The sequence below is a fragment of the Myxine glutinosa genome, chromosome 3 (genome assembly GCF_964187855.1).
Source record: "Myxine glutinosa chromosome 3, kmMyxGlut1.1, whole genome shotgun sequence".
Classification (NCBI taxonomy): Eukaryota; Metazoa; Chordata; class Myxini; order Myxiniformes; family Myxinidae; genus Myxine; species Myxine glutinosa.
This window is the reverse complement of record NC_136263.1, coordinates 81,388,941-81,508,940: the sequence shown is the minus strand read 5'-3', so window position 1 is coordinate 81,508,940 and position 120,000 is coordinate 81,388,941. Positions and strand designations below refer to the sequence as shown.

Genomic DNA, 120,000 nt, shown 5'->3' with positions numbered 1-120,000 from the left:
TTTTTTCATTCAAGAATTTGTTGTTGTGCTCGTAGTAATATGGGCGGTCGCTGGTAATAAAAATGTCAAACTAGAAATCATCTGAAAATCCGCATTCAGACGTCGTCCTCTTCTTATTCCGCCTGCTCAAAAGAATGAAGTTTAAACACAAACACACACACAAATATATATATATATATATACACACACACACACACACACACACACAAATATATATACACACACACACACACACACACACACACACACACACACACACACACACACACACACACACACACACACACACACACACACACACACACACACACATACACACACACCCCTCGTTTTTAACCCCATAATAACGAGGCTACACATTTGAAAAAGTTCCTTGATTAAGTTCTGTATATTCTTCTCTTTCATCCAGATTGGTCGATTCATAATGTCCATCTCTGCTTTTGTGGTGAACAAAAGGTGTTCAGAGTGGAACAATATCATTTTAGAATAATTCCACTGTTACATACATCTGAGAAAACAATTTCATGATTATTAAACTTTTTGTCTGAGTCCCCCCATTTAATAATGCTATTGGTAAGAAACGTCGACCTGGTGTGTAATTTGTGAGTTCGACAGGTATGCACTCGTGTGGAAGGTGCAATAGGATTTAAATTTTTTAAACTCATTTAAGTCCTCGGCATATCGGATTTAATTTCACTCCGAAGGAAGGCGTGCTCCATGATGCAGCTCCAATCAGTACACGGGATATCGGAATTAATTTTCACTGCGAAGGCGTGCTCCATGATGCAGCTCCCTTCAGTACACGGGATATCGGAATTAATTTTCACTCCGAAGGAAGGCGTGCTCCATGATGCAGCTCCAATCAGTACACGGGATATCGGAATTAATTTTCACTCCGAAGGAAGGCGTGCTCCATGATGCAGCCCCTCTCATTTTTTGCACTGCATCTGCACAAAAGGCAGTTTAAGACGGAAGCGCCATAGCAGGGAATCAAAGTCGGGACGAATAAGACCCAGAAGGAGTACACGACACCCCCTCCCTCCCCCCATCCTATTGAAGTTTATCGTGCGTGGCAAAAGCAGGGAGTGGTGGTAATGCCGAGCCGGGTTGTACCTTGAATGACAACTGGAAGGCGCCCGTGCCGTGGCTGCCCCGACGGCCTCGCTCCGGCCCGTTGGCGCTGAATCTCTGGATCAAGCCGCCCTCGTTATTCCCGTGCACATGGACACCGCTCCGGAGCCTGCCCGAGGCGTCCACGGTGCTGTCGTCCGCCGAGGCGACCTTCGTGAGGTGCGGAACGCGTCTCCGGCTCGACATGGGAACGCGACAGGTGAAGCGTGGACACAGCGCAGGTAGACAGACTCACCTGCTTCGCTTTTCCGAAAGGGGCAGGTTCCCGCGTGTAAGGAGGCGATCGATATACCAAAGGCTGTGTGTACGAATTCAATGCGTGGCTCACTGATGCACCTGCGCAGCACCACCCACCCAGCAGCTTCCTGGTACGAAGCCACCACCTCCTTTTCGTGTGTTTTAACCACTGAACGCCTTAGTCTAGTAGGAAGACTAGGTCCCCCTGCACCCCCCGGAGATATACTTCTAATCAGTGTTTCTAGATTGGAAAAAATGTGTAGAAAATGACTAGCTATGGCCCCAAGCTGAAAAAATGTCCCACATACCATTTTTATGCAAATTACTGCTGCCATTATCAAAAAAAGACTAGGTCCCCCTGCACCCCCCGGAGATATACTTCTAATCAGTGTTTCTAGATTGGAAAAAATGTGTAGAAAATGACTAGCTATGGCCCCAAGCTGAAAAAATGTCCCACATACCATTTTTATGCAAATTACTGCTGCCATTATCAAAAAAAGACTAGGTCCCCCTGCACCCCCCGGAGATATACTGAAACTGGCAGTGACTGGTGATTGAAATGCGGTGCCTTTTTGTGTTTCAGGTCGAGGTACGTGAACTCCCCACGATCTACAGCAACCAGGAAGAGACTGATACCAGGGTGGTTCTGTACCTCCATCATGCTGCTACCATCGGATACAAGAACGCTGTAGTCAGAACACCGGACACAGACATCCTCCTGATCCTGCTCCACCATGCCCACAACATCAAGCTGACGGTGTACCTGGATACAGGGTCAGGGAAGCATCGCCAACTTGTCAACGTCTCTGAGCTGGCAGAATCCCTGGGAGAGGACTACTGTGCCACTCTCCTGGGGTACTATGTGTTCAGCGGAGAAGACTGCACCAGTGCCTTCAAAGGGAAGGGAAAAGTCGGGCCCTTGAAAAAGCTGGAGAAGAATCCCAGGTTTCACAGGGCATTCGGTGAATTTCACAGGGTATTTAGAAAAATAAAACTTTGTGTTAACGTCTGTGTAGACGGACCTTAATATGAGTCTATTATTTCGTAAAACTGTGATTATTTTGTAAATAAAGCACTAATTAGCATACTAGTATACCATAGACACATGTAATCATGTTATGAATAGTTCTATCATGATCTATGCCCTTCAAAACATGGGTCTAGACACCTTCATTTTTCAATTATCTGCAATATTGGCTGAGATATGTCAAAAATCGTTTTTTTGATAATGGCAGCAGTAATTTGCATAAAAATGGTATGTGGGACATTTTTTCAGCTTGGGGCCATAGCTAGTCATTTTCTACACATTTTTTCCAATCTAGAAACACTGATTAGAAGTATATCTCCGGGGGGTGCAGGGGGACCTAGTCTTTTTTTGATAATGGCAGCAGTAATTTGCATAAAAATGGTATGTGGGACATTTTTTCAGCTTGGGGCCATAGCTAGTCATTTTCTACACATTTTTTCCAATCTAGAAACACTGATTAGAAGTATATCTCCGGGGGGTGCAGGGGGACCTAGTCTTTTTTTGATAATGGCAGCAGTAATTTGCATTAAAATGGTATGTGGGACATTTTTTCAGCTTGGGGCCATAGCTAGTCATTTTCGACACATTTTTTCCAATCTAGAAACACTGATTAGAAGTATATCTCCGGGGGGTGCAGGGGGACCTAGTCTTCCTACTAGACTACCTCCATCACTCCATCGGCGCTTCTCTGGTTCCTTTTTCATCTTTAATGGCGCAAACATGCCAACTTGATCCCAATGTACACACTCGGGGATAACGACTTGTACATCTCCGTGTTCCACAATTTGGCATTTATAACTTTTGTCCACAAACAAAGTTGCATTTTACCGTTTATGCCACAATCGCATATATTAAGAACATTACGATTCGATATCTGACTTTTTAACACACTGTGGAAATTTTGAATGGAAAAGGAAAGTAACAAACAAATGCAAAATCACTCAGAGAGCGACACTTGGAAAAACGGAACAAAGTAGAACAGCACTCAGTAGAGCATCCTTTTGACCTCACAAATAATTTGTGGTAGAATTCAGTGACCTGATATGCAAATCGTCTTCAAAGTTGAAGTTAATCGGATGAAAAATTGACAATTTTAGAAATTTGCCTGATGTTGACCTTTTGGCCTATGTTAACCTCAAAAATAGTTGATGGTTGGTTTCAGTAAACTGATATGCAAATCATATTCAGATTTCAGGTCAATCGGATGAAAATTGAGGATTTTAGAAATTCGAAAAAAAGTGGTTGACCTTTGGTCTATGTTGACATTTTGGCCCATGTTGATCTCCAAAATAGTTGGTGGTTGAATTCAGTTCGCTGATATGTAAATCCCATTCAAATTTCAAGTGAATCAGATGAAAATTGAGGATTTTAGAAATTTGATAAAAGTCGTTGACCTTTGGCCTATGCTGATCTTGTGACTTATGTTGACCTCAAAAATAGTTGTTGGTTGAATTTGGTTACCTGATTCGTAAATCCCATTCAATTTTCAAGTCAATCTGATGAAAATTGAGGATTTTAAAATTTTGAAATGGTTGTAGACCTTTGGCCTATGTTGACCTTTTGGCCTATGCTGATCTCAAAAAATAGTTGGTGGTTGAATTCAGTCAGCCGTTATGTAAATCCTTTTAAAATTTCAAGTCAATCGGATGAAAATTGAGGATTTCAGAAATTCAAAAAACTAGTTGACTTTTGGCCTATGTTGACCTTTTCGCCTATGTTGACCTCAAAAATAGTTGGGGGTTGAATTCAGTTAGCTGAAATGAAAATGCTATTCAACTTCGAAGTCAATTGGATGAAAATTGAGGATTTTATAAATTGGAAAAAAGTGGTTGACCTTTGGCCTATGTTGACCTTTTGGCCGAAGCTGATCTCAAAAATAGTTGTTGGTTGAATTCAGTTACCTGATTCATAAATCCCATTCAATTTTCAAGTCAATCTGATGAAAATTGAGGATTTTAGAATTTTAAAATGGTTGTTGAGCTTTGACCTATGTTGACCTTTTGGCCTATGCTGATCTAAAAAATAGTTGGTGGTTGAATTCAGTTAGCTGAAATGAAAATGCTATTCAAATTCGAAGTCAATCAGATGAAAATTGAGGATTTTAGAAATTGGAAAAAAAAGATGGTTGACCTTTGGCCTATGTTGATCTCACAAATATCTGTTGGTTAAATTCAGTTCGCTGATATGAAAATCCTATTCAAATTTCAAGTCAATCGGAGAGAAATTGAGGATTTTAGAAATTTGAAAAAAGTGGTTGACCTTTGGCCTATGTTGACCTTTTGACCTATGTTGATCTCAAAAATAGTTGGTGGTTGAATTGAGTTAGCTGATATGTAAATCCCATTCAAATTTCAAGTGAATCGGATGAAAATTAAGGATTTTAGAAATTTGAAATTGTTGTTGACCTTTGGCCTACGTTGACCTTTTGGCCTATGCTGATCTCAAAAATAGTTGGTGGTTGAATTCAGTTCGCTGATATGTTAATCTGATTCAAATTTTAAGTCGATCGGATGAAAATTGAGGATTTTAGAAATTTGAGAAAAGTGGTTGACCTTTGGCCTATGTTGACCTTTTGGCCTACGCTGATCTCAAAATAGTTGGTGGTTGAATTCAGTAAGCTGATATGTAAATCGTATTCAAATTTCAAGTCAATCGGATGAAAATTGAGGATTTTAGAAATTCAAAAAAAGTGGTTGACCTTTGGCCTATGTTGACCTTTTGGCCGAAGCTGATCTCAAAAATAGTTGGTGGTTGAATTCAGTTAGCCCATATGTAAATCCTATTCAAATTTCAAGTCAATCGATTAAAATTGAGGATTTTAGAAATTTGATAAGAAGTGGTTGACCTTTGGCCTATGTTGACCTTTTCGCCTATGTTGACCTCAAAAATAGTTGCCATGTATCGTTTTTGGCCCTATCTCTCAATGGCGAAGAATCACTTAAAAGATTATACTAGCCGGATCCGAATCTTCACCAAAACCTAATAATATAATTTCGTCCTTGTCACATACGCTACATCTCTGCCCAATTTCGTCCAAATCCGTCCACAACTTTTTGAGATATTTTGTTCACACACAGACAAACAGACAGACAGGGGTGAAAACATAACCTCCATCCACCTGCGGTGGCGGAGGTAAAAAAAATCTAGATGGTATTCGTAGAATACTTACCCTGTACAGTCAACTTGGTGCGAGCCAACTCTTCTGTTTTTGAAGGTTTTTTTTCTTTCTTTGTTCCAATATGGCTGCCAGACCACGTGTGCAAGGACATCATAAATTTATATTCTCCAACATAATTGTTGTGTAGATCACGCTCAATAAGTTTCAAACTGATCAGACTAAGTGTTGTCCATGTCAAATTATGATGTCATAATGAAGGCACCAATAACATCATCATTAACATATCATATTCCCCAATGGTGAGTACATGACAATGAGCCATGTTTCAGTGTTTTCCATTGAGCGGTTTCGGATATATAGAGGTGTGACGTTTTTCCAAGATGGTGGCCATACCACGTGACATATGACGCCACAATTATGAATTTAATTATTCTACAGGTGGAGACACAACTATGGTAAAATTTCGTTTCAATCGGACCAACGGTTGCTGAGAAAATGAATTTTAAAAATGCAGACATGTACACCACAGGTAGCATCTATCCGAGAGACGGCACACACATTGATGAATAACCCTACCTATTACATACTGGGATGTCAGGATTCAAACCCAGGTTAAAGAGCTTACATTAATTACATTAAAGAGCTTACATTAGTGTTCACACGTTTAGGTCAATGGCTAGGCCATCCTGCCAGCCTGGTATTTACTATTTTTGTTTATTTATTTATATACGCTTCAACAACTTAAAACATTATTGAACCAAATTTTGCACGTTGCCTCCAACCACATTTTGCACATTGCCGACAACCAAAGTTTGCACATTGCCTCCAACCAAATTTTATATTAATAACATTAATATAAAAAATAAACTTTAACAACATTTGTGACATAAACAAATATTTAAATCCTGATGTGAAGTTCCGTATGGCTGGGTGAACACAATTACGAATTCAAAATCGTAATTGTATTCACTCAATTCCAATCATCAATTGATACTTTAACAAAACGATTAACACGATTAACGTTTAACGATAAAACATTACGATTGAATGAATGAATGATCGTTTTAAGGCCATTTTTCCCGCTGGAGCAGGGGTTAGCCTTGCGGGCCCCATGACAACCATGGTCCCTGTTTGAGGCAATGTTTTTATGGCCGGATGCCCTTCCTGACACCAACCCTTAGTCGCCTCTTACGATGCACAGGGATACGGTGTACCTATTCTAAATCGGGGTGCACACGGGGATCATTCATTCCAACAAGCTGGTACTCAATTTGCCGACCTCAGATGACAGTCAACCCCCCTGGTGTTAATTCGGCGATCCACCGGGATTCGAACTCAGGATCCTAGGATCCCAAGCCGGCACCCTAACTGCTAAGCCAACACCAGGCTAACATTACAATTGAATGACGGTTTATTGGGATATGATCAAACCCGCGCATTGCCGTCATCTGTCCACTTCCGGATTCGCTGCAGGTTCGTAATTCTCATCAAAATCTAAACAGTATTTGAAGAATTTCAATAAAAGCCATGTCAATGTTCATATCGGTAAATATTATTTCATCGTGTTTGGAAAAACTGGAAAATTGAAAAATTGGAAAAAGATTGGAAAAACAATATAGCCTGTTTTACTCCAGGGGGTCCCAGGATTACTCACACAAAATTTCGTTGCGATCGGTTCAGCCGTTTTTGCAGTACCTGGGAACAGACAGACAGACAGACAGACAGACAGACAGACATTTGGTGAATTATACTAAGATGTGGGTTTGTTTAATTGTGTTTGTGTGCCTCTAACCAACTGTGTTGAATAACTATTTGAACCTGATCAAGCAAGAAACACTTGATCAGCTGACATGCCACTGACACCCTCAGGCCTCATCTGACACCCTCAGGCCCCTCGATCAGGTTCAAAAAACACCCTCTGTATACTCTGCATACAACTCATCCAGGGGGTGGCAAATGAAATTCAAGAGGGGGTGTTTCTTTTTTAAAAACGCATCGAAACAACTGGAGACAATGATGCTTCTGCGAGAACACTTTCTGTGAGAACAGGCGAGAAGGGAACCAGGCAAATGAAATTCTACCCCCTTATACTAGAGTTGATGCATTTAAGATACTAGTGTGACTCAGCGTGCTCTGCACACCTCACCACACGTCGTTTCAGAGCGATAGGCATCTTTGACCATTTTGGTGTCTTTTTGTGTCTTTTGGGTCTTTTAGATCTTCATGGGGTTTTGGGTCTTCAGGGCCATTTGGGTCTTCAGAGTCTTTTGGATCCTCTGGGCTTTTAAGGGTGTTTTGGGTCTTTGGGGGTGTTTTGGGTCTTTGGGGGTGTTTTGGGTCTTTGGGTGTGTTTTGGGTCTTTGGGGGTGTTTTGGGTCTTTGGGGGTGTTTTGTGTCTTTGGGGGTGTTTTGTGTCTTTGGGGGTGTTTTGGGTCTTTGGGGGTGTTTTGTGTCTTTGGGGGTGTTTTGGGTCTTTGGGGGTGTTTTGGGTCTTTGGGGGTGTTTTGGGTCTTTGGGGGTGTGTTGGGTCTTTGGGGGTGTGTTGGGTCTTTGGGGGTGTTTTGGGTCTTTGAGGGTGTTTTGGGTCTTTGGGAGTGTTTTGGGTCTTTGGGGGTGTCTTGGGTCTTTGAGGGTGTTTTGGGTCTTTGGGGGTGTTTTGGGTCTTTGGGGGTGTTTTGGGTCTTTGGGGGTGTTTTGGGTCTTTGGGGGTGTTTTGGGTCTTTGGGGGTGTTTTGGGTCTTTGGGGGTGTTTTGGGTCTTTGGGGGTATTTTGGGTCTTTGGGGGTATTTTGGGTCTTCGGGGGTATTTTGGGTCTTCGTTGTCTTCAGGGGCTTTTGGGTCTGAAGAGTCTTTTGTTTCCTCTGGGTCTTTAAGAGTCTTTGGGGTATTTTGGTTCTTCGGGGTATTTAAGGGTATTTTTGGTCTCAAGGGTCTTAAGGGTCTTAAGGGTCTCAAGGGTCTTTGGGGTCTTCAGTGTTTTTTGGGTTTTCAGGGTGTTTTGGGTCTTTGGAGTCTTTTGGGTCTTCAGTGTCTTCAGGGGATTTTGGGTCTTAAGGGTCTTTTGGTTCATCTGGGTCTTTTGAGTCTTCGGGGTCTTTTGGGTCTTTGGGGACATTTGGGTCTTCAGGGTATTTTTGAGCCTCAGGGCCATCAAGGGTATTTTGGGTCTTTGGTGTCTTTGGGGTCTTTGGGGTCTTCAGGGTATTTTGGGTCTTCAGGGTATTTAAGCATCTTTGTAGTCTTCAGGGTGTTTTGAGCCTTCAGGGTGTTTTGAGTCTCCAGGGTGTTTTTGGTCTTTGGGGTGTTTTGGGTCTTCGGGGTGTTTTGGGTCTTCGGGGTGTTTTGGGTCTTCGGGATGTTTTGGGTCTTCAGGGTGTTTTGGGTCTTCGGGGTGTTTTGGGTCTTCGGGGTGTTTTGGGTCTTCGGGGTGTTTTGGGTCTTTGGGGTGTTTTGGGTCTTTGGGGTGTTTTGGGTCTTTGGGGTGTTTTGGGTCTTTGGGGTGTTTTGGGTCTTTGGGGTGTTTTGGGTCTTTGGGGTGTTTTGGGTCTTTGGGGTGTTTTGGGTCTTTGGGGTGTTTTGGGTCTTTGGGGTGTTTTGGGTCTTTGGGGTGTTTTGGGTCTTTGGGGTGTTTTGGGTCTTTGGGGTGTTTTGGGTCTTTGGGGTGTTTGGGGTGTTTTGGGTCTTTGGGGTGTTTTGGGTCTTTGGGGTGTTTTGGGTCTTTGGGGTGTTTTGGGTCTTTGGGGTGTTTTGGGTCTTTGGGGTGTTTTGGGTCTTTGGGGTGTTTTGGGTCTTTGGGGTGTTTTGGGTCTTTGGGGTGTTTTGGGTCTTTGGGGTGTTTTGGGTCTTTGGGGTGTTTTGGGTCTTTGGGGTGTTTTGGGTCTTGGGGTGTTTTGGGTCTTCGGGGTCTTTTGGGTCTTTAGTGTCTTTAAGGGTCTTTGTAGTCTTCATGGTGTTTTGGGTCTTCAGGGTCTTTTGGGTCTTTGGGGTATTTTGGGTCTTCGGAGTATTTTGGGTCTTCCGGGTCTTTTGGTCTTCGGGGTGTTTTAGGTCTTCGGGGTGTTTTGGGTCTTCAGGGTCTTTGTGGTCTTCTGAGTGTTTTGGGTCTTTTGGGTCTTTAATGGTCTTTGTAGTCTTCAGGGTGTTTTGTGCCTTCAGGGGTCTTGGTGGTCTTAAGGGTTGGTGTAATTGAAGGGTCATCAAAGGTCTGAGGGGTCTCAGCATCTAAACGTAATTAATAGGGATAATTAAGAGGGTGTTAATTTTATTTGAAGAAGAAGAAGAAGTTTACATCGCATATAAACAAACATACATAACTACATAATCATATACGTTTGCTCTATTATAATAAGATATGATATGATATGATATGAATAAGGCTTACGATATAGTGTCGGTGTACCCAGAGGTAAAATGTCAAGTGTACCCCGAGGTAAAATGTCGAGTGTACCCCGAAGTGATGTGAACGGAGTCGGCAAGCACAACATGTTCCTGGGTGTCATGAGTTATCCACCGATTGCGTTTCACGTCACAACCAGAAAGGTCGAAATAAAACGAAGCGTATCCAGAGGTGTGGGAAAATAACGTCAGGAGGGAGACCAAAGCTGAGAATGCTGGAGACCAAAGCTGAAATTGGAACAACAATATAGCCTATTTTACTCCAGGAGATCCCAGGATTACCCACCCAAAATATCGTTGCGATCGGTTCAGCCGTTTATGCGGTACCTGGGAACAGACGGACGGACAGACAGACGGATGGACATTTGGTGAATTATAGTAAGATGTGGACTCCGATGATAAAAAGCAAAGCCAAAATCCTCCAAAAACATAATATACACCACCCTTGATCTGTTTTGCATTTTACACCACTGAAATATCACATTCAATTGTACTCTCTCAGATTAATGAAGTTTAGGTTTTATACCTGAGACCATGGTCTGTCCTCAGTCCATGCGAAAGGCTCAAGGATTTTTCTCATTCTTGCCTTTGTTATCTTCGGTCAGTCACATTCTGGAGGGGGCAGAATTATAACTTGGGGGGAAATCCTCTCCATTCCCCCTCACCCCCGTAGTCACGGGCCTGTGCGTACCTCTAAGATGTGGTGACAAAAAGAAGTAAGAACCTTTTTGAGTACTATTACCTTTTGCCCTGCTTTGAGGAATAGCAAATAATCTGTCATTATGGACGGGTTAATTCCATCTCATGCGTACAAACAGAATACAAAGACCACTTTAACCACAAGTTTGGCTCCCACATCTGGGAGTCTGATTTTTTCTTTTTTTCACCGAAGAGCTTCCATACATATCTATATATATAAAACACAGTTTGTGTGTGTGTGTGTGTGTGTGTGTGTGTGTGTGTGTGTGTGTGTGTGTGTGTGTGTGTGTGTGTGTGTGTGTGTGTGTGTGTGTGTGTGTGTAATGTTACCGATAGACTCCTAAACGGAGAGGCTCATGTACTTGATATTTGGCACAGACATGGCCATTGAGCCTGGGAAGAACATGGCCGACCTAAAAATTTATTTCATAATATTTTTTTACCATATTTTTACCTCAGCGCATTTCAGCGAGGAATATTATGCACGGAATCTGACCGGTGGTAGAGCAGCGCGCTGATTCGATCAGAGCGATCACATGATGTTCCTTGCCGCCATTAACTCAGTTACGCGTTCGCACGTATTTCAGAGCGAAAAGCGATTGCGTTTTTTCACATTTCAGCGAGGAACATTGCCATTCACACCACATAGGTTTTTTTTTCTTTCATCTTTAGATCCTTTTTTTTTTCAGCGAGGAATATTATACACGGAATCTGAATCGGTGGCAGAGCAGTGCGCTGATTCGCTCATTCGCGCTCATTGATAACGAGTACGATCACGTGATGACGTGATCACGAATGATGTTCGTGACGCGATCACGTGATGTTCCTTGCCGCCATAAACTCACAGCAAGTAGCATAGATTTTAGCATGATTAGCATTTAGCATGATTTAGCATGATTTAGCATAGATAGTAGCATGTTTCACATCGATTGTTTTTCAGCGAGGAATATTATACACGGATTCTGACCGGTGGCAGAGCAGCGCGCTGATTCGCTCAGAGCGATCACGTGATGTTCCATCCCCGCCGCCAGTTGGCTTCACTTTTCACGGAGTATGAGCGTTCTATATATTTTCAATTCAGTGCGCCCGACTCGCTCACGTACTTGATTTGTGGCATAGACATGGCCATTGGGCCTTCACGGTGTAATTTGTGCGAGGCTTTTGTCCGAGTGAGCTTGAGTCGAGAGGGTGAATGTACGGGTTGGGAATGTACGGGTCTCCCTTCCCCCACCCGGGAACGCCGGTACTGGAGGGCGTCACAGGATCGGTGAGTCTCCAAAAGCCGCTTCGTGCTGTTGCGAAGATTCAGGACAATGTCGTGATTGTTGTGCTGCTCTCCGACCATGAGAACTGCAACGTCATTGTTGACTGGCCCTCCCCTTCCCTCCCCCTTCCCCCTCCCCCCTCCGTCCTCCCCTCCCCCTCCCTTCCCCCTCCACCCTACCCCCTCCCCTTCTCCCCTCCCCCTCCCCCTCCCTTTTCCCCTCCCCCACCCTTTTCCCCCTCCCCCTCCCTTTTCCCCCACCACCAGTTTACAACTCACTCGCTCCAGCGACTTAAGTTGTGCATAGAAGATAAACACACACTTGTCAAATTATATATACTAGTGAGGTACCCGTGCTACGCACGGGTGGGAGGCCAGAAGCAAACACACAATGCAGAAACGGTGAATGCTAAAGCATGAAACCAATAAATTCCACATTACTGTACACCTTTAGTCGCACGTCAGACATGGACAACAAGTTCGTGAAGGACGTCCATGAAAAACGTACCCGTTCACAAACAAACAGGTACGTTTGTTCCATACCCAGTCAATGGCGAATCTGTATGTGGCGATCCGCGAATTCACGTTTCGAAAGTAGAAACCGTCACGGCATTTCGTCATTCACTTGAAATAGATATCTCTTTTTTCATTCCAAACAGCACAACTCCAATCACAAATTTAATAACATTAATATAAAAAATAAACTTTTAACAACCTTTGTGACATAAACAAATATTTAAATCCTGATGTGAAGTTCCGTATGGTTGGGTGAACACAATTACGAATTCAAAATCGTACTTGTATTTACTCAATTCCAATCATCAATTGATACTTCAACTTCAACTTCAACAACTTCAACTTCAACCAAACGATTAACACGATTAACGTTTAACGATTTAACATTACGATTGAAAAAATGACGGCTGTATTGGGATATTATCAAACCCGTGCATTGCCGTCATCTGTCCACTTCCGCATTCGCAGCAGGTTCATCATTTTCATCAAAATCTAAACAGTATTTGTAGAATTTCAATAAAAGCCACATCACTGTTCATATCGGTAAATATTATTCCATCGTGTTTGGAAAAACTGGAAAATTGGAAAAATAGGAAATTGGAAAAACAATATGGCCTATTTTACTCCAGGGGATCCCAGGATTACCCACGCAAAATTTCGTTGCGATCGGTTCAGCCGTTTTTGCGGTACCTGGGAACAGATGGACAGACGGACATTTGGTGAATTATAGTACTATATATATATATATATATATAATATATATATATATATATATATATATATATTATATATATATATATATATATATATATATATATAAAGGAGGAGTGTCTGTCTGTGTGTGTATGTGTGTGTCTGTCTGGATGTCCGCTTAAAACTCAAGAACTACACATCGGAGAAAAGTTTTGGACACAGATTCGAAATCAGCATAAAATCCCGGTGGTTTTAGGCTACGTTTTATTTTAATATCAATGATTAAAAAAAACCGCGCCAGCTGCAATTCCATGGTGTAGTTTGTGGCGGCATAGACGTTCAGGGTGTATTGCAATGGTTTGTTGGGTTTAGCTGTGGGTCCAGAATAGCTCCAATTTCCTTTTGTGCTTCTACGTTTATTTTGATTCTGTTACAACGCCTTCCTTATCTACCTTATATCCCCCCGACGAGGCCTCTACATAATTTCATGCGGCAGAATTTCGTGCATTTTGAGTGAAAGAAGTGAGACGAAGTTGAAGGAGGAAGAAGAGGCGCGATCACTCTGGAGGCCTTGATAGTGAGTGGAAATGGCGGGAATTGCGTTTGTATCGCAAAGTAAAGGATCTGCATTCATTTCTGAACTTGCATTGGTGGATTGTTATACATCTGCATTATTTTTCATAAAAAAACTTTATGTTGAACTTGAAGGCGCCAAGCACGGACTATATATATAGCCCTCATTGAGGTAAAAATAAAAGTAAAAATCCTGCTATCGCTTGCCAAGCTAGCCGTTCCCCCTCTCCCCTCCCCCTCGCCTCCTCCCCCTCCCCTCGCCTCCTCCCCCTCCCTCCTCTTCTCCCCTCTCCTCCTCCCCCTCCCTCCTCTTCTCCCCATCCCCCTCTTCTCCCCTCCCCCCTTCTTCTCCCCTCCCCCCTTCTTCTCCCCCTCCCCCCCCACTCTCCCCTCCCCCCCAACTCCTCCCCTCCCCCCCCCCACTCCTCCCCTCCCCCCCCACTCCTCCCCTCCCCCCCCACTCCTCCCCTCCCCTCCCCCCACCCCTCCCCTCCCCTCCCCCCCACCCTCTCCTCCCCTCCCCCCCCACCCTCTCCTCCCCTCCCCCCCCACCCTCTCCTCCCCTCCCCCCCACCCTCTCCTCCCCTCCCCCCCCACCCTCTCCTCCCCTCCCCCCACCCTCTCCTCCCCTTCCCCTCACCCTCTCCTCCCCTCCCCCCCACCCTCTCCTCCCCTCCCCCCACCCTCTACCTCCCCTCCCCCCCACCCTCTCCCTCCCCTCCCCCCCACCCTCACCTCCCCTCCCCCCCACCCTCTCCTCCCCCTCCCCCCCACCCTCTCCTCCCCTCACCCCCATCCTCTCCTCCCTCCCCCCACCCTCTCCTCCCCTCCCCTCCCGTTCCCCTCCCCTCCCCTCCCCTCCCGTTCCCCTCCCCTCCCCCTCCCCTCCCCTCCCGTTCACCTCCCCTCCCCTTTCTCCTCCCCTCCCTTCCCCCCTCCCTCCTCTCCTCCCCTCTCCTTCCCCTTCCTCCTCTTCTCCACTCCCCCCCTCTTCTCCCCTCCCCCCTCTTCTCCCCTCCCCCCCTCTTCTCCCCTCCCCCCCTCTTCTCCCCTCCCCACCCTCTCCTCCCCTCCCCATCCTCTCCTCCCCCTCCCCACCCTCTCCTCCCCTCCCCACCCTCTCCTCCCCTCCTCCCCCCGTTCCCCTCCCCCTCCCCATCCTCCTCCCCTCCCCATCCTCCTCCCCTCCCTTTCCCCGCCCGGCAATGCCGGGTACTTCCCATGGCCAGCTGTACGTGGGCTGCTCGAGGGTTGGAAAACCAAGCAATCTTTCTGTCTTGGCACCAAGTAAGAAAACCAGAATGTATCCCAAGAGGTTTTGAGAAATTGAAAATGACAAAACGTCATGGAGGAAATGTACTGTGATATTGCTCTAAAATATACATGTTCTTTTCATCATATATTTGTATTATTCTTATTCAACCCGGGCGAAGCCTCCCCCTCCCCCCTCCCCTCCCCTCCCCCCTCTCCTCCCCTCCCCCTCCCCCTCCCCCTCCCCTCCCCTCTCCTCCCCTCCCCCCTCCCCCCTCCCCCCTCCCCCCTCTCCCCTCCCCTCTCCTCCTCCCCCCTCCCCCTCCTCCCCTCCCCCTCCTCCCCTCCCCCTCCTCCTCCCCTCCCCCTCCCCCTCCTCCTCCCCTCCCCCTCCCCCTCCTCCTCCCCCCTCCCCCTCCTCCTCCCCCCCCTCCCCCCCCGCCTCCTCCCCCCTCCTCCTCCCCCTCCCCCTCCTCCTCCCCCTCCCCCTCCCCCCTCCCCCCTCCCCCCTCCTCCTCCTCCCCCCTCCCCCCTCCTCCTCCTCCTCCCCCCTCCCCCTCCTCCTCCCCCCTCCCCCCTCCTCCTCCCCCCTCCCCCTCCTCCTCCCCCCTCCTCCTCCCCCCTCCCCCTCCTCCTCCCCCCTCCCCCTCCTCCTCCCCCCTTCCCCTCCACTCCCCCCTCCCCCTCCCCCTCCACTCCCCCCTCCCCTCACCCCTCCCCTCACCCTCCCCCTCCTCACCCCCATCCCCTCCTCTCCCCCTCCCCCTCACCTCCCCCCTCCCCCCTCCCCGTCCACTCCCCCTTCCCTCCCCCCTCACCTCCCCCCTCCCCGTCCACTCCCCCTCCCCTCCCCCCTCACCTCCCCCCTCCCCTCTCCTCCTCTCCCTCCCTCCTCTTCTCCCCTCTCCTCCTCCCCCTCCCTCCTCTTCTCCCCTCCCCCCCTCTTCTCCCCTCCCCCCCTCTTCTCCCCTCCCCACCCTCTCCTCCCCCCCCACCCGTTCCCCTCCCCTCCCCTCCCCATCCTCCTCCCCCTCCCTTCCCCCCGCCCCGCCAATGCCGGGTACTTCCCATGGCCAGCTGTACGTGGGCTGCTCGAGGGTTGGAAAACCAAGCAATCTTTATGTCTTGGCACCAAGTAAGAAAACCAGAAATGTTGTATACCAAGAGGTTTTGAGAAATTGAAAATTGACAAAACGTCATGTCGGAAATGTACTGTGATATTGCTCTAAAATATACATGTTCATTTTGTCATATATTTGTATTATTCTTATTCAACCCGGGCGAAGCCGGTACCTCAGCTAGTATATATATATATTGTTGTGGATATGAGAATTGTGTTTTTTTATTGTTGTGTAAATTGTTGTAAAAATATCGCCCTCCTTCCTCCAGTTGTGTATAAAGGACAAAGTGCGTCCCGTAATTAGGTCATAAACAATCACGTTAGCCAATCTTAGATTCCCTGCTTGTTGGTAGTTTATTTCCTTATTCTATGTAGGTTAAGGCTGTGTCTGCCATTAATTGACACTCCATTGCACCGAATTCAAATAGATAGATCCCCTTTCATTCCAATTCCCAAAGCCTTTCCTGCCAACTGCATTCGCTGCAGCTGCTGGGCGGTTTTCACCACGACTCCATTAGCCACGAGGTAGGCTTGGAGAAGAAGGGGGAGGAGCTGCCGAATCCTGGGCGTGCCCGCCCTTCGTTATCAAGGGTGGAGCCAGAGGGCCCGTGCCAACCAATCAGGGCCGAGGCGAGCTCACCGATGGGCGTGTTCTTGAGGCTGTTTAGTTAAGCTAGAGTTTCACTGTGTCCTTCTGGTCCGTCCCTCTTTCTGCTTTATTTTATTATCCTTCCTTCTCCTTGGTTTCTTTTGGTTGTAAATAGTAATAAATTATATTCATATTTCCTACTTCTGTCTTCCTCTTCTTCACATCCGTGTCGTCTTTGTCTTTTCCCCATTGAAAACCTGTGGCACGATTTGGCCCACGTTTAAGGAATCGGGTCTTAGTAATTGTTAATAGTTCGGGCCGCGGTCGCCATCTGCTCGGCAAATCAACACCTTATCCGCGGTCCGCAACAATTGGTGTCTGGGAGTGAGATTCGGACCTGAAGCGCGAATAGCGCGCTCAAAATTACGGGTGGCCCAAAAAATGTTTTTATTTAAAATCATAAATTTGGAAATCGTGCCATGGCTGGTCAAGATGATCGGATGCCGGTGGGGGAAATAGAAGCGGGGTTAGGGGTAACCCAGGATCAGAGGGAGGAAATGGAGGAGAGCAATGGTGAGGTGGTTGAGGAGGTATCAGGTGCACAAAATGGCGCTCTCGCGCACGTGGTGGCAGCAGCACCAAATGGTGCGGCGCACGTGACCGCAGCAGCGGGCTTTGATGTGGGGGACTTCATGGCGCAATTCACCGCGATGCTGAGAATGACTGTGGGGAGCCAAATTGAGCGGTTGGGAGACAAAATTGAAGCAATAACGGGCGAAATGAGGGCCGATAATGAGGGACTGGAGAGGGACAGAGACCGCGGGTTGGGCGAGCAAGTCCCACGGGTGCACGAGGAGGTAAAGCGGGTCGAGGAGCACTGGTTGAGCGAAGCGGAGGAAAGCGAGGGTAAGATGACGGGTGTAGAAATTGCGAACCGGGGTTTGGAAAAGCCGGCGACCGCTGAGGTAGGAGAGAAAATTTTATTAAAGCCAACGGTCGTCGATGTGAATAAAGAAAAAGCAGTAGTGGGAATAATCGAAATTGGAAAAACGACGGAGGTAGCCCGGGAATTGGAGGAAGGAATGAATAATGCTCAAAGTCCCTGCTCACATCACGATGATGCTGTGCTTAACCCAAATGGAAGTTTGCAGGTGCGCGTGGAGAAAAGGATCCCCCAGGTGAGTCGTGCTGTGTATTGTGCGGGGAGATTTTGTGGCAGGATGTTTGGCGACAACAGGATTGTCGCGCCATTGGGATCGATATGGCACCCGGGCGTTGGTGAAGGGTCCCGTGTGAGTGGAAATGGCCCGCGTGTGAGGAAAAAGTGTGCGTCGGCGAGTGGGTGTGTTATAAAGTGTGGGAGTGAAACCGAGTGTGAGCGGGAATGCACGACGGAGTGTACGTGCGAGGGTGAGAGTGACCCGGAGAGTGAGTTGGAGGAGGAGCGGGTGCGAGGATGCACGTTTGGAATGAACGGCGAGGGTGTGCGAGAAAGCACACCTGAGTTGGTTGTGGCGCGAGTGCGAGGGAGCACATCGGAGCGCGGTAATGGGTGGATGCAAGAGTGCACGCCCATGGTGAGTGGTACTGAGTACGTACCGAGGGGGGAGAGTGCGCAAGACGGTGCGCGAGGTGTGTTAAGGGAGTGTGCGAACGGCGAGTGTGCGCGAGAGGTGTGGTGTGTAACAGGGAGTGCGTTGGTGGAATGGACAGAGTGTGTGGAATGTATGGACGGCGTTGGAACGCCGGGCTTTGTGAGTGTGAAACGGGTCGTGTGGTGTGAGCCTGCAAGTGAAGCATCGACGTTGACCGGGTTAGCAGTTAGGGCGACGGATAGAGGGCGCTCGGTGCGCGGAGCGCTTTGTTGGATGCGAAGCCTCGCGCGGGGCGCGCTTTGTTGGATGCGAAGCCTCGCGCGGGGCGCGCTTTGTTGGATGCGAAGCCTCGCGCGGTTCGATGCCGCGGCGCCCCGCTTCGGAGCGTCGCGCACGATTCGGGCCTGGCCCCCGCCCCGCACGGTCGAATCCGGGCCTTGTCGGGCGAAGCGACCGGTCCGGTTCAAGGGCGAGTGGGAGGAAGCGGCACGTTGCCCCCTGGCGGGGGCGGGGTTCCGACCGGGCAAGATTGAGTCATCGGGCCCGGGACCGCAAGGTTCCGAGCCGCGATGATGCGTGGAACCTCGGCCCGAGCATGCCTCCTCCCCAGAGTCGTGAATGCCGGATGGATCCAACTGCAGGCGACCAAACCCACCCGAATTCATTGCTCGGCTTTGCGAAGCCGAGTTTTAATGATGTGACGACGCACCGAGGCTCAGATAAAGCGGACTGTGATAATGAAGATAGTGTTTTAGACCCGAAATTAGAAAAGCAAAATTTGATGATTGGCAAGGATTGGCAGAGTGATGATTGGCAGATGATTGGTACTGGTAGTGATTGGCAAATTTTTCATTGGCTGGAATTTGGTGAGCAAAATTTATAGTGAGAGATACCCGATGTGGTGGGATGGTAACTCTGCCATCTCTCACAGCGGGGGCAAAGGAGCACTAGTTATGGGGTTTATGGCAGTGAAAACTAGCCCGGGAGGGTTAAGATATCGTGTGCAGGGACTTAGAGATTGACCATAGGTAACGTTAAGGTTAGGTAGTGACAATGATACCTGTAGTGGGGACGCAGGTAGATTAGTTGGATGATAATGACGAGGGAGCGCAATAGTTTAAAGGGGCGACTAGGAAGCGCAAGTTCCAGAGGGGAGTAGTTAGATGAGATGATGCCGTGTGTGTGAGGATCGAAAGTGTATTGAGCAGGGTATAAGTAACTGATTGTGATTGTGAGTTGTATTGTGATTGCACAGGTGTGCAACTGAACAGGTGGATGGAGCAGTGTATGAGTGAGAGTGATAGTGATGTGAGTTGTGCTGACCAAATGGTCCAGGGAGGAAGGAGGGTGCAGGTGGCACCAGGTAAGATTGCACAGGTGTGCAACTACAGGAGGTATGGAGAATGGTTGTGTGGAATACATGGAGTGTGGAATATATGGAGTATGGAATGGATGGTCGTGGAGTGAGTATGGTGGAAACTGTGGAGTGGAGTGGATGGTGCGAAGGTGTAGATGGGGGAAAGGAGGATGGACCCCATCACGAATACCCGGGGAGGGTAGTTTAAGAGTTAGGTAGAGGGTATAGGTACATTGTGGTTGGATATTGGCATCTGTGGTGCGTGTGGAAGAATGGAGTTTGGATGGGTGCATTAGTGTTGTGGAAATGGCTGGGCATGTAGCCTGTTAGTATGTGTAGTTGATTGGGCACTCCACCACTGTGAGGATGTCGGCCAGGTGAGGCCGCAGGTGGGCTCTGGGAGCCGTTAGAGTTGTGGATGGGGCCCGAGGATCCGGAGGACGGACCCGGGTAGCCCAGTGCCAGAGGGCACCGAGGGGTGACAGAGCCAGGAGGGGCCTTCCACAATTAGATAGGTTAGGGTGAGGAGCTAGGTAAGCTCGGGTGGCAACTGCAGTGGTGGAGGTGTGCAGGTGGGTAGACCTGCTGGGAGAGCTACACGACTCAGCCCGGAAATTGTGCAAGGGCACCGGAGATGAATCGGGGGAGTGAGACCCAAAATTGATGAAGCACCACAGTTTGGTCAATGGGAATTTGGTTCTTAAAACCGCATAGAGTAAGATGGCCAATGGTTTGGCAGGGAAAGACCCCGGGTAGTGTAAAGTGTGTTAATGTCATTTAGAAGGTAGTTAGGATGGAGATCTCCTCGCACCATCTGCATCCACTCACCTGAGGTGACGTACCTCCACACCATACCAGGTTGTTTTTATTATTTTTATTGTGCAAATGTTTTGGATTGTGAGATGCATCATGACGTGGGTGTGACATTGTGCTGTGTTCCATCTCTCCCTCCTTATGAGGATTGATGATGAGTTTGGGTGATGGCAAATTTTGAAGTCGAGGGAGTGAAGACGAATTTGGTATAGGGGAAATATGGGGGAGACGTGACAGTAGTGACGAATTGGTAATGTGTAGATTGTTGTAAATATGGGGTAAGGGCAAGGGTAGAGTAGGTGACAGGAGGGGTGACGTACGGTAGGGACGAGCTTTTCTCCGCTCCGTCTCCATACGCACCTCGCCTTGCATTGCCTGTATTGATGTGTACCCTTGTGACCTTACCCCTCTCTCACCTGTCTTTCCCCCCCCCCCCCCCTTGTCTCCCACACGAGGACTGTGCGCCACTGGGCGCCGAGGGGAGCGTGCGTGAGTCCGCCATTGTGCGCCCGAAACCCTCGCAACCACAGCTGTCTGCATCGATGCACCACCTTATGGACCACATGTCTGTGGCTGAGCATCACTGATGGACCCCATGGGTTGGGGCATGGCCCCTCTGCTGTAACCGGCCATGAAGGCCCGAGATCTTGCTGGTGGACCTTGGTCACAGGGCACCTGTGCCACACAGGTGAACCATACATAGTCGGCCCTGTGGGCCATAAATAAATAAAAACGGACACGTTTTGTGCAAGTTTTATGTCCAAATAGGCCGCCAGCAAAGAAGATGACAACAACTGGAAGAGAACCATAGCCAGCAGAGGGAGCCGAAGAGCAAGACACCACCAAGGGTTTGTTGTTTTTATTTTATTATTGAACTGTGGTGACTGTGCACCGATTGGTGCTTGAGGGTGCTTTGGTGCGTTTTGGGTGCTTTCTGGTGCGTCGATGCAGAGCAGACTGCCTCCCCCCCAAAAGAACAATCACAGGTCCTGGGTTGCGTTTTGTAAATAAAATAGCGTCGTTGTAAATAATGCGCCCCCACCGTAAGTGTTTTAGTTTGAAGATCATTCCGCAATTCGGTTAGTTGTGGGCGTGATTCTGTTAGGCAGGGTGCAATGGAGCAGCGGGACATATTTATTTATGTTTTAAAACTGTCGCACTCAGGGTCAGGTTAAATGTAGAGGGCACTACACCTACGTGCCACACTAAAAGTAAAGGTAATAGGCCCGGGACGTGCCTAAGAGGAGGAGGGTGCAGTGTTGTGGATATGAGAATTGTGTTTTTTTATTGTTGTGTAAATTGTTGTAAAAATATCACCCTCCTTCCTCCAGTTGTGTATAAAGGTCAAAGTGCGTCCCGTAATTAGGTCATAAACAATCACGTCAGCCAATCTTAGATTCCCTGCTTGTTGGTAGTTTATTTCCTTATTCTATGTCAGTTAAGGCTGTGTCTGCCATTAATTGACACTCCATTGCACCGAATTCAAATAGATAGATCCCCTTTCATTCCAATTCCCAAAGCCTTTCCTGCCAACTGCATTCGCTGCAGCTGCTGGGCGGTTTTCACCGCGACTCCATTAGCCACGAGGTAGGCTTGGAGAAGAAGGAGGAGGAGCCGCCGAATCCTGGGCGTGCCCGCCTATCGTCATCAAGGGTGGAGCCAGAGGGCCCGTGCCAACCAATCAGGGCCGAGGCGAGCTCACCGATGGGCGTGTTCTAGAGGTCGGCGGTTTGATCGCCGGCGGCATTATAAAAAGCGCGCGCCTTTGGGGAGTGATGAGAAGGAGTCGAAGGTGGTTGCGTTTAAGTGAGAAGTGCCAAGAAAGAGTTGGAAGAAGTGCCAAGAGAGAGTTGCAAGAAGTGCCAAGAAAGAGTTGCACCAAGGTTCCAAGAAAGGTTGCGTCAGAGATACGGCAGATGCGTGACCCAGCTGAGTTCTGCAGAGAGCCGCTTCAACCAGCCCCGTTTCAACCAGCCGCGTGAAGCCCTGACGGGGCAGCGAGTGACCCTGCCAGTGTGCGGTGTAAAGCTGAATACAAGGAGCTGCCGGCTCCTCGCTTCCCGCCCGGAGTGGACCTGCTCGCTATGCCCTGTGATTCCACCTGCTCATCCCTCCAAACGATTCCTGTCCTTCCATCCTTTTGTGTACGTGAGTTTGTTTTGTGTGTTCTGTCCTGGGTAATAAGTTAAGCCTGTTTAGTTAAGCTAGAGTTTCACTGTGTCCTTCTGGTCCGTCCCTCTTTCTGCTTTATTTTATTATCCTTCCTTCTCCTTGGTTTCTTTTGGTTGTAAATAGTAATAAATTATATTCGTATTTCCTACTTCTGTCTTCCTCTTCTTCACATCCGTGTCGTCTTTGTCTTTTCCCCATTGAAAACCTGTGGCACGATTCGGGCCACGTTTAAGGAATCGGGTCTTAGTAATTGTTAATAGTTCGGGCCGCGGTCGCCATCCGCTCGGCAAATCAACACCTTATCCGCGGTCAGCAACAATATATATATATATATATATATATATATATATATATATATTTATATATATATATATATATATATATATATATATATATATATATATATATATATAAGTTCAAAACACACCTGGTCACAAGTGTGCCGCACTGACAGGGTCCTCAGTCGAGGTCCTCAGCATCATCCCGTTTCGGCCCTTCAACCTCGATACGGTCAGCTAAGGTGGGCCAGCAGGGACACGTACACATCCACATGCAGCAACTGCATCTGGATGCGTACATACCCCCACCCCCAGCCAGTGCGAACAACAACAACAACAACAACAACACCACCACCTCCACATCCAGAATCCACAGCACCAAACAAACATGGTGGAACACTCAAACACCCACCTTTATACCCTTCACCACTCACCAACAAAACACACCAGATCATTCACACACACACATTCACACCCATACACACACATACATATACAACACCAACCAAACAACCACCTACACTTACATCATACACCACTCAACACACAAAAACACACACTCATGCAAAAATTAATTCATGCAAAAACACACACCCTCACCCACTCACTCATATACACAAAATAAGAAGTAATAATGGTAACAAAAAAAAAACAAAAAAAAAACACACACAACCAACCTACACCGTTCGACGTGTCTCCATAAACTTCCTCCATATCCAAAATGAGCCTTTCAAGGCATCCTGGGCCATCTTGTCACACATCCTCCCTCTTTCTGTCCCACACACTCCCAGCCTAGCAAGAAATGCAGAAAAGGTATTGCCAATTTTCCCTCTACACCCCACCTCAAATGGCTGACACGAAACGCGCCAACCCTTCTCCCGGCACTCTGCCTCCAGCTCACTGTACTTTCCTCTCTTCCTCTCGTGCACCTCCTCCATGTTCTCTTCCCAAGGTACCGACAACTCCCCTAAGATGACCTGTCTTGTTGCACTTGACCAAATGACAATGTCAGGCCGCAACCTTGTCACACAGATCTCCTCTGGGAATACCAATTGTGGCTTTAGGTCTGCCACCACCTGCCAATCACAAGCATCTGACAGCCCGCTTGCTTTCCACCTCCTCATCTTTCCACCTCTTTCCACTTGGCCCTCTTTGACAAACCACACCTCTCCCCCATCAGTCTCCTTCTCCACTCTTCTCTCTCTCGATCTCAGCACCTCTTGTTGCGCCATCTGCACCACCACCGCCAGCACCTGATCATGTCGCCACCTGTATCTTCCTGCTGCCAATGCTACTGAGCATGCACTCAGTGCATGCTGCACCGTTCCCACACCTCCACACAAATAACATCTCTCCCCCTGCAACAACCCCCACAATCTCAAGTTTACTGGTGACGGAAGCACATCATACGTTGACCGCAACAGGAAATTCAACAATATTGGCTCCATCCTCCAAATCTCTTGCCACTTCAATATCCTCACCTGCACACCTTCCCACTTAGTCCAAGCACCTTGCTGTGCCTGACCGACTGCTTTCACATATCTCCCCTCCTCTTCCTTTCTTCTCAACTCCCTCTCAACCATCTTCCTCCTCTCTTTCTTTCACACATGCCTTTCCCCATCGCTCATGCTCCATCCACCCCAAGCCATGCTTCCCATGCTGTACCATCCCCACGACCTCCTCCTGTTGCAACCGCTCCTCCATCTCGTCCACCTCTGCTCTTGCATTGCACTTCCGACTTCCCTTCTTCTCTGTGAGAGCATTCTTTACCACTGCATCACTTGAATCCCGCAACATCATGAACTCCCGCACCCTCACCACCTTAAACTCCTCGGTTAATGATGTCAAGGGAAACTGGAGTTTTCCACCCTGACCATAAAAGGCAATGTTCGTCAAACAGCGTGGCACTCCCAACCACCTCCTCACAAACCCACTCACCACAACCTCCATCCTCTCGACATGCCCAATCGCAATATCATACATCAATGGCCACAATACTCGTGGCATCAACCCAAACTTCAAACACCATACCTTCAACTTACCTGGCAAACCACATCCATCAATCCTCTTCTAACCTCTCAAAAGCTTGTTTCTGACCTCCTCCACTCTTCCCACATCATTCAACTCCACTGTATACCATCTTCCCAAACTCTTCACAGGGGCCTCTACCAATGATGGAACCACCTCCCCTCCCAGCTCAAACCTGTGCATGTTATCCACCACTCCTCGTCTCACTATCACACTCCTCGATTTTCTTGCTTATATATAGTATGATATCCAGTACTGAGCATCCATAAATACAGTACAATATGTATTTCTTACAATGTACATGGTTTATGGAACTATTTTATAATTAAACTTTGTGAATCAGGACTTACATTGTAAGGATGTATTTATTACATCACTTATACGGTGATCAGAAACCGTAGTTGATTTTGTTGTGCAACATTAAGATGTCCTCTAATATCTTTTTGCGGTTCAGATGCAAGGCAACACAGATACAACGGCGCTGAAGCAAATGCAGGCCAAGCGATTTGAGTGACATACGAGAATGCTGATGTAGAAGGAAGAGGAAGGCAGAGGGATAAGAAGGATGGATAGTGAACGATTTTGAATTTTTTCATTGAATTAATAATGAATCGTGACCATCAATAACGTAGCAGCAGCTTCTGTTGAAGAAAGATTGACGGCTTTCCACACATCCACACCTACTACCTTTCACCCGTCCACTAGACATTCACTACATTTTTAATATGTAGTTTGTAGAGTTAAAGCTTTTTCTTCCCCATTTCAAGAAATACTGGAAGCTGTGTTATTGTTTTACGCACATATAAATCCACGTTGAATCAAGTAATGTCAAGGCTAAAAGTCATGGGATTAAAAGTTAATTAGTTAATTAATTAGTTAATTAACTTAACTAATAATTAATTATCTTAATAATAATAATTACAGCGTAATAATAATATTAAGAATTATCTATTAATTAATAATTAATTAATAATTAATAATTAATAAATAATATTAACTAATTAATATTAATTAAATAAAGAAATAAATTATTTAATAATGAATTATTAATATTAAATAATAATTCATAATAATAATGTTAAAATATAATAATTAAATTAATAATAATCGTTTAAATAATTTAAATAATTTAAATTATAAATAATAATCAATTAAAATAATAATTAATAATTAATTTATTAATATTAATAAATAATTAATTAATAATAAGTAACAGTGAATAATTAATAATTATTAATTAATTAATTAACTTAATAATAATTAACTTAATAATAATAATTACATCTTAATAATGATAATTAACTATTACTTAATAATAGTTAACTTAATAATTTTACTAATTAGTTAAGTAAAAATTAACTAATTCATTAGTTAATTAGTTGTTAGATTAAAAGTTTAATTCTCATTCAACATCAAGACACTGAAGTTAAATTAAGGCATTTGTTTTTTTGTGGCAACTTGAGGCAGGAATGTACAAAAGGAATATTTTGCAGAAAGGAAAAAAATGCCAACTAACAAACGTCCTGTTAGGGGGTGGCGAGAATCGCTGTGGTTCTTGAGGAATACATTTGGACCTTTTTTACACGAGAGGATGTGGTTGAGGGTTGCGGCAGCAAGGGGTAGTTGATGGAAGGGAAAGGAGGAAGGTGTTGTGCACCAATGCCAGCAGCTTGAATGGAAAGATGGAAGAGCACGAAGCTAGGATTAAATGGCTTCGATTTTTTTGTCAAGTTAAGATTTGTTTGTTTAGTTAACAGATTAGTGAGGAAAATAACTTGGGAGCCCAAAAAGGAAGATGAAAAGTACATAGTCAAGAATATTACACATAACAGCTAGACATTCTAAGTACAAAGGTAAAGGATATCAAAGATAGCCAATTGAAGAATATCAAAGAAGAATGTATGGATGATGAGGGTGAGATGTCAGGATTATTAAATCGTTTTTTTTGTTCTCCATTTACATGAGAACAGTCAGTGATACTTCCAATAGCAGAGAGTACCTATCTCATGGTTGATCAAGGGCTTTCAGAAGAGATCCATGTCGGAGTAGACGAGGTGAATAATTTGAAATTTGGCCATGGTGCCGGAGATAGTTCGCCTACTCTTCACGAGCGACACAGTGGGATATTTAACGTCCACCAACTCATGTTGGCAGACGTGTAACGCCCAGTCTAACATTCGTCTGAGGGACGTCACACACATTGATGAATCACCCTGCCTGTGAAACACCAGGATGACAGTTTATCGCTGGGCTGAGATTCAAACCCAGGCTAGACAGCTCAGTGGTGGATATGTATGTGCACCTCTCGGGCATCTTCCAGCCCTAAATTCTGGGGTTTCTAAGCTTTCTAAGCTGTGCGTGCTGGATTGCTGTGTAATTTGGTCACAGATGCTCTGTTCAAGATGCGGTCTGATGAATATGAAGACCTCATATGTGAACAGCTGATCACCCATAATGGGATTGTATGTAAATTCGTGTGCATGGCTTAGTATAAATGGGTTTATTTGGGCAATCTTGGAATTTCATTGACTTATGAACCACACACATCCATAGTTTGAATTGAAATTGTATGAAGTATATTTGGTTATCCAACTGCGAATGGTTAAACTCACTCAACCTATCTTTGAGGAGCAGCCTAGAAGGATCAATGGGGGGTGATAACACATGATAGTCAAGAAGGTCAACTAGACCGGGGTTTCATATGACCCCAAACAATGGACCAAACACACTGTGGCAATCTACATTAGAGTTCAAAATACACAGTGGCGTGTTCAATTCACAGTGGCGATTTGAAAGAGTCGATCAATTATTTGATTATCGAGACTCGGGAATCCAAGTATATTTGCTCTGGTTGCATCTCAAAAGCTAACACCAGATTCTGACTCTAGGCCTTCAATTGCGGCTTCAGTGACAACCTCTTGCTCGCCCCAGCCAGCCCACATCATTATATAGCTCTTGTTGATGTCCCACACAAGACTAGATCTGTACTAATGATCAAATGGGGGGAAAAACGAAATCTCTATAATTTATTGGACTTGGACATTGGGTTGAAATAACACTGAGTATTTTCTGTTGAATGCTTAGACAACTTGCTTCGATGTTTTTGTAGTTTTAAGTAACTTAATTTGAATACGTTAGTTGACAACTGAGTTTTGCCTTATATTCATTCACTCCTATCTTCATTCGCATAAGATTGTTAACTGACTTTCAAAGGGTGGAAGTGGTCAGTAATCCAAAATTGTCACGCTGGGTGTCGCTGGTGGATCGTGTAAGGCTTAAACGTTCCATGGATAAATAATCTGGGGGTCATGACCCCCTTTGCCTTGGGGGGTAATTTGGCAATTTCAGAGGGCTCGGCATATTGTGTTTTGTTTTTGTTTTGTGTGCAGTGTTTTGTAATTTAGGTGACTGGGTGAAAAACGACACCCTCACAAAATATCATCGTGCTTCTTAGATACTCATGCATCATTAATGCAAGACAAATTGTTGTATTTAGCAGCAGCCGAAGAAGTGGCGCCTTGATGCTGATGTTTACATCCATCAGCAGAACGCTGCAGGAGAGGAGGCGTAATTTTGTCTCCTTGGAAATAGCAAGGAAAAGGAAGCCTCCCAATATCGTCGAGCAGTTGATTCTACCTTGTGCAAGGACCATGGTAAAGCTTGTTTCGGGGGAGAAGAGTGCTGAAAAACTTGGTGTCATCTCTCTTTCAAATGATACTGTCCACCGCAGAATATATGAGCCATCTCCGAATATGAGAGAACGGGTGATCCAGGAGATTAAAAGGGCCAGTTTGTTCAGCATTCAACTCGATCAATCTACCAATGCTCAGTCCTGCTCTCAACTGATGGTGTTCCTCAGATGGCTTCACAGTGGCGATTTGAAAGAAGAATTCCTATTTTGTGATGACCTCGAGCTAACGACGAAAAGAAAAGAAATGATGGATAAATTCTTGGAATTACTTAAAGCCAAAGGCCTTGATTGGAGAAATCTCTGCAGAATATGTACGGATGTGGCCCCTGGAATCCTCAGGCCTCGATCAGGCTTTGTGACTCTCATCAAATGAAAAGTTCCGGATGTTTTCTCTCTTCATTGCATGATTCATGAATAGGCCGAAAGACACTACCCCGGGCACTCCTGGAAACTCTTGATATCGTCGTAAAAACTGTGAAATTTGTGAGAGCAAGTTTTCTCAACTCGCAGTTTTTCAAGAAACACTTCCAGGACATGGACTGTTTTCATGAAAAAGTCCTATTCAACACGCAAATCCACTGGCAATGTGCAAAGGCAATGTTGCCCGCTGTGTTTACGCACTCAGAGAGGAAATCAAGGTCTTTCTCGGTATCGAAAACAAAGGGATCTGCTCCCAGGTTGGACATAAGATGATTTGGAATTATGAGAGCCAACAGGATACAAGGTGAAGCATGGCCTCCAAGGTGCCCTCGCTCATGAAAACCAAAATCAAAAGGCTTGTCGATGCTAAGTGGACTTGTCGATGCTGGACAACCCACCCATCTACTTTCTGAATAATCCTCTCCAAGAAGTTCTGTCACTCAAGCTTTTGGGTCTCACTATCTGCCATGATCTTTCCTGGGAAAACCACATTTCCAAGCTGGCCTCCAAAGCCAGTCGCCGACTGGGCATCCTCCGTCGTGCGAAGTCCTTCCTTGGCACACCTGAGCTCCTCACCACATACAAGGCTTTCATCCGCAGCTCAATGGAGTACTGCTCTTCCCTCTGGGCTGGTGCACCTGCCTCACACCTAGCTCGTCTTCACGCTGTTGAAACCAAAGCCTTCAGAATCATTGGAATCTCCTGCGATGACGCTATCTCCGAGGGCCTTTCACTTACTCACCGCAGGCAGGTAGGTGGTCTTTCTGTCTTCTACCGACTCCTCTCCGGCCTTGCTCCCCCAGCTCTCTCTGGGCTCTGTCCCCCAAATATTCCTACAGGTCGCACAAGATCTGCCTGCAACCCTCTTATGGTTAAACTGCCAAAATCAAGACTCTCTGCTCACCTTCACTCCTTCATTCCTCTTTTCTCCCACCTCTGGAACAAACTCCCTCACTCTCTTCAATCCCAACCTCCCTCCAGGTCTTTAAAACAGCTGTTCACCACCATCTCTTATCTTCCCCAATCCAAAACCTTGATCTCTTCTACCCCCGCTAATTTCACCCAAAATCCACTTTTTTGAAATACCAACTGCTTTCCTGGAAGTCCTTGGTGTCCTTGCGTTTTATACCTATCCTGCCTCCCCCCAAGCCCTCTCCCTCCCACACATCTCCCGATGTCCCTGCTCTCAAATGTTGTGTTTGTGTGCTTCCTCCCCTTCTCTGCCCATCTTGTCTGCCGCTCCCCTTTTTATATACTTTGTTTGCTTGTTTGTTTGATTTGTTTGTTTGATAAATGTTAGCTCTTTCACGAGCCTCGATTCTGTATACAAAAAAAAAGAAAAGAAAAAAAAAGTGCAACATCACCCATCTTGATTATTATTTTCAAAAACTAACGTTTTTTGTGCAACCTCTGTAAAATATGACTTCAAATCAAGTTGCATTATTCTCCTCCTGTCGTTTTTACCTGTGATGTGTCACAGGTCTACAAATGCTCCGCATGGGTGTTGTTGCTGTTGTTGTTGTGCTTCTTTTTGGGGGTCGATTTTTGAAATGTGCACCATTTTAGTCGGACAGCTGCTGTACCTCACCCACATTTGTCACTTAACTCAAGCTACCACGGCACCCAGAGAGATAATATAGCTACCATCTTGGTTTTCTGGCAGACCTTGGTTGTTTGGGTAGAGTGTTACTCACGATGAGTGTTACCCAAAAATCTAATCATATGTCAAATATAAATTATTAGTAAGATTGAATCAAGCTCGTTAGGGCGTATGGTATTTTTTTTTTGTATTATTGTTACAAGTGTGACTAGGCGCGCTCCGCGCGCCTCACCACACGTCGTTTCAGAGGGATAGGCATCTTTGACCATTTCGGTGTCTTTTGGGTCTTAATGGTGTTTTGGGTCTTCAGGGCCATTTGGGTCTTCAGAGTGTTTTGTATCCTTGGGGTGTTTTGGGTCTTCGGGGTCTTTTGGGTCTACGGTATCTTCAGGGTCTTTTGGGTCGAAAAAGTCTTTTGTTTCCTCTGGGTCTTTAAGAGTATTTGGGGTATTTTGGTTCTTCAGGGTATTTATGGGTATTTTGGGTCAAAAGGGTCTTTAAGGGTCTTTGGGGTCTTCAGGATTTTTTGGGTCTTCGGGGTGTTTTGGGTCTTCGGGTCTTTTGAGTCTTTAGGGTATTTTGGGTCTTTTGGTTTTCGGGGTCTTTTGGGTCTTCCGGGTCTTTTGGTTCATCTGGGTCTTTTGAGTCTTCGGGGTATTTTGGGTCTTTGGGGACATTTGGGTCTTCAGGGTATTTTTGAGCCTCAGGGCCTTCAAGGGTATTTTGGGGCTTTGGGGTGATAAGGGTCTTTAAGGGTCTTTGTAGTCTTCAGGGAGTTTTGAGTCTTCAGGATGTTTTGGGTCTTCGGGGTATTTTGGGTCTTTCGGGTCTTTTGGGTCTTTGGGGTGTTTTTAGTCTTCGGGGTGTTTTGGGGGTTTGGAGTGTTTTGGGGCTTTGGGGTGTTTTGGGGCTTTGGGGTGTTTTGGGTCTTCAGGTGTTTTGGGTCTTCAGGTGTTTTGGGTCTTCAGGGTCTTTTGGGTCTTCGGGGTCTTCGGGGTCTTTTGGGTCTTCAGGGTATTTTGGGTCTTCAGGCACATTTGGGTCTACAGGGTATTTTTGAGCCTCAGGGCTTTCAACGGTATTTTGGGTCTTTGGGGTCTTCGAGGTCGTCAGGGTATTTTTGGTCTTCAAGGTCTTTAAGGGTCATTGTGGTCTTCTAAGTGTTTGGGTCTTCAGGGTGTTTTGGGTCTTCAGGGTGTTTTGGGTCTTCAGGGTGTTTTGGGTCTTCAGGGTGTTTTGGGTCTTCAGGGTATTTTGGGTCTTCGGTGTCTTTTGGGTCTTCAAGGTTTCTTGGGTCTTCTGGGTCTTTGGGGTGTTTTGGGTCTTTGGGGTGTTTTGGGTCTTCAGGGTCTTTAAGGGTCTTTGTAGTCTTCAGGGTGTTTTGGGTCTTCGGGGTCTTTTGGGCCTGTGGGGTATTTTGGGTCTTCGGGGTATTTTGGGTCTTCGGGGTATTTTGGGTCTTCCGGGTCTTTTGGGTCTACGGGGTGTTTGGGGTCTTCATGGTCTTTAAGGGTCTTTGTGGTCTTCTGAGTGTTTTGGGTCTTTGGGGTCTTTTGGGTCTTCAGGGTCTTTTGGGTCTTCGGGGTATTTTGGGTCTTCCAGGTCTTTTGGGTCTTTGGGGTGTTTTGGGTCTTCGGGGTGTTTTGGGTCTTTGGGGTCTTTTGGGTCTTTAAGTGTCTTTGTAGTCTTCAGGGTGTTTTGGGTCTTCAGGGTGTTTTGGGTCTTCAGGGTGTTTTGGGTCTTCAGGGTGTTTTGGGTCTTCGGGGCCTTTTGGGTCTTTGGGGTATTTTGGGTCTTCTGGGTCTTTTGGGTCTTCCGGGTGTTTTGGGTCTTTGGGGTGGTTTGGGTCTTTGGGGTGTTTTGGGTCTTCGGGGTGTTTTTGGGCTTCGGGGTGTTTTGGGTTTTCGGGGTCTTTTGGGTCTTCGGGGTGTTTTGAGTCTTTGGAGGTCTTTTGGGTCTTTTGGTCTTTTGGGCCTTCGGGGTGTTTTGGGTCTTTGGGGTCTTTTGGGTCTTTAAGTGTCTTTGTAGTCTTCAGGGTGTTTTGGGGCTTCAGGGTGTTTTGAGTCTTTGGGGTCTTTTGGGTCTTTGGGGTATTTTGGGTCTTCCGGGTCTTTTGGGTCTTCGGGGTGTTTTGGGGCTTTGGGGTGTTTTGGGGCTTTGGGGTGTTGTGGGTCTTCGGGGTGTTTTGGTTATTCGGTTTCTTTTGGGTCTTCGGGGTCTTTTGGGTCTTCGGGGTCTTTTGGGTCTTCAGGGTCTTTAAGGGTATTTTGGGTCCTCAGGGGTCTTGGTGGTTTTAAGCGTCTTGGGGTAATTAAAGGGTCATCAAAGGTCTGAGGGGTCTCAGCAGTCTAAACGTAATGAATAGGGTTAATTAAGAGGGTGTTAATTATATTTGAAGAAGAAGAAGCAGATGTTTGCGTCGCATGTAAACAAATATACATAACGATATGACGACATAACCATATACGTTTGCTCTTTTATAATAAGATATGATATGATATGAATAAGGCTTACGATATAGTGTAATCCCTTGAACACGATCAGTGGACTCCCCAATATTCGCTGTGTTCACGGTTTGAATTACGCCGAGGTAATGTGGAGGCGTTTCCTGGATATGAATAAGGCTTACGATATAGTGTCGGTGTACCAAGAGGTAAAATGTCAAATGTACCCAGAGGTAAAATGTCAAGTGTACCCCGAAGTGATGTGAACGGAGTCGGCAAGCACGATATGTTGTGTTCCAGGGTGTCATGAGTTATCCACCGATTGCGTTTAACGTCAACCAGAAAGGTCGAAAGCAAACGAAGCGTATCCAGAGGTGTGGGAAAATAACGTCAGGCGGGAGACCAAACCTGAAAATGCTGGAGACCAAAGCTGAAAATGCTGGAGACCAAAGCTGAAAATGCTGGAGACCAAAGCTGAAAATGCTGGAGACCAAAGCTGAAAATGCTGGAGACCAAAGCTGAAAATGGAATAACAAAATAGCCTATTTTACTCCAGGGGGTCCCAGGATGACCCACCCAAAATATCGTTGTGTTCGGTTCAGCCGCTTTTGCGGTACCTGGGAACGGACGGACGGACAGACAGACGGACATTTGGTGAATTATAGTAAGATTTATTATTTTGAATACAAGATCGAGGCTCGTGTAAGAGCTAACATTAATGACAGAAAAGCATAAACGGTCACATAAAACATATAATAAAGGGAGCGGGAGACATGATAGGTAGAGAGAGGGAAGCACACAAGTACAACACCAGAGAACAAGGACATTGGGAGATCTGTGGCAGAGAGAGGGCTTGGGGGGAGGAGGGAGGGATGGGTAGAGGGGGGGGGGGGGGGGTGGTGGGAGAATTATAAAAAACATGGACACTGCAAAGACTTCTGTGAAAGAAGTTGGTATTTCAAAAAAGTGGATCTGGGGTGAATTAACGGGGGTAGTAAAGATCAAGGTTTTGGATGGGGGAAGATAAGAGATGGTGGTGAACAGCTGTTTTAAAGACCTGGAGGGAGGAGTGGAATTGAAGAGAGTTGGGGAGTTTGTTCCAGAGGTGGGAGTAAAGAGGAATGAAGGAGTGAAGGTGAGCAGAGTCTTGATTTTGGAAATTTCACCAGAAGAGGGTTGCTGGCAGATCTTGTGCGACCTGAATAATTATTTGGGGACAGAGCACAGACAAAGTTGGGGGACCTAGGCCGGAGAGGCGTCGGTAGAGACAGAAAAACTACCTACCTGCCTGCGGTGAGTGAGTGAAAGGCCCTCAAAGTCAGCTTCATCGTGGAAGATTCCAATGATTCTGAAAGCTTTGGTTTCAACAGCGTGAAGCTGAGCTAGGCGTGAGGCAGGTGCACCAGCCCAGAGGGGAGAACAGTATTCCATTGAGCTGCAGATGAAAGCCTTGTATGTGGTGAGGAGCTCAGGTGTGCCAAGGAAGGACGTCACACGACGGAAGATGCCCAGTCGGCGACTGGCCTTAAAGACCAGGTTGGAAATGTGGTTTTCCCAGTAAAGATCATGGTGGATAGTGAGACCCAAAAGCTTGAGTGACATAACTTCTTGGAGAAGATTGTTGAGAAAGTAGATGGGACTGTTATCCAGATGGTCTTTTCGGAGAGACATAGTGAGAGTGTGAGATTTGTCAGGATTGAAAGACATGTTCCACTTGTTTGACCAGTCTGTGATTTTGTCCAGGTCTGCATCGAGTGAGGAGGCTGCAGACTGCCGATCTGAGGGATGAGGAATGGAGCTGCAGAGAGTGGAGTCATCAGCAAAGAGATAGAGAGTATTTTCCAGAGAGTCGGAGAGATCATTAATGAAGATCAGAAAAAGCACAGGGCCCAGGACACTGCCTTTGGGAACTCCAGCATGAACAGCAAGGGGGGAGATGAGAGAAATCCATTCAGGGCCACACGTTGACTGCGACTGGCAAGGAAGTCTGCAAGCCATTCGTGGAGGTTTCCATGGATACCATAAGAGGAAAGTTTGGTGAGCAAGGCGGGATGCCAGACCGTATGGAAGGCACGAGTTGTGTCAAGGGAGACAGCTCTGATTTCCTGTTTGGCATTGAGGGCCTCCATCGATTGTTGAGACAGCAGAAGCAGCATGTCCAGAGTAGAATGTCCTGGTCTGAATCCAAATTGATGACCAGAGATCAAGCCTTTGGAGAAGAGGAAGGATTTGATATCCGAAGCAATGATGGAGTCCATGACTTTGCTGATGATTCGGCGCTTGCTGATTAGTCTGTAGTTGCAAGGATTTGTTTTTGCACTTTTTTTATTTATTGTAAAGCGGTATTGTTGGATGATTTCCACGCAGATGGCAGATGACCTTGAGCAAAAGAGAGGTTGAATAGAACAGAGAGAGGGTGTGAAAGAGCGGCAGAGCAGGATTTTAGGACCCGTGGGCTGATGCCATCTGGCACGTAGGGGAACGTATGGTACGTGCCTCCCTAAAAAAATAGGGTGACGCAATTTTTAAATGGTCCCATATTGGGGTTAAACAATCCTTGACAGTGTGACAAATATGCTTGTTCTGATATAACCATGGCGGAGGGCGACATGGATCAGAGGTGTCGAGTTAATCTTTGAATAGTGCATTAAATGTGTGTTTCCCAATCACTGTTCATCTTTAAGAGTTCATTCAATGTGTTTCTCAATCACTCTGTTCATCTTTAAGAGTGCATTAAATGTGTGTTTCCCAATAACTCTGTTCATCTTTAAGATTGCATTAAATGTGTGTTTCCCAATCACTCTTGTCATCTTTAAGATTGCATTAATTGTCTGTTTCCCAATCACTCTGTTCATCTTTAAGATTGCATTAAATGTGTGTTTCCCAATCACTCTGTTCATCTTTAAGATTGCATTAAATGTTTCCCAATCACTCTGTTCATCTTTAAGAGTGCATTAAATGTGTTTCCCAATCACTCTGTTCATCTTTAATAGTGCATTAAATGTGTGTTTTCCAATCACTCTGTTCATCTTTAAGAGTGCATTAAATGTGTTTCCCAATCACTCTGTTCATCTTTAATAGTGCATTAAATGTGTGTTTTCCAATCACTCTGTGCATCTTTAAGAGTGCATTAAATGTGTGTTTCTCAATCACTCTGTTCATCTTTAAGAGTGCATTAAATGTGTTTCCCATTCACTCTGCTCATCTTTAAGAGTGCATTAAATGCGTGTTTCCCAATTGGCTCGTAACCGGATTTTGTCTCAGGTTGTGATCACAGTGTATTCATTCTTGTTATAGTACGAATAGTATAGTTCCTTTGGAATCGGTAGGGATGGGGGTCATTATGAAGACAGTCTTGTGAAAAAGGGGGTAATGGTGCGAAAAAGATTGAAAGGGTAACTCTAAAGTGTTATCAAGGGTAAGTCTATAGGGTAATTCTAAAGGTTAATTAGAAAGGGTAATTCTATAGGGCAATTCAATAGGGCAATTCTAAAGGATAATTCTAAAGGGTAATTCTAAAGGGTAATTCTAAAGGGTAATTCTAAAGGGTAATTCTATCGGGAAATTCTAAAGAGTAATTCTAATGGGTAATTATATAGGGTAATTCTAAAGGTTAATTATAAAGGGTAATTCTAAAGGGTAATTATTTTAAAGAGTAATTATAATGGATAATTATATTATTTACATAGGGTAATTCTAAAGGTTAATTATAACGGGTAATTCTATAGGGCAATTCTAAAGGGTAATTCTAAAGGGTAATTCTATCGGGAAATTCTAAAGAGTAATTCTAATGGGTAATTATATAGGGTAATTCTAAAGGGTAATTCTAAAGGGTAATTATTTTAAAGAGTAATTATAATGGGTAATTATATTATTTATATAGGGTAATTCTAAAGGTTAATTATAACGGGTAATTCTATAGGGCAATTCTAAAGGGTAATTTTAAAGAGTAATTCTAATGGGTAATTTAAAATGGTACCGTGAAATGGGGTGAATAGGGACAGCAAGGTGAATAGGGACACAAACTGAAAAAAGTTCGGAAACTTTTTTCGCTGATTTGTTGATATTTGGGTTGAAAGTGTTCTCTTGTTTTAAAAAAAAGCAACTTGTAGTCCCTATTAACCCCATATATGGGTTAAATAGGAATAAATAGGATTTTTATGGCTGTCCCTATTCACCCCGTTTTACGGGTGAATAGGGACAGTCACTAATACAAAAAAATAATAATCAAGAAATAGGGACAGTTTGGAGAAACTTTTTATCCCATATTTTTTTTCATTGGCACCGTGGTTTATATTATGGGTGCATATTATGTGCATCCATCTGCATCGACTGGACAACCCTCCCATCTACTTTCTGAATAATCCTCTCCAAGAAGTTCTGTCACTCATGCTTTTGGGTCTCACTATCTGCCATGATCTTTCCTGGGAAAACCACATTTCAAATCTGGCCTCCAAAGCCAGTCGCCGACTGGGCATCCTCCGTCGTGCGAAGTCCTTCCTTGGCACACCTGAGCTCCTCACTACGTACAAGGCTTTCATCCGCAGCTCAATGGAATACTGCTCTCCCCTCTGGGCTGGTGCTCCTGCCTCACACCTAGCTCGTCTTCACGCTGTTGAAACCAAAGCATTCAGAATCATTGGAATCTCCCGCGATGAAGGTAACTCCAAGGGCCTCTCACTCACTCACCGCAGGCAGGTTGGTGGTCTTTCCGTCTTCTACCGACTCCTCTCTGGCCTTGCCCCCCCAGCTCTCTCTGGGCTCTGTCCCGCAAATATTCCTACAGGTCGCACAAGATCTGCCTGCAACCCTCTTATGGTTAAACTGCCAAAATCAAGACTCTCTGCTCACCTTCACTCCTTCATTCCTCTTTTCTCCCGCCTCTGGAACAAACTCCCTCACTCTCTTCATTCCCACTCCACCCTCCAGGTCTTTAAAACAGCTGTTCACCACCATGTCTTATCTTCCCCCATCCAAAACCTTGATCTTTTCTATCCCCGATAATTTCACCCCAATTCCACTTTTTGAAATACCAACTTCTGTCCTGGAAGTCCTTGGTGTCCTTGTGTTTTATACTTCTCCCACCCACCCCCCCCCCCCCCTTCGCACGCCTCCTCCCCCCAAGCCCTCTCCCTCCCACACATCTCCCTGCTCTTAAATGTTGTGTGCTCTCAAGTGTTTGCGTGCTTCCCATTCTCTTGTCTTCCGCTCCCTCTTTTTATATATTTTGTTTGTCTGGTTGATTTGTTTGTGAAGTAAATGTCAGCTCTTTCACGAGCCTCGATTCAGTACACACAAAAAAAAAATCCATCTGAGCTATCAATTTAGCAATAAGTTGGAAACTCAGGATTGTTTCTTGATTATTATTTTTTTGTATTAGTGACTGTCCCTATTCACCCGTAAAACGGGGTGAATAGGGACAGCCATAAAAATCCTATTGATTCCTATTTAACCCATATATGGGGTTAATAGGGACTATAAGTTGCTTTTTAAAAACAAGAGAACACTTTCAACCCGAATATCAACAAATCAGTATGGTTATCAATTTTCAGCGAAAAAAGGTTTCCGAACTTTTTTTCAGTTTGTGTCTCTATACACCTTGCTGTCCCTATTCACCCCATTCTACGGTAATGCTGGAGGGTTCTAAAGGGTAATTATATGGGGTTCTAAATGGTAATTCTAAAGTGTTTCGTTCATTTCTGGCCTTTGCCTATCTCATATTAAAATTCCAAACAGAACCGCTTGCTTCGTTCAGACATGGGTGCGATTTTTTTCTTCCTGTGAATGGTCTTGGGCACTCCGAAGTCACATATTTGCGATGTGTACGTAGCCGACTGAGTCAGGTATCAGGTATTAAACCCGTTCTCTTGTCCTTCGAGCTCCATGTGATGATTTAATTGCCTCTGCATATATTATGATCATAGACACGTAACAGATTGTGCACATATGTAATAAATTCTTCCTTTTATGAACATGCGTAATGTTGTGTGGTGTATTCGTTCAATACAGCGAGAAGAGGAAGATCCCTATAACACACCGTACCCGCGTACCGTACGAATGAATCCTCCATGTTAACTTTAATTGACAGAAAATAAACATAATCAGAACCTAAGCGCCAATTAAAACTACTACTTTTTAGAATTGTTACTGTAATGATGAAAATATTGTATTAGTGTATGTTATGTTACAATATTGATGAGCAGCTACCGGTGTGCCGTAATATATTCAAGCTTGGTCGTAATGTTCCCTTTTTACCTTTTCCATGAAAAATATTTAGTATCCTACAGTTATTAAGTAATACGTGCGACATAATTACTGTACTATAATTACGTATTGTTTAGAAAAAAATAATTAAAATATAAGACGAGTAGAAAATGGTTGCCAACAATATGCCGGAAGTGTTTATCGAATGTTTGCACTCAGTATGCTTAAGAGCTTCGTGGGTGCGATCCGACTCTCTGGTGAGTGTTCAGAGTCGGTTCACTCATGGAGACCGGGAGTAGATTCGGAATGAGCACATGTTTGAGCGCTTGTGTCAATCGAGTTTGGTTTCCCGCTTATTGCATATTGGGATGTTTTTCTTTTCGTTTTGCAATGTCAATTGTATTTTACTGGATTTGAGTAAACGCGTGAGTAATTGCCCATAACAGTAAACAGGGCGTGGGTCTCTTTCATATTTGGCTTTTAAAATCGAGGATTCTTTGATCGTCCATCACGTGGATGATTGCTGTGCACGTTGTTTGGTTGTCGTGCCCTTCAAGCTTGACATATCACCTGGTGTTGGCCTAATGGTTAGGGTGGTGGGCTTGGGATCCTAAAGTACTGAGTTCGGATCCCGTTGAATTGACGCCAAGTGGGGTTGGTTCAGCCTGTCATCCTTCTGAGGTCGGCAAAATGAGTACCAGATAACTGGTTATGGAGAGGCATTGCATCACCCACCTGGCAGATGTGCCCACAGAAAAATGATGCAACCAGCAGTGGGGTGGCTGGCTGGCACCTAGGCATCTCTTATGCAGATGCACAAGAATCACCACCAGCTTGATTTCGCGAAATTGAAATTATAAATTAAAATCACGTAACCACTGATTCGACCTTTGCATCTCTTACCAAGTATTATGTTTGGTACCACGTTGACAGACACACCTTGAAAAGACTGTCTGGCGAATCCTTCCAACTACTTCCTTGACAAAGCAACTGCTACAAGAAGTTCAGGCACTCAACATTTTGGGCCTCACCATTCATAACTATTTCTCTTGGAGAAACAACATATCCAAGTTTGCCTCCTAAATCCACCACCGATCATAGCAATTAAGCCTTTCCTTTACCACCACCTCTACACATCCGAACTTTGAACAACCTCCTCCCAGGCCATCTTCAGTTCAATGGAGTGCTGCTCTCCCCTTTGGATGGGCACGCCTGCCTCGCACCTTTCACGCTGTGATGCTGAAAGATCGAGCAAGGCTCTGGATATGGTTAGATTCTCTCACGATGAAGCTGATCTCCCGCTAGGGTCTAATAATCTCCCGCTAGGGTCTACTAATCTCCTGCTAGGGTCTACTAATTTCCCACTAGGGTCTACTAATCTCCCGCTAGGGGCTATAATCTCCAGTTGTGCAGCTGATCTCCCACTAGGGTCTACTAATCTCCCGCTAGGGTCTACTAATCTCCCGCTAGGGTCTACTAATCTCCCGCTGGGGTCTACTAATCTCCCGCTGGGGTCTACTAATCTCCCGCTGGGGTCTACTAATATCCCGCTAGGGTCTACTAATCTCCCGCTGGGGTCTACTAATCTCCCGCTGGGGTCTACTAATCTCCCGCTGGGGTCTACTAATCTCCCGCTGGGGTCTACTAATCTCCCGCTGGGGTCTACTAATCTCCCGCTGTGGTCTACTAATCTCCCGCTGGGGTCTACTAATCTCCCGCTAGGGTCTACTAATCTCCCACTAGGGTCTACTAATCTCCCGCTGTGGTCTACTAATCTCCCGCCAGGGTCTACTAATCTCCCGCCAGGGTCTACTAATGTCCCGCTAGGGTCTACTGATCTCCCGCTAGGGTCTACTAATCTCCCGCTAGGGGCTATAATCTCCCGTTGTGCAGCTGATCTCCCGCTAGGGGCTATAATCTCCCGTTATGAAGCTGATCTCCCGCTATGGGCTATAATCTCCCATTATGAAGCTGATCTCCCGCTAGGGGCTATAATCTCCCATTATGAAGCTGATCTCCCGATACGGGCTATAATCTCCCGTTATGAAGCCGATCACCCGCTAGGGGCTATAATCTCCCATTATGAAGCTGATCTCCCGCTAGGGGCTATAATTTCCCGTTGTGCATCTGATTTCCCGCTGGGGTCTACTAATCTCCCGCTGGGGTCTACTAATCTCCCACTGGGGTCTGCTAATCTCCCGCTGGGGTCTACTAATCTCCCGCTACGAAGCTTATCTCCTGCTAGGGCCTACTAATCTCCCGCTACGAAGCTTATCTCCTGCTAGGGCCTACTAGTCTCGCACTACAAAGCTGTTCTCCCGCTACAAAGTTGAACACCCGCTAGGGCCTTCCAAACTACTAATCTCCCGCTATGAAACTGATCTCCCGCTGGGGCCTTCACTCTCTAATAATACCCCTTGCACACTCTTCCTTCAACTATCTCTTTGTTGTGTCTCTCTACACCACTGTTGGTTTGTTTCATATACATATAACCGATTATATAGCACGATATCTAAAAAAGTTGTGGATGGATTTGGATTAAACCTGGTGTATAGGTTGGGTGTTTGACAAGGACGAATTGATTCAATTTTGGTGAAGATCCGAATCCGGATCTGGATACGAGAGTTTTTATGCCTCCGACGAAGTCGCCGGAGGCATTATGTTTTCAGGTTGTCCGAACTTTGAACAACCTCCTCCCAGGCCATCTTCAGTTCAATGGAGTGCTGCTCTCCCCTTTGGATGGGCACGCCTGCCTCGCACCTTTCACGCTGTGATGCTGAAAGATCGAGCAAGGCTCTGGATATGGTTAGATTCTCTCACGATGAAGCTGATCTCCCGCTAGGGTCTAATAATCTCCCGCTAGGGTCTACTAATCTCCTGCTAGGGTCTACTAATTTCCCACTAGGGTCTACTAATCTCCCGCTAGGGGCTATAATCTCCAGTTGTGCAGCTGATCTCCCACTAGGGTCTACTAATCTCCCGCTAGGGTCTACTAATCTCCCGCTAGGGTCTACTAATCTCCCGCTGGGGTCTACTAATCTCCCGCTGGGGTCTACTAATCTCCCGCTGGGGTCTACTAATATCCCGCTAGGGTCTACTAATCTGTATGTATAATGTATATTGTATAATGATGTATAATGATGTAAGATAACTGCACCCTGTCCGTTCCATTTACCTTTCATTCGGATCTGCCATATGTTCCATTTACCATACATGCATGGGAGATGCTGACCGTGGCGTGTAAGCTAGTAACACCACACAACAGTGACATAGTCCTCACACAGCCAGCCCCAACATCTCAGCCAGCCACAACCCATAGTCGGCTTAATATACTTTCCTCTAGGACAAAGGAACTCAAGGACATAACACAGACTGCCGCCTCGAAGAGAAATTGGACAAAGTTGACAAGGCAGGATAAGTCTCATTCGGCAAGAATGTCTTGCCAAGGCCAGAGCATGGGATAATGTCAACAGTTTTTCAAAGCCAGACAACCAGATGCCAGGGAATTGGGTTACAGGATTATATATATATATATATATATATATATATATATATATATATATATATATATATATATATATATATATATATACACAGTCACGTGAAAAAGTAAGTACACCCCATGTAAAGTTTTGACTTTTTCAACATATTTCAACATACAGCTACTTGATCTTCATTTCAACAAAAATTGATAGATAAAGGCAAAACCGTTTCGTTACCGTGATAACTTGAGAACAGCTGAAGGGATCTTAGTCAAACTTGGTGCAGGTATGTATAATGAGGTAAAGATGAACTGATTAGATTTAGGGTCACGAGGTGAAAGGCCAAAGGTCAGAGGTCATGCTAGGTAAAAATCCTGTTACCATGATAACTTGTGAACCAGTGATGGGATTCTGACCAAATTTGGTACACTTATGCAGAATGATGTGAAGATCAACTGATTAGATTTTGGGGTCAAGAGGTCAAAGGTCAAAGTCTGTAATGTGTCTATAACTTGAGAACGACTTTAGTGATCTAATTCAAAGTTGGTACAGGTATGTATAATGATGTAAGTATTAACTGGTTAGATTTTGGGGGCAAAGGTCAAAGTCCATAATCTAGATATGATAATTTATTCAGTGATTCTTCACCTTTGAGTGATTCGTGCTAAAACCGATGTATAGCACGATATCTCAAAAGGTTATGGACGGAAGACTAGGTCGTGAAAAGGTTTAACATCGACGCCTTTGTTTTTGGTTCCATATACTTGAATAACAGCCTTGGCGTGAAGCAAATTCTTGAATGTCGCTTTCTTTTGATAATGCCGATTTTTGTTGATCATGATTTATTTAATTTGTCGTCACACCCAGCTGTAATTGTACTTTAAATTATGCCCTATTAGAGCTATTATGTAGGTTAAAAGCTTGAAACTACCACTAACAGTTGGCTATTTAAAAGTAAAGATGTCCATGCATCTCCTGGCTACTTTCAGGCAAGTGGTTTGGCCATTCCTGCATGCGTACTGGTGTGCGAAGGGGAACGGCAACCCATAAAGGCATCATGCAAGTGAAGGCAATTCCAGCTTTGCAAGACAATTACATGTACTTGCTGATTGATGAGCACACCTGTCAAGCTGCTGCTGTTGATCCAGTAGAACCCCAAAAGGTGAGGGTACATCAAGGCAAACATGAGTCTAATTTGATGGAGGATACGTAAATGAAAAAAAAATTAAATTAAAATGTATGATCCACAAAGACATTAACGAAGTGATGCAAACAAAACCAACGAATGCAGTGTTTCCAATATATCGGAAACTAAATATTAGCAAACAAAACAAAAAGACGATCATTGGTTATTCTTGTACACTGGGTTATCTTTCTAAGTGAAGTAATTGTGTATTTGAGTTACACGGGGTAACTGCATCCATGATGGCCGCGTTCATATCGCACCACAGTTGTGCCACACAAAGGAATCTCTAATGTAACGTTTGTAAATGTCTTTAACAGCACATTAAGGGCATGGTGGAAATTCATGAAAGAATGGAACCTATTAGCAAAAGGAAACATCGTTGTATTCTTCCAAGATATCCAGTAATTTTCATGGCATGTGCACTTTGGTAGAGAGTACCTGATTTTCCAAGATGACGATGCATCTCAAGACCAAGCTGTGTTTATGACTTTCCTCCAAACAAAAACATTCAAATCTTTCCAGGTCTCTTCACTGTTTCAAGACCTATTCACTTTTGGGGCAGTGCAGCCGAAAGCCCTGCTTTGGTACACATGTTTAGGTTATCTTGGCCTCTTTAGCATTCTCATCTGCACCAATAGTGCAGATGAGAATGCAAAAGAGTAAGTCCCCCAATTCTGAATTTTTATTTGACGACTGCAGATCGATGCTGTTGAGTTGGAAATGGCGAATCATCCATTGCATTTCTTAACACGTGACTGCTTCCAGGATCATTTGCTCTTCTGGTAAAAGGATAGGGAGGACTACATTGGAGCGATGGACGACAATGTTTTCACTTGCGATTCATGAGAATAAGCAATGTTCTTAAAAAGTAAATAAATAATTTGTAACATAATATAGTTATTACTACTAGCAACGGTACCCGCCCTACGGGCAGGACTTCAATTGGGAGGCCCAAATGAAAAGGCAACATATCAGAAATTGAAGGCTTTTTTATTTTAAACGATTTATATAAACATCCGTTAAATCATATCACACGCAAGTCATCAAAATCTAAACAGTATTTGTAGAATTTCAATAAAAGACACATCACTATTTCAAATTCCCAAATTTCAAATCATCAAATATTTCCCTATTGATTCTTCTTTTTTTGCAATTCTTTTTATGTTTTGCTATGCATTATGTTTTGCACTCTGTCAAAGCGTCTTTGGGCTTCCTGAAAAGCGCTATATAAAATAAATGCATTATTATTATTATTATTATCACTTCATATCTGTAAATATTATTCCATCGTGTTTGGAAAAAATGGAAATTGGAAAAATTTTTAAAAAATTGGAAAAACAATATAGCTTATTTTACTCCGGGGGGTCCCAGGATTACCCACCAAAAATTTCGTTGCGATCGGTTCAGCCGTTTTTGCGGTACCTGGGAACAGACACACAGACAGACAGACAGACAGACAGACATTTGGTGAATTATAGTAAGATTACCATGTAAAATATCATATTTTCCAATATAATAACATGCATTTTAGAAGGAGGCAGCACAAGAGGTATCGCCAAGTTCGACTGCTTCCGGAAGAGGTTTATTTTTATTCAAACATGTCTAGTAATTGTTTGTATGACTCCGCTGACGAAGTCTCCAGAGGCATTATGTTTTCGAGATGTCCGTCTGTTCGTCCATCCGTGCGTCCATGATAGGTTTTCACTACCGCGATAACTTGAGAATGGCTGAAGGGATTTAAATCAAACTTAGATCGAGTATGTTGTACGATGATGTAAAGATGAACCGATTATATTTTTGGTTTAACAGGTCAAAGGTCTGAGGTCAGGTTAGGTAAAAATCCAGTTACCATGATAACTTGTAAACCATCAATGGGATTTTGACCAAACTTGGTTCAAGTATGATCAAGTGTAAAGTAATGAGATTTTGGGGACAAAAGGTCAAAGGTCAGAGGTCAGAGGTCACATTTAAACTGTGTTAAAACTGTTATTGTGATACCAATGGAAATGGAATTTGAATGTAACCAAGTGCAGTAGCATGTACTATTATGCCTTTATGTACTCATTGCACTGATTATATATTGGGGTCAAAATGTCTAAGGTCTTAAGTCAAAGGTTAGAGTAGGGCAAAGTCTACAAGATGTGGGTGGAGGCATATGGGTCAACGTCACAACGTCACATTGTCTAGTTTATTTTATTTGTACCTATGTGTACTTGAATATAACTGTCATTGATCAAAAAATGGTAATATCATAGGTTAAAAAGCGAAATATTGTTATGTCGATGTGGTAGTGATATGTAGAGCAGATAGATCTGAGGTAGGTAACATGCTTCGTGTGTCGCGGTAAGGAAAACTTAGTAAGGAGTAAGGAGTTTTGTCGGTAAGGAGTACACTTGTGAACCTACCAGGAGGTTCGTGTGTTAAGTAGAGTTAGGGATTAAAGAGTAGAGCCCCTGTGTGTCCTCACCTGGTTAGCCAAACCTTTGTCTCTTTTAGCACCGCAACCACATAGACATTCCGATAGGTCCTTAGCGCAACACTAAGAAACGCTCTTCCCTGACATGACTGTGAAAGAGAACCGGCAAAAGGAAACCAGGCCGGGACACCACCGATAATGGCCGCCGCCATTTACACCTCCGACAGGCCTATCCACCTCGAGTGCCACGTGCTATGACGACACCACAGGCCTGTGATTCGGTGGAGGCCACTGATTGGGTGGCGCGCCAAGGCTGACTTCACTGCCGCGGAGTGATACGAGGGGCGGCAGGACTTTTCGTGAGTGAGTTGGCTGAGTGAGTTGCGCTGCAGTAGGTCTTGCGCCGAGTGAGTCTTGAGAGGCAGTAAAGTGAGTGAGGTGAAGAGTGAGTGAGTTGCGCGGCAGTTGGTCGAGTTGGGAAAAAGAGATCAGCGAGCGCCGAATGCGAGTCTGAGTTGGTTCAGAGCAGTTGCTTCTGGCAGTGGACTTGCGCTCTCGTCCCCCCCCTTTGCCGTTCTTCGGCGTTCTGTGTTCGTGCTCGAGTTGAGGGTCGACCTTGTGTGGAGCTCGCTGGCCTGCGTTGGACGCGTGGTGCCTGGTGCACAGATCTCGTGGGCGGCGAGAGGATCGGAGCTTGGAACGGGGCCTACCTCGTGTGCGGGCGATCGGCGCTTGTGGAGCTTGGAGCGAGGCCTCGTGGGTGCATCGGGGCCGAACGGAGCCGTGTTGGACGGCAGCCAAAGACAAGATGACAAGAGACAGATATGCTCACACACCACAGACGCACATAACGAATGTGTTTCTTTTGTTAATCCATTCCTTTGTTCTTGTTTCTGAAGTCGGTGTGTGGGATCCCAATTTAGTTACCTTATTTTATTATCGGCGTGTATTTTCCTGTCCTTGCTTTTATTTGTAATAAACCCTTGTATTATTTTCTATTCCCCGTTACACCTGTGCCCGCTTGAGTTAATCCCCTTACAGGACCGGAGCTACGTCGGTGCGCTGAAGGTAAGCTTTTGCCGCAGCCTTCATTTTCCTTCTTCCTCCCACGCGACATATAGCCGAATCCGTGTTTGGTTGTTGCCTCCGAATAAGACCGTTTAGGCTATCTGCGACTCTGGTGTTAACCGGAGTCGCGCGACAATATAATAGGTGAAGTAGCGAATATAATAGGTGAGGAACGCATTCCATGTTTATTTTATTAATTATTGTGAGAAAAACTGCTTTGATTTTCGTCATTTGTATATTCCTCACACTTTTCAGGAACACATCTCCAATGTAAACCAGAGTATTCATGTACAGTGTTAATATAAGCCCTGTAACATGTATTTCAGATTGAGAGGCATACCTTGTGATGTGATAACTCTTCTCTCTCTTTTTACTCAATGCTTGCCCTAACTTGCTTTCATGAACGTGTTTTGTCTTTTGGCTGCAGATTGTGGATGCAGCTCGACATCATGGGGTACAGCTTAACACTGTGCTTACGACTCATCACCACTGGTCAGTTGTGATAGGAAATTACAATGTGATGTATATAACTGTCGAGCTCTTGCAGTAATTAGTCTTGTCCCGAAGGGTGTGTGTGTGTGTGTGTGTGTGTGTGTGTGTGTGTGTGTGTGTGTGTGTGTGTGTGTGTGTGTGTGTGTGCGTGTGTGCGTGCGTCCATGTCCATGTGTGTGTGCATGTGTCTATATATTTTTCGCTTTAAAACATTCTTTCTCTGCAACTGCTTGTCTGATCAAATGTGAAACTTTAAACATGGGAGATACTCCCCATGGAGAATATCTTATTGATAACTCTGATGTGTAGTTCACATGGTATGGCAGACATATTGGAAAAAAAAAAAGTGTATAATTTGCTGCGAAACTGTTATCAACTCCCCATTGGGTTCATTGGGTGATAACAATGACGTCCTTATCAAAAACATCTGAAGCTTCATATATCTGAGCTACGATCCGATGTAAATGAAGAATTAAGGTATGTGGTGACGTCAGTCATGTGGTCTGGTGGCCATATTGGATTGAAAATAAAAATGGGAAAACTCTTTTTCTTCATAACTGTTTAACAGATTGATGCGAAACTTCATACAATCAACTGGCCTTGGGAACTATAGTTTGAAGTTTGTTTTTTTTCTATTTAACTGCGTTGACGCAATTTAACCTTCATAAACTTTAAACACCATCTTCTGCAGAACTGCTGAATGGATCAATGAGAAATTTTGTGAAAAAAAAGTTTATCAGTCATGTGGTTTCGCAGCCATATTGGATTTTAAAAAAAACTTTAAAAAAAATCGAGTTCTCTGAAACCGCTAATCTAATTAATATGAAACTTGAAACGCATGCTTAAATCCCGATGGGGGAAAATATTTGCAAACTATGATGTCTTCAGTCATGTGTTTTGGCCACCATCTTGAATTTAAGGAAAAAATGAAATAATCTTTTTTCGGAATACCTCAACGGATCAATGCAAAATATCAAACATATGATTAACTACTGATGTGAGAAAAATATTTGTTAAATTATGACGTCATCAGTCACGTGGTATGGTGGCCATCTTGGATTTAAGGACAATAAATTGAAAATCCATATTTCCAGAACCGTGTAACCGATCCAAGCCAAAATTTACAGATATGATTGACTGCCAATGAGGAAAATTTATTGAAATTATGATGTCATCAGTCACGTGGTATGGTGGCCATTTTGCCTGGAGGCCTATCATTACTGCTCGCAGTTCTAGTTTTTTTTTTTGTCATGTAGTCTTAGTATGGTATTTGTATGGTATTTGCAATGTAGGTTAAGTAAAGAGTAGAGAAATATGCACTAGCTGGCCATCATAGTAAAAACAGCTTGTAACTATCAAATCGCCATTGGTCAGAATCAGATATCGCTGTTGGACAATTGCACGGATGAGTGTCAAGGTCAGGACTCGTCCAGGCAAGTGGAATCGTGCCCGAGCAGGTTGTGGCCTTGCATCTTTGGGCAGCTGTGTGATTGGCTCTTGAGTGGTGTGTCTAGTTTGCAAGGTATAAAAGACTGACCAAGACCACATGAGTGACAATACATTGGCGGACAGGGGAAGCAGATCAAGTTACTTAGTTGGGATCATGTCACAAGTCACATTGTGTTGCGTTGCATTGCATCATGGTATGGTGGGGTTCTCCATTCAAAATGATGACGCTCTGAGAGGCTCCCTCAGTGTGATTGACACAGCTGTCCTTTGTTGGGATTGCACTCTTTCTAAAGGGTTATGAGCTCATGTCGTTGGTTTAAATGGACTCTTCGGAAGTCGGGCCGCAACTGGCTTTGTGTGTTTAAACACCTTTTGGGGGGGTAGTCATCGGACTGTGACTTGGTGGTGGTATAAAACTAGTATATGGGCTACTTGAAGACCTCATGACTGTTACATTATATTTTTATTTTTTTTATTTGCCATATTTGCCAATTTGCCATTTGCCACTTTATTTGCCATATGCAATTCCAGGAGGCGGAGGAATAAAGCCATTGCTATTCACGGCACACTGCAAAGTAATAAAATTAAAGACCATGAGGAAATGCCACACACAAGTTCAACATTGAGCACTTGTGCTGTTTGGAAGAGTGGGTGAGGAAGAGAATGAACATAAATTTCATCGTTAGCCACCATTCTGTATAAACACCAAGGTGGAAAGAGTTTGAAGTGAAATAAAACACACAGCAGGAATGATCAAATTACTTTGTGCTAAAATGGGGATTTTTAGAGCCGAGGGCTTTTTTTGTTGTTTTTTTTACATCCTATTCGACACACATTGCAAACATGTGGAATAGCCACTTAAAACGTGCATCGTTAGACTTTGCGTCGTTGCAGTAACCTAAAGTTATTACATTTTAGGCCCTTGGGGTGCACTCTATGTAATCTTGCCCACTTGAACAAGGGTCACGTACAATCATTGTAAATCACATTGCATCAAATATTAAGCGGTCTCCCTTAGGAAGTTTTTAGAGGAAGGGCACGGAGTTGCAAATTTACACAAATCATGATTGTTTGAGGTGTTTTTAAAGGATTAATTTGAAATAATGTTACATTAATCTCATTCGAAGTAACATTCGATATTACACAACTTGCACCCGTAATCTATCTCACTCGATGTTGGCAGCAACCTCGAGAACTCCATGATCAATCAAAATATTGTAGAGATGCTCCCCTTAGGTCTGCAGCCATTTTGTTAAGCAAACAACAGCAGATTCCGTTATTGATAACAAACGTGCAGGTGGTAACACTCAAACGTTTGCTTATGCGCATAGAGTTTAGAAATATTCAATCAAACCGCAAAATAATACATATTCAGTGGGGTAATTTCGTAAACACTGAAGTACATATCAAAACATCTCTTCATAACTTATTTGCGAAGTTTGTCATGCTGATGGTGCGTTGGCTCAACACTTCACTTCAAACTGATAAATTATTATCATTATTATTATTACTGCTATAGTATTGTTCCGTTTGTGGGGGGTAGGCATGGAATACCTCAGGAAAGTTCAGAATATGTATGTTGTAGTATGGACCGTGTGACATGAAGAAGACGAAACCCATCTCTATGTACATAAGCAGGGTAAATGTTCAGGTTAAGTGTTTGCATGTCGCCATAAGGAGGGTGGTTTTGTGCTAATCAATTATAAGGCTTATGGTTAATCCCCAGTATGTGCTTGCCTCCCTGTGATTTTTCCCTAATGTTCTTATAAAACTCAGCCGGCCAGGTAATGCACTAATTCGCTCACAACGCCACCAGGGCCGACAGAAACAGCATTTGGCGATCGACAAGTAAACTCCGACGTCATCCGAACATTCCCGAACAGAGATTAGACTCCGCCCTCCGACGACTCGTGATGGGGAGGCTATGCCCCAAGCTTCGTGACTGGTTTAGAAGCCATGGAGTGATGAACAGAGCTCGGTGATTGGACAGAGTGTGACATCAGCGGTGGAACATTTGAGAGCTAGGAGAGCAAGAAGAAGCCGTCTCGCCATCTTGGTCTCTTTGTCCTGGCGTTCGTTGGAGGCAGTCGCATTCTCTCTTCTGGTCCTGGCTGCGTGGTGGATGGTTGCTCCTCTCATGCAGAGAACCTTCAGAGCATTGTGGAGTTTTCGCAATGTTGGAGGAGGGGGGTGTTGTTGCACTGTGGTGTCTTTTGTGGGGAGCAGGGCCGTGTTGCGCTTGGCGGTGGAAGCGAGGAAGGGCTTGTTGAGTGCCTGCTGACGGTTGCTCCTCTCGTGCAGAGAACCTTCGGAGCATTGTGGAGTTTTTGCAACATTGGAGGAGGGGGGTGTTGTTGGACTGTGGTGTCTTTTGGGGGAGTAGGGGCCACGTTGCACTTGGCGGTGGAAGCGAAGAAGGGCTGGTTGAGTGCCTGCTTGCACCTGGGCATTTTCTGACGCGTGGGTTCGGCGCCATTATTGGGGTGTGTCCCACACAAGCGGCTACACTGGCAGCAACGACCAATGTGCCCTCGACACACTTTAGAGCCAGAGCTGAGGGTCAGCCCTACAGTAAGGGAAGTTATTTTTATTTATCTTTCCCCCTTGTTAGCTCACCTGGAACGAAGTTCAGGGGAGCTTATGCGATGGCGCGTTGTCCGTCTGTCCGTCCATCCGTAAACACTTGAAACGTCTTCTCCGAAACCGCTGATGGGATTGCGACAAAATTTGGCACAAATGATATTTGTTGTGTTATGACTAAAGTTTGTTCACGGCATAAAAAAAAATTTTGAAAGTTGGGGGTCTACGGGGGTTTGCCCCCCAAAATATAGGTATTTGCTTTCTTCTCAGAAACTTTACATGCAATGTTGATGAAACTTCACAACAACCTTCATCACCCATGATGTACCAATGTTTGTTCAAGGCATTCGAAAAATTGGGGTCTTAGGAGGTACATGGGGTTGGGGGAGGGGGCGGGTTCCCTCCAAAATAGGTATTTGTTTGTTTGTTTAAAGTCTTATGATTATGTTAGTATGATTCTACATGCTGCCCTGTCTTCCAACAACCATTGAAATTGGTTTAAAATACCCTTAGTTGGTGCAGTATACTGTTTATTCTACCAGGTGAGTGCCAGGGCTATTGCCCCTATGTTTAATAAATTGATTTGTGTTGCATTTTCAATGGTGTCGTGTTTCTGTGTCTGTGGGGCTCGGATTATCTCATGTGTTGCCGATCAGGTAAGGCTTCGGGCTTTCCCGCATGTGTGAAAAGATAATCCCGCCAATGTTCGAAATACGCCTCGGAGTTAAAGCTCTTTTAACCTCGGAGGGTCTCGGAGGCTGTTCGTCTGAAGCTTCATCAGCCACCCATGGACAGGACAGTATTATATAGAGAAGGGCCAAGAGGATGGCCAAGATGTATGTCCACGCACCTCTAAGCCATCTAGCCTGGGTTTTAATCCCGACCCAGCTATAAACATTTATCCCGGTGATTCACAAGGCAGGGCGATTCATCAATGTGTATGTGTGCTGTCCCTCGGATGGATATTAAACTGGGTATCTCGTCTGCTGGCATTAGTTGATGGACATTAAAGATCCCATGGTGTCCTTCGTGAAGAGTAGACAAGCTATCGCTGGGACCATGGATAAATTCCAAATTCCTGCCCTGATTACTGCTGGAAGAGGGATGGCAAACCGACCTGTATGACCCCGCGCCCAAGAAATTGCTTCGGCGGAACCAACTCTAACGCAGTATATGGTACATCAATCATTATATCGGGAAAGCTGAAGTACACCTGATGTCTGAAAATGCAATTATTTTATAAAAGTTTTAATCATGTTCAAGAGACAATGAAACCTAGAATGGCACTCGGTAGACCTTGTTCTTGTTGCCTATCCCTCACACAAAGTTGTATTTGTACCCGAGTTTGGAGTTTAGAACTTAAAAGATGCAGCCGTGTCTAAGGAACAGGCAGACAAACAGAAAGCCACAGAGAGATAATGGCATTTGTATATATGATTTGCAAAAGTATTCTCCTAACTATAAATGTACTTCTTTTTTTTTTGATAACCTTCTCAACGTTTAAATCTGAATTGAAAACTTTCCTGTTCAGCAAAGGGGATGGAGGGGAGGGAATTGCCTTATTTAATACTATAGGATCTTTTACTTGCATTGCCTTCAGAAAGTATTGTCGCGTCCGCAGCTAGTTAACACCGGCCTTGGACAGATGAACCGAACCAGCCTTAACTCCCGAGGGGATCTCCAAATTATGGCTGTTATTGCATGCGCAGGATTGAAGAGGCATGAAGTGTTTAACTACATGAAAACAGGTTTATACCGAAACCCAAGAAGAACACAATAACGAAAAGGTAATGATAATGATTTGTACCAAAATAAGGCGTGGAATGACAAATAAGGCTGAGGTAAAAGTGAGTAAAAGCTACGGTGAGGATCCTCTACACAGACACACAAAACACGCACACAGGGTAAAGTAACAAAACAATAATTCCCCTCCGGCACTTAGCTGTCGCCAAAAGGATTATTGTTGGTGAGGTCGGCAGCAGTGGGGTCCGGAGCCACCAGGGTGGGAATCTTGGAAAATGGTGAAAACACCGTACGTCAAAGGGCTCGGTAACGAGGCGGGAGGCGAGCACGTAGACTGCCCTCCTTGCTTCCTCCACTGTTGGGGAAGGGCAGCGCGGCCTCCAGCTCCTCGAATAGTCCAGCGGTCAAAGGTCCTTCACGATCCCGTTGAAAAACGTTCTCTTCAAAAGCGCACAAAATGGCCAAGCTTCTTTTCGCGAACCAACCGCTCAGTTTCTTGATACAAAATGGCCAAGCTCTTTGCTCGCCAAGGTCTAATCGTGCTCTTCTTCTTCGAGATCACCTATGTCATCCACCACATCACTCGAGGGGCGTGGCCTTCCGGTCCTGTTCCCCGCCCACCGAACCATATTACTTCACCTCTCCTGGGCGAGTCTTTGCTGCGCCGTGTCCATGGAGCATGCATAACTTGGCGATGTCATACTTGGCCGGCTGTACTGGAAGAAATGTTAGGAATGACTACCGAGGGTATCACGAACAGGGGAAATTAGCCTTAAACCCTATTACTAATTAACACGTCATCATCCCTCGCATGATAAACATTTAAACAACCTTAAACTACATTTTCCCGACTTAGTACATTGAAATGCTCCGACACGTCACACTGTCCATGCTATTTCCTATGCAATCCTACCTTTCCAACGGTATTCTCTTACTATTCTCTTACTATGTATTGAATGAATGAATGAATGATCGTTTTAAGGCCATTTTCCCCCGCTAGAGCGGGGGTTAGCTTTGCGGGCCCCATGACAATCATGGTTCCCTGTTTGAGGCAATGTTTTTATGGCCGAATGCCCTTCCTGACGCCAACCCTCAGTCACCTCTTACGACGTGCAGGGATACGGTGTACCTATTCTGAATCCGGGTACACACCGTGATCATTCATCCCAGCAAGCTGGTACTCAATTTGCCGACCTCGGAAGGATGACAGGCTGAGTCAACCCCCCTGGCGTTAATTCAGCGATCGACCGGGATTCGAACCCAGGATCCTAGGATCCCAAGCCGGCACCCTAACCGCTAATCCAACACCAGGCTCAATTATATCCTCAACGGTGGAATAAAACTCGAGACCGTCAAAGACTTAAAGAATCTTGGTCCCTTCGTTAACACAACTGCTCAGGAAACCAAACAAAGGAAAGCTGCCACATGGACAGCTAGCGCCAAAGTTTCAATAATAGGGAAGTCGACACACTCTCGGAGTATCAATGAATGACCGTTCATGGCAACAGTTCAGCCTTTCCTGCTTTAGGGAAGTGAAACATTAACCCACACTACAACCTACACAAAAGGACTTGATGGATGCTGTACTGGACTTCTTCGTTCAGATTTCAACGTCCATTGGTCTGAACATATGAGAAATAAAAAGCTCTGATTCTCTTTCAAGGCTGTCGGTTAAAATTAAAAGAATATGTCTAAGGATTGCTGGGCACTGCTACAGGTGCCAAAACGAAGCAGTTTCCAATCTTGTACTATGGAGATATAAACATGGAAGGCTGAACCGGGGCAGACCAGCCCTCAACTACATCATGTTGAAGGAGGATACAGGCCTGGAGCACACAGCAAAGCTTGATTGAGAGGACCAGAAGCTGAAAAACTGTGATCCGAGTGCGGCCGAAGAGCTGACTTGGGAAGAAAAAGAAGGAAAAACAAAATGGGATAATGGTAACAAAAAAAGTAACAAATTCGATAAATAACAAAAGGACGACTACTAGTAAGGGAAACATATGAAAATCTGTTAACTAAATTGTTACCAAAAAATTTCTTCACCAATATGTTTGTAAAGGTGTGTAATAACATGTGTTAAAATGTTGAAGGTCAACTCCCGTGGGAAACCCAGAAAAAAAGCTGTTGAATTCGGGTACTGAAAAATTATTTTCGAGAATTTTTATTTTTTTTAATCGGCCCTTAAGTAACTTATGAGGGGTCAAATAAGGGTTTTTCATGATTCTGAGTTGATTGTTAACATTTATATTTCACCACAGACACTCCTTTGTGGAAAAATAATTTCTAAATATATCTCATTTTCTACTTTGCAGGACATGGAGTCTAGCAATATGGATGAAGACGTTACTCCACCTGTGCTCAATTGCTTCATCTGTGAACGCTCGGATACACCAGCTGAAAGGCTCATACAGGCAACTCCAAAGGGATACTCAACTTTATTGAAACAAGCAGAAACTGTCGAAAATGTTACTGTTGTGGAACGTATGAAGGAGGCTCAAAAGGAAGGAAAACTGAGGTACCACCAGAAGTGTAAAAATGATCTGTACAACAACTTTGTTGCAACCACCAAGAAGTCAGCTCAAGCATCAAAGGCAGAGAAAGAGTCATCAAAGTTGAAGAGAAGACGCACTACTTGTGAGTTCAGTTCATCAACTGGCTGCAGTTCTAGAAGATCACAGTCAGTTGACCTCCTGTATAAGGTAAGGATGTATGCATTCTTTGCAACCAACCAGCCCAGCTCTACAAAAATAATCCAGCACAAGCTCGAAAGAAATACAGAGTGCCAGATAATTTGACTGCAGATACACTGAAGGCAAGCTTGCTGAAGACAGCACGGAGTCGCGGGGATGACTGGGGCACTGAAGTCACTGGACGCCTGGAAGGGATCAACGACTTGGTAGCAGAAGAAACACTGCACCATTTGCGATGCAAACTTATGTTTGCGAGAGGTGACAGTTTGTCCAAGACTGATGAGGAAGGAAAAAGGAAGAGAGGACAGAGGAGTATTGATGAGGAGCGAGAGGCAGTTTTTATTGAATTCTGCAAATGGTTAGACTCAGAATTAGAGCATGGGGTAATGAACATGGACCAAGTCCATGAAAAGCTGCAGGAGTTTGATCAGTCACCAGAGAAGAGCCTTTCTTATTCAAAGCATTGGCTAAAGATAAAACTTCTAGAGAAATACGAAGACACCTTGTATTTCACAACACAGGAAAGAAGGGCAGATGTGCTCTGTCTCAAAGATGGCACCGACAATATTCTGCGAGCGCATCATGCTAATCTTGACCATGGAGATGAGAAGACTCAGATCATAAAGACGGCACTCAAGTTCATATCCAATGATATTGCCTTGATTGATTTAGGTCCAAAGTCATACCCCACCACACACAGTATGACTGACATCGATAGTCAGCTGACACTTGTTCCTGCAAGCCTTCAGATGTTCTTGAGACCGATTGTCAAGACAGACGTCCCCGCGACTCCGTGCTGTCTTCAGCAAGCTTGCCTTCAGTGTATCTGCAGTCAAATTATCTGGCACTCTGTATTTCTTTCGAGCTTGTGCTGGATTATTTTTGTGGAGCTGGGCTGGTTGGTTGCAAAGAATGCATACATCCTTATACAGGAGGTCAACTGACTGTGATCTTCTAGAACTGCAGCCAGTTGATGAACTGAACTCACAAGTAGTGCGTCTTCTCTTCAACTTTGATGACTCTTTCTCTGCCTTTGATGCTTGAGCTGACTTCTTGGTGGTTGCAACAAAGTTGTTGTACAGATCATTTTTACACTTCTGGTGGTACCTCAGTTTTCCTTCCTTTTGAGCCTCCTTCATACGTTCCACAACAGTAACATTTTCGACAGTTTCTGCTTGTTTCAATAAAGTTGAGTATCCCTTTGGAGTTGCCTGTATGAGCCTTTCAGCTGGTGTATCCGAGCGTGCACAGATGAAGCAATTGAGCACAGGTGGAGTAACGTCTTCATCCATATTGCTAGACTCCATGTCCTGCAAAGTAGAAAATGAGATATATTTAGAAATTATTTTTCCACAAAGGAGTGTCTGTGGTGGAAATATAAATGTTAACAATCAACTCAGAATCATGAAAAACCCTTATTTGACCCCTCATAAGTTACTTAAGGGCCGATTAAAAAAAATAAAAATTCTCGAAAATAATTTTTCGGTACCCGAATTCAACAGCTTTTTTTCTGGGTTTCCCACGGGAGTTGAACTTCAACATTTTAACACATGTTATTACACACCTTTACAAACATATTGGTGAAGAAATTTTTTGGTAACAATTTAGTTAACAGATTTGTGAAATATCTCATAAAATGCCCTTACTATACCGCGGCTTGGGTAATAATTCTGATCCAAGCTTTGCACGGAGACACTACATCAGCTAAACAATAAATAGTCAGGGTCATAATAAATAATGATTAAACTCTAAAATACGTGCCACACACCAAGACTCACCTCCCACTCTTTTGCGTAGCGCATCACAATCTTGCGGCACTCTGCGTTGTACTGCGCAATGCCAATCTTCTTCACATCCTCGGGGCCGGTGATATTCAGTCTTGTCGATCTCATATTCCACAGGCAGATTCCCTTACTATATTCTTCTACCCCCATGAACGTAACAATATTTACACCCCTTGACATTTTTCATATTTTATTGCGTTGCAGCCTGAATTTTAAATGGATTAAATTGAAGTTTATTGAGATTTAATTAAATTAATGAATTGAGATTAAATTGGTCTGAATACATAATTTTTAAAAAATATATTGAATATATAATTATATAATTATAAATAATCTGAATACAGTGTATAATTTTAAATACTACTTAATTAAAATAATTTTAAAATAATTAAAAATAAAGAGGTTAAATATATTGAGTCAATAAGTATTCAACCCCTTTGCTATGACACTCCAAATTTAGCTCAGGTGCATCCCATTTCCTTTGATCATGCTTGAGATGTCTCTACAACTTGATTGGAGTCCACCTGTGGCCATTTCAATTTATGGGACATGATTTAGAAAGAAGCACACCTTTTAGATAATGCTCAGATGTCAGAGCAGAAACTACACCATGAAGTCCAAGGTACTGGCCGTAGAACTCCAAGATAGAATTGTGAGGAGGCATAGAACTGGGGAAGGGTATAAAACAATTTCTAGAGTGTTGAAAGTTCTCAAGAGCACGGTGAGCTCCATCATTAGGAAATGGAAAGAATATGGAACTACTCAGACTCTTCCTAAAGCTGGACGCCCAACCAAACTGAGCAACCGGGCAAGAAGGACCTTGGTCAAGGAGGTGACCATGAACCCAAAGACCACTCTGACGGAACTACAGAGTTCCTTTTCTGAGATGAGAGAGCATGCTGGAATGGCAACAGTGTCTGCATCATTTTACAAATCTAGTGGCCAGATGGAAGCCACTCCTGAGAAAAGGGCACATGACAGCATGCCTGGAGTTTGCAAAAAGGCATGTGAAAGACTCAGAGCATGAGACAAACTATTCTGTGGTATGATGAGACAAAAATTGAACTATTTGGCCTGAATGCAAAGTGCTATGTTTGGCAGAAACTGAGCACAGCTCATCACCCATCTAACACCATCCCTACCGTGAAACATGGTGATGGCAGCATCATGCTATGGGAATGCTTTTGAGCGGCAGGGACTGTGAGACTTGTAAGGATAGAGGGAACAATAAATGGAGCCAAATACAAGCAAATCCTTGAGGAGAACCTGGTTCAGAGTACAAAAGACCTTAGACTGCGTTGAAGATTTATGTTCTAACAGGACAATGACCGCAAGCATATTGCCAAAGCAACATTTGAATGGATACAGAACAAGAACGTGAAAGTCTTTGAGTGGCCCAGCCAAAGCCCAGACTTGAATCCCATTGAGAATCCATGGAAAGACTTTAAGATTTCTGTTCACGACGGTTCCCATCCAACTTGACAAAGCTTGAATAAATCTGCAAGGAAGAATGGTATAAACTCCCAAAATCCAGATGTGCAATGCTGATACAGACATACCCAAGAATATTTGAAGCTGTAATCACTGCCAACGGCGCTTCTACAAACTATTACCTCAGGGGGCTGAATACTTATATAAATTAGATATCTGTGTATTTCATTTTTATTTATTTTGTAAAGATTTCTAAAACAAAAAAAAATCCACATTGGCGTTATGGGGTATTGTGTGTAGATCAGAAACAAAAAAAAATCTCAATTTAATCCTTTTTAAATTCAGGCTGTAACATAACATTTGAAAAAAAGTCAAGGCGTGTGAATACTTTCTGAAGGCACTGTATCTGTTTTGCTTTTGGGCTGTATGTCATGGAAAAAGCAACTTTGACAAAGGTAACAAGGTGTGTTCATTTTCTGGTACAGTTACTTGTGTTACTGTCAATAATAATTCAAGCTGTGTGGCACTTCATGTTGAGCATTAATACAGTGCACAGACATGTAAACTGGACCATCCTGGGACAATCTTTTTGTGTGCAGGGATCATGCAGGTGGAAATGAGAAACTGGTTAATATGGTACCTGGCCTGACTGTGTGCGGAGGAGATGGCAGGATAGGGGCGGTCAACAAAAAGGTCTCGCCGAATGAGGAGTTCAAGGTGTTTGCCAAAACCCTCACCCTAGAATGCAATTTGTTTGACCTGTTCTTTTGCACAATTATTTTATTTTATTTTATTAATTAACCATTCCCTGTTTTCACACTTGTATGCAGATAGGCTCATTACGAGTGCGATGTCTTTTCACACCATGCCACACATCTGGGCACTTTTGCTACTTTGTGACCCAGGATGGAAGTCCCGAACCTCCTATTGTCTTTACTGGTGAGCTTTTGTGTTTTGAACAACAGCTTGTATCACATTTTGACAAAAAAACAGGAACGCTTGCTTAAGTACACCTGCATTTTCAGCACATTTTGCTCCACATTTGTGTATTTAACTTTAAATCAATCACTGCATGTTGAAATGAGTACCATGCAGACAAGGAACTGTCCGTAGAACTCCGACATAGAATTGTGAAGAAGCATAGATCTGGGGAAGGATATAAAATAATTTCTAGTGTTGAAAGTTCCCCAAGAGCACAGTGAGCTCCATTATTAGGAAATGGAAAAAATATGGAACTACCCAGACTCTTCCTAGAGATGGCCGTCTGACCAAACTGAGCAACCAGGCAAGAAGGACCTTGGTCAGGGAGGTGACCAAGAACCCAATAACCATTCTGACAGAACTACAGAGTTCCTTCTCTGAGATGGGAGGGAGAACCTGCCAGAAGGACAACAGTCTCTGCAGCCCTTCACAAATCTAGGGTTTATGGGAGAGGAGCCAGACGGAAGCGCCTCCTACGAGAAAGGCACATTACAGTACACTTGGAGTTTGCAAAAAGGCTTGTGAAAGACTGAGAACATGCGTCAAAACATTATGTGGTCTGATGAGACAAAAAATTGAACTATTTGGCCTGAATGCAAAGCGCTATGTCTCGCAGAAACAAAGTACAGCTTATTAACCATCTAACACCATCCCTATACCATGAAGCATGGTGGTGGCAGCATCATGCTATGGGGATGCTTTTCAATGGCAGGGACTGTGAGACTTGTATGGATAGAGGGAACAATAAATGGAACCAAATACAAGCAAATTCTTGAGGAGAACCTGCTTCAGAGTGCAAAAGACCTGAGACTGCAACATCGATTTATGTTCTCACAGGACAATGACCCCAAGCATACAGCTAAACCAACACTGGAATGGCTCAGAACAAGAATGTGAAAGTCCTTGAGTGGCCCTGCCAAAGCCCAGACTTGAATCCCATTGATAATCTGGCATGGACATGGAAGAATGCAGCGTGGGAGCCTTCACATCTCAGTGCCTTGGGGGGAGCTAGCGTGAACTTTGCGGCTATTGGTGGATAAGTGCCCATCGACTGAGTGTCAACATCAAATAACAGAGTGCATGGGGACTCTGTTCTCACCGCAGTAGCTGGGGACCACGACCACCCACGGAGAGTCGTGGGCCTCCAAGCTTGTGCAACCTTCGAGGGGGACGAGGCGGGCTCACCAGAACCCAACGTACCAGGTCAAGTTGGGCCGTCTTGTCTACCCCAATTCTCTCTCTCTCACTCTCACTCTTGCTCTCTCTGTCTGGGTAGATGTCACTTTTGGACCCGATCAACCTGCAACGACCTGCACAAAAGGTAAGGTGCTTTGAGGTGTACTGTCCCGAGCGTTTGGTACTTGCTCAGAAATTGGGACAGGAGTAATTTGGAGTGGTGACGAGCGAGAGCGATTACATGGTCGTGAGTGGATCGGGGTTGTGTGACAAGGTGTCTTGTGGGTGGCGTTTGTTATATGTGTACAAGGTTTTGTGTTTTTGTGGTCGTGAGAAAAGTTGAGATGTGATTGGAGTGCGAATGTGGGGATTTCACATGTGCGCAGGCCATGGCAGTGAAGGAACACAAGGACATCGTCTTTTTGCACTGCAGTGTTTGAGAATTGAATGGCAGCGGGGGAGGGAATGTCATTTTGGATTTTGTGAGTGGTGAAGGTGTGTGTGTCCGCAGGTACGGATCAGGCTCTGGAGGAGCGGTGACTGCGGCTCCTCCTGAGGTAATTTGTCCCTGGCAGCCGCTGGTGTCTGGAATTGGAAATTCGTCAGAAGGGGAGGGGGGGGAGGGGGGGGGGGTCTGTTGGGCGACCAGAGGGTATGGAGATCCCTGGTGATCCGGAAGAGGCCAAAAGGAGCCTGGATGTTGTGGAGACCGTCCCTGGCGGGACGTACATCTAAGGACCTGTTCGGCTGTCAGGGCCCAAGAGTTGAAGGGGGGTCGTGGGGGGGGGGGGGGGGGGGGGGTTGAAGAGGTCGCAAGTCAGGTACTTGCTTTTGGACTGCGGGCACCACAGCCTGAAGCACCCCACCATCTGGTTGTACAGTACCTCCCTGCTGCGTAATTGAGGACACACCTGTATGTAATGCCATTTAAGCCATGGTCTTGGGGGGTGGGGGGGGGGGGGGGTTGAATGGACGATTGATTATTGGGGTTTATGTGTGAGTGAATGGTCGAAAATCGACCGATCCATGTCGCTAACCTGTGCCAGGAGGACAGGGCCTGTGTAAGTTTGGGTAAATTGGGATGGCTCTGCAGGTAACGTTGGGCATTGTGGCATCCACCGGGGAACGTGGTCTGTAGAACGGTGGTTGTACAAATGTTTTTGAATTTTTGAATACGTTTTGTGGTTAAGATAGAGTTTTGTGTGTTTGACATTTTCTTTCCGTCCCAGGAGTTAGGAACGACGAATCAACGGTGTAAATAGTTGAATGGTTGTCTAAGGGGTGTAGAACGTTAAGGAGAACAGGTAAGTTAGCTACGGCTTGCTTCCCACAGCCCCTCCTAATTTATTTCATAGGCTAATTGAGTGTGAGTCGGTCAGTGTTCAGGCTGGAATGGTAACGCCTGCAGTGAAACTTGCTGGAGCTACAGTTCCGGGGATGGGGGGGGGGGGGGGGGCGGGGAGGGGGGCTGAGGGGGGGCTGAGAGGAGGGCTGTGTGTTACGTCTGTGGGGGTAAACGATGAAATACCTTAGTCGAGATAGAAATGTGTAGATTAACATGCTCCTAGTGACGCGAAGAAGAAGCCCACCATGATGTAACTAAGTAGGGAATCTGTATGGAATAAGATCGTATATGTGTCTCCATACGAGGGGTGGAGCTATGCTAATTAGGAAGGGCTTAAGGATAAACCCCAGCATGTAATTGCCCTGTGATTTTTTCCCTTCATTGTTATTGCATCAAAAAGGGCTGCCATTACAACAACTATAACAAATGGACTCAGTTGATCACAGTGCCGCTAGCCCGGCACATTTGCCGATCGTGCCAGTCAAGCCCCGTCTCATGGCCTTCAACGTCATCTGAACATTCCCGAAGAGAGATTAGACACTGCTCCCCGACGACTCGTAACGAGGAGGCCACGCCCGGCCTTCGTGATTGGTGGGGTGCAATGGGATGATTGAGTAGAGCTCGGTGATTGGACAGAGTTGTGACGTCAGCATGGAACATTCAAGAGCTGAGGGAAGAGAACACGGTCCTGCCATTTTTACTCTTTGTCCTGACATTCGTAGAGGGCGGTCGCATTTCCTCTCTTGTCCTGAGTTTGGTTGCGTGCAGCTGCATCTCGCTATTGTTACGGACTCCTCCCCAAACCCCCTGGTCACGGTGTACCTCCTAGCCCCGAGAGGAGTCACGGCAGAACGATGTGTTATTCAAATCCACAACATTGTCCCAATGATAGGTTTAATGCGAATTCGATCTCTGGCAACACCTGTAAAAATACGATCATGCAATATATCAGGATTATATAATAAAGGAGAAGTCCAGCAATTGACAATCAGTGCAAGCAAGCCTGGTTCATCTAAATATACGCACCATTCGAGTCTACGCTGTCACAGATTATATGTCACAGGAATGATCCGGAGCGATGGTCGTCCGAGTCCTTATAGACGCCTCTCAGTGGTTGGAGAGAGCATAACACCTGGGTTCAACTTAGGTACAATTTCATTACATTCTCCCCGCCGTTATAACTACACTCCGCTAAGGCAGGAATGAAGCACACAGTAGCATAAAAGTAGGGGCAGCAATTGTCCGTCCATGTCAGTCGGTCCATCCGTAGTGATCGGGGCGACGAATCTCACTTCCGGCACGAGTCCGGAAACTACCGGGTACTACATCCCCAAGACCGGAGTCCCCTGCGTCGGAGTAGCCGCCTAAGTCAGGTGACGGAGGTGGCACCACCGAGCCTACAGGTTGGGGTGTGTTTAGCGGTGAGAGGGCCGGCAGATACTCCACAGGCGGAGCAACGGGAAAGTCCATGGACTCGTAAATTGGTTCGTCAATTTCCCCACAAGGGGCCAGGTGGCGTACGGAGACAATTGACTCCCGTCCATCAGACATCAACACACGAGCATGCTCGGGATTAGCTTGGAGTACCTGCACCTTATCCACCAGTGGATCATACTTACTCATGCGAACAGCACGTTTGAGGAAAGCCGGTCCCGGCTCCACAAGCCAACTAGGTAAAGATCGGGTACTACCTTTCACGAGCCTCGATTAGCTCTTTCACGAGCCTCGATTCAGTATACAACAACAACAAAAAAAATAAAAATAAAAAATAAATAAATAAATAAATAAAAACTCTTCGGGTGATGAAACATCCGTTTGTGTGGAGTTTGATTGGTAGCCGTACACAGTAGAGAGCTGATCTAGTTCAGTGCCGCAGGTAGCGACCAAGCCCATTTGTCTAGGCCTCGGCCGAGGGACTTAAGGCTCAGCGTAACGGCTCTCCATATAATACCATTGAAGCATTCGACCTGTCCATTCGCCTGCGGCCTATATGGAGTGGTATAGCTAGAAGTGACATTATGCTGGAGTAAGAAGTTCCTCACTTCCTGGGACAGGAACACCGCACCCCGATCGGTATGCACGTAAGCCGGATTCCCAAACATAGAAAACAAGTTCTGCAGGCACCGGATAACCGTGGCGGCTGTCATATCTACGCACGGGAAGGCAAAAGGGAATCTCGAGAACTCATCAACGATTGTGAGCAGGTAACGAGAGTTACTCGAAGCCGGTGACGCCGGCAGTGGCCCTTTGAAATCCATCGTCAATCTCTCCCACGGCCTAGTAGCTTGGACCAGCGTCCCCATAGGAGGGTTGTAGAAGCGCGGTTTGAGTTCAGCACATTCAGAACAAGCACGACAGATTTGACGAATATCCTCAACCGAGTAGGGCAAGTTACGACCGCACAAAATGAGCGAAACGCGTCACCCCGGGATGGCACAAGGTGTCGTGCAAAGCGCGCAGGTCCTCAAAAGATATGAGACTCACACACGTCGGTGGCCACGACAAGGCGTCGGCAACCAGGTTATCCCTCTCCCAGGGCGATATTTGATTGTGTAGCAGAAATCGGCGAGTTCGATCCGCCAGCGAGTGATTTTCTCATTCTTAATGCGTTGAGCATGCTGGGTGTCATACATAAACGCAACGCTTTGTTGGTCCGTGATAATTTGGAAGCATCGTCCAAGCAAATAGGGACACCAACGCCGAATCGACTCGTCGATGGCATACGCCTCCTTTTCGACAGACGAATGTCTCCGCTCAGCGGAGGAGAGAGTTCGCGAAAAGAAGGGCACAGGGCGCCCCCCTTGGGAGAGAGTTGCAGCTATCGCATGATCCGACGCATCACTTTCCAAAACAAAAGATTTATTTTCATCAATCGTCGCCACAGCGGCGCCAGCGATGTCGGACTTAAGGCCATGGAAAGCAACCTTGGCGGCAAGGCTCATGGGGAACGCTTCGCAGTCCACAAGTGGGCGGAGCTTCACAGAAAATTTTGTACCCACTTAGAATAATGAGCGAACAGCCTGAGAGCACGCTTCAACGAAGCACGATCGCAGGGCGGTGCCATGTCGAGCAAGGGTCGCAGACGCTCCTTATCTGGAGCAACCGAGCCGTGGGACACGGTGTACCCCAGAAGATCTATTGTGCGAGCGGAGTAACGACATTTAGCCTCGTTCATAGTTAAGCGATACCTCTGCGCGACCTCGAGGAAGCGCTTCAGATTAGCATCATGATGTTCCTGGTCATACCCGCAAACCGTGAGATTATCCAGATAAACAAAGACATCGGTCAAGTTCACCTTAGCGATGAGGTCGTCCATAGCCCTCTGAAAACAAGGGACCCCGTTCGTGACCCCAAAAGGTAGCCGGGTGAACTGGTATAACCTCTGACCCGATTCAAACGCTGTATAGATGCGATCTGCCTCCGAGATGGGGATTTGATGATACGCACTACGCAGATCGAGAGTGCTATAGACCGAATACTGTGCCACCTGTCGAACCAGGGAGTCCATTCCTGGGAGTGGGTAGGCGTCCAGCTGTGTAAACCGATTAATCGTCTGCGAATAGTCGATTACCATGCGTTTGCGATGTGATTCGCTTCGTACCACCAGAACTTGGGCCCGCCATGGCGACCGACTAGGTTCTATGATACCTTCCTTTAGTAGCTGGGCCGTTTCTTCCGCAATGAATTGCGCGTCAGCTCGTGAGTAGCGTCGCGATTTAACCACGACAGGTGTACAGTCCTTGGACATATTGGGGATCAGCGACAGTGGCTCAATTTCCATCCCTGCAAGAGCACACACAGCAAGAGTATCAGTACCACCAAATTCCATTTCCAAACGTCCATGTCGCTTGAGAAAATCATGTCCTAGCAAAACTTCTACGCATAATGCTGGTAAGACCATTAGATGCACATCCGGAAACATTCGACCCTTAATCACAAGCTTCAGTCGACATGCCCCTTTTGTACTAAGCCATAGCCCCTCAGAGGCCATAAAGATTCGACGTCTTGTCCCTAGAATCGGCCATCCATGTTTCTGCACAAGTCGAAAATCAACATAACTATCCGTGGATCCCGTATGGATCAAAGCATTAGCAAAAATTCCTTCGATCATGAGTGGGATTATAGCACGAGCCAGGCCAGGTGGACCTGTAGTTATGGAGTCGTCGAAGCGAGGCGCTCGTGCCTCGCGTGTGGATCCAACGCCAGCTAAAGTCTTTCTTGCCGTTGAAGTCGTTTGTAGGCCAGTCATGCCGCCTCCAGAGGGCGCACGTGCCACGTGTGAAGTTCCCAGCTTTCGTGCCGTGAAAGTAGCTTGTAGATCATACGTGCAGCCTCCGGAGGGCGCTCGTGCCACGCGCGGAGTTTCAAAGCCAACATTAGCCGATCGGGTAGCCGATCCCGGAAGTTGGCAGGGTGTCGGAAGAATGCCGGCCAAGGACGGTTGCGCAGCGTACCGAAGTGTTTGTGCCACTTGTTTAGTCAGCGCGGCGAGTCTCACCATGGTCGAGCTCTCAGCTTGGGGCCGACGGAAAGGGGCTATCCCCATCAAAGTCGGGCAGAGGCGTGCCGCACGCCGTTCGGACCACTGGCTCGGAGATAAGCACATTCATCGTCGAGCGGGCTCATTTGTCCCGCGAAGCTCGGCAAACTTTTGCAAAATGTCCCGTCTTTGAGCACAAATGACACTTCGCATCTCTAGCAGGGTAAACAGACCTAGGATGATTCCGATTCCCACAGAAATAGCACGTAGCGTTACTTCCGGGCTTGGGTCCAGCTGCAGCGGCCACCGTCGAGCCCGGAACGGGATCCTCGGGAGTGGCCGGGGTCTCCGATTCCGGCGAAGGTGTCGAGGCTGCATCCACGACCTCGGCGGTAGCTCTTTCCGGTCGAGTCTGTCGAGATGTCCCCACAGTGACGTATGGGCGTTCATACGCATCGGATTGTTCCCGTGCTTCGGTGTACACGTGGGATAGCCGGAGTGCTTCGGCTAGTGTCAAATCGGCTTCTTCAAGTAGTCTCTGTCTGACGACTGGTGACCTAAGACCTGCGACGAAAGAATCGCGAACAAGGTCATCACAGACTTGTTCATGAGTGCGTACCTCAGGGGTACTCTCCTTCAGTAGGCGTCGGAGGTCTTGAGCAAATTGTACCAAAGTCTCCGTGGGCTGTTGTCGTCGAATCGCGAGCAAATGTCGTGCATAGACCACGCTTCGTTTTTTTATGTAAATACACCAGCTCAGCCACAGCTGCATCGAACGTCTCACATAGTTAAATTGCCATGTACACGGTATGATGCACCTTTGATTGCAGCACTTCGAGTTTTGTTTCTTCGGCGACGAGTGCCTGAGCCTTGAACTGGTTATCCAAGATTTTCAGCCAATGTGTCAGTTCGGCAGCCGCGTCCGCCGCCTGAGGGTCTGCTCCGAAGATCGGCACTTGGATCATCTTATGAGTCGTGTCGGTGTCGTTCGGGTCCCGTTCTCATTCAAGATGAAGAGAAGAATTCGCATTAATTGTTGTAAAAAGTCAAATCCACAACATTGTCCAATGATAGGTGTAATGCGAATTCGATCTCTGGCAACACCTGTAAAAATACGATCATGCAATATATCAGGATTATATAATAAAGGAGAAGTCCAGCAATTGACAATCAGTGCAAGCAAGCCTGGTTCATCTAAATATACGCACCATTCGAGTCTACGCTGTCACAGATTATATGTCACAGGAATGATCCGGAGCGATGGTCGTCCGAGTTCTTATAGACACCTCTCAGTGGTTGGAGAGAGCATAACACCTGGGTTCAACAGGTACAATTTCATTACACAGCTGCATCTCGCTATTGTTACGGACTCCTCCCCAAACCCCCTGGTCACGGTGTACCTCCGAGCCCCGAGAGGTGTCACGGCAGAAAGATGTGTTATTCTGTGTCAAAGATAAATGGTGAAACCACACCAATTGTTACCAACAAACAAATATTGTATTAAGGTCACACAAGAATAACAACACAAAAACAATAGTAATCAATTGTACAACCAATATATATTTCCTATGATGGTACCATCAGGTTCGTACAATATAACTCACTGTGCTCCAAGTGAGCGAAAAGAAGAACATTCCCCAATGTCTCTATTCCGGCATCAAGCCAAAGTCGATCCGCTCCAGCGATCGTCAGAACGATGTCTAATCGAGACCAGAATCCCGTTCGGATGACAGTCACAGTCCCGCTGCCAAAGCTGCGTAAAGGCGCCCTCAAGGCGACTGGGAAATCACACCCTCGGGTATGGATGTTCCACGGCTCCCACTCGGCGAATCTCAGATTTCCAACTCAAAAGCCACGTTGCACTCACACACACCAGATTAACGTCTGAATGCGGTGAAAATGGTTTGAAGCGAAGTGAAAAACCTTGAGCGAAGCACAAAACGCGCGAGTCAAAATGGCCGACGGCCCGTTCCCGAGGCGTAATGCCGTAATGGCATTCTCGTCAGAATCAACCGCAAAACCTGACACGCATGTGGATCTGTCACAGCGATAACAACTCTGTCGCAGGAATCCCTTTCCTGGGAAACCCAAAGTTCACTCGTGATTCTCGTTCGCCAACCGTTCACTCCAGACCTCGAAGCAGCTAGGCTTCTTCTCCGACTCACTCGCTCCGCCTTTCTTTCCTCCTCTTCCTCTTCGTCGTCGTCGTCGTCCGGTTCCGGTTTCATTTAAAACATTAACTTTTTTACTTTTGGAAATAGTAATCTCTATCTCCCTTAAACGACAACAATAATAGTACATTGAATCAAAAATGTTTACAGTGGATGAAAACCACAACAACGGAAGTGACGAATCCATAACACTTCCCCCCTTTAAGAAAGAAAGTTTGAACATAGTGAAAACTTTCTTTGCAGGCAAAAACTCTTTTAACAAACAAAAGTTTGTGTGCTTCCTCCCCTTCTCTCCCCATCTTGTCGACCGCTCCCCTTTTTATATACTTCGTTTGCTTGTTTGTTTGATTTGTTTGTTTGATAAATGTTAGCTCTTTCACGAGCCTCGACTCTGTATACAAAAAAAAAAAGTAAAAAAAAGAAGTAAAACTCACGCAAATTATCAATTCACGTGAGCAACAATAATGAATATTCCCCAAAATAAAGCAACAAAACTTTGAAACAACCTACAGAAATTTCCAAAGTTCACTCTGGACAAAGCATCAGCAACGACATTGTCCCTGCTGTTTACATGCTCAATTTCCAAGTTGAACTCCTGCAAAGCCAAACTCTATCTCATCAACCTCTGGTTTTTATTTTTCATTTTTTGAATGAAGGTTAAGGGTTGTGATCAAAAAAATCCAAAGCAAAGCAAATCTATTGCACTTTTTGAAGGGGGCCGAGCTGAGAGCCAGGTTTCATGGTGGTTGGGTGGTGAGGCCTGGAAGTATTCACTGCATGGACGCATTTAGGAACGTGGAGTTCATGGGTTAATCCGTGTAGGAATCTTGGCTCGGCTGCTCCTGAGCATTCAGTGCTTCCATCTCTTCTCTTGATCATAAAAATCATAATCACGGTTGTAGAGTCGGGTGCTGTAGTCACGTGAGTAGCGGTCCCCATCTCGGCTACCACCGTAATAGTCATCCCGTCGAGAGTTGCCAAAACTGCGCTGCTGCTGCTGGGAGCCTCCGTAGTAATCACGACTGCGGCCGCCACCAAAACTACTACTCCCACCCCAGGAGCCATAGCCACCCCTGAAACTATCTCCACGTTTTCCTCCTCTGTAGCCCCCTTGACGCCCATGGCCTGCCTTCTCTACTGTTATGGTCCGACCATCCAAATCCTTGCCATTCAAATCCTTTTCGGCATCTTTGGCGTCCTTTGTGTTTTCAAACGTGACAAAGCCAAACCCTCTCGACTTTTGCGTCTCCCTGTCTTTTATCAGCAGCACTTCCAAGAGTGGTCCATATTTGCCAAAGATAGAGTCCAGAACATCTTCACTTGTGTCAAAGTTCAGTCCACCTACAAAGAGCTTGCCAACATTGCCTCCATCCATGACTTGTGTGTGCTGACACTTAGTTTCAGGGTACTCGACAAGAAGTGCCTGTGCAAAGCGTGACGTCAGTACCTTCTCCTTCTCTTCAGAGTGCTTCCTACCCATAGCACGAGTCGCGGCACAGGATGGAAAGATACCCAGAATCTCCTGCTCTAACTGAGCGGTGTTATTTTCCATACTAGGCTTTTCAACCAACATTGGATTACCAGAAACTTGACCACCGGCCAAATCATTCCCGATAACAAAAGAGATTCCCTTTACAGGAAGAGTGGCTTGTAAACCTACGGTGACCGGTCCTGACACCAAATCAGACTTCAAATGGATGACATGAAGTGGAGCTTTAACATAGCCACCAACCCCCTGTAAAAGAACACTAACACCAGTTGCCGTCTTCTCTGACAATGGCAAAATGCCCTCAAGCATCAAAGATTGATGTGCTCCTGTGTCCCTCAATACCCTAACAGGTCTCTGGTTCGTTAAGTCTCCATCCAGTGACACAAACACCTCTGAAAAAAAGGTTTGTAACCCTCTTGAACAAGGTCGTTCTGTGATGCCGTAACTTTGGCATGGGAACCTTCACAAGGCACTGTCCTCCAAGGACGATTTCTCGCATTTGCCAATGCATTCGGAGTTGCACTAGCATTTAAAACATTAACTTTTTTTTACCTTTTGGAAATAGTAATCTCTATCTCCCTTAAACGACAACAATAATAGTACATGGAATCAAAAATACTTACAGTGGATGAAAACCACAACAACGGAAGTGACAAATCCGTAACACTATCTTCCGCTTGTTTTGTCTTGGTCGTGCTGGCAAACGGCTGTGGTTGTGCTGCGTCCTTTCGTAAAGCCTTGGATAGTAATGAAGGAAGAAGAAGCCATCCCGTCAATCTCTTTGTCTTGGTGCCTTGGTGGAAGGCAGGCGTGGGTCGTGCTGGTAGGGTTTTAGTCGCCTGTGCACCTGTGAGGAGGGGGAATACGGCGGCGGTTTGAGGAACTTTTGGCGCATCGGTCAGAGGGAGACAAAAGCGAAAGGGGACCAGCCACACGAACTCACCTCATGTTCGTGGCGACTCGAAGAGGTGCTAAAGGCCATCTGGCGATTTTCCAGCATGCGGCTGCAGGCCACTTTGTGCTGCCGGCTTCGTTCGATGCCCTTGCTTGATTGAACAACAACGCTAAGTGCCTGCACTATAAACACCATTTTATTTTCATTATCTTTTCCCCTGTTTGTATGCGAGTCTGAGTGGAGGGTCCCTCATTTAGGAATTTTAGTTTACCTCATCTTTCATTGTCTTTTACATTACTGTAAATAAATTTATATTTGTTCAATTTTACTTTCTGTCCTGGTTCGTTTATTTGTTTTGAGGGTTCAGAATAACCCCGTGATTTTCCGATCAGATAAGGCCTCGAACCTTCCCGCGCACACGAAAACATAATCCCGCCAAGGTTCGGAGTACGCCTCGGAGTTTAAGCTCGTTTCGGCCATTCGTCCTCTTGGGGTCTTAATACGACAATATGTATAGTGTAGTGTCACTCCCAGTAGGAGGAGGTATTACAAGTCTTACCAATTATGGGGGAATTATCTCATCTGTAAGGACAGGTTATTCGCTTGAATCACACTAAAATATGCCATTTGCAGTCTGTCGGTCTTGTCTGTCTGTCTGTCTGACCGTGATACATTCGGTCGTTACTTATCCAATCTCAACCAAACTTGTCAAAGGGATTACTGGTCACACGACGGAGGTTGTCCTGACTTAATTCCCCTCTCCAAGGGAGTTTTCCACCTTGGACAAACGCCGTGTTAAAGTGTATAAATAGCTTACCATCGTGTTTTTCCAAGGCTGCTTCTAATAACAAAAGTAGTAACAACAACAATAGTTATTACAAAACAATATCAATTATTTTTTTAATACATGGGCTAGGCTTGTGGAAGAGCTGGAAACGCCGTGTTAATGTGTATAAATAGCTTATTGTGGCGTTTTGTGGGCACACCTACCAGAAGTAAAATAAATATTTTTGTGAGTGTTGGGGGTCGAGGGGAGGGATAGAAGTATTGGGGTCGGGATGAAGGTCTTGGAGTCAGAGGGGGCAGGGGGAGGGGATATATTGAGGTAGGGGTGTGGGGTTGAGGACTAGAAGAACAGAGGGAGTGAAGAGGCATAGAGTTGTAGGGTAGTAGGGTTCATGCAACCCTACTTTGATACAAACCCATACGTAGTAACAGTCTGTCTGTCTTTCTGACCCATGACATTGTCTTTATTAAACGTAATTTAGAATTGGGTATTAAAAACTAAATAAAAAAGCCCCAGATTAAAACTAATTTTTTTAATGTCTACCAGACAATGTGACCTACGACGTTTACATTATCAAACTATATTCCCAAAGCCTCGTTGATCATATGTGTGAAGTTTCAAGTCAATCTATTAAGCTGGTCTGGAGGAGAATAAATTGTATGGTTTATTCTTCAAATAACTGAAAAAGTGCTGTTGCTGAGCCATTGGTTTAAAGGAAAATATAAAATAATTATATCTCTGAAACTGCAAAAGCTATTGATGCAAGACTTTGCAGTTGTGATCCACTATGCTCGCTGCATACATTGTGATGCATTTTACATTGGTTGGTTAAGCGGTTGCAAAGAAGGAGGTTTTTAAGGTATTGTTTTTTCCAAACCTTGTGACCTATGACATCAAAAAAAATACACTCTGCCTATGGTTGGGTGGAGGATCATGGCTGTGAAGTTTCTTATTGATCGGATAAGATTTGTTTTTCTTTTCAAGATGGCTGCCAAACCATGTGACATGTGACATCATTTTCACAATATATGCATCAATTGTGCGAGATAATATTTGTAAAATTTCACATCGATAGGGTAAGCGGTTTCAGAGAAATAATTTTTTGAATATTTTCCTTAAATATAATATGGCTGCTAAACCATGTGACCGATGACTTTTTTTTTTAAAACAACATTATATCCCCAAGGTAGTCGAACATATGGCTAAAAGTTTGCATCTATATGTTCAGTGCTTTCAGAGAAGACCATTTTAAAGTTTTTGCATAAAATTCAATATTTTGCATAAAGTCATGTGACCTATGACTGGATCATTTTCAAGCTTTATTCCCCAAGGCTAGTAGCCTGTGTGTGGAGTTTTGCATCGATATACAGTAGTAAGCCTTTTTGGAAAGAAGATTTTGCAGGTTTTCATTTTCAATCCAATATGGCTGCCAAACCACGTGAACTATGATGTCATAAATTTAATTTTCCCATACAAAATGAAGTGCTTGCTTGAGTGCTTAAACCACTTGGTGGGCGCTCTTCAAGGAACTTGGTAACTGAACATACCCTGGGTGTACTTGTATGTTAACGTGTATATCAAAGCACAAATGTGATGTTTTGGGGATATTGTCAGTGGAATTTATCAGTTGCACCAACTCTCCAGCTCTGATGCTGTCACGGTTACTGTTTTTCAGGAGATACACTATTCATTGCAGGCTGTGGACGATTCTTTGAAGGGACACCACAGGAAATGTGCACATCATTGGCTTTGCTGGGAAAGCTTCCTCCTGAATCTGTAAGCCCCTTATCCCTGTTTTGGTTTTCCTTCACACTCCAAACACACCCAACCTTCCTCTTTCCCTTCAATCATTTTATGTAACATTATACATAGTGCTGTAGTGGTTACCTTATTCACATGTCGCAGTTATCTTATTCACATGTCGTGGTTAACTTATCCGCCTGTGACGGTTACCAATACGATATGTTTGGTCTAACCCACGCACACGGGCTTTTGGTTGTGTGGTCGTGACGCACGCGCGGCTGTTGGAGCCACGCCCTCCGAAGAGGGTTCTTGGTTTTATATAAGCCGTTACGACTTCCGTTCGCGAGCAGTTGCTGGAGATTTCTGTACAATAAACAAGCTTTGTACCCCACGAAATGGCCTCTTCTTGTCGTCTTCGGCAACTACTAAACTGGTGACCCCGTCGCCCCCGAACGTATTCGGGGGCCAAATGCACACGGCAGTCGTGGCGACCGCAATTTCTTCCGCAAGACCTAAACTCGAACTGCCGGAGTTTTAGCAACGACGAGCGGCCATGTGGTTCGCGCATCGCGCTCGGTTCCTCCTCTACAACTAGAGGGGCGAACCAGCTCCGGGACCCTCCGAAGGAACGCCGTTACGAGGCGTTGGTGGCACGGCTACTTCGTCGCCTCCGCGCACACAGGCCGAGTACTGCTGCTCGTCGCCTTCGCGCACACAGGCCGAGTACTGCTGCTCGTCGCCTTCGCGCACACAGGCCGAGTACTGCTGCTTGTTGCCTCCGCGCACACAGGCCGAGTACTGCTGCTCGTAACCTTCGCGCACTGGAGCCTCGTTATCTTCGCGCGCACTGCTGCTCGCCACTCCCGCAACTCCTACTACTGCTCCTACGGCGGATCCCGAGGCTGATGCTGCTGCACACCTCGTGGGCGCCGCCACGCCCCGCCCACCACTCCCGCAACTCCTACTGCTGCAACTACAACTGCTACCGCTGCTCAGCACCCGCGGCCCGGCTCTGTTCCACCCGCGGCCCGTCTCTGTTCCACCCGCGGCCCGGCTCTGTTCCACCCGCGGCCCGGCTCTGTTCCACCCGCGGCCCGGCTCTGTTCCACCCGCGGCCCGGCTCTGTTCCACCCGCGGCCCGGCTCTGTTCCACCCGCGGCCCGGCTCTGTTCCACCCGTGGCCCGGCTCTGTTCCACCCGTGGCCCGGCTCTGTTCCACCCACGAACTGCAACCTCGGGAGGCCCGCGAGGAACCTCGGCAGCCTCCCCCGAGGCCTTGACCAGCCCCTCGGTTGGCTCAACCACTTATCGCGTGCACCGCTCGAGCTTTCTCGGCACTGCACCCGCGAACTGCAACCTCGGGAGGCCCGCGAGGCACCTCGGCAGCCCCCCTCGAGGACTTGACCAGCCCCTCGGTCGGCTCAACCCCTCGGCAGCGTTTTTTCGTGCGTACCGAGGCCGGGCCCTGCTCGAGCCTTCTCGGCACTGCCGAGCGCGCCTGCGAACTACGTACACGCCCGTGGCGTGCCTTCTGGGGGGGGGGGGGGGGGCGCATGTAGTGATTACCTTATTCACATGTCGCGGTTATTTTATTCACATGTCGTGGTTAACTTATCCGCCTGTGACGGTTACCAATACGATATGTTTGGTCTAACCCACGCACACGGGCTTTTGGTTGTGTGGTCGGTGACGCACGCGCGGCTGTTGGAGCCACGCCCTCCGAAGAGGGTTCTTGGTTTTATATAAGCCGTTACGACTTCCGTTCGCGAGCAGTTGCTGGAGATTTCTGTACAATAAACAAGCTTTGTACCCCACGAAATGGCCTCTTCTTGTTGTCTTCGGCAACTACTAAAGTGCTCTCCATTGTTACCTCCACCACCAAAGGTGGATGGAGGTTATGTTTTCACCCCTGTCTGACTGTTTGTTTGTTTGTGAACAAAATATCTCAAAAAATTGTGGACGGATTCGGACAAAATTCGGCAGAGATTTAGCGTATGTCACAAGGACGAAATGATTAGATTTTGGTGAAGATCCGGATTCGGATCCGGCTACTAGAATTTTAAAGTGATTCTTCACGATTGGGAGATAGGGACAAAAACTATACATAGCAAGATGTCTCAAAAAGTTGTGGACGGATTTGGACAAAACTTGGTGGACCGGTTGGGTGTCTGACAAGGACAAATAGGTTCGATTTTGGTGAAGATCTGAATATGGATTCGGATACGAGAATTATTTTTAAAATTTCAGTAATTCTTCACCATTGAGTGATATGGCCAACCAGGTGGAGGTATGCTCTCTACTGAGTGCCGTTCTAGTTTAAACTGTCTTGATGCACAGTCGTGTATAAATATAATGTGCCTACTAAACAGGAAGGTTTAATGGCTTGCATTCTGGTTTTGTGCAGAAGGTATACTGTGGACATGAGTACACCGTAAGCAACCTGAAATTTGCCAGACATGTGGAACCTACAAACACAGAAATCCTACACAAGCTTGCGTGGGCCAAGGTGAGAGCATGTTGCTATGATGGAGGATGAATCCAGACATTAATTCAAAGGTTTAAATTTTTTGAATGTAATTTATCCAATTAAAACAGTCATTGCCATTAAAAAAAAATTGAGTGCTGTATTTTGATTATAGGGTGCAGTTTAAAAAAATTTATTATTATTTTATGAAGTGAAAAAAAAAGTTGCCACATTTGGCAGTGTGAATTATATGCAGTACTTGGGTCACAAACTTTCCATTTTTACTTTGGAGGGAACTTTACCATAAACATATTGGAGCAGACTTGGTCTTCCTGGTAGATGACGTGAGTCCGCCTGCAATCAACTTCCAGGACGTACTGCACATGTGTGCTGGTCCGCAATGCGATGGTTACTGAATTAAATAACTTGATCCACGTGCCAAAGCTTGGCATACACGATGGGTTTAAAGGAAATTTAATTGAGCCGCATAAAGCAAACATGAAAGTCTATACAAGGTAAAGGCTTTGCTGTTTCAAACTATGCTTGATTTCCTCCACAGCTGCAGACATTCACAAGTAGCACATACATGAGAATCCCAATGCAAGGAGGGGGGAATGTGTGGAATGGTGGTGGGTATTCTGGGGGGTGATGGTTTATTTGGGGTTGGGGGTGTGGTTGGTGTAAGGTAACTGCCTTATTTGTCAAAAGCACACTGTGGCGTACTCTTGCGAGATCTCATGCGATCCCACTTGGGTCGCAAGAGCATATATATTATTTCACCAAACACGGAACAGGAACAACATTTTATTACATCTTCTCTCCTTCAGAATAAAAATCAATTCAAAGATCAAGTTTGTCTGGATGTTCGTGCACGGGATGGTGGTGGGTATTGTGTTGGTGATGGTTAATGGGGGATTGTTGGCAGATGGTGGAGGTGGATGGAGGGATTGGGTGGTCGCGTCAACACGGGTGTTTGAATCACCACTCAAATGCCCGTGTTCAATGAATGGAGAAGGCGGATCAGACTCGGCAACGGTTGCTGGAGTGAGATGTGCATGGAAGAAGTTTCGGGAACTGAGTGGCGTGCTGACGAGGAGGGGAGTGTTGTTGAAGCTGAAGGGAATGGTGTATGCTGCATGTGCGAGAAGTGTTATGATTTATGGGAGCGAGACATGGGTAATGAACATGGAGCAGCAACGAAGACTGGAAAGGGTGGAAATGTGAATGGTTCGGTGGATGTGTGGAGTATCGTTGAGAGAGAGGAAGACAAATGATGAATTGCGAAAGATGATGGGAATAGAGCCTGTGATGGATGCTGTGAAGAGAAACAGGTTGAGATGGTTTGGTCATGTGTTGAGGAAGGATGAAAGTGACTGGTTGAGAAGAATAATGGAAATGAATGTAGAAGGAGGTAGAGGACGGGGAAGACCGAGAAAGACTTGGCTAAAGGTGGTGGAAGAAGAAATGCGGGCAAGGGGGTTAACAAGGGGAGATGCAGAAAATAGGGCAAAATGGAGAAGATTGTCATGGGGACCGCAAGGCTAACCCCCGCTCTCGCAGGGAAAATGGCCTCACAATGCCTGTTGTTGTGTTGTTGTTGTTAATGTTCTCAATAATGTTGGTTAATGGTCTTAATGATGAAGAATCACTCAGAAAAATTAAAAAATTCTCGTATTCCGATCTGTTTATTCAACAAAATGGAATCGATCTCTCTTTGTCGTACATCCATCCTGTCCACCAAGTTATTATTTTTTTGAATAAGTCTACAACTTTTTGAGCTATCCTGTACAAAAACAAAAACAGACGTGCTTTTTATTGTGAGGCAGTTGCAGGAGAAGTATATGGAGAAGAGGAAGAAGTTGTTTCTTGGGTTTGTTGATCTGGAGAAAGCATATGATAGGGTTCCACGTGAAGTAGTGACATGGGCATTGAGGAAGTTAGGAGTGGAGGAATAGTTGATCAGAGTAGTGATGGCAATGTACAAAAGAGCGCGCACAGCTGTAAGGACGAAGGACGGGAACAGTGGTGAGTTTGAGGTGAAGGTGGGAGTGCATCAGGGGTCGGTACTAAGTCCACTACTATTTGTAGCTGTGATGGAGGTGCTGGCTCAGAACGTAAAGGAGTGTTTACCGTGGGAGTTGTATGCATATGATCTGGTGTTGATTGCAGAAAGTATGGATGGACTGAAGGAGAAGATGAACAAGTGGAAGGAATGTATGGAGACAAAAGGTCTGAAGGTGAATATCGGAAAGACGAAGGTGATGGCAGGTGGTAAAGCATGTGGTGAGGTGGAAAGAACTGGGAAGTGGCCGTGTGCTGTGTGCAGGAAGGGTGTCAGAGTGAATTCCATTCAATGTCCAATGTGCGCTGAGTGGGTTCATCAAAAATGTAGGGGTTTGAGAGGGTCATTAACCAGTGTGGCCGCTACATTCAAGTGTAAGGTGTGCACAGAGGGAGTCTGATCCCAGAGGGAGCTGCAGATGGAGGAAATGTTGAGTTGGATCTTGGAGACGGCATGAAGCTGGAAGGTGTGAAAACATTTTGTTACCTAGGAGACATGCTGAATGGAGAAGGTGGATCAGACTCGGCAACGGTTGCTCGAGTGAGATGTGCATGGAAGAAGTTTCGGGAACTGAGTGGCGTGCTGACGAGGAGGGGAGTGTCGTTCAAGCTGAAGGGAAAGGTGTATGCTGCATGTGTGAGAAGTGTTATGATTTATGGGAGCGAGACATGGGTAATGAACGTAGAGCAGCAACGAAGGCTGGAAAGGGTGGAAATGCGAATGGTTTGATGGATGTGTGGAGTATCATTGAGAGAGAGGAAGACAAATGATGAATTGCGAAAGATGATGGGAATAGAGCCTGTGATGGATGCTGTGAAGAGAAACAGGTTGAGATGGTTTGGTCATGTGTTGAGGAAGGGTGAAAGTGACTGGTTGAGAAGAGTGATGGAAATGAATGTAGAAGGAAGTAGTGGACGGGGAAGACCGAGAAAGACTTGGCTAAAGATGGTCGAAGAAGAAATGCGGGCAAGGGGGTTAACAAGGGGAGATGCAGAAAATAGGGCAAAATGGAGAACATTGTCATGGGGACCGCAAGGCTAACCCCCACTCTTGCAGGGAAAATGGCCTTAAAATGCCTGTTGTTGTTGTTGTTGTTGTACTAAAACAAACAGACAGGTGTGAAATCATAATCTCCGTCCATTGCAGATGGCAGAGGTAACAACGCTAGACCTTCTGAGGGATTTGACACAATGAAAAAAAAAAATGCAAGAATTTAGTTCTGTTAGATTATAATTGGTTACATTATAAACCTTTTTTCCTCATCAGTTCACCGTCATTCACTTTCCACAATGGTGCAGTCAAATGTAAGTGTTAATCAAAATGATCATCACATTGACTCCATGTTAATACGAGTAGTATGGGGATAGCATATCCTTACTTAAAATGAAGCTTCCCATCCTGCACTACACAGTAGGAAAAGATAGACGGAGTTTTGCTGCCAATGAAACAGTTTTGATCAAAACGCCATAAAGTCAAAGGCTGACTGACCTTCAACATAAAATGGTTATTTGGTCCCAGAGATTCTTGACGTTTCCATTTCATTTGGCCATCAAGTCGACTGTGGGTAACGGACCTTTGGAAATGGAAGACGCAAGATTGTGTCAATGATAAATACGTACGTGGAATGGTATAATATAGCACCTGATGTAGGCACACTTCCCTCTGAGGTGTCTAACTTGGGTTTGAATCCCGACCCAGCATTAATGGAACAGCAGCACACCCATCAAAGGAGGGGGTGGAGAGGGCAGGGAGATATAGAAGTTGCACTAGATCGGTTGTCTGGTTTAGAATTTCCAAACGACCACAATGATCATGATACTGGGATGACTCGTTAAAAAAAAAAAAAAAAAAACTTTTTTTGCTCACAACTACATCAGTAATACAGATCAAATTTTATACAATGCATCGAAACAGTAAGGTATCATGGGGTTGTGTTTCCCATATATGGACGAGAAAGGGGGGGTTTGCCACAAATATTGGTATTTCACTCAAAAATCTTATTCTCAGAAACCGACACCCGGATCCAGACCAAACTGACTATGCGGCATTGTGACCATGCCGTAACATTAAGTTGTGCTCCCCATGGCCGTATATTCCCTGGAAAGGGGCCCACGTCACCCCTCCACCTCCAAATCCTTAATTTTCACTAAAATGTCTCCTGTTCCCCAAACTACCCAACTGATTCAAACCAAATCTGACAGGATGCATCAGGACAGGCAGGTCTTCTTTGGATATGCTCTTCATCTGGATCTGCCTCTTCGAATGAGGTTCTAAATTCGGATTTTTTTTTTCCAAATTGTATCCTCTGAAAACTACCACCACATTCGAACAAAACTTGCTTGGAGGCATTAGGACTAGGTCTGTATATAAAGTTGTGCTCCACACAAGCACCGACTCCCGCGAAAAGGTCCGCCCCCTGATCCGCCATTTTCACTGAAACATCATTATCTCCATGACGACAAGCCAGAATGGAACCAAATTTGACAGGATTCATCAGGGCAGCAGGATATTTTAGGATTGTACAGTCGTGGCCAAAAATATTGGCACCCTTGCACTTTTTTTCCAATAACTCACAATTTTCACTAAAAATAAGTTGAAGTTTACACAAGTATTTGTTCTCCACAATTCTTTATTTCACTGTTCATATTACAGAACCTTTCCTTTTGATTCAGAACTTAATATATCCTTCTAAATCAGAAAATAAAAAGAAATGGCATTGACAAAATTATTGACACCCTTGACTTGATATTTGGTAGCACGGCCTTTGGACAAAATAACTGCAGTCAAGCGCTTCCTATAGCCATGAATGAGCTTCGTACATGTCTCTACTGCCAGTTTGGCCCACTCTTATTGTGCAAACTGCTCCAGTTCTCCCAGATTTGAACTGTGCCTTCTACAAACTGCTGTTTTCAGATCTCCCCACAGATGTTCAATGGGATTTAGATCTGGACTCATTGCTGGCCATTTCAGCACAGTCCAGCATTTTGTCTTGAACCATTCCTGGGTGCTTTTTGAAGTGTGTTTGGGGTCATTGTCCTGCTGCAAGAGCCATGGCCTTTGACGGAGACCAAGCTTTCTGACACTGGGTTCAACATTGCGCTCCAAATTGCCTTGGTTATCTCCTGATGTATGATGCAATGCACACCTTCAAGGCACCCAGTGTAGAGGCAGCACAGCAACCACAAAACATCACTGAACTTCCTCCATCTTTGACTGTAGGGAAGGGGTTCTTTTCTTTGAAGGCTTCATTTTGTTTTCTGTAAACATAGAGATGATGTGCTTTACAAAAAAGCTCTAATTTGGTCTCATCTGTCCACAGGACATTCTCCCAGAAGGATTTTGATTTGTTCAGGTGTGTTTTGGAAAACTCCAGTCGGGCTTTCTTATGTCTCTTTCTCAGCAGTGGGGTCCTCCTGGGTCTCCTACCATGGAACCCCATTTCAACGAGTTGGCGACGGATGATGTGAGTTGAAACTGTTGTACCTTGTGTCTGAAGGCCAGCTTGAATCTGTTTGGCAGTTGATCGAGGTGCTTTCTCCACCATTCAAACAATCCTTCGCTGCAATCTTCGATCAGGTTTTCTCTTGCGGCCACGTCCAGGGTCGTTGGCTACAGCGCCATGGGCCTTAAACTTCCTGATAACATTCCGTGGACACAGGAACATCAAGTTCTCTGGAGATGGACTTGTAGCCTTGAGATTGTCCATGCTTGGCTACAATCTTGTGTCTGACCTCCTCAGACAATTCTCGGGTTTTCTTTTTTTTCTCCATGATCATTGCGGTACACACTGACACAAAACAGCAGAATGACTCCTTTTCTCTATTCAAACTGGTTGAATGAGTGATTTGTATATTGCAGGCACCTGCAACTCACCATGGGTGAGTTCATTTCCAAAGTAAAGGAGAATCACCTGCTTGAAATCTAATTATTTCTAACAACTTCTAAAAGGTGCCAATAATATTGTCTGGACCATTTTTGGGTTTCTGTGTGGAATAAGCTCATATTTAGTAAAAAAAATTCAGCTTTTTTTGTTTTGTTCCACTGCAAACTAAAGAAATACAAATGTGGATGTCAAAAGATTTTTTAATTTCAACAATTTTCTGGAATAAATGGTGCATTATTTGAAAAAAGTTCAAGGGTGCCAATATTTTTGGCCACGACAGTACTTATCTGGATCCGCAACCATCCACGGCACCAAATTCAGTTGCGGCATTCAAAACTGAGCTTCGGCAAAATCCAACCAGGACCCCATTGTCCAAAGTCGATTGCGTTCAAACAGTCCCTACCCGATTCCACTTTTTCGATCCCGTCTCCGGTCACCCCACCTGTTGAGGAAAATTAACGTCAGTACCCCATGGGGCTATTGTTTATTTCTTTATTTAATTTAGAACGTGAGGCTCCGTTTCTTGTAATGTGAGTAACTCAGGTGTTTTCTGTTAACTTTGTACTGACTTCTAAAAAAAATTACAAGTAAAAAGTGATACAGCAAAAAAGTTCTGTTAGTAGGAAAAATTTATACAATGTAAAGTATATCTCATTCTGATTTATCACACCTTTGAATATCGTTTCGCACGAAAAACTTTTTTTTACTGCATTGGCTTGCCCCACATATTCATCACCGTAGAGCCTCGGGTCACTTTTCTGAAAAGTAAACTCACTTTGTGCTTGATCAACAAATAATTTACTTGGATAATTGCAGACAGCTCCTCTTGCTTTGATTAATTTGTACAATTTATTTTCCTCATGCAGCACTTTGTGCACACATTCAAATTGCACACCACAAGCCACATCAGCAAAGACTAACTTCATAAACTTGCAAAAAGTGCTTGAAAATGTAGTTTCGATTTTAAATGAAGTAAAGGTGAGTTTGAAATAGCATGACGTTACTTTGCTAATGGGACCAACAGCACATAGAGCCACAGCATGCTGATGGGCTAACAGCACGTGGAGATATAGGGAATTAATTCGGCCTCCACTGATCCAAACAACAATTGTGACAGTCAGCCTGTTTGGGGGCTTGTGTTTTGGGTGATATCTGTCCATCTGTCCGGAACCGCTCCCCGAAAATGATTGGATGGATTTCATTCATATTCAGCACATGTACAAAATAATATTTGGGCATGAGACGAGTTAAATGATTTGAGGATAGGAGGAAAAAGTACCATTTGGACCATGACCAACACACAACTTTGTGAATTTCTGTTTAATTATATGCACTTTACCATCCTCATTACCATTTAAGCCTGGCACACCATTTAAGCCTGGCGTTGGATTAGCGGTTAGGGTGCCGGCTTGGGATCCCAGGATCCTGGGTTCGAATCCCGGTCGATCGCTGAATTAATGCCAGGGGGGTTGACTCAGCCTGTCATCCTTCCGAGGTCGGCAAATTTGAGTACCAGCTTGCGGGGATGAATGATCACGGTGTGTACCCCGATTCAGAATAGGCTGGGATGAATGATCACGGTGTGTACCCCGATTCAGAATAGGTACACCGTATCCCTGCGCATCGTAAGAGCATGACCAAGGGTTGGCGTCAGGAAGGGCATCCGGCCATAAAAACATTGCCTCAAACAGGGAACCATGATTGTCATGGGGACCGCAAGGCTAACCCCCGCTCTCGCGGGGAAAAATGGCCTTAAAACGATCATTCATTCATTCATATTTATTACCATTGCCTCTTCGCCATAGTTGCACGCCACAATACAAGTCAGGGGGCAAATCTTCCCCACTCTTCCCTGTTGCCCCGATTCGTCAGATCGGTCTCCATGGACTGGCCAACTCCCTCTTGTGTCTGTCTTCCATGTCTCTCTCTCTCTCTCTCTCTCTCTCTCTCTCTCTCTCTCGCTCTCCCTTCCTCCCTCTCTCTTCCTCCCTCTCTCTTCCTCCCTGCCTTCATGAAGGCAGCGGTACACCAACGTTGATGTGGGGGATCTCGGTTGCTCCTGGGAGATTGATCTGCTGCCTCTGTGCCACGGCCCTGTTTGAGAGAACTATCTGGACTATACAAAAACACCAACGAACACACAACACTGAATTATTTATTTATATCTTCATCACCAACACACAACATTGAATTATTTATTTATATCTTAATCACTAACACACAACATTGAAATATTTATTTATTTATATCTTCATCACCAACACACAATATTGAATTATTTATTTATTTATATCTTCATCACCAACACACAACATTGAAATATTTATTTATTTATATGCACTTTACAATCTTCATCAGCAACACACAATTTTGACTTATTTATTTATTTGTTTACATTTTACCATCTTAACGACTGACCTACCATCTTCAATTATTTATTTCTATATGCACACTTTACCATCTGATGACAGCTACATAAATACCACCTTGCATTATTTATTTACAGGCAATTTACTATCCACTTTTGGCATGTCACCGTGAATTATTTATTTTATATATTGTACATTTCATTGTACATATCCACGACCAACACTCAATTTCGAATTATTTATTTACATGTATAAACTTTACCATCTCCATTACTTACATATTTATTTAGTTATTTCAGTGTAAGATCTCCATGCCCCATTTTTATGGTGTGGTCGTGGGTTGTGTCCTCTGAGGACGTGCAACCTTGTTTATACTTGCTTGTATGACCTGTCATGATGGTTTTGGTTTGTGTTTGTCATAGGAGCAAGTGCGGAAAGGAATCCCAACTATACCTTCTACCATCGGAGAAGAGTTCAAAACAAATCCCTTCATGAGGGTTTTGTAAGTGTACAAAAACTATCGATTTTTATGCTCTCATGAGAATCTCCAGAATTACTCCAATTTATTTCTCATCTTCTACCTCTCATCTGTGTAATAACATCCATCAGCATTCCCAGTCATGCTTTTCCCTCCACAACCTCAAGATGACATGCCATCTCCATCATATGATCCCTTATTCTTATTCGTGATCTAAATTATTCTCGTGCCGACTCCATCTACAATTTGTACATGTACATTTTAGTTGCTTGTTTGCTCAAATGGCCTTTGTCGACTTATCCTTCTCGGTTTCATTATTCTGTTGGCACAATTATTTGTTATTCTTCTATCTGTCTGTTTGTTTCTTGCATTTTTCCCTGTTATCCATTGTCTGCCTGTTTTCCTCTTAATTGTCGGTGCGTCGACTTCTCATCCCTCTTTCATTTCCTCCAAAGAGCCTCGATCTTTAAGTGAAACTAGAACGGCATTCATCGACGGACGTCGTGACATCTACCGTTTTGCTTCCGCCCACATTATTACATAATTATACATACTTGGACCAAGTGTGATTTAAATCTCTTCAGCTGTTCTCAAGTATCACATTTTACCTGACATGACTTTTTGATGCTGAAATCTAATCAGTTTCTCTTTGCATCATCATATATTCTTATACCAAATTTGGTCAAAATCCCATCACTGGTTTACAAGTTAGCTCGGTAACATACATTTTACTTTTCAGGGTCTTTTGTTACACAATCTTCTTGTTGTCAACATGTGCGCCATTGATTGACCAATTATAATTTGTCTTTTCACATTCTACAATCAACGATTAAATTATGCATATGATTCAGGTTCCCAGTTGAGTTGAGTTCCCAGTTCCCAGTTGGAGAATTCTCCAGCTTTTGCTGTCATTCTAGTGTTTGTGGCTTTTGTGAAAAGACACATCTCTCTCAATGTCTCCAGAGAAAATAAGCACGTGGACTAAATTAGTTTAATACAAGGGTCTAGTGCTCATGGAGGACCTAAACAACACGGGGCAGCAGGTTCACACACTACCAAACAGTCTGTGCAGTGGAGGATGGATGGACATACACTGCCGGCAAAAATGTTTTACAACACCTACATTTTTCCAGTTTTTATTGAAATTTATGCAGTTTAATGTCTCAATGTACTCTAAAATTAAGCATAGAACAAATAAACAATTGGAGATAAAAAAAATAAATCATAGAATCATTTTGTTTATCAAAATTTAATTTAAATTTTCACTCAGCAAAGTCGCCACCTTTTGCAGATATAACCGCCGAACACACTCGTGGCATTCTTTCTACAATGGAAATCAAATATTGTTCGGGAAGTTCTTCCCAACACTGTTGCAGAAGTTCCCACAAATGTGTTGCACTTGTAGGTTGCTTTGCTTTCACCCTTCTGTCCAGTTCATCCCAAACCAGCTCGATGGGGTTTAAGTCTGGAGACTGTGCTGGCCATTCCATGATTTGAAGCCTACCATCTTATTCTTTTCCTCGATGGTAGTTTTGACATAGTCTGGAGGTGTGTTTAGGGTCATTGTCTTGCTGTAGGATGAATCCCTGATAAACTGGACGTATATCAGAGGGTATTGCATGGCGCTGCAAAATGCTGTGGTAGCCCTTTTGGTTCACGGTGCCAGTCACTCTGTGTAAGTCGTCGACTCTGGATCCAGCAAAAGAGCCCCAGATCATCATGCTTCCTCCTCCATGTTTGACCGTTGGTGTCACACACTGAGGAACCATCCTTTTGCCTACTCAACGGCGTACAAAAACCCTGAATGATGAACCAAAGATTTCAAATTTTGATTCATCGGTCCATAAGACCTTCTTCCAGTCTTGAGTAGTCCACTGGCGGTGCTTCATGGCCCAGGAGAGCCTCTTTTTCTTATTTTGCCATCTTAGCAATGACTTTCTTACTGCCACTCGACCTGTCAAACCTGCAGCTCGAAGTCTTCTCTTCACAGTTGAAACTGAGACTTGCTTACTTCGACCAGTGTTAAGCTGTGCTTGAAGCTGTTGTCCTGTGAGCAGCCTATCACGCAAGCTGTTGACTCTCAGAAACTTGTCTTCTGATTCTGTTGTGGCTTTGGGTGTGCCAGACCTCTTCCTGTCAGAGTTTCCTCCAGTTTCCAATATATTACTTCCTGCAGTGCAATATTGTCCAAATAATGCTTCAGAGGGTGTAATAACAGTCTGTTCCAATACTGCTTTTATACAGACAGGGGGTTTGTAATCAAGTAATCAGCAGAGGTTGGGACACCTGTAGGAATTGTTTGCATCAACTTTCAAGGCTTAATTTACCAACATTGCTGCAGAACAGCTGTAAGTTGTTAACCCATTACTTGTTCCCTGAAGAAGGCCTTTTTATGCAATATAACTGTGCAATTTACATTATTTTCCCGTTTTTGCTAACCTAAACCTTTTTTTTTTTTTACCTCGAGCAGTTTACTGCTTACCTTTGTACCATTTCAGGTTATTCACTGGACATTAAACTGCGTAAATTTCAATAACAACTGGAAAAATTGAGGTGTTCTAAAACTTTTGACTGGTTGTGTATGAAAGGAGGAATAAAACAAAGAATGGGTAACAATGGCCCAAAGAAGAACAGAGTGGAAAATGATGAATGTGATGTGGAAGAGATCACAGGTGTGCATGAGGTAGTTGTTCGCAGTGCATTTGAAAGACTGAAGTGTGGAGGATGACAATGGACAATGAGGTGATTCCACAATCGGGAGAGTAAGGGGATGAGTTAATGCAGGTGGGAAACAAAGCTGGACTATGAGAGGGTGAAAAGGTAGGGTTTCTTGAGTAAAGTTTGTGATCTGGGGTGGCAGAGGGAAGGGGAAAAGTAGAGGTTGTGCGTGTGTGCATGCATGCGTGTGTGTGTCGCTAACTTGCTGCTCGTGGAGCAGTGACCGTTCTTGGGAATAGGCTTCCTGTCTTGTGATTTAAATGGTGTCAAAGTATTGGTTTTCAACTGCCTCAATAGAAGCATGGTGACCTTTTGAAGCCATGGTGTCTCCAACCCCTCACTCTTGGTACCCACCCTTCCCAGTTATACTCAACTGCTCCTAGACTGTGTCTTTGGCAACTGAGAGAGTGGAGAAGGTTCTTTCAACCCTCGACTCTGACTGCAACTGGACCGGATGGCATCAGCTCGCTTATTGGACAATCCTGCACTTCTGCTCTTTCCCATCCTCTCTCTACCCCATCTTTTAACAAAATCACAAACTGGTCAAACACTTGGAATATGTCTTTCAATCCAGATAAATCTCATGCTCTCGCTCTCTCCCTCTGCAAGGACTGTCTGACAACCCTCCTGTCTACTTTCTCAACAATCCTCTTGAGGAAATCAAGTCATTCAAACTCCTGGATCTCACTATCAGCCATGATCTTTCTTGGATAAACCACATTTCCAAGTTGGCGTCCAAAGCCAGACACCGACTTGGCATCCTTCGTCGTACAAAGTCCTTCCTTGGCACACCTGAACTTCTATTCACCTGCAGGGCCTTCATCTGCAGCTTGATGGAGTATGACTCTCGCTTCTGGGCTCGCTCCCCTGCCTCACGTCTTGCTCAGCTTGACACCATGGAAACCATGGCCTGCACGATCACTGGAATATCCCACGATGAAGCTGAATCTATGGGCCTATCACTTCACCATCCCAGACAGGTCGGTGGCTGTTTTCTACCACCTCCTTTCTAGTCCTACACCCTCTGCTCTTTCTGTGCTTTGTCTCCCCCATGTTTGTACAAGGCACACATGGCCCATCATCAGCCCCCTTCAGGTGAAACTACCTAAATCGAGGATCACGACTCACCTCTACTCATTCCTTTCTCTTTTTTCCCTGCATGTCTGTCTGTATGTCTGTATGTTTGTTTGTGAACAGGCTATCTCAAAGTTACTGACGGATTTGTACGAAATTTGGTGGAGAGTTTGGGTATGCGAAAAAGGATGAGATGATTAGGTTTTGGTGAAGATCCAGATGCAGATCTGGATCTGGATCTGATAATGTTTTCAGGTGATTCTTCACCATTGAGTGATAGAGCTAAAACCGATATATAGCACGATATCTCAAAAAGTTGTGGACAGATTAGAACTAAACTTGGTGGATGAGTTGGTAATGTGACGAGACCGAGTGGATTCGATTTTGATTCAGGTCCGAATCCAGATCCGGCCTATCAGTGGGATACAAAACGTAAACTGTTCAACCTGGCTGAGGCATGGGCTCTACCGAGTGCGTTCTTGTCTGTTGATGCATTGTCCCTTGTTCTTTGTAGAAAGGTGTAGAAACATTATTTTCAGTTCATATATGTTTCACCCAACTCTTCCTATCCTTGCCATTCTTTCCCCCATGCAATCCCTGCAGAGAGTCTTCGGTTCAGCAACATGCACAGAGCAATGATCCCGTGGCAGTCATGGGCATAATACGTCGGGAGAAAGACAACTTCCGTCCACCTGCGGACTAAGGCAAACTGGAACATCATGCTGTAATTGGGCTATTTCTCAGCCTTTGACAATCCTACCTGTTTTGCATGATTTGAGAAAGTATCCAGAAAGGCATATCAAGGCCTATTTAGTTATTTGGATTCATTATTGGTTATTCACACATACATGCCATCGTTTTGCTTGTGTCAGAGTAGCGGCCTGCCCAGGATTGTCACCCTAACCAAGAAACTGCTTCTGCAGTGCTGAAGCTCTATATAAAGAATGGTGCACGATGCTGATAGCTTTGCTAAAATGTGGGCTTTACATTTTCTGAATTATGTTGTATTTTATGGAATATAAAAATTTACAGATTTTCATTGCACATAGTGCGCTTATTTCGTATTCTTTGATCGACATTTGTGCAATCCATCCATATTTTTCTTTTGAATTTTGACTTACCAAATGTCATAATAAATATTTTTCAAGGCTGAGCCCTGACACCACACTTGTCTAATGTTGTGGAGGCATAAGACATGCCGTGGGCTATGTTGCCTGTTTGATCATTTGTTCATTACCACAATGTCACTCTTTTGAATCATGCTGTCAAAATACGATAATCTGTAGTACAGCACTAACATTGTGCATTCTGTAGTCATAAGCTGCAGTTGTAGATGTACAATATTGGGAATAATTATGGAAGTTCACACAAGATAGACACAATATGAGTAAATGCAAAAGTGTGTGTGTGTGTATGTGTGTGTGTGTGTGTGTGTGTGTGTGTGTGTGTGTGTGTGTGTATGTGTGTGTGTGTGTGTGTGTGTGTGTGTGTGTGTGTGCGTGCGTGCGTGCGTGCGTGCGTGCGTGCGTGCGTGCGCGCTAGCAGAGTTACCTGGCGTTGCCCGGAAAATAAAGTCAGTCACGCAATTTAGTTTTGATATTCTGTTTATTTGTAGTGGGCTTTTTATAGTCAGAGGAAGCCACGCCCCTTGGGCACGCCCCGAGTCTAAATCTGATTCACCCATGTTTTTTGTCGTGTAAAGTTACCCCCTATAGACACCCTCTTCCTTCTCTAAGTCCCTTCCTTAGGCTGTCCATGAGGCACAAACAAACGTTCACATATCTATATATATATATATATATATATATATATATATACATATATATATATATATATATATATATATATATATATATATATACATATATATATATATATATATATATATATATATATATATATATATATATATATATATATATATATATATATATATATATATATATATATATATATACATATTGTTGCGAATATGGAATTTGGCCTCCATATCCGCTTGTAAATATTCCCCTATTTCCCCAATACTCCCCAACTATCCCCAATCCCCCATTCCCTAGTCCCATTGTCTGTAAACAACAATCAGTAGAGCCGACCCTCCCCTTTTTCCCCCATTAAATGTCGTGCCCAGGTCCACCGCATCTCACGTAGACAACTTTCGGACATCTTGCTAGTTATTCTTAGTCTATGTCAGTTAAGGACTCCTTTCCATTAATTCTGACTCTTCGTTGCACCAGAATGTGATTATATGGCACCAGTAGTGAGTTTAGGACCTTTCCCATACCTCCTTCCATCTTCTTCCCCAAACAACAACAACAACAACAACAATAACTACAACTACAACTACAACTACAACTACAACAACAATTACAACAACAACGACGCTGCGCGGGGGGAGTGTGCGTCCTCCCACCAGCTCGGTTAGCCGCCATGACTATGCGCTCCACGGGGTTACCACGAAGGGGCTGGCTGTCAGCTCCTCGTCAAGGGCGGAGCCTGGTAAACCCCCCGCACGCACCCAATGAGAAGCAACGTGCCGATTCCACGAGGCGGAGCTAACGAGCCGAGGGCGTGTCACTCCCCGCCGGATATACGAAGCGACTCCCCGGATGTGACGTCAGATGCGCCCCCAGCCTGGAGAGAGAAGTTGCCACGTACGAGCGCTGAATACCTCCCCGCATCTCTGGACCGGACCGAGTCGATTCTGACCTTTGAGCCCAGGTGCACCTGGAGCCATCGATCCTGCCTTTCCTAGCCATCAATCCCCGTGTGAGTCAGCCTTTTGTCCCGTTTATCTGTCGTCTGTTGGGGTTAATATAAGATTGTGTCTAAGTGCTTGTCTTTCTATGCTGTACCTCTCGTCCTTGTAATCTAACCTTCCGTAACAATATAACCTCCTCCGGAGGTCTTGAGAACTGAACCCTGGTGTCGTGTCATTTGAATCCCAGCTGTGTGTCTTTTCCTTCATTGACCTAGCGTAGCGCGATTAGTCAACGTTCGGGTATAATCGGGTAACTTGTGCAGACGTGGTCATACCAAACCGCTCGGTAAATAACATCTAAGCCACGTCTGTAACAATTGGTGTCGAGGAGTGGAATTCGAACCCGGGACTAAATTTATTAGGCCCAAATTTGTAACAATTAGAATCGATTCGGAGCGCGTTTCCCGCGCGAAAGTATAACGGCGAAATTTGATTTTGTTATACGGAAATAAAAACCTGAATTTTGAAAGTCGCGCTATGGCGGATCAAGACAGCTGGGGTCCGGTAGGGGAGAGTGAGGCAGGGTCGGTCCAGGACCAAATTGAGGGACAAGAGGAGAGCGAAGCAGTGAGGGTAGCAGATTCGCAAAATAACGTCGTCACGCACGAGGTAACGGGCGCGCGAAATGGCGCCTCGCACATAGCTACGGCGGCCGCACCCGCTGCACAAGTGGGAGGGATGGCCCAAATGCAGGCCCTCATGGAGCAATTTATGGCGCAAATGCAGGCGTCCCTCAACCTGCAGAAGGACGATATGAGGGCTAATAGTGAGCAAATGAGGGCCGATAGTGAGCGATTGGGTGAGCGATTGGAGGGCCAAATGGGGGTAATGAGGGACGAAGCGAGGGCTCGGAGTGAGCAATTGGGGGTAATGGGAAACCAAATGGGGGTAATGGGAAACCAAATGGGGGTAATGAGGGACGAAGCGAGGGGTACCGATGAGGGATTAGACAAGAAATTTGGGAAGTTAGACAATAATTTTGAGGAATTAGACAAGAAATTTGGGAAGTTAGACAATAATTTTGAGGAATTAGACAAGAAATTTGGGAAGTTAGACAATAATTTTGAGGGGCTAGACAACGGGATAAAAGAGGTGAAAAATGGGTTAATGGGGGTAGAAAACAGAATGGCCGCTCAAGAGAATCAAATGGAAGGGATGCAAAAGGGGTTAGAGGGGTTAGAAAACACCATGGAAGGCAAATTGAGGGACATGAGGGACCAAGCGGAAAGGGAAGTTAAACAAATGGGGCAGCAGATAGAGGGGGTCAGAATGGGGGTAGAAACCAAACTGGATGCTCACAGGGAGGAAATGGAGCAGATGAGGATGGCATCTGGGCAGGAGATGCAAGTGATGGGAGAGCAGATCAGAAGAGGAGTGAGTGAGGAGGTCGGAGGAGTGCGCGAGGAGGTGAGGCACTGTAGGGAGCACATGGAGAAGGAGGTGAGAAAGGGGACTGTAAAGTTACAAGGGGGCATAGAGGACCTGACGCAGGAGGTGGAGCAGCTGACGGTGGGACAGACGGAGTTAGTGGAGCAGGTTCAAAGGAACACTGCGGTATTAGGAGGTTTAAAAGCGACACAGAGAGAACTAAAAGATGACTTGGTGGCGACGAAGAGGGAATGTCAGATGGTACGTGAGGGACTGACAACGAGGTTGGACGAGGTGATAGAGGTAATGGAGACGAAGGACCGGCAGGTGAGGACGCACATGGAAACGGTCAAGGTAGCCTTGGAGGACGAGCTTGAGGAGACGTACCGGGGAATAAAAGAGGTGAAGCACAAATTAGAAGAAGTGGAAGAAGGGATGAGCGAAATTAAGAAGCGACGGAGAGGGGATAAGAAAGAGATAAAAGAGGAGATAAAAGAATTGGTCTAAAGTCTGTGTTTGGATCGTGATGATGTGCTCATTAACCGGATGAGGGATTCGCAGGTGATGGAGGAGAAGCGAAGAGGAAGAGGACCCGGTGTAAGTGGTGACCAATATGGTCGTGCGTATGATGCGCCAGGGGATTTAAGAAGCTTGGGGGTCGAGATGGACCCGGGTGTTCGTGAGAGGCCACTGGTGAAGTGTGCGACAGGTCTGGTGTGCGAAAAAGGAGGTGTGCGAGGAAGTCCGACTCTGGGGTGTGTGAGGAAAAAGTGCGTGCCAAGGAGTAGTGAGGGTGCTGGCGAGAGTGAGTCGGTCGTAGCGCGTGTGCGAGGGGGCACATGGAAGCGCGGTGTGGTAAGTGTTACGGAGGGTGTGACGGGAGAGTGTGCGCGAGAAAGGTGTGTGACGGACAGGTGCATGAGGAAAGAGTGCGCTGTCAAAGGCAAGGAAGAATGCACACCTGTGGTGAGTGTTACAGAGGGTGTAACGGGAGAGTGTGCGCGAGAAAGGTGTGTGACGGACAGGTGCATGGGGAAAGAGTGCGCTGTCAAAGGCAAGGAAGAATGCACACCTGTGGTGAGTGTTACAGAGGGTGTAACGGGAGAGTGTGTGCGAGAAAGGTGTGTAACGGACGGGTGCATGAGGAAAGAGTGCGCTGTCAAGAGTAAGGGTGAGTGCGCTGTCAAGAATGGAGGTGAGAGTATTGAGAGTGACAAGGAGAGTGAGTTGGTTGTGACAGGTGAGCGAGGATGTACACCTGGGATGGAAGGATGCGCACCTGGAATGGTAGAGCGTGAGTGGGAATGCACGCTGGAGTTGGTGGTGAGGCACGTGGTTGGGTGTGCGAATGAGAGCACACCTGTGATTGTCACAGAGGAGGGGGCGCGAAGAGGTGTATTGGTGAGGTGTGCGAGCGACGAATGTGTGCCAAGGTGTTCGGTGGTCAGGTGTGTGACCAAGGCTGTGAGTGGAATGGGTGTACCTGGGTGTGTAAGGAAAGGTACGAGGAGCATGGGCACGGCTGGATGTGTGAGCAAGGAACGGGCTGCGGGGTGTAAGCATCCAGGTGAAGCATCGACGGTAACCAGGTTAGAGGTTAGGTCGACTTTTAGCCGAAGCGGGCCCTCGGTGCGTGCCGGGCCTCGCTTTGAACGGCCGCGTCCGTGCTCCACTAGGTGGAGCGGGCAGCTGGATAGGAAGGGTCGTCATGGCGACCACGTTTTGTTGAGACGTGCCGGCAGGTCGAGATCGGGACATTGGATGGCTCCACGCCGAGGTGGTGCGTGGGATCTCGGCCCGGGTAAGCCCCCGTCCCTGCCCCGAATGCCGGACGCATCCAGCCGCCGGCACAAAACAACCAGCATCCATTGCTTGGCTTTACGAAGCCGGGCTTTGGACAGGAATTGGCGCACCGAGAGGCATTAGTGAGTAGACTGGGTGATGAGGTTAGTGTTTTGGACCCAAAATTAGAGAAAAACAAAATTTGATGATTGGCAAGGGATTGGCAGTAGTGATTGGCAGATGATGGGTAGTGATTGGCAAATTTTTGATTTGTTGCAATTTGATGTGCAAAATTGATAGTGAGTGAGAGACCCCCGATGTGGTGGGATGGCAAATCCACCATCCCTCACAGATGCAGGGGGCAAAGGAGCACTAGATTATGGGGTGTATGGCAGTGAAAACTAGCCCGGGTGGGTTAGGTTATATTGTAGGGATCTAGAGAAGATGACATTAGGTGACGTTAAGTTTAGTTAGTGACTGATACCTGTAGTGGGGACGCAGGTAGTTTAGTGTGGATGATAATGACGTGGGAGCGCAATAGTTTAAAGGGACGACTGGGAAGCGCAAGTTTCAGAAGGGAGTAGTTAGCTGAGATGATGCCGTGTGTGTGAGAATTGAACAGGTGTGATTGCACAGGTGTGCAACTGGACAGGTGTGTGGAGCAGTGTGTGAGTAGTGAGTGTTGTAAGATCAGCGCGAATGCGCTTGGGGAGAGAAGGGTGCAGGTGGCACCAGGTGTGAGAGCACAGGTGTGCAAGTACAGGTGTGTGGAGAGAGTTGGAGTAAGTGGTACGGAGTGGTGTGCATGGTGCGAAGGTGTGGATGGGGGAAGAGTGGACCCTTTTCACGAGTACCCGGGGCGGGTAGTGTAAGTGTTAGGTAGAGGGTACAGGTAAATTGTGGTTGGATATTGGCATCTGTGGTGCGGTTGCAGAATGGTGTTGTGGATGGGTGCATTAGTGTTGTGGAAATGGCTGGGCGTGTAGCCTGTTAGTGTGTGTAGTTGGTTGGGCACTCCACCACTGTGAGGATGTCGGCCAGGTGAGGCCGCAGGTGGGCTCTGGGAGCCGGTAGTTGTGAGTGGGTGCCTGAGGATCCCGGGTGTGGATCGGGCAGCCCCGTGCCAGAGAGGGCACCGAGTGGGGAGAGTGCCAGAGGGCCTTCCCCAGGTAGTTAGGTTAGGGTAAGGAGCAGGTAAGCTCGGAGGCAACTGCAGTGGTGGAGGTGTGCAGGTGGGTAGACCCACTGGGAGAGGTACACGCCACAGCCCAGAAATTGTGCGAGGGCACCGGGAGATGAATCGGGGGAGTGAGACCCCAAATTGAAAAGCACCACAGTTTGGCCAATGGGAATTGGTTTTTAGAACCCATAGTGTAAGAGGGCCAATGGTTTGGCCGGAGAAAGACCCCGGGTAGTGTAAAGTTGTTAAAGTCATTTAGGAAATAGTTAGGATTGATGAACCTGTCGCACCATGCGCAGCCACTTGCCTGTGGTGATGATGATGACTCCACACCTGTGTTTTCTTTGTTTGTGTTGCAGAAATGAGAATTGCTGTGTGGATTTGTGAGACGCATCACGACGTGGATGAGACATTGGGGTGATTCCATCTCTCCCTCCTTAGGAGGGACTGATGATGAATTGGTGATGGCAAATTATGATGTTGAGTTGGAGATGGCAAATTATGATGTTGAGTTGAAAATGGCAAATTTGATTGGTTAGGAGGGAGAGAAGACGAATTTGGTATATGGGAGGAACGGGGAAGACAGTAGGGATGTTTGTTGATTTGTAAAATAGATGTTTATGGGTAGTGTTGTGTTTTGTGGATACAGTAAGGGGTAAGGGAGGGGCCATGTAGGTTACCTGGTGGGGGGGGGGGGGGAGCGTACGGTAGGAACGTACCTGTCTCACCTGGTTCCCATGTGCCCCCAGTGTGCATTACCTTGCATTGCGTGCACTTTTGCGCCCTTACCACCTTACTCACTTGTCTGCTTCTTTTGTCTCCCACCTCCGAGGATCTGGCTTTGGGGTAGAGAGAGAGGAGAGAGCGGTGCTGGCTACGCAGTTGTGGGCCTGCACTTTCGCTGCTTGCTGCTTGGATCGATACACCATATGGACCGCAATGTTTGTGGCCACCCACAATGGACCGCAGCTCTTTTGCGGCCAAGCACCACCCGTGGAAGGACCTATGGGTCAACGTGGCACCTATGCCAAACAGGTGAACCACTAATAGTTGGCCCCCTGACGGCCGCAATAAGGAAATGGACGCGGTTGGCGCCTTTCTTTATTTTTTTGAAGGAAGTAAGAAGGCCAAGTGCACCACACGAAGGCAAGACCAGCGGCAGAACATCGGCCGGCTGCGACACCACACAATGATTTATAGACACTTTATTGGTGCACCGGATGGTGCTCACTGTGTGATGGGGTGGTGCTTGATGCTTGGAAGGGGTGCTCTGCACATTATTAAAGGCCGTAGGCCACAGAGCACTCGTGGGTTGGTGTATCGATGCTAGCATGCGTGCTCTCTCTATGCATAACATCTGCATGTGTTCCTCCAAAAACAGGTCCTGGATCGTAGTGTAAATATCAGCGTAGTCTTGTGTAAATAATGCTCCCTACCGGCTGTATGTTTAGTTTGAGGATTCTTTCCGGATTCGGTTATCCTGTGGGTGTGTTTCTGTGAGGAGAAGGGTGCAACGTCGCAGGGGGACATATTTACTCATTTGTGAATATCTGTAAAACTGTCGCACTCAGGGTAGAGTTAATAGTAGAGGGAACTACATTGCGTGCCACACTAAAGTAGGTAAAAATTTATCGGGTCGGGACGCCCTGAGGGTAGAGAAGGGTGCAATGTTGCGAATATGGAATTTGGCCTCCATATCCGCTTGTAAATATTCCCCTATTTCCCCAATACTCCCCAACTATCCCCAATCCCCCATTCCCTAGTCCCATTGTCTGTAAACAACAATCAGTAGAGCCGACCTTCCCCTTTTTCCCCCATTAAATGTCGTGCCCAGGTCCACCGCATCTCACGTAGACAACTTTCGGACATCTTGCTAGTTATTCTTAGTCTATGTCAGTTAAGGACTCCTTTCCATTAATTCTGACTCTTCGTTGCACCAGAATGTGATTATATGGCACCAGTAGTGAGTTTAGGACCTTTCCCATACCTCCTTCCATCTTCTTCCCCAAACAACAACAACAACAACAACAATAACTACAACTACAACTACAACTACAACAACAATTACAACAACAACGACGCTGCGCGGGGGGAGTGTGCGTCCTCCCACCAGCTCGGTTAGCCGCCATGACTATGCGCTCCACGGGGTTACCACGAAGGGGCTGGCTGTCAGCTCCTCGTCAAGGGCGGAGCCTGGTAAACCCCCCACACGCACCCAATGAGAAGCAACGTGCCGATTCCACGAGGCGGAGCTAACGAGCCGAGGGCGTGTCACTCCCCGCCGGATATACGAAGCGACTCCCCGGATGTGACGTCAGATGCGCCCCCAGCCTGGAGAGAGAAGTTGCCACGTACGAGCGCTGAATACCTCCCCGCATCTCTGGACCGGACCGAGTCGATTCTGACCTTTGAGCCCAGGTGCACCTGGAGCCATCGATCCTGCCTTTCCTAGCCATCAATCCCCGTGTGAGTCAGCCTTTTGTCCCGTTTATCTGTCGTCTGTTGGGGTTAATATAAGATTGTGTCTAAGTGCTTGTCTTTCTATGCTGTACCTCTCGTCCTTGTAATCTAACCTTCCGTAACAATATAACCTCCTCCGGAGGTCTTGAGAACTGAACCCTGGTGTCGTGTCATTTGAATCCCAGCTGTGTGTCTTTTCCTTCATTGACCTAGCGTAGCGCGATTAGTCAACGTTCGGGTATAATCGGGTAACTTGTGCAGACGTGGTCATACCAAACCGCTCGGTAAATAACATCTAAGCCACGTCTGTAACAATATATATATACATATATATATATATATATATATATATATATATATATATATATATATATATATATATATATATATATATATATATATATATATACGTATATATAAAAATATATATACAGTGGAACCTTGACTTACGAGTGCCCCAACTTACGAGTTTTTCGAGATACGAGCCGTCGCTCGGGCGGTTTATTGCTTTGAGATGCGAGCCGAGATCTGAGTTACGAGCTTTCGCCACCCGCCACCAGGTGGGTTCCGGTCACGTGGTTATTTTGCCGTGCAAGTATCTCTGCCGTATATCGCTGCATTTTTGTTTTCGCATGTTGGTTATTTTGAGTTTACGCCAGGCGCCACCAGGTGGGTTCCGGTCACGTGGTTATCTTGCCGTGCAAGTACAGTATCTCTGCCGTATATCGCTGCATTTTTGTTTTCGCATGTTGGTTATTTTGAGTTTACGCCAGGCGCCACCAGGTGGGTTCCGGTCACGTGGTTATCTTGCCGTGCAAGTACAGTATCTCTGCCGTATATCGCTGCATTTTTGTTTTCGCATGTTGGTTATTTTGAGTTTACGCCAGGCGCCACCAGGTGGGTTCCGGTCACGTGGTTATCTTGCCGTGCAAGTACAGTATCTCTGCCGTATATCGCTGCATTTTTGTTTTCGCATGTTGGTTATTTTGAGTCCACCAGGTGGGTTCCGGTCACGTGGTTATCTTGCCGTGCAAGTACAGTATCTCTGCCGTATATCGCTGCATTTTTGTTTTCGCATGTTGGTTATTTTGAGTTTACGCCAGGCGCCACCAGGTGGGTTCCGGTCACGTGGTTATCTTGCCGTGCAAGTACAGTATCTCTGCCGTATATCGCTGCATTTTTGTTTTCGCATGTTGGTTATTTTGAGTTTACGCCAGGCGCCACCAGGTGGGTTCCGGTCACGTGGTTATCTTGCCGTGCAAGTACAGTATCTCTGCCATATATCGCTGCTGTTTTGTTTTCGCATTTTGGTTATTTTGGAAAATTTCTTAGTTTTAACCACGGGTCCTAAGAAATTGAGTACCAAGGGCAGTAGTGAGAAGAAGAAGAGGATGATGTGCTTGGATATAAAACACGCAATCGTCGAAAAACATGAGCGAGGTGTGCGTGTTGTCGACTTGGTGAGGCGGATGTGAAGGCAGCTGAAGATTTTATTATAACTTTTGCCGAACTGATAGAAGCCGAACGATACATCCCCCAGCAAATCTTCAACTGTGACGAGACAGGGCTCTTCTGGAAAAAGATGCCGAGGAGGACGTATATAACGGCAGAGGAGAAGAGCATGCCAGGCCACAACTTGTTCAGAGTGCCGGCGATAGCTCGCCTTCTCTTTGTGGAAAACACGGTGAGATCCTTAACATCCAACAACTAATGGGACGCAAACGGGGCGCCCAGTTTAGCGGTACACACATTGATGAATCACCCTGCCTGTGATTCACCCATGACAGGTTATAGCTGGGTCGGGATTCAAACCCAGGCTGGACAGTTTAGACTTTAGAGTCAAGTGTGCATACCTCCAGTCCAGGCCATCCTGCCAACTTGTATGCTGCATACAGGTGAAATATAAAGCGCGAGATATTTTTATATATACTGTATATTTTAAAAAAAATTGGTGTGGTTTTTGGCGGGCTGGAACGGATTAATAGCATTTCAATGCATTTTAATGGGGAAATTTGATTTGAGAAACGAGCAATTTGAGTTACGAGCTCGGTCACAGAACGAATTAAACTCGTAAGTCAAGGTTCCACTGTATATATATATATATATATATATATATATATACACAAAGAATTAAGTTAAGCACCCCTACACAACGAATTAAGGTAAGCACCCCCTAATATATATTCTTTGTGTATATGTATACATTGGCATATATTCTAAGGTATGTGAGATCAAATAATGATTGGTATGACATTAGCAATTATCCATTGATGAAATTGAGTGATCAAAGTGAAAAAAAGTGATTGGTTGAGTCAGTGATCCGATCACGTGGGTCCTACACACGTTATTGACGCAAAGATCGCTAGAGGTCTTCTCAGAACAATGACTGTACGTTAGAAAACATAAACGTCATCCACACTGTCCGTGATGGACCTATAGCTCCATACTTAAATTGAGGTGAAAATATGCCTAAAATTCCCAAAAAATTTCACCTTAAATTATTCAGAATAAAATATTGAAAACGGCATGATTGTTATGTTTTTATGTGACCATAATATCACTTCTCCAGAAAATATAGCAATATCATGGGTATATTACACTGTTTTGACGACAACAAACTTGTAATGTGCGAGGTTGTAAAAAAACGGGGGGGGGGTGCTTAACTTAATTCTTTGTGTATATATATACTGTAGATATATAAAAACATACATATATATATATATACATATATATATATATTGTTGTGGATATGAGGACTGTATATATATATTTTTTATTGTGTGCTGTATGATTATTATTATTGTTGTTGTGCTGTGCCTCCTGCCTCCGGAGCTGTGTAAAGACCAAAAGGGCGTCCCATAGTCCACAAGCATACACGTCAGCCAATCATAGGATATTCATGTTCGATAGTTATATCTTATTCTGTGTTTTAGGATAAGGCTGTGTCTCCCATTAATTGAAGTACTCCATTGCACCAGTGAAAGAGAATAGATCCCCTTCCATGCCCATCCCCAAAAATCCCCATTTCCTTCACATCCCCCTTTCGTGATTGCCGACCCTCGATTGCAATATTACATCCCCTCTCGTCATTGCTGAGCCCTCGATTCCCAATCACCTCCCCTCCAATAACCGCCATTGACCACGAGGCTCGAGTCAGGGAAGAAAGGCGTGTCTCCACCTCGTCAGAGGAGGGGAGGGGCGCGCCCGCCCGTCGTCGTCCGGGGCGGAGCCCGAGGGTCGTGCGACCAGCCAGGGCCGAGGTGAGCGCCCCGATGGGCGTGTCCAAAGCGCCGGGGGCGTGATCGCTGGGGGCGCTATAAAAGGGCGCAATCGGAAGAAGAAGAAAGAGAGATGCACTCTGGGTTGGTCGAAGAAAGAGACAGAGAGGAGGAGTTGGTTGCACCGAGAGAGAAAGAGAGAGAGAAGAGTTGGTCTGAGTCGGGTGCCAAAAAGGAGGGTCAGTGGTCACAGTTGGTTGCGGTGGTGAGAAGTCGGTGGTGAGAAGCGAGTAAGACAAGGCCTGGCAAGGCAACTGCAGGCCGCCGCAGCAGCGACACCCGGCAACCGCAAAAGGGGGCAGGAACGGCGGCTGCTGAACGCGCCGGTTGTGCGGCGGGACCCCCCCTTGGACCTCTCCCTCTCCCTCCAGCCATCCACATCCTGCGATTCCTGCAATTCCCCGTGTGAGTCGTCTTTGTTTGTTCTGTCCTGGGTAATAAGTTAAGTCTGTAGATAAGCTAAATTTGCACTGTGTCACCTGCGTCTTGTACTTGTAAATAAACTGAATTGCTTTTTGTTGCTTGTGTGTAAATAGTAGAAATAAATTCAGTAGTAATATTTCAAACCTTTTTTTTTGTCTCCGTTTTCCTCTTGCATTGCGTCGCTTTTGTCTTTTCCCTCATTGAGCAGCTAGGGTGCGATACAACCAACGTTCGGGTGGAATCGGGTGAGTTTTGTTAGGTCGCGGTTTTAAACCACCGCTCGGTCTATAACATCCTAACCGCGATCTATAACAATATATATATATATATATATATATATATATATATATATATTGTTACGGAACCCGACTTCGGCCTCGGTTCCCGTTATCGAGGGGGGATTAAGCCCCTCCTCTGTTACTGACCGACGTGGTCCCGGGGGTATGACGCCACGCCCGGTCGGCGCTGGGTAGGGTTTTAGGCCCACAAGTCCTATGACCTAAATACCAGCGCTTCCCGGTACACGAAGGAACACCCCCCGCTCACGGCCGCAGCGTAATGGATGTTGCGCCGAGCGAAGCGAACTGCGGCGTGAGCCGTTTACCAAGACTAGACCCGATTCCTTAAACGTTGGCCAAATCATGCCACCGGTATTCAATTGGGAAATCACCAAAACGACAAGGATGTGAAGAAGAGGAAGATGAAGGCAAAAGGGTTGGAAATGCTACTATATTTATTACTATTATGTACACAATGAAAGGAACCAAGGAGAAGGAAGGATAATAAAATAAAGACAGAAGGAATCAAGGAGACACAGTGCAACGCTAGCTTACCTACAGTCTTAATTAATACCCCAGGACAAGACAAAGACAGACTACAAGCACACTTACACGGGGGATGATGACAGGAACGGCAGGTGGTGTATGGCTGGAGGGAGAGGAAGGCACGGAGCTGGCTGGAGCTTGACCCCGCACGGGACGTCGGGCTGGACCTCGACGGCCACCGGTGCCACCGCAATCTGGCTCCCGCGGGGTAACGGGTCGGAGCTGCCTGGTGGAGCCAACGCTGCCTGGTGGAGTCAAAGCTGCATGGTACTGCTCTTACTTGCTCTCAGGACTCTCTCTCAATGCTTGCTCTCAGGACTCTCTCTCAATGCTTGCTCTCAGGGCTCCTCTCTTACGCGTCTCCCGTCTCTCTCTGAAGCTCGTCTGAGGCGGGGGCATCTCTCGCGGGTTATATAGGCCACGCCCTTCAACCTTCGCGAACCTACTCGACGGTTCTCCCCACGCCCTCTCAAAGCCAAACCCCTCGTTCTGGGTTGGTCGGCAAGGGCTGGCTCACTCCTCCCCTCTATGACGAGGTGGAGACACGCCTTTCTTCTCCGAGCCGGAGCACATGGCAATGGCGGCGAATGCAGTTGGCAATCGAGGCTTTGGGAAGGGAATGAAAGGGAATCTACTCTGTTTGAATTCGGTGCAATGGAGTATTAATTAATGGAAGACAAAGCCTTAACCTAATACACAGAATAAGGAAATAACTACCAACAAGGAGGAAATCTATGATTGGCTAACGTGATGGTATATGACCTAACTAAGGGACGCCCTTTGACCTTTATACACAACTGGAGGAAGGAGGGTGATATTTTTACAACAATAAAAAAACACAATTCTCATTTCCACAACAATATATTGTAACGAATGTGAAAAGTATGGTTTTGTTGTGTTTTAACTGACCTTCGTAGAGTAAATAAGGTCGAAGGACGTCCCCCTAGTTAATTCCATGAAACTTACACACAGGCCACGATATATCTTTTTAAATAGCTTATTTCCTTATTCTATGTAGGCTAAATATGTGTTTCCCACTAGATTGACTCTGCATTGTATCAAACGAAATAAGCGTAGGCCCCTTTCAATTTCCCCAATCATCTCCGCTCTCCAAAGTTCCTTTCAAAAGCGGTGCGAGTGGTGTTCAATCCCGCAAGCCGCCATTGCCCATGTGCTAATCTCGGAGAAGAGGGGGGTAGGAGCCGCCAACTCACGGGCGTGGCACGTCGTCATGATCAAAGGGGGAATCGGACAGCCCTAACAGCCAACCAGCACCGCGGTGAGCGACCCGGTAGGCGTGCCCTCGCAGCCGGTGGCTTGATTCCGACCCGAGTAATAAAAGCGACTGGAAGGGACTGCTTCGGCAGATGAGATGAGATGAGAGGAGAGATGAGCTGTGAGATGAGCTGTGAGCTGTGAGATGAGAGATGAGAGACGCTCCAAACCAAAAAGGAGAGGTACTTGGAGATGAAACAAGCTTTGGAGAGACGCGCTGAGAGGAGGGAGACGGCTCCACCAGAAGGAGAGGAGCAGGTGTGACCGAGCCAGCGCGTGACGTCCACAGCATCAGCAGCGTCGACGCGACCGAGGGTTTTCCCGCCAAAAACGCGAAGAATTGGGAGCTGCTACCTCCAGCCCTGCCGGTTGCAGGGACCTGACCCTGCCTCCCTCTCCAGCAACCCACCTCCGCCATTCCTGCCTGCAATTTCCCCCGTGTAAGTGTGAACGTCGTCTGTCTTAATCATTGTCCTGGGGTGAAGTAAACTGCATAGATAAGCTAACGATTCACTGTGTGACTGCTTCTTCCATCCATTGCTTGTAAATAACTTTGATCGCTCCTTCTTTTTGCTTGTGTGTATAATAAATCCTGTTATTCCTCCGTACTCTGTCTTCTTCTCTCTTCCTTCTCTTTCGGTCGCTTTAGAGGTTTCCCGATTGAATACCTGTGGCGCGATTGGTCAACGTTGGGGGAGTCGGGCCAATTGGGGATCCTGTAACGGTCGCGGTTGACCATCCGCTCGGCCCAAAGTAACATCTTGTCCGCGACCCGTAACAATATATATATATATATATATATATATATATATATATATATATATATATATATATATATATATATATATATATATATATATATATATATATACACACACACACACAGACTTGGCATTTAATATGGAATATTATTTTTTTCTTGACTTGGGTTTACTTTCTGAACTCAGTATATCAATCTGGTGAGTTTATTTTACCGTTCGGTGATGTCTTTGTTGAATGAACCATGTCACTGAATGTCTTTCGCAGCAAGAAGTCAATAACAGGATTATATCACAGGTGGCATGACAAAATGTAAGGACAGGTACATTTGACGATTGGCTTCACAATCGGGTATATAAGGGTTGTTGCATTCTGTATTAGTGGAAAACAACTGCTGCACGTCTACAAAAGTTATTGCCGCTTCCTCTGGAGATGGTCCGTCAACTTGACAATGCTGTTTGTCATGGAGTGGTGGCTTTACGAAATTCTGGCATGAAACAGTGTGCTATTGCTCGGCAGTATGGCATCACTCAAGGTCAGGTGTCAAAGATCCTGAAACGAAATGCTCAGAGGGGTGTCCCTACTCCAATACCGAGGCCAGGACGTCCACGCAGAACCACAAGGAGAGATGATCGCCAGCTGCACCGGTTAGTCTGCAATGGCCGTACCAAGTCAGCTAATCGGCTTCGGGCTCAGTGGCAGCAACTGACAAATGTGCCTCTATCCAGAAGGCTAGTGAACCAACGACTGGTTCAAGCAGGCTATCGTGCCAGGCGTCCCCTGAGAAAGCCACGCCTGACCAGACAACACAGCCAGCGCCGATTGCAGTGGGCCAGAGAGCACCGTCAATGGCAGCCAGGACACTGGAATCACGTGACCTTCAGTGACGAGTCTTTATTTCTGGTCTATCGCCAAGATGGCCGCGTCCGAGTGCGCAGACAAGGTCATGAAGCCCACAACGAAGATTGTATAGTGCCAAGAGTTCAAGCTGGAGGTGGTGGGGTGACCGTTTGGACTGCTTTTCATGCAGGGGGCAAAACTGACCTAGTTGTTCTGAATGGAAACCTGAACCAGTTAAAGTACAGGGTCATTCTGGAAGAAACATTGCTTCCATTTGCTCGTGCAGCCTTTCGAGGAAACTTTGTCTTCCAAGATGACAATGCACGGCCTCATCGTGCTCGCATGATCCAACACTTTCTTGCTGACCGTGGTGTACAGCATGTGGAGTGGCCTGCCATGTCCCTGGATATGAATCCGATAGAGAACTTGTGGGCAGAATCAACGCGTCAAATCAACAACTTGGACCAGCAGCCCACCACTGTGCGTGAATTGCAGCAGGCTATTGTCACTGCATGGCAAGCGATTCCTGTCCAAACCTTGGCAAATCTCATGAACAGCATGCCTCGATGTGTACGTGCTCTCCTGAATGCTCGCGGTGGTTACACGAAGTACTGAACTGTAATTTTACTGTCCGTAATCCCAGTCATAATTTAGCTTTTGTTTGTGTTGAAATTTTTTTTGGCTAATGTGCAAAATAAAGAGATACTTCTGGAAAACGCACAGAAGTTTAACACAGTACTGTCTGTGAATTGAGTTCGATATCAGTTTACATCACTTTCAAGGATCAATTTATTTGCTTCGAAATGTCAAATGTGGTTTTTGTTTCTTTTAAGGGTCACATTAACAAAATCTAGAATAATTTCAGCATAATTCCAATGAACTTTTGGTTCTAAGTCATCTTGAAAAGTAAGTTCACCCCCACAAAAAAAATATTTCATATTAAATGCCAAGTCTGTATATACACACAGTCACGTGAAAAAGTAAGTACAGCCCATGTAAAGTTTTGACTTTTTCAACACATTTCAACATACAGCTATTTGATCTTCATTTCAACAATATTGATAGATAAAGGTGATATAATATAACAAATATCATGAAACATTTACATTTTGTCGTCCATTGTACAATTTAAATAAACATAAATGCAAATTTTGCATGTGGAAAAAGTAAGTACACCCTTGGCTCCAATAGATGGTATTGCCCCCTTTGACAGAAACAACCTCAAGTAGGCGTTTCTTATAACTGTCTACTAGTCTCTGACATCGACTGGGAGAAATTTTTGCCCACTCCTCCATGCAGAATTCTTTCAGCTGTGCGATGTTTGAGTGTTTCTTGCATGCACAGCTCGTTTCAAATCCCCCCACAACATCTCGATGGGATTTAGATCCGGGCTTTGACTTGGCCATTCCAGAACCCTCTATTTCTTTATTTTCAGCCATTCCTTGGTGGATTTACTGATCTGTTTAGGGTCATTGTCATGTTGCAAGGTCCACCTTCGGTTGAGCTTCAACTTTCCGACAAATGGCCTCACATTATCCTCAAGCACCCTCTGGTACAATGAAGAATTCATAGTGGATTCTATGATGGTGAGCTGCCCAGGCTCTGATGCAGCAAAGCTGCCCCAAACCATAATATTTCCACCACCATGCTTTACAGTTGGTATCAGGTTCTTGTGGTCAAATGCTGTCTTTGGTTTTTGCCAAACATGTCTTCTGGTACTGTGGCCAAATAGCTCTACCTTTGTCTCATCTGTCCAGAGCACATTGTTCCAGAAGTGCTGGTCTTTGCCTAGGTCTTCATTGGCAAACTTTAGTCTTGCCCTGATGTTCTTTCTGGACGGCAAAGGTTTCCTCCTGGCACACCTCCCATGTAGATCAAATTTGTGCAGCCTCTTTCTAATGGTAGACTCGTGCACTTTGACATCAACAGTGGCAAGAGCTACCTGTAGGTCCCGTGATGACATTTTGGAGTTCTTAGAGACTTCTTTCAGCATCTGGCGGTCTGCTCTCGGGCTGAACTTACTGGGGCGGCCTGGCCTGAACAAGTTGGCAGTTGTTTGGAATCTTCTCCACTTGTAGATGATCTTCCGGACAGTCGAATGATTGATTTCAAATTGTTTGGAGATCTTTTTAAATCCCTTCCCAGACTCGTAGGCATCTATAACCTTCTTTCTGAAGGCCTCAGAGAGCTCTTTTGATCTAGGCATGGTGATGCGGCACACTATAACAACAAAGAGCAAACCAAACTAAATGTCTGAGGTTTAAATAAGACAGGTTCCTCCAAGATCCTCTCTAACGATGTTCTAATCATTTGCACCTGAGCTGATGCACCTGATTCTAATTTTAGGTATTTGAAGTAGTGATAAATGTAGGGGTGTACTTTCTTTTTCCACATGCGAAATTTGCATTTATGTTTATTTAAATTATACAATGGACTGCAAAATGTAAATGTGTCATGATATTTGTTATATTATATCACCTTTGTCTATCAATATTGTTGAAATGAAGATCAAATAGCTGTATGTTGAAATATGTTGAAAAAGTCAAAACTTTACATGGGGTGTACAAACTTTTTCACGTGACTGTATATATAAAAATATATATATTGTTACGGACCGCGGATAAGATGTTGGTTTGCCGAGCGGATGGCCCCGCGGCCCTAACAGTTACCCCGACTAACCCGATTCCCGAACGTTGGCCGGATCGCGCCACAGGTATTCAATAGGGAAAAGACAAAGGAGACACGGATGTGAAGAAGAATAAGAAGAAGACAAAAAGGTTGGAAATACTACTAAATTTATTCCTACTATATACACGCTCAAAGTAACCAAGGAGAAGGAAAGATAATAAAATAATGTACAGAAGATATTAGAGACACAGGGCAACGCTAGCTTACCTACAGTCTTAATTAACCCAGGGACAGAACAAACAAGGACAGACTCACGCGGGGAATGATGATAGGACTGGCAGGAGGTGAATGGCTGGAGGGAGAGGAAGGTCCACGGGTACTGCAGCACGATCGGCGCGTTTAGCAGCCGTCGTTCCTTCGCGGCCCTGCTCAAGAACTGCCGTCAAGGCCCCAAGCTGCTGTGGCTGCTGCTGTGTGTACGTCGCGTGCTCTTTCCAGGACTCATCTCAGGTGGGGGCGCCTTCTGCGGGTTATATATGCCATGCCCCTGAACCTTCGCGAACCTCCTTGATGTTTCTCTCCACACCCTCTCCAAGTCCAACCCCTTGTTCGTGGTTGGTTGAGTGGGGCTGACTCACCCCTCCCCTCTATGACGAGGTGGGGACACGCCTTTCTTCCCCGATCCGAGCACATGTTTAATGGTGGTTTTGGGGCGAAATCAACAACCCACAGCTGTAGCAAACCTGACAAACTGCCCAGTGCAGTTGGTAATTGAGGCTTGAAGGGGATGTAATTGGCAATTGAGGCTTGGCAATGACGCAGTTGGAAATGGAGGTTTTGGGAATAGGAATGAAAGTGGATCTATCTTGTTTCACTTGGTGCAATGGAGTGTCATCTTAATGGAAGACAAGGCCTTACCCTAATACACATAATAAGGAAATAAACTACTGAACAGGGGTATTATGGTGTCCTCCATGTATGCTTTATGGAACTAACTATGGGAACGCCCTTTTGACCTTTATACAACCACAAACGGAGGGAGGAGGGGCGATATTTTCAACAACCTTTTACAACAACAATAAAATTAAAAAAACCATTCTCATATCCACAACAATATACAGTAATACCCCGGCCTACGTCATTAATTGGTTCCATAATCCGTGACGTAACTCGGTTTTTGACGTAAACCGGGCGTAATGCCTTTTAGCTCTTTCACGAGCCTCGATCTTGTATACAAAAAAAAAAAGCCTTAAAATGAAGACAAACACCGTAAAACTAGAGTAAATAACTCGCGAAAGTCTATAACTATCGCTAAACCTTAAAGAACACTACAAACACATTTTAGTCATATTTTTTAATGAGTAATGAACACAATTAATAAATTAATTTGTAAAGAATAATAAATAAAATCAATAAGATTATGTTATTCACCTTAAACATGGCGTCTCTTCTGAACACAAACACACATTTTAGCAGTCTTACCCGGCGGTGCTTTTTCAGTGACGTATGCGAGAATACGTTCCCTATCATGAATGATGGTCGACACCATCGACCGTGGCAGCCCTAAGGCATAGACCTTATCGTGAATCGGTGAATATCAACAGAGGGCGCTCCACCGCAAAGCATGATGGGATCGAAAAGGGGCAAAGGTAAACACGAACCCAGAAGAGGAAGCATCTGTCTACGATCGACGCTGTGTTTACGGAAAGGAAGATGGCTAATGTGAAAGAAATTCAGCGTTTTTTGGCATTAAAATCCAGCGATTTAAAGAAATATTTGAGGGAAAGGGGGGATCCCATTGGAGAAGAGAAACAACCTGCTTATGCAAGAACAGTTCCTGAATGTTGAAACCTCGATCGGCCATACAAATATCGCCGGGCTGGAACTTGTCTACAATGTTCGTCATCTTTACAATTTTTTTGTCTGACATGTTTCCTCCTGTAGGTTTGGAAATGTATGAAATTGTTCCGCTAGGTGTAATACCAAGCAGTCTGTCAAAGTGACAGCGACCGCCGGCGGCGCTATTGCCCCTTTCCGATCCCATGACGCATTGCGGTTCCGATTCGCGATAAGGTCTATGCGCTATCACCGACACTTCTTCACCTTTTTCATAACTTTTAATCAGATTTAACTTATCTTCCATCGTAACCACATTACGCTTGGAAACACTAGCATTATCCTTCTTAGGACCCATGGCTAACACAGACACAGTAAAGGAATACTGTACGTCGCCTCTGTTGTGAATGAGAACCAGCAGTTGCATGTATGTACAGTATACTGTACATACATTTTAATATATTTTTATTGTGCTTTCACACATTAAACTTTTCACACATTATAAAATACAATAAGTATTTTAAATTGTTTTTTAGCTTCTTTTATTGTAAATTTATGTACTATTTTATTTATTTTAAATATATTTATAAGGAAAAATTTTTTTTCACGTCCGTAGGAGTGACCTAAAGTCGCACATAATGACGTTCGCTGAACTGAAATTTACTCTAGAAGAGTGACGTAAAGTCGGATTTGACGTAGGTCGAAATGGCGTAAAACGGGGTATGACTGTATATATATATTGTTGCGGATCTCCGAGTACGGCACTCCTGTTAGCAAAGGGGGGGGGGGGGGTTAATCCCCTTGTCTTGTTAAGCTGGCCGTCTCTGGTCCTGGAACTATCCCGCTCCTTTGCGGGGTGAGATTAGCCAGGGTGATTGGTCAAAGGTTTCCCAAATACCTTCACCAATCTCTCCGCAAAGCAGGGAGATGTGTCCCTGCTCGAACCGCGGATGTGATGGTAATTGCCGAGCGGTTTAGAAATCCATGATCCGAGCCGTTAACAAAAGGACTAAACCCGATTAAAAGCGGTTGGCCAAATCGTGCCACAGGTACTCAATTGGGGACAGGACGCAAGCGATCGGATAAGAGGAACCAAAGAAGAAGAAGGGTGAAGGAAGAACAAATATGATTTATTAACTACACTAAAAGAGGAAACGAAAGAAGGGAATATACAAGAAGAAGGAAATAAAAGGACATAGGGCAAGCTTATCTAAACAGTCTTAACTTATCACGACCCCAGGACAAACAGACAAACTCACACGGAATGGTACCTGGTAGGGGAGGAAGGTCCAGGCAGATGGTTCCAGGCGATGGGATCCGTCCAGGCTCCGGGTCCGCGGGCGAAGAACGGCAGGCAGCTTCGCGTATCGTTGGCGCGCGACCGGACCTTACATATGCGAGGGGCTGGAATGCTGCGTACGTATAGCGTGCCGAACGCTCTCAAAACCAAACGGCAGTTCGTATCAAACGATCCTCTGCGCAGTTCCTCATCAAAGGGCTTCCCTCGCACAGTTCTCTTGGTGTCTGCTGATCATCTGCTCATCCTTCCCGCATCTCTTGAAGTAGTCCTCGGCCACGCTTTTATTACAAGCCTCGCGTATCAAGCCGCGTCCGCTTCGCTCCGCCTACTCGTGAACACGCCTCGGCCCGGATTGGTCGCGAGGGTTCATTGGTACCTCCCCTCGTGACGCGTTGATGGGGCCACGCCTATGTTCCTGGCCGCTCCTCCCTTCTTCTCCCACTCTGCCATGTGGCTTATGGCGGTGGGCAGGAACAAACCAAAAGGCAGCGAACGCTGAGGCGGCTGCGGCTGGTAGAGTAGCGCAATATGATTTGGAGGGCAGATTACGCCGTAAAATGAATGGAATGGGAATTTGAGAAGGGGCCTAGGTTATTTGATTAATACAATGCAGATTCAACTATTGGAAACAGATCCTTACCTGAAACACATACTAATGAAATAACTAAAGAAGAAGCCTATGGTGTGCTACATGTTGCTCGTGGCCTAACTAGGGTGCGACCTTTGACCTTTACACCAAAAATGGGAATATTTACAGGGGATTATTTATAAGGGAATATTACAGATATTTACAAAGTGGAGGGTTCTAAAAACCACAACAATATATATATATATATACATACATACATACATGCATACATGCATACATACATACATACATACATACATACATACATACATATACCAGCATATCACTTATACCAGTGCTCTGCCATCTGAGCTGTGTGACCCCCAACAAAGCACACAATTTTCCACACATCTAGATTTGCCACTCTCTTTCCACCACTGCTTCCAGGGCACTCGCTCCCAACCATAGCAGCACCCAGTGCCTGGTCACGAGAAGGTTCATTTATATAATTGTATTACTACGCCCCCAGTGGTATCTATAATGGCAGACATGGATTTGTCCCCCCCATTGGAGGAAGACCTCGTGAACAGGTTGTTGGTGCTCCTATGTTTGGTGAATTATTGGTGAGTATTAACGCAACTTCAGTTTTTAGTCACTGTACTTTTACTAAGCATAATAAATAACGAATTCCCTCGTAGGGAACCCTATCCTTCCTCCACCTCTTCCCTTCTTCCCCTTCTTCATGCCTTCCTCATCCATCCCCTACTTTCCCCTGTCCCCCTCACTCCTCTCCCCTCCTCCCAACTCTCCACCCTTCTCCCTCCTCTCCCCTCCTTCCTCCTCTCTCCCCTCCTTCCTCCTCTCTCTTTCCCCCCTCCCTCCCCTCCCTCCTTCCCCCCACCCTCCCCTCCCTCCTCTTCTCCCCTCGCTCTGGGTCCCCGCATCACGTCCGACCAGATACATTCAAAATAGCTATTAGAATGCTTTTTTGCCAAATAAAACGCCAACATTCGTCCGATTTTATCACCTTTTCCTGCAACCGACATTTGAACCATCTTAACGACGATGAAAATTGAAATCAGACATCGAATTAGAGTTTAAATAAAGCTGTGAGAAAGTTAAAGCGAACAAAATGGTGGATGTTTGATTTTGAAGCCCCACCCTGAACAGACGAACAGACAGACTGGAGACTTTTATACGGTAGATGTGGGACGTGACACGAGTTGAAATAATACTATGGTGACTTGTGACTTGACTTGAGACTTCTATTTTCTTAATAGAAGTGTTTTTGACTGAAAAGTTTGTTCTCTACACATTTTCCACGCTCTTTGTTTGGAATCATTATTCTAATAAAGAAACGCATGTGATTCATCTAATATTGTGCACCTTAGTTAGCTTGTAATAAGCAAAACAACACATATTACACAGAGAACATTATTCAGGCAAAAACAGGCCTGTTTTATTAGAAGTGTTTTTGACACAAAAGCTTGTTCTCTGTACATTTTGCACACTATTTGTTCCGAATCGCCCTTCGCAGTCTGTCCACATAATTGCTCAGGTCCATACTGGTGTGTGAATGTTAGTTGGGACACCAAATTGCCCAGGACGCCGAAGCGTTAATCCAAAGAGGAACTCAGCTGCACACTGCATCCCAGATCAGCTTTCACCATGGCACGAATCCCCAAAAGCGCGACCGGTAGGTCTTCTTTCCAGAGTTGTGGGTCTGCTTGTGCTCCGAGTGAGGATTTAACTCAAACTGCACTGGTGATTTTGAGCTTTCCCTGACTGATCTCGGCCAAAATTAGCACATGCATGGGTTATCACGTAGTGAACCGATGATAAAATTGTCTTTTTTCATATGTTAATTTGTCTAATTATTGCCTAATTATATTGTTCTATAATTATCCAATATGTCTTAGATAAAATGCTATATGAATAGCCTGGTGTTGGCTTAGCGGTTAGGGTGTCGGCTTGGGATCCTCGGATCCTGGGTTTGAAACCCGGTCGATCGCTGAATTAACGCCAGGGGGGTTGACTCAGCCCGTCATCTTTCCGAGGTCGGCAAATTGAGTACCAGCTTGCTGGGATGAATGATCACGGTGTGTACCCCGATTTAGAATAGGTACACCGTATCCCTGCGCATCGTAAGAGGCAACCGAGGGTTGGAGTCAGGAAGGGCATCCGGCCATAAAAAACATTGCCTCAAACAGGGAACCATGATTGTCATGGGGCCCGCAAGGCTAACCCCCGCTCTAGCGGGGAAAATGGCCTTAAAATGATCATTCATTCATTCATTCTTAGATAAAATGCTAAAAGACTCAGAAGACATGACATGCCAATTCATTTTCATGATCATCTATCTATAATTCCAGTAATCTCTGTGTGTATGTTTGTATGTTTGTATGTTTGTATGTTTGTCTGTGACCGCTGTTTCTCGACAACCACGGGTCCGATATACTTGAAACTTGCCAGGTATATTGCTGGGGACCTGAGGATGTGCCTTTTCAAGGTTTCATATTAATCGGACAAGTAGTTACCGAGCTATGGCGATTTCTTTACCAAACTCCGCAAGCCGTTCGCTTTGGACCAAACCATTTCATGTAAATAGAGGGGGGGGGATTGTCACCGTACTCGCAAGCCGTTCGCTTTGGACCAAACCATTTCATGTAAATAGAGGGGGGGGGGGGGGGGATTGTCACCGTACTCGCAAGCCGTTCGCTTTGGACCAAACCATTTCATGTAAATAGAGGGGGGGGGATTGTCACCGTACTCGCAAGCCGTTCGCTTTGGACCAAACCATTTCATGTAAATAGAGGGGGGGGATATAATTTTAGATATATATATAGTACGGGCATGCCCTAGTCTATCTATAATTCCAGTAATCTCTGTGTGTATGTTTGTATGTTTGTATGTTTGTATGTCTGTGACCGCTGTTTCTCGACAACCACGGGTCCGATATACTTTAAACTTGCCAGGTATATTGCTGGGGACCCGAGGATGTGCCTTTTCAAGGTTTCATATTAATCGGACAAGTAGTTACCGAGCTATGTCCAAAAAACGATTCAACCAATCAGAGAGCAGCGAGTTATCACGTGTGCCGAACGTGGCGAACAGACTCTGCCTCGGACGGCACATTTGAGAGCGTATTCATTTATTTCACGTTGGCAAACTATGTTGCCGCTATGTTGGCGTTAAACGATGTTTTAAAACTAATTAAAACTAATTTGCGATTCTTTCGCTTTCCTGCGCGTTTGTGCATGCTATGGCGATTTCTTTACCAAACTCCGCAAGCCGTTCGCTTTGGACCAAACCATTTCATGTAAATAGAGGGGGGGGATTGTCACCGTACTCGCAAGCCGTTCGCTTTGGACCAAACCATTTCATGTAAATAGAGGGGGGGGATATAATTTTAGATATAGATATGGTACGGGCATGCCCTAGTTGTTCTAATGCACTTTGTACATTTGTATATCCATGTTTGTTGCACATGTGCACATAAACATGTGCAAAAATTGCAGTTTTTTTTTAGGACATGGGACTAATTGCCATGTGACACCTGGACGGTAAGCCCGATGTGGAGCAATGTGGTATCAAAATGTGCGCAAGACCCTCGAGAAAAAAGTCATGAGAGGAGAATTCGAAATCCCCAGCGGTTGTGAAAAATGCCGAGTGAGGGCCTCTGCCCAATCCCCAGCGGTTGCAAAAAATGCCGAGTAAGGACCTCCTGTCCCAATCCCCAGCGGTTGCGAAAAATGCCGAATGAGGACCTCCTGCCCAATCCCCAGCAGTTACAAAAAATGCCGAGTGAGGGCCTCCCGCCCAATCCCCAACGGTTGCAAAAAATGCCGAGTGAGGGCCTCCCGCCCAATCCCCAGCAGTTGCAAGAAATGCAGAGTGAGGGCCTCCCGCCCAATCCCCAGCAGTTGCAAAAAATGCCGAGTCAGGACCTCCCGCTCAATCCCCAGCGGTTGCAAAAAATGCCGAGTGAGGGCCTCCGGTCCAATCCCAGTGGTTGCACAATGCCGAGTGAGGACCTCCCGCCCAATCCCCAGCAGTTGCAAAAAATGCTGAGTGAAGACCTCCCGCCCAATCCCCAGCGGTTGCAAAAAATGCAGAGTGAGGGCCTCCCGCCCAATCCCTAGCAGTTGCAAAAAATGCCGAGTGAGGGCCTCCCGCTCAATCCCCAGCGGTTGCAAAAAATGCCGAGTGAGGGCCTCGCGCCCAATCCCAGCAGGTGCAAAAAATGCCGAGTGAGGACCTCCCGCCCAATCCCCAGCGGTTGCGAAAAATGCCGAGTGAGGACCTTCCACCCAATCCCCAGCGGTTGCAAAAAATGCCGAGTGAGGGCCTCCCGCCAAATCCCTAGCAGTTGCAAAAAATGCCGAGTGAGGACCTCCCACCCAATCCCCAGCGGTTGCAAAAAATGCCGAGTGAGGACTTCCCGCCCAATCCCCAGCAGTTGCAAAAAATGCTGAGTGAAGACCTCCCGCCCAATCCCCAACGGTTGCAAAAAATGCCGAGTGAGGGCCTCCCGCCCAATCCCCAGCAGTTGCAAGAAATGCAGAGTGAGGGCCTCCCGCCCAATCCCCAGCAGTTGCAAAAAATGCCGAGTCAGGACCTCCCGCTCAATCCCCAGCGGTTGCAAAAAATGCCGAGTGAGGGCCTCCGGTCCAATCCCAGTGGTTGCACAATGCCGAGTGAGGACCTCCCGCCCAATCCCCAGCAGTTGCAAAAAATGCTGAGTGAAGACCTCCCGCCCAATCCCCAGCGGTTGCAAAAAATGCAGAGTGAGGGCCTCCCGCCCAATCCCTAGCAGTTGCAAAAAATGCCGAGTGAGGGCGTCCCGCTCAATCCCCAGCGGTTGCAAAAAATGCCGAGTGAGGGCCTCGCGCCCAATCCCAGCAGGTGCAAAAAATGCCGAGTGAGGACCTCCCGCCCAATCCCCAGCGGTTGCGAAAAATGCCGAGTGAGGACCTCCCACCCAATCCCCAGCGGTTGCAAAAAATGCCGAATGAGGACCTCCCGCCCAATCCCCAGCAGTTGCAAAAAATGCTGAGTGAAGACCTCCTGCCCAATCCCCAGCGGTTGCAAAAAATGCAGAGTGAGGGCCTCCCGCCCAATCCCCAGCAGTTGCAAAAAATGTCGAGTGAGGGCCTCCCGCTCAATCCCCAGCGGTTGCAAAAAATGCCGAGTGAGGGCCTCCCGCCCAATCCCAGCGGGTGCAAAAATGCCGAGTGAGGCCCTCCCGCCCAATCCTAGCGGTTGCGAAAAATGCCGAGTGAAGACCTCCCGCCAAATCCCCAGCAGTTGCGAAAAATGCCGAGTGAGGACCTCTCGCGCAAATCCCCAGCGGTTGCAAAAAAAGCCGAGTGGGCCTCCCGCCCAATCCCCAGGAGTTGCAAAAAATACCGAGTGAGGGCCTCCCGCGCAATCCCCAGCGGTTGCAAAAAATGCCGAGTGAGGACCTCCCGCCCAATCCGCAGGAGTTGCAAAAAAATACCGAGTGAGGCCCTCCCGCGCAATCCCCAGCGGTTGCGAAAAATGCCGAGTGAGGCCCTCCCGCCCAATCCCCAGCAGTTGAAAAATATGCCGAGTGAGGGCCCCCCGCGCAATCACCAGCGGTTGCAAAAAATGCCGAGTGAGGACCTCCCGCCCAATCCCAGAGGTTGCGATAAATCCCGAGTGAGGACCTCGTGTCAATTGGACCAACGGTTGTAGAGAAAAGCATACTCACATTCTGTGCGCACAAACAAACAGACCCAAATGCAATGCACTCTCCTCTGGTGAGGGTGACAATCAATTCGATGGGTGAGACACCACGTGACGTTTTAACTTTCACTCTTTGTTAAATGTAATGAAATGGAAAACCAAGTACTACATTGGAGTCATCAGGAGGAACCTGGAAAGGATCTGGGTTTCAGCCGCTACTCCACGACCCTCAAACCCATCCAGACGCAACCAAGTGAACCTTCCAGAAAATCTCTGCAAGAATTCACTTCTCCTTGTACAGATAGCGAAAGAAAAAGAAAGAACAAGCAAGAATTCGAATGAATAAGAAATGATGGGAAAAAGTAGAAAGAAATATGAAAGAAACAAAGATCCCTAACTCCTCGCCCTAACACCTAGACCTAGCCCTAATACCTAGCCCTAGCTCCTAGCCCTAACATCTAGCCCTAGCTCCGAGCCCTAACACCTAGCATTCACGCCTAGACCTAGCTCCTAGCCCTAACGCCCAGCTCCTAACCCTAATGCCTAACCTTAACGCCGAGCCCTAACACCCAGCTCCTCGCCCTAACACCTAGCCTTAACGCCTAGCCCTAACGCCTAGCTCCTAGCCCGAAGGCCTATGCTGTTGAAGCCAAAGCGTTCAGAATCAATGGAATCTCCTGCGATGAAGCTAACTCCGAGGGCCTTTCACTCACTCACCGCAGGCAGGTTGGTGGTCTTTCTGTCTTCTACCGACTCCTCTCCGGCCTTGCTCCCCCAGCTCTCGCTGTGCTCTGTCCCCCAAATATTCCGACAGGTCGCACAAGATCTGCCAGCAACCCTCTTATGGTTAAACTGCCAAAATCAAGACTGCTCACCTTCACTCTTTCATTCCCATTAATTCCCGCCTCTGGAACAAACTGCCCCACTCCCTTCAATCCCACTCCTCCCTCCAGGTCTTTAAAACAGCTGGTCACCACCGCGCAATTATCTTCCCCCATCCAAAACCTTGATCTTTTCTACCCCCGCTAATTCACCCCAGATACACTTTTTCGAAATTCCAACTTCTTTCCTGGAAGTCCTTGCAGTGTCCATATGTTTTATACCTCTCCCACCTCCCCCCAAGCCCTCTCCTCCCACATTTCTCTCGATGTCCCTGCTCTCAAATGTTGTGTTTGTGTCCTTCCCCCTCTCTCCCCATATTCTCTACCGCTCCCCTTATTTTGTGTTTGATGTGTCGGTTTGACTTTTTGTTTGATTAATGTTAGCTCTTTCACCAGCCTCGATCTTGTATACAATAAAACAAAACAAAAAAAAAAACGCCTTGCCCTAACTAACGCCTAGCCTTAACGCCTTGCCC

At 45.7% G+C, this 120,000-nt stretch overlaps 2 protein-coding genes across 2 annotated transcripts in view; one reads left to right on the top strand and one right to left on the bottom strand.

Annotated features, from left to right (window-relative positions):
- LOC137423414 (ras-related protein Rab-37) overlaps positions 1 to 1,503 on the bottom strand; it is a 42,178-nt gene extending 40,675 nt beyond the window's left edge. The window contains exon 1 of the mRNA XM_068110555.2: positions 1,114 to 1,503. Coding sequence (XP_067966656.2) covers positions 1,114 to 1,317 — 204 coding nt within the window. The 5' untranslated portion in view covers positions 1,318 to 1,503. The remainder of the gene's footprint in view (positions 1 to 1,113) is intronic.
- Positions 1,504 to 39,383: 37,880 nt separating this feature from the next.
- HAGH (hydroxyacylglutathione hydrolase) lies at positions 39,384 to 90,820 on the top strand. The gene is made up of 9 exons (XM_068110553.2): positions 39,384 to 39,473; positions 43,688 to 43,860; positions 47,796 to 47,860; positions 60,140 to 60,257; positions 60,371 to 60,479; positions 74,540 to 74,640; positions 77,012 to 77,113; positions 85,808 to 85,887; positions 90,259 to 90,820. Exons 1-9 carry the CDS (start codon positions 39,422 to 39,424, stop codon positions 90,356 to 90,358), a joined length of 900 nt encoding a protein of 299 aa, XP_067966654.2. The 5' UTR covers positions 39,384 to 39,421; the 3' UTR covers positions 90,359 to 90,820.
- The last annotated feature ends 29,180 nt before the right edge of the window (positions 90,821 to 120,000 follow it).

Excerpts from the sequence above, each read along its gene's own strand:
- HAGH (XM_068110553.2), top strand. The coding sequence starts at position 39,422 with ATGTTTGCACTCAGTATGCTTAAGAGCTTCGTGGGTGCGATCCGACTC. Across the intron at positions 43,861-47,795 it reads ATCCAGTAGAACCCCAAAAG|ATTGTGGATGCAGCTCGACA; the intron begins GTGAGGGTACAT and ends TTTTGGCTGCAG. Across the intron at positions 74,641-77,011 it reads GAAAGCTTCCTCCTGAATCT|AAGGTATACTGTGGACATGA; the intron begins GTAAGCCCCTTA and ends GGTTTTGTGCAG.